The sequence below is a fragment of the Bos taurus genome, chromosome 27, assembly GCF_002263795.3.
Source record: "Bos taurus isolate L1 Dominette 01449 registration number 42190680 breed Hereford chromosome 27, ARS-UCD2.0, whole genome shotgun sequence".
Lineage (NCBI taxonomy): Eukaryota > Metazoa > Chordata > Mammalia > Artiodactyla > Bovidae > Bos > Bos taurus.
The window spans coordinates 1,451,140-1,595,318 of record NC_037354.1 but is presented as its reverse complement, the minus strand read 5'-3'; the positions used below and the strand labels follow the sequence as shown (position 1 = coordinate 1,595,318).

The following is a 144,179-nucleotide window of genomic DNA, read 5'->3' as shown; positions in this document are numbered from 1 at the left end:
CAACAGATGTCAATACCCAAACTCCATCCCAGCTTCAGGAAGATGACATCGCTTGTTCTCACAATCACCTTCTCAGCTCCCTGCTTTGCAGGGGAAGGCCAGACCCCAGGATGGACGATAACCCCTCCTTCCCAGGAGGAGGGCAAGGCTCCTAGCCACGTGATGTGAGCTTGGCTGGTCTGGGGTGTAGCAGTCCCAGAAGAGATTGTAGTGAAACATTACTGACCTTTTGTAAGCGAAACAGTGGAAAGCAAGAATGGATTATAAAACAGATCTTTCAAAAACAATTTTCTCAGTAGATGAGCTGTCTTTATTCTTCCTTATGGATTTTATGACTTTGTTAACAATACTGTATACTTAAAATTTGCCAAGAGTATATCTTAAGTGTTTTCATTTAAAAAAAAATACTAACATTGGTGAAGTAAGAGTGTTTATTGGCTTGACTGTGGCAATAATCTCACATTATCTATGTATATCAAATTGTCGTGATATACACCTTGCTGCTGCTAAGTCACTTCAGTCATGTCCGACTCTGTGTGACCCCATAGATGGCAGCCCACCAGGCTCCCCTGTCCCTGGGATTCTCCAGGCAAGAACACTGGAGTGGGTTGCCATTTCCTTCTCCAATGCATGAAATTGAAAAGTGAAAGTGAAGTCACTCAGTCGTGTCCGACCCTCAGCAACCCCATGGACTGCAGCCCACCAGGCTCCTCCGTCCATGGGATTTTCCAGGCAAGAGTACTGGAGTGGGGTGCCATTGCCTTGCAATTTTACTGGTCAATTATATCTCAATAAAGTTGGGGGAAAGTTGTCTACAAAGAGACATCTATAAGAATAACTTTGCTAATTTTATGGTTAATTGCAACAAAGAGAAAACATTTTGCTCTGCTAAACCATTTAATACTAATTTCTAAATCATCATCCCTTAGGGACATGTTTTTTACCCTTCTGTGTCTGAGTTATATATGTGGATAGGATACTTAATTCTGACTGAAGGAATGTTATGTAGTGTCCTTGGAAAGTCAAGCTATCTAGGAAAATTATAGCCAAGAACATCATCTACTCAGAAATTTATTTAATGGAACACTAAAAATTACTTTTAGTGCAAATATGAGTTAATATTTCTTTTAGCGAAAATTGTACGTATTTTATGTTACAGAAGGAAATGTGCTCTGTTGAAGCGTCTACCAGTACAGCAATGACAAGAACCAGAAGCTATGGACACAGCAGTTGGGTAACGCATGGTGAGTAGAGAGACTGTGCTACCCAGGGAGGCACAGGGACCTTGACACATGGAGAGGAACACCACGTGCTCAGTGCCTGTCCCTCAAACCCCAGGTGATGGTACCAGGGGGAGGGGCCTCTGGGAGGTGACGGTTTGGGGGCATGAGGTCATGAGGGTGGAGCCCCGGGACGGGGGTGGTGCCCTAATGAGAAGAGGCAGAGACCCGGGCACTCCGTCCGCCCCTCCTGTAGGGGCCCAGCGAGAGAGCCTCGCCGACCCCACTGGCACTCTCGTCCTGGACTTCCAGACTCCAGAGCCCTGAGAAGTGAGCTTCTGTTGCATAAGTCTCCGTCTGGGCATTCTGTTTCGGCTGCCGAACAGAGTGATGCGTCGCGTTTAAGACAGAAGGTGCCAGATCAAGTTCCGATAGTCCCCAGAAGGAGTTTGTCTCCGCGGCGTGTTGTAAAGGTGCCTAGAGAGGTGGTGCCGGCTTGGGCAGACAAGCTGGATGCTGGCTGGAGGCCCTTGGCCGCTGGATACCGGATCTCAGTTCACAGGCTGAGTGCGCGTTCAGGCGCGAGACCCCGCCTTCCCACAAGTGGCCCGTGCGGGGCAGTGCTGGCAGGTTATGTGTTTCCTGATGTTCTCTGGCTGCTTGAGCCCTTGCTCACTGTAGGTGTCTTTTCTGAAACTAGATGTCTGGGACAACTTGAGCTATAGCCTTCGCATACTCTCTGCTTTTGTTCTAGTTGCTACTTGATGGAAGTTGTCTGCATAAAAACGTATTTTCTCTCATGTGAGAAAAGCACAGTAATTACATGTTAAATGAGGTCTTTTAAATACAGGAGCTTGGGAGAAGCAACTGACAATGGAGTAGTGTTTCAGAAAATTGTGTTCTCCTTTTTCTTTCTATAAATGGCACTGCGTGTTTTAAGTACTTAGGAAGCATATCTGATTTCATATGTGATATAATATCTGGGCTAAGTTTTTGAAGGAAGGCTTAATTGTGCTGTCCTACCATATCTGTTCTAAGACTGAGTTTGGGTCATTGGTCACTGGTAGCGGTAAACTGAGAGCTATTCTTAAGGTAGAAATAGACCTATATATCAGAAGTGAAGTTTTTGTCACTCCAACCAGAAGGGAATTTGGAATTAAATCCGAGTATTAAGTGATTTATTTACCGGGACCCATCATGTTACTATCAAGATTACATACCGCATAATGCGAGAGCAGCGCGCCTTCACCTCGGCAGCCAGAGGCTTAGCGGCAGCGTCTCCGGGGTCAGCATGAGTTATTGGAGGACAGACGTCACGTTCCAAGTGTCAGTTTGAAAGATTTAATAATAAACTGAGAGCTTAGCAGAGGAAGGAGCAAAATAATACTGACTGAAGGGACAAAGAAGAACCGTACTTGACTTTTGAGAATCCACTTATTTAAGGGGGAATTGAGCAATAAGTCTGATTAACAAACCTCGCATTCTCTCGGTGAGAGGAGTGCTGGACGCTGGGGCCGTGGGGCCCTGAGACCCCAGCACTGTTCACAGGACGAAGTCTCGGTGGGTTTCAGACCTGTGGGCGGTCGCAACGCCCTGAACAAAGCACAGAGACTCCATTTCACTTGCATTCAGGCTACAAATTGCTTTAAAATTTTTTGAATGTAGAATCCCAAAGAAACCTTTGCTCTAATACGCTGAGTAAGAGGGCACTTCCGTGTCCTCCTCTAAGTAAGTAACACTGAGCGATTGTTACATCCTCCCCAGTAGCCTGATTCCATCGACTTCCTCGACAGTAAAGGTCAGTGTGTCTGACGCTCGGTCTGTAACAGGCATGCGTGTCCCAGCGCCTCACATGCGATGTTCAGCGACAGGGTCACAGGGAGGAGCAGGTGGGGAGGTTGACAAGGGCTCGTTCAGGCTCTGCCAGCCACTGTCACTGGCACCTCGATTCTGCCGGGGCATCCAGGCCCCGCGCTGCCGGAGGCTACACGGGAAATTAGCACCACACCTTGACTCGGATGGTCCGTAAGTAGCATCTGCAACCACGGCTTCTTTCACAACACCGCTTTGTTGTTTATTAAGTGTCAGAGCCAGAGCTAAAGCTGACAATAAACGCAGTATTGGTAAACCAGGTCACCACCCCAACACCTAACAAATTCCATTGCTTATTGTGAAATAAGAATGATGGCTGATTCAAATAGAATCTGCTCCTGAAATAAATGAGGTTTAGTTAAAAAAAAAAAATTGAATAGGTTTCTTGGCAAACGTTGACTTAAAAGTGCAGTATTACAAAAAGCCTCTTGGATTGAATTTGATTTTTCTGCTTTATATGGAAATTTGCGTTACTTTATATGAATATTTCAAGGCAGGCTTCTTAAAATATTAAATTTTACTTCATAAAAAGCGAAGAAAATAGGAAAAGACCATGAGTCATTTTGCTTAGTCCTCTCCTCTAGTTTAGGAAGAATCACATGAAATAGGTTCTCTACAAAATAAACCCAATTTATTCAAATCAGGCCGTAACAGACCTAGATCAGCCAGCTACTCAAATATTTTTAAAGATCCACTTCACTCTCTGTGGTTGGGGGTTGGTCTTGAGTAGTTGAGTAACTGAAGTAGTGACAGGAGGGAGGGGAGGGTGCCAGGGTTGGGGGTTGGTCCCCCCAGGAGCTCCAGGAGAAATAAGCGAAGGGCGTGGTGTGCCTGCTGGACTTCAGATCAAGTGCCCTTCAGCGGGAGATTCTAAATCTCTCAGAACAGCTGGCAACCAGCTGAGATTAGTACAGACAGTCTGTGGAAAAGAAAGAAATGTGAAAATCCAAGATTCTCAGACACACATTCCCCTGTCCCAGGTTCCCTGTTACGTCTCGGTGCCTATTCTGGAGAAGGAAATGGCAACCCACTCCAGTACTCTTGCCTGGAAAACCCCATGGACAGAGAGAGGAGCCTGGGAGGCTGCAGTCCATGGGGTCGCATAAGTTGGACACGACTGAGCGACTTCACTTTATTCTGTTCATTGTTTACGGTAGCCAAATTGCAGCTGACAATATCTAGAGTCTAGAATTCAGAATCACATTTTACAGGGCTCTAAACGTAGAAGACGGCTTCCAAACTGTCTCTCCACTGAAATGTGGGGCATCTGATGTCACCGGTACTTCATGTGGTCACAGTCAGTGTGGGTCAGATCATCAGTCAGTCAGGGCCAGAAGCTATGTTCTGTCCCTTTGCCAGGGCCCTGGGGCTCCTGTCCTGAGCACGTGGGGGGAAAGCAAGGAAACAGGGCTTAGGAGACAAAGCAGCAAGGGGAGCTGGGGAAGCAGGGATGGGAAATCTGAACAAACGGTTGGCTGTTTTCCTGCCGAGTTGAGGTATAATCGACAAATAAAAATTGGATATGTTCAAAGTATACAACTTGGTGCTTTGATATATGAATACATTATGAAGTAATCACCACAGTCAATTTAAAATGATCAAACTCATTGAGCAGAGAGCAGAGTGGTGGTCGTGGGCGGTGGGGTAGGGAGGTGGAAATCCAGGATGTTGGTCCAAGGGTGCAGACCCTCAGGTGCTGGAGACGGGAGATGAGTGGGTTCTGGAGATGGGACCGACAGCCTGTGACAGGGCTGACAGCACTGTGCTGTACACTGGAAATGCTGAGTGTTCTCAGACAAACCTCAGCTGGCCTCTGGGCAGGTCCGCGAGGAATGGTGCGGCCAGCGCACATGCATGGCTTCAGACAGAGTCACAGGTGTGAAGTGCTGGGTGTGAGGCTTGCACCGCAGAGTGGACACAGGCTCCTCAAGCCGCTGGGGCTTCCTCACGTACGAGGTCTTTGTTTGCGTTTTAGAACATGTGGACTTGACTTTAGTTTCATGGAAAGCATCCTCAGACTTCTGGAGAAGGATGGTGAAAAGGTCCGAGAGGAGGGGAGGAAGATGTGAGAGGCTTCAGCCAGATGACAGGCTGGCAGGACGGTCAGTGGGAGGTGATCCCAGGATGACAGGAGGGGTCGTGGTGGGAGAGGAAGCCACTCAGAGTGAATCAGCAGGCTTTCGGTGCCGGCAGGGATCTTTGCTGCATCATACAGGATCTTCCGTGGTGGTGTGGGCTCTCTAGTTGCAGTGAGACAGCTGAGTTGCCCAGCAACACATAGGACTTAGTTCCCTGACCAGGGATCAAACCCGCACCCCCTGCATGTTGGAAGGCAGATTTTTAACCACCAGGGTATTCCCTAATTAAGATATTCTGCATTATCTTAATTTAGATAATTTAGAGATTAACATATTCTGCATTATCTTAATTGCTCCTCCAAAGTAGCATTGAATTGCTAGACTAGTGAATTCACACCTGAGGAAGGTAAGAACTCCAGTTTCCTGACTAAGGTCACAGAGCTGGAAAATTCTGAGCCAGGCCTGGACCCAGTTCTGGTGGTTGCAAATCCATGGCCTGTTCACACTGCACAATATTCTCTGATGTGGATGTGTGACTTGCTGGTGGTCAAACCAACGCAGGGAGGAGGGAAGGTGCTGGGAGGGAGAATCTTGTGAAAATGCCGTCTGAACAGCCATGTCCTATGGGACAGGAAATCGTCGGGATCAGAACCAGGTAAACGAACAAGGTAAGGTTAGGAAATCTTCAACGTGAAGTCCTCGAGGGCTGTGGATGTCCCAGATGTGGTTGGAAGGACCCGCCTGCCCAGGATATGCAGACGTTGTCATTATGTAAGCTGGTGACCCTGGGGGAGTAAAACACAGTGTGTGATTTAAACAGCACACCTGTCAGGACGGCCGGTGCCCAGGCCTGACGGCAGTGAATGCAGACAAGGAGGTGGAGCAGCGGGAGCACGTATTCCCTGCTGGTGCAGATGGAGAGTGCTCCCATCACTGTGCACGTCAGTGTGGTGGTTTCTTACAAAACTAAATGTACTCTCACCAGACCGTTCAGCAGTCATGCTCTTTGGTATTTACCCAAAGAAGTTGAGAACTTATGTCCACACAAAAACCTGCACAAGGGTGTTTTCAGAGCTTTATTCATTATTGCCCAAAGTTGGAAGGAACCCACTTGTCCTTTAGTAAGTGAATAGAAAAACAAACCGTGGTCCAGTCATACAATGGGCTAAAGTAGAAGAGCTGTCAAGTGAAAAGGCCCAGAGAAGCTTCAGTACATCCTGCCCAGTGTACAAAAACTAAATACTGTGTGATCCCAGCCATACGACCTTCTGGAAAAATCAAAACTGTAGACACAGTATAGAAATAAGTGGTTGCCAGGGGTGCCCTCAGTGAGAGGGCAGGTGAGGTGAGGAGGAGGAGTCCCGGGGGTTTTCAGGGCTGTGAAACCATCTGTGTGCTGCAGTAATGGTGAATGCATGTCCTGTTGTTATATTAAATACATTTGTCCAGGCCCATACGATGTATAACACAAGAGTGAACCCAGTGTACTTAATAATGTGTCAGCCATGACCAATAAATTTAACACCGTCATGCAAGATGTTCACAGGAGAGGTGACTGTGAGGGACGATGGAGGTGGTACGTGGGAACTCTGTTACTCTCTCCTCAATATTTTATATAAACTTCAAACTGCTATAAAAATCAGTCGATCATATTTTTTAATGTGTGTGGAGACAGTGGATGATGATACTTGGAAAACATCAGCAGTTAAGAACTGGCTGGAGGAGGAGGAGGTGATTTTTTTTTAAAGGAGAATAAACACTGAGCTGCTGAGCTGGCCATCACGCCCAACGTGTGCTCAGTGTTACTGCAGCTGTTTCACGGGTGACAGTCCTGGCAGTCCTCGCTCCTGTAAGATAGGGTGTTTCCAACGCCGATTTACAACTGTACACAAGCAGATTTGCTTCTTACGCACACACATGTGCACACGCGCACACACACGCACATGCACACACGCACACATGCACACATATATGCACATGTGCGTGCGCATACACACATATACACACGTGCATGCACAGACACGCATGCACGCACACGGCATTTCCTGCTCATCCATCTCCATCCTCTGAGAGAGTCCTTCCTCACAGCCGCACAGCTCCCACACACTCCATCATCCTCCTGCCCCTGGAGGTGGGGGTCAGGACCACTCGATGCTGCCTGGGGACTTTCCAGAAGCTTCCACCACTGTCCCCGACCTCCTCAAACCACCCCCACCCTGCAGCCCCACCACCCACAACTCCTGTTCTCCTGCTGCTGGCTGCATCCTGTCTCTGTAATAACCACTGCCTCTGCAGCCTGTGTGCTTGGGGCTTATTTGTTGGTCATCTCCCTCATGACTGCCTTTTCTATTTTGTTTTGTTTTCAGAAAAATGCATAAGACAAAACTTACCAATGTAATGATAATCATGCTATTTTCTTGTCAAATTGATAGTGAATTATTTTTAATGAAATTTGAATTTAAAATTGAAATATAGGCATGTTGTGTACTACTGATAATAAAACTCCCCCCAAAGAAAATATCACATTTCATATGCATATATACACTCACTGAGCCATAAAATATTCCTAATGGAGGAACAAAATGGTGCAAGAGTAGATGAACATGGAGTACATGTCTCTCCACGGATACATCAGGAATACATCTTCAGACACAGAAGTGCTTGCAGAACACCAACTGACAGGAGTACCTGACCACCAGAAAAGAACATATAGAACCACGAAAAACTCAGGAAGATGAAAGAACTCGGGGGGGAAACAGGAGTGTTAGTAGGCCTGGACCTGCCCTCAGCAGGTGGGGGAACTGAAGCAGGGGGTCCCATCCCCACATCAGGGCAATTGTCTGGGTCAGAGGAGAAACATTTAAGGCTGAGAGTGAAACAGCTGATCTGGGGAAGCCTCAATGGGTTGAGAATCAGACAGCCCTTGCTGCAGCCATACATACCCTCGACAGGGATGCAGGTCCCCTAGAAGGCACAGCAGCTGGGAGCTGGAGTTTAGGGGTTGTGGAGCAATCCCAGGGTGAGGGCTGGTGTTGACTGCAGAGAGACTGATCTAGGGGAGGTGAGGGAGGAGATTGTGGTGGGAAATGCCGGTGGAGGAAAGGCAGGCAGCCATGGAAGCAAGGCAGTACTTCTGAGTCACATGTAGCAGGTGGAGCCATCACCATAGCCTCTCTCCCCAGACATGACAGCATCAGCTGAACAATAGAGAGGCTGGCCCATCAAACGCCTGACGCACTGAACTACAGAGTAGGACCGCACCCAGGTGCCCTTTTAAGTACCTGATGCACCGATCTACAGAGTAGGACTCCAGCCAGCGAAGCCCCTCTATATGCCTGACAAGCAGAACAACAGAGAAGGACCCCAGGCAAGGGAGCCCTCTAAGTGCCTGAATGGGCAGAGCTAAGGAAAAGACTGGCCAAACAGGCTTTCTGATTACCAGCTACCAGAAGCTGAAAAAAAAGACTCTGAGAGGGCCATAACTTCTGTGGTGGAGTCAGTCCGTGTCCCTGCACCCTTGACACCATCAGGGTCCCCACGATCCAAGCAGCTGCGTCTCCTTCACGCTGAACCCTCACTGGGGTGGAGCTGCCACAGGGAAAAAAGTCTTGCATCTGTGCACATAGGGTTGCCTCCGCTGTGTTCAACTGTTTGTGACCCTGTGGACTGTGGCCTGCCAGGCTCCTCTGTCAGGGAGGGCAGTTCTCCAGGCAAGAACATCAGAGCGAATTGGCCCATACTGGTTGCCATACCCTTCTAGAGCGCTACATTTCCTTCTGCCCTAGCCGCCAACCCCCCTGAGTACCTGGTGCTGCCAGAGCTCCTGCAACCCAAGCAGCTGCACCACCTGCACACCTGACCCTCACAGGGGCAAACCCAAGTTCTCCAGAGCAGCCTCAGGAGCAAACCCAAGTGGATGCCCCATATGCAGAAGTGTGGTTCAATTTCAACCACAATTGAAACCTAGGGGCAGTGTGGCTAAGGAAGAAGACCCAAAACCTTCCCACCAGCTGTACAAGTTGCAGATTAAATCCACACGATCAACTAGGCAGACTCTGTGTCTATGGAATATGCATATAAGGCCATTGAGAGCTCCCACAAAACAAAATGCACCAGTTCTGATAGCTATGGACATTGGAGGCAAGAACACACAGGAGTAGGACCAGATTAGAGTCTGAGCTGCTCCCAAAGCAGGTCCAGAGACCAGCACAGTGTTGGAGGGCATCCTAGGGAGGTGAGGTGGACTGTGACTCCCAGCAAGGGAAAGGACTCTGACAGCAGTGACTCAAGAAAAACATTTATTATTCCTAAGTTCTGACTTGTTCTATGGTTCCTTTGGATTTTTTTTCTTTTTTTGTTCTTTCTTTGTTGTAGTTGTCGATTTTATTAGCACTGTGAAATCTAATTAAGCTTTTGTTTTTTTTTCAATCACACTTTTTATCGCCGTTAAAAACCTATACCTCTATGTTGGCCTTTTGCAGTTCTGTGGAGTTTCCTTTTTCTTTTCCTTCTTCTTTTTTTTCTAATTTTTAATTTTTTAGACCTATTATTATTTTTTTCTACATTTGTTACTTTGCTTGCTTTTCTACTGTTCTTTTCCCCTTGCTTAAACTTTTATAAGTCTTCTTTATCTACCTCTATTTAACTTTGCATTTCTTTTCTTTCCTTATTTCCTTTCTTTCTTTTTCTCACCATATTTTTTAGTTTTGTTTTAATTGCTTTCTTCCCCAGTTGGCACCTTACTTTTGTTTGCCAGTTTGTGCTTTAGTTAGTTTTGTTCTTAACTGGTGGATCATTTTTGGTTTCCTCTGTGTGCTGGGTCAATCTATTGTACTTTATTTTTGTTGACTGTTTTGATTTTGCTTATGGGTGTATATGTATATGTGTATATTCCATTATTTTAATTATTATATGCCTGATTTTGTAACAGCCATTTGTCTGGGGTTTATCTTTTGTTTCTCATTTTTGGGTATTCATTTTAATCCCGTTTAATGCCATAACAAACCACCTGTGGAAGCTCCATTGCTGGCCAGAGATTAAGTCTTGAGCCTTTGGAGTGGGAGTGCTAACTCCAAGATACAAAATACCAGAGAACTCCTAAACATAGACAGTATCAAATAGTGGGAACTCCCACAAAGGAAACCACTTGAATACAACAAGACCCTGTATCACCCAACAGCCAGTAGTACCCTGTGCCAGCTGCCTCATCCAAACACCAAACAAGACGAAAATACAAACCCAATCATTGGCAGAGAGGATTATCACCTCACTCAGCCCTGCCCATCACAGGAAGAAAAAAAATTCAGCACAAATCTCACCCTACACGAAGCTTACACAAACCACTGCACCAATCTTAGGAGGGCAGAAACCAAAAGGAAAAGAAGAATTCAACCTTGAAGCCAGGGAAAGGGAGACCTCAAACACGATAAGTTTAAAAAAAAAAGAAAAGGCAGAGAAATACTGCACAAATGAAGGCACAAACTAGAAACACACACATCCAAATAAATAAAAAGGAAATAGGCAAACTGCCTGAAAAAGTATTCAGAATAATGATAGTAAAGATGATCAAAAATCTTGAAAGTAGAATGGAGAAAATGCAAGAATCAATTAACAAAGACGTAGAAGAATTAAAGAATAAACATACAGAGACAAACAAACACAATTACTGAAATTTAAAATGCTCTAGAAGGAATCTATGGCAGAATATCTGAAGCAGAAGAACAAATCAGTGAGCTGGAAGATAAAATGGTAGAAATAACTTCTGAAGAGCAGAATAAAGTAAAAAGAATGAAAAGAACTGAGATAGTCTCAGATACCTCTGGGACAATATTAAATGCACCAACATTCAAATTATATGGGTCCCAGAAGAAGGAGAGAAAAAGAAAGGACATGAGAAAATTTTTGAAGAGGTGAACTTCCAGATGTTCAAGCTGGTTTTAGAAAAGGCAGAGGAACCAGAGATCAAATTGCCAACATCCACTGGATCATCAAAAAAGCAAGAGAGTTCCAGAAAAATATCTATTTCTGCTTTATTGACTATGCCAAAGCCTTTGACTGTGTGGATCACAATAAACTGTGGAAAATTCTTCAAGAGATGGGAATACCAGACCACCTGACCTGCCTCTTGAGAAACCTGTATGCAGGTCAGGAAGCAAGTTAGGACTGGACATGGAACAACAGACTGGTTCCAAATAGGAAAAGGAGTACGTCAAGGCTGTATATTATCACCCTGCTTATTTAACTTATATGCAGAGTACATCATGAGAAATGCTGGGCTGGAAGAAGCACAAGCTGGAATCAAGATTGCTGGGAGAAATATCAATAACCTCAGATATGCAGATGATACCACCCTTATGGCAGAAAGTGAAGAAGAACTAAAGAGTCTCTTGATAAAAGTGAAAATGGAGAGTGAAAAAGTTGGCCTAAAGCTCAACATTCAGAAAACTAAGATCATGGCATCCAGTCCCGTCACTTCATGGCAAATAGATGGGGAAACAGTGGAAACAGTGGCTGACTTTATTTTGGGGGGCTCCAAAATCACTGCAGATGGTGATTGCAGCCATGAAATTAAAAGACGCTTACTCTTTGGAAGGAAAGTTATGACCAACCTTGACAGCATATTAAAAAGCAGAGACATTACTTTGTCCACAAAGGTCCATTTGTCAAGGCTATGGTTTTTCCAGTGGTCATGTATGGATGTGAGAGTTGGACTGTGAAGAAAGCTGAACACCAAAAAATTGATCCTTTTGAACTGTGGTGTTGGAGAAGACTCTTGAGAGTCCCTTGGACTTCAAGGAGATCCAACCAGTCCATTCTAAAGGATATCAGTCCTGTTTGTTCATTGGTAGGACAGATGCTGAAGCTGAAACTCCAATACTTTGGCCACCTGATGTGAAGAGCTGACTCATTGGAAAAGACCCTGATGCTGGAAAAGATTGAGGACAGGAGGATAAGTTGATGACAGAGGATGAGATGGTTGGATGGCATCACCAACTCAATGGACATGGGTTTGGGTGGACTCTGGGAGTTGGTGATGGACAGGGAGGCCTGGTGTGCTGCAGTTCATGGGGTTGCAGAGTCAGAAACGACTGAGCGATTGAAGTGAACTGATAGTTGGAAACTTCCCCAACATGGAAAAAGAAATACTCAATGAAGTCCAAGAGGTGCAAAGAGTCCCATACAGGATAAACCAAAGGAGCAACACATCAAGACACATACTAATCAAACTATCAAAGATTAACCACAAAGAAAGAATATTAAAAGCAAGGGAGAAGCAGCAAGTAACATACAAGGGAAACCCCATAGAGTTTAACAGCTGATCTTTCAGCAGAAACTGCAGGCCAGAAGGGAATTGCAGGATATATTTAAAGTACTGAAAGGGGAAAATCTACAGTGAAGATTACTCTACCTGGCGAGGATCTCATTCAAAACTGATAGAGAAATCAAATGGTTTTCAGACAAGCAAAAGTTAAGAGACTTCAGTACCACCAAACCAACTATATAACAAAAGTTAAAGGGACTTATGTAATCAGGAAATACGAGAAGAAAAGATCTACAAAAATAAACCCCAAATAATTAAGAAAATGGCTATAGGAACATATATATCAATAATATATATCAATAATTATAAATGAATTAAAGGCTCCAACCAAAACACACAGACTGGCTGAATGGATACAAAAACAAGACCCATATATATGCTGTCTACAAGAAACCCACTTCAGAAACCCAGTAAAGACACATATAGACGGAAAATGAGAGGATGGAAAAATATATTCCATGCAAATGGGAAGCAAAAGAAAGCTGGACTAGCAATTTTCATATTAGACAAAATAGACCTTAAAATAAAGAATATTACAAGAGATAATGAAGAACACTACATAATGATCAAGGGGTCAATCCAGGAGGAAGACATAACAATTGCAAATATCTAGTCACCCAACATAGGAGCACCTCAAGACATAAGACAAACACTAAAGACATAAAAGGAGACATTGACAGTAACATAGTAATGGTAGGAGACTTTAACACCCCTCTCACACTGAAGGACAGATCATCAAAACAGAAAACTAATAAGGAAACACAAGTCTTAAATGACATATTAGATGAGATGGATCTCATTGATATCTTCAGGATGTTCCATCCAAATGCAGAAGAATACACCTTCTTCTCAAGTGCACATGGAACATTCTCCAAGATAGACCACATCTTGGGTCACATATTAAACCTTAGTAAATTTAAGAAAGTTGAAATTGTATCAAGCATCTTTTCTGACCACAATGCTATGAGACTAGATATCAGTTACAATAAAAAAAAAAAAAACTAAAAAACACAAACACATGGAGATTAAACAGTACGTTTCTAAATAATGAACAGGTTACTGAAGAAACAAAAAGGGAAATCAAAAAATTCCTAGAAACAAATGACAACGAAAACACAACAACCCAAAACCTATGGGATGCAGCAAATGCAGTCCTAAGACGGAAGTTTATAGCAACAATCCTACCTTAAGAAACAAGAGCAACATCAAATAGACAACATAACTTTACACCTAAAACAACTGGAAAAAGAAGAACCAAGAAAAAAAGTTAGCAGAAGGAAATAAATCATAAAGACCAGAGTAGAAATAATGAAAAATAAATGAAAGAAACAATAGTAAGATTAATAAAGCTAAAAGCTGGCTCTTTGAGAAGATAAACAAAATTGACAAACCTTTAGCCAGACTCATCAAGAAAAAGAGAAGACACAAATCAACAAAATTAGAAATGAAAAAGGAGAGGTTAAAACAGACAATGCAGAAATACAAAGAATTATAAGAGACTATTGTGAACAACTATATATGGCAATAAAACGGATAACCTGGAAGAAATGGACAGATTCATAGAAAAGTTCAATCTTCCAAGACTGAACCAGGAAGAAATAGCAATTATGAACAACCCAATTACAAGCACTGAAATCGAAACTGTGATCAAAAATCTCAAAAAACATAAGCCCAGGACAAGATGGCTTTACAGGTGAATTCAATCAAACACTTAGAGAAGAACTAATGCCTGTCCTTCTAAAACTGTTTCAAAAAATTTCAGAGGAAGGAATACTTTCAAACTCATTCTATGAGGCCACCATCACCCTGATACCAAAACCAGACAAAGACAACACAAAAAAAGAAAACTAGAGGCCAATATTACTGTTGAGAATAGATGCAAAAATCCTCAACAAAATTCTAGCACACAGAATTCAACAACACATTAAAAAGCTCATACACCATGATCAAGTTGGTTTTATTCCAGGGATGCAAGATATATGCAAATATATGCAAATCAATCAATGTGATACACCATATTAATAAACTGAAAGGTAAAAACCATATGATAATCTCAGTAGATGCAGAAAAAGCCTTTGACAAAATTCAGCACCCATTTATGATTAAAATTCTTCAAAAAATGGGCATCAAAGGAACCTACCTCAACAGAGTAAAGGCCATATATGATAAGCCCACAGTAAACATTATTCTCAGTGGTGAAAAACTACAAGCATTCCCCCTAAGATCAGGAACAAGACAAGGGTGTCCACTCTCACCACTGTTATTCAACATAGTTTTGGAAGTCCTCGCTATAGCAATCAGAGAAGAAAAAGAAATAAAAGGAATCCAGATTGGAAAAGAAGTAAAGCTCTCACTGTTTGCAGATCACACAATACTATACATAGAAAACTCTAAAGATACTATCAGAAAATTACTAGAGCAAATCAGTGAATTTAGCAAAGTTGCAGGATACAAAATCAATACACAGAAATCACTTACGTTCCTATATACTAACAGTGAAAAATTAGAAAAAGAAATTAAGGAATCAATCCAATTCACCATTGCAACAAAAAGAATAAAATATCTAGGAATAAACATACCTGAGGAGACAAAAGAACTGTATACAGAAAACTATAAGACACTGATGAAAGAAATCAAAGACAACATATACAGATGGAGTGATATCCCATGTTCCTGGGTAGGAAGAATCAATATTGTGAAAATGACTGTACTACCAAATGCAATCTACAGATTCTTTGTAAAACTAGAACAAAGTTCAAAACTAGAACAAAAAATTTCACAATTCATATGGAAACACAAAAGCTCCTGAATAGCCAAATCTGTCTTGAGAAAGAAGGGAGCTGGAGGAATCAACCTTCCTGACTTAAGGTTATACTACAAAGCTACAGTCATCAAGACAGTATTGTACTGGCACAAAAACAGAAATATAGGCCAATGGAACAAGATAGAAAGCCCAGAAATAAACCCACGCACCGATGGGTACCTTATTTCTGATGAAGGAGGCAAGAATATACAATGGGGTAAAGATAACCTCTTCAATAAGTGGTGCTGGGAAAACTGGACAGTAAGTCACAAAGAGAAAGATAAATATTGTATACTAAGGCATATATGTGGAATCTAGAAAGGTGGCATGGAGAATTTATTTGCAGGGAAGTAATGGAGAAACAGACATAGAGAACAGACTCATGGACACAGGCAGAGGGTAGGAGAGGGTGAGATGTATGGAGAGAGTAAATGGAAACTTACCATATGTAAAATATATAGCCAACAGGAATTTGCTGTATGTCCCAGGGAACTCAAACAGGGTCTCTGTACCAACCTAGAGGGGTGGGATGAGGAGGGAGATGGGAGGGAGGTTCAAGAGGGAGGGAACATATATTTACCTATGGCTGATTTATGTTGAGGTTTGACAGAAAACAACAGAACTCTGTAAAGCAATTATCCTTTAATTGAAAATTAAATAAATTTTTTTTCTTTTTTTTTAATTTTATTTTATTTTTAAACTTTACAATATTGTATTAGTTTTGCCAAATATCGAAATGAATCTGCCACAGGTATACCCGCGTTCCCCATCCTGAACCCTCCACCCTCCTCCCTCCCCTACCCTCCCTCTGGGTCGTCCCAGTGCACCAGCCCCAAGCATCCAGTACCGTGCATCGAACCTGGACTGGCGTCTCGCTTCATACATGATATTATACATGTTTCAATGCTATTCTCCCAAATCTCCCCACCCTCTCCCTCTCCCAGAGTCCATAAGACTGATCTATACATCAGTGTCTCTTTTGCTGTCTCGTACACAGGGTTATTGTTACCATCTTTCTAAATTCCATATATATGCGTTAGTATACTGTATTGGTGTTTTTCTTTCTGGCTTACTTCACTCTGTATAATAGGTTCCAGTTTCATCCACCTCATTAGAACTGATTCAAATGTATTCTTTTTAATGGCTGAGTAATACTCCATTGTGTATATGTACCACAGATTTCTTATCCATTCATCTCCTGATGGGCATCTAGGTTGCTTCCATGTCCTGGCTATTATAAACAGTGCTGCGATGAACATTGGGGTACACGTGTCTCTTTCCCTTCTGGTTTCCTCAGTGTGTATGCCCAGCAGTGGGATTGCTGGATCATAAGGCAGTTCTATTTCCAGTTTTTAAAGGAATCTCCACACTGTTCTCCATAGTGGCTGTACTAGTTTGCATTTCCACCAACAGTGTAAGAGAGTTCCCTTTTCTCCACACCCTCTCCAGCATTTATTGCTTTTTCTCAAGCGCACATGGAACCTTCTCCAGGAAAGATCACATCCTGGGCCATAAATCTAGCCTTGGTAAATTCAAAAAAATAGAAATCATTCCAAGCATCTTTTCTGACCACAATGCAGTAAGATTAGATCTCAACTACAGGGGAAAAACTATTAAAAATTCCAACATATGGAGGATGAACAACACCCTGCTGAATAACCAACAAATCACAGAAGAAATCAAAAAAGAAATCAAAATTTGCATAGAAACTAATGAAAATGAAAACACAACAACTCAAAACCTGTGGGACACTTTAAAAGCAGTCCTAAGGGGAAAGTTCATAGCAATACAGGCATACCTCAAGAAACAAGAAAAAAGTCAAATAAATAACCTAACCCTACACCTAAAGCAACTAGAAAAGGAAGAAATGAAGAACCCCAGGGTTAGTAGAAGGAAAGAAATCTTAAAAGTTAGGGCAGAAATAAATGCAAAAGAAACAAAAGAGACCATAGCAAAAACCAACAAAGCCAAAAGCTGGTTCTTTGAAAGGATAAATGAAATTGACAAACCATTAGCCAGAATCATCAAGAAACAAAGGGAGAAAAGTCAAATCAATAAAATTAGAAATGAAAATGGAGAGCTCACAACAGACAACACAGAAATACAAAGGATCTTAAGAGACTACTATCAACAATTATATGCCAATAAAATGGACAACGTGGAAGAAATGGACAAATTCTTAGAAAAGTACAACTTTCCAAAACTGGACCAGGAAGAAATAGAAAATCTTAACAGACCCATCACAAGCATGGAAATTGAAACTGTAATCAAAAATCTTCCAGCAAACAAAAGCCCAGGTCCAGACGGCTTCACAGCTGAATTCTACCAAAAATTTAGAGAAGAGCTAACACCTATCCTGCTCAAACTCTTCCAGAAAATTGCAGAGGAAGGTAAACTTCCAAACTCATTCTATGAGGCCACCATCACCCTAATACCAAAACCTGACAAAGATCCCACAAAAAAAAGAAAACTACAGGCCAATATCACTGATGAACATAGATGCAAAAATCCTTAACAAAATTCTAGCAATCAGAATCCAACAACACATTAAAAAAATCATACACCATGACCAAGTGGGCTTTATCCCAGGGATGCAAGGATTCTTCAATATCCGCAAATCAATCAATGTTATACACCGCATTAACAAATTGAAAAATAAAAACCATATGATTATCTCAATAGATGCAGAGAAAGCCTTTGACAAAATTCAACATCCATTTATGATAAAAACTCTCCAGAAAGCAGGAATAGAAGGAACATACCTCAACATAATAAAAGCTATATATGACAAACCCACAGCAAACATTATCCTCAATGGTGAAAAATTGAAAGCATTTCCTCTAAAGTCAGGAACAAGACAAGGGTGCCCACTTTCACCATTACTATTCAACATAGTTTTGGAAGTTTTGGCCACAGCAATCAGAGCAGAAAAAGAAATAAAAGGAATCCAAATTGGAAAAGAAGAAGTAAAACTTTCACTGTTTGCAGATGACATGATCCTTTACATAGAAAACCCTAAATAAATTTTTTAAAAAATTAAAAAAGAAACAAAACAACCACACAAAAAAAGGACGTTCCATCACCATTCAGCAATCATACCCATTTTTCCTTCCCTCTAGCCTCTAATCTAGCTTGTTTCTATAAGTTTGCCTATACTGGGTATTTCACATAAACGGAATCATAAAATACTGTACGTGGAAAAAAAAATTCCTAATACCTGTGGGTGAATATTCAGGCCATGAGTCTGTGTGAGGTGAGAGACCACAGAATGTAACACTGGACCAGCTGGTTTTGGAGGCATGAGGTCTAGAGTTGAATTCACTTCAGTTCAGTTCAGTCGCTCAGTCATATCTGACTCTCTGCAACCCCATGAATCACAGCACGCCAGGCCTCCCTGTCCATCACCAACTCCCGGAGTTCACTCAGACTCACGTCCATCGAGTCGGTGATGCCATCCAGCCATCTCATCCTCTGTCGTCCCCTTCTCCTCCTGCCCCAAATTCCTCCCAGCATCAGAGTCTTTTCCAAGAGTTGAACTGCAGTTTCATTATTTACCAGCATATATAATCTTTCTGAGTGTGAGATGCCCACCTGAAAAAAGTGGATACTATCTTTACTGCCTATCTTATAATAACACAAAATTTTTTCAAAAGATAATGTATATAAATGTTTTTTGCAAATGATTCTATGGGAATCATATCATATTTACCAATCACTATATTTATTGGTGAATGAAGTACGTGTTCAAACTTTATTCAGTTTCTCTCTCCCTCACACTTAATTCTAACTTCTTTTAGTCATTTTATGCTGTCATCATGTAAGTGATTAAATCTTTCCCTGACTTTGAATAATATGATGAGTCATTTATACAAACGTTTGCAAGATTGATCACCGAGGTCGATCATAAATAATTTTGGGCTTACATTCCATTTGTCTAGTCATTATTTATGGACAATTTAAAACATCACAGGCCAATTTAGCATTTATTAAATGACCCACAGCCTTATCATTAACCTTGAATGAGAATGGTGTAACCTTTTCCATAGAAACATTAGGAATATCTGGACCCGTTGTTCTTATTTTATTATCTCATTAAGAAAGTTTGGGAAAATTCAGTTGCGCTAAAGCATCTTATAATTTTATTTTACAATAGCATTAGGAGGGCATCACAGATTTATCGAAGAGACGGCAAATGAGACAAAGAAATGGAAAGATTATTTTTGAGGCCTTTGACCATTATAAAATCAGATGCCGAAAAAGTAGTCATGGAAAAAGTAGTCATCATTTAAACTTGTCTTTTAGAATGTGCCCTTCCCATGTGACTTCATAATTGCCTATTCCAACCAAATGACTACTTTGCTTAGGGCTGCAGAGCTAAGATGCTTTCAAAAGGGCCATATCAATCATCCACAGAATTGTCAACCAAATTCAGAATGCACAATCAGTATCATCAGTTTTGAAACCCAAAAGCATAACACAGCTTGAGTTTTAGGGGAAAAAATCCTCTAATATATAAGCTAATCTTTGAAATGAAATTCAAGTTCAGTGTATGAATACATTTGCACATGAATACACTCGGTGTTTTAGTTACATTTCCTGATTTCCACCTGCAAGCTACCGGAGACCTCTGTTTGGCAAGGCCAGTGTCTGCTGTCATGAGAAGCAGCCATTCTGAGCCGGACTGGCGTTTGCTGCAGCAGATAGCCTGTGGCCAGAAAGTGGTAGGAAAGAATAAGCCATGGTTTGCCACATAAAGGAAGGTTTCCTTTTTTGTGCACTTGAGGCAAATCCTTGCCTCTCATAAGCTTGGAATGAACACTCATGATGCTTTCCTGGACATGTTTTCCTCTCCAGTATGAATATATATTTTTTTAATCTGATTTAACCCCTACTCTGTTTTGTTCACAACTCCCATAGACTTCAAACATACCCCATATCTTCTTTTTCTTTACCCTTCACCATTGCCTCCCAGGGCCCCTGGTGATGCTTCTGTTGGAGCTGCCCCGCGGTTGTCTCCTGGATCCCTGTGGTCCCCAGCTGCCCATCTCCGTGATGTTCGCTCCTGTCTCATAGGTGCAGCACCTCCCCTCCTTCCTCTGATGATGTTAGCTCTAGTTTCTGGTGTCGCCGTATTTCCTTGGAGTTCTGGTTTTAATTGTTCTGTATTTCTGTTACTCAGCGTCCTTTTTTGTGTCATAGGTGTCCGGTTACCCTCAGGGCTTGGTTTATGCTTAAGAATGAGACTTCATATCATATATTCACGTATATACGGAATCTAGAAAGATGGTACTGATGAGCCTATTTGGAGGGCAGCAATGGAGACGCAGATGTAGAGAACAGGCTTGTGAACATGGGAAAGGAGAGGCTGGGACGAGTTGAGAGAGTGGCATTGAAATGTATATGTTACCATATGTGAAATAGACAGCCAGTGGGAACTTGCTGTATTTCACAGGGGGCTCAGCTCAGCGCTCTGTGATGACCTAGAGGGGTGGGAGGGGGTGGGAGGTGGCAGGGAGATTCAAGAGGGAGGGGACATATGTATACCTATGGCTGATTCATGTTGATGTATGGCAGAAACCAACACAATATTGTAAAGTGATCATCCTTAAATTAAAAATAAAATTTTTTAAAAGAATGATACTTTATCCAAAGAAGATATACAGATGGCTAACAAACACATGAAAAGGTGCTCAGCATCACTCATTATCAGAGAAATGCAAATCAAAACCACAATGAGATACCATCTCACACTGGTCAGAATGGCTGCTATCAAAAAGTCTACAAACAATAAATGTTGGAGAGGGAGTGGAGAAAAGGGAACCTTCTTACACTGTTGGTGGGAATGAAAACTAGTACAGCCACTATGGAGAACAGTGTGGAGATTCCTTTAAGAACTGCAAATAGATCTGCCATATGGCCCAGTAATCCCACTGCTGGGCCCACACACCAAGGAAACCAGAATTGAAAGAGACACGTGTACCCCAGTGTTCATCGCAGCACTGTTTATAATAGCTGGGACATGGAAGCAACCTAGATGTCCATTGACAGATGAATGGATAAGAAAGCTGTGGTACATATACACAATGGAATATTACTCAGCTATTAAAAAGAATGCATTTGAATCAATTCTAATGAAGTGGATGAAACTGGAGCCTATTATACAGACTGAAGTAAGTCAAAAAGAAAAATACCAATATAGTATATTAACGCATATATATGGAATTTAGAAAGATGGTAACGACAACCCTATATGCAAGACAGCAAAAGGGATACAGATATAAAGAACAGACTTTTGGACTCTGTGGGAGAAGGTGAGGGTGGGATGATTTGAGAAAATAGCATTGAAACATGTATATTCAGTTCAGTTCAGTTCAGTCGATCAGTCGAGTCCAACTCTTTGCGACCCCATGAAGGGCTGCTTGAGGGTGATTCCCACCACAAGGTTACAGACATTCAGCCAACCCGCCTGGTTCCCGTCTCTTGACCCCTGCCTCCTGCCACTGGCCTGCCTGGAGAGTCTGTTTTCATTTTGTTAGACCACTGTCTCTTGTGTGTGCCGCACGTGAAATGGAACATTGGGGGAGGCACCACCAGGCGGCATGAGGCACAGGTAAGGACTCGGGCTCTCTCTTCTCTCTCAGTCACTTACGACCACTTGTGTGGGGGTGGACAGCCCGGGGCCCCCAGCTGCTTGACTGGGAGTCTGGGTTCAGCAGGACCTGCTCACACCCCTCCATCCATTTCTAATCTTTTTGGGAACATGGAAACTGTGTTGTCTGCTCTTCTCCCTGTCTTGCTGTTGTTGTCATCATTACTATTTTTTTTTTTTTTTGCATTTTTCAAACAAAAACGACTAAATGTGTAATTCAGTTGGCATGTCCTGAAATGTCAAATTTAGATTGAGAAAGGGCATGATATCAAATTTTGGGTGGTAAGCGCACAACACACACACACAGGCATAATGCCATCCTTTCCTTTCTACTTTTTCTATCCTTAAGACGTTCAGTTATTAATGGCAATATGTCACTTTTTTCTACCAAATCTTTTTTCAGTAATTTATATAAATAATGACATACTGTAGGTAACACAAGGTAAAACAAAAGAAAATTCTTACCAAGTAGATGGTCTGTAGTCAGTCCAAGGTCAGTAGTCAGGTTGATTTGCAGATTGCATTTCTAGGTGAGGCCAGTATACAGCTTCCCAAGGTCTTCAGGGTGGCATTCTGGAGCTAATGGGTCAAAATCCTTAGATGCTTAAGGCTTCATGAAGCTCAAGAAGAAATGAGGTTGGCAGCTGAGAAAAGCATCTTTACCATCGGAAGAGTAATAACTCTACAGTTTTGCAGTTGATGAGGGCACTGCTGAGAAGAAATGGTCTGATGGACAGAACTCATGCCATTGCCAAACTGATGCATAAAATTCGCCATCACACTCTAAAAAGAGTTCTGTGCTGCTCCCACACGAGGGCATTTTGGGGGTGGGGGAGGTTCCCTTCCTTTGGAAGACGCAGAATATTATTTGTCATGACCACATGGACACTTAAGTCATATGAAGTCTCAGCATCTTCAAATCCAGCACTTGTTACGTAAAACATGCTCTAAGTCATTGTGTAGCAAGTAGAGTTCTTATTTTAATTTGATTCATGTGTCTCCATGCAAGTAGATAAACTTATTATTCTGTGATCCTTTCCCCCAGAGAGAGAAAGAAAGGAAGACAGAAGGACAAACACACAGCTAGGTAACGAGAGGCCAGGGCAGGACAGGGTCTTGTTCTGCGGCAGAGTCTCTGCTTTGAATCCCTGCAGACAACCCAGCTTCTAGCAGAGACTCTGAAGCTCACCTTCTACGTGGTCAAATCACATAATTTTTTCCTATCTTAGATCCCTAAGTGTAGAAAATAGCCTTCTTTCTTTTCTTGCCAAATTCCCCCAAATACATAGAGAAATCGTCTACCAACTTCAAAGATCCTGGAGTGAGATGGGAAGGGCCAACAATGAGATGGTAAGCGTCTTTGGGAATTCACATCCAAAATGTTGATTGACATCATCCGCACAGAGGAGAGGATTGTGTCCTTATTAAGGAGCAGCTTATTTTATGGTTCCTTGTCCAGTGTGAGGGAATTAGATTCTGACTTGCCTTTATATTGCCTATCAGTGAAACACATAAAAAAACTCCTTACTTAACCATACTTAGGAACGAATAGGATTTCGTTCCTTTGAAATTATATATTTGATTCTTAAAAATTTATGTATCTTCACTTGCACATTTTAGTAGATTGCTTTTTCAGTCGTATTTTATAGGTTTGTTGTTTCATGGTGGGAAAAGGATTATTGCTATTGGTGCTGAAACAGGAAGGACCCCTTTGCCATACATTTGAAGGGAATGCTATGGAATTGATATTTCTAGTTCAGTCTATTAAAATAAATTGCTATTTATCATCTGAGATTTCAAATTTACATTAATAGTTCATGTTATTTATGAAGTTTTTTGAGCTCTGTCTGGAGTGTGATTCAGTTGCGGGGCAGCAAATGGACAAAGGCCAGTCACCTTCAGCAATCAGGAGCCAGTGGGTCCCAGGCAAACCTGAGTCTGACTCCACATGGTTAGCGATGACGGTCCTTGTTTTTCTGATCAGTTATAAATGATATGACTTCTCCCTGCGACAGCTGTCTTCAATGGCCCCTTGGTTTTTCATCTTCAGTTAGAGGTAAACGTAGTGAGCAGCTGTTTTGAGAGGGACATGCTGCCCTTTCTTTGTACCAGTGGTCTGCAGGCACCACGTCCTGCTCAGGATGGCGCTTCTCAAGCAGTGATGTGCATGAAAATCTCACAGAGGCACCAACTTGGAGTCAGCGTGCCTGCAGTTGGCTGCCATTTCTGCATTTTTGTGCTCTGTTCGTGGCTACACAAACCAGAATAAAAATTCCACGAGCTTCCAGGACATCCGTATGTACTCCATATGTCAGAAACGTGTACGTCATGGATTAATGAGTGAACAGATCTGTGGAAAAGTGAACAGCTGTTACAGCTGCACGTGATTCTCCCTGTATGAGCAGGATCCAGTGGCCCAGCCCCAGGGCCATGAGGAGAATGAGGGGCTCCGGTGGCTGCAGAGCTGACAGTGCGGTGCCTACGGCTGACGAGTTTGTGATGACAACACCCCAGAGGTGCCCCGGGACCTGCTCCTACACCGGTGAAGAAAGTTACACAGAGCCCCCAAAGCAGCTCAGGATCCGAGTGGGTGGTCGTTGATTTAACCCATCCTGACTTGTTGATATGACCTCAGTGCGTGTCCACTGAGATTTGAGGCTCCCCCAGCTCACACTGCACAAGCCCTGAAAGGAACAAGCACACAAGACCTCCATGCCTCTCCATGCAGCCTTGTGGTTCCATGGAGGCTGGGGCTCCCAAGTGCACCCAGATACAGTGAACACAGTCCCTGGGCTGTCAAGAGACTGTTTTGTAGGAAGAATGTGAGATTTTGCTTAGCACTTACATTCACTACAGACTTCAACTGTATTCCTTTTATGATTTTTTTCCAGACCAAAGCACTATAATAAACTGTTTCAGTAAGTTTCCTATTATAAAACTTATATTTAACCAAAGAACAGATTATTTAAATATGTGCCAGAGAGATATTTAATCGAAGTCATTACAAGAAAAGAATGGAAACCAGTATTAAAAATACATTTCAGTCACTTGAAGTTTTTATGAAAGTGAAGTCGCTCAGTCATGTCCAACTCTTTGCGACCCCACGGACTGTAGCCTATCAGGCTCCTCCGTCCATGGGATTTTCCAGGCGAGAGTGCTGGAGTGGATTGCCATTTCCTTCTCCAGGGGATCTTCCTGACCCAGGAATCGAACCCAGATCTCCCGCATTGCAGGCAGACGCTTTTACCGTCTGAGCCACCAGGGAAGCCCCTAGTGAAGTTTTTATGCTGCTGCTGCTAAGTCGCTTCAGTCATGTCTGACTCTGTGCGACCCCATAGACGGCAGCCCACAAGGCTCCCCCATCCCTGGGATTCTCCAGGCAAGAACACTGGAGTGGGTTGCCATTTTCTTCTCCAATGCATGAAAGTGAAAAGTGAAAGTGAAGTCGCTCAGTTGTGTCCGACTCTTAGTGACCCCATGGACTACAGCCCCCCAGGCTCCTCCATCCATGGGATTCTCCAGGCAAGAGTACTGGAGTGGGGTGCCATTGCCTTCTCCAGAAGTTTTATAGGCAATGCTTATAATAATCTGAAAGCCAAGTTCCTATCTCCAGTTTGGCGATTTTTATAAATTTACATCTTTAAGCACAATAACATATTTTTATACACCTAGAATCACACATAATAGACTCTACTAACCATGTTTTACCAGTCCTCGAAAGGATAACAAGGTAAACAGAGGCAAAATTTTTAAATTTTCCCAGTCTTGTTGAGGTAAAGTTGGCAGGGACTGTATATGCTCACATTACACATTGTGATGCTGGTTTGTGTTCTAAGGGGCCCAACATGGGAAGGTTTAATGTGCTATCCAGATCAGAGCCCCCAGGACCAGAGGGGTCCAGAGCTATCCAGGACCTTCAGGGCCAACCGCCCCATCCAGGGTTTCCATGATTCTTGGGCTTTGGACCATGAGCCTAGGAGTTAAAGTACCTTGAGCTGCATAGTGACTGAGCTACCTTAAATATCGAGGTTTTAAAAATTAATAAAATGTCAAAAATTACCCCCAAAAATAAAAGTTTCCTGTTTGTTATGAAGGAATTTGCTCTGCCCATCAGTATTCTCACAGCATCACCTAGTGGAGCTTTGATATAAGAGCACTCTGGAAAATTTAAAAGATGGAGATTAAGATTATGAAACAAGCCACCGCGTTCTAAAGGCACTTTTTTCTCCACGTTTTTGTTGTTTTCGAGCAATTGATGATGCACGTCTTCACATGATTATAATTTCAATGTGTTCAGTCACTAAGTAATGTCCAGCTCTGCGACCCCGTGGGCTGCAGCATGCCAGGTTTCCCTGTCCACTATTTCCCAGAGTTTGCTCAAACTCATGTCCATTCAGTGACGGACATCCAACCATCTCATCCTCTGTTGCCTCCTTCTCCTCTTGCCCTCAATCTTTCCCAGCATCAGGGTCTTTTCCAGTGAAACTGGATAAAAATAATAAGTGTGGGAGTCATTCACAAAATCATTCTTTTATATTAGCATGAAAATAAAGATACTCTGAATTTTTACTTTTTTGCTGTTTTGTAAAAAAGTAAACACAGAGGTTAATTTTTTCTTCATATTTTTAGAAAGACTAGAAGTGAAACAATGTAGTATTTTGAGACAGTGTTAATATTGTAGTATTTCTTTGGGGATTATCGCAATTTAGTGTAAAATAGTGTAGTGACCAATGTAGACAGCATATTAAAAAGCAAAGACATTGCTTTGCCAACAAAGGTCTGTCTAGTCAAGCTATGGTTTTTCCCATAGTCATGTATGGATGTGAGAGTTGGACTATAAAGATAGTTGAGCACCAAAGAATTGATGCTTTTGAACTGTGGCAATGGAGAAAAACTCTTGAGAGTCCCTTGGACTGCAAGGAAATCAAACCAGTCAATCCTAAAGGAAATCAGTTCTGAATATTCATTGGAAGGACTGATGGTGAGGCTGAAACTCCAATTCTTTGCCCACCTGATGCAAAGAGGTGACTCATTTGAAAAGTCCTTGATGCTGGGAAAGATTGAAGGCGGGAGGAGAAGGGGACGACAGAGGATGAGATGGTTGGATGGCATCACAACTCGATGGACATGAGTTTGAGTAAACTTCGGGAGTTGGTGATGGACAGGGAGGCCTGGCGTGCTGCAGTCCATGGGGTCGCAGAGAGTCGGACATGATTGAGCGACTGAACTGAACTAAGCATAGTCACATGCAGTTTTAAACTGAAGTTTTATAAGAAGTAGATCTTCGGAGACATTGCTCCAGATAAGGAATGTATTCAGGAGGACCCTTCTGTGTCAGTTGCTGTGTGGGTGGCTGTTTCCAGTTGAATGTTATGAAGGTCATTGCCCACAGATGTTCACAAGCTCCACACAGCACTCCTGTGTGCTCCATGCCTTGTGAACCTCCAGGGAGACTCTGTGACTTCAAATAAAATATGTAGCTTTCTGTTGTGTTCTTTGTAATTTCATGCCATTTCCTTTTCATCACAGTGGACATTTTCAGATTGCTTTTGATGTTCAAGTAGCTGTTAATATAATTACTTGTTCATGTGTCTCTCTTACGCTTTTACACTTCTCTCTCTCTTTCCGGACAAGAGCTCTATGTCAACTCTCTATGTGCCTGGACTTCTTACAGGAATGAAACAGTCTATCAAATCATTGCGAAGTGATGTGGAGAGAGCTGTCACTAGGCCGCTTCAGGTGCATAAACAGTGTACATTTATAAAGCGTGTTGGACATGAAGTCTGTATATGACTGAAGATGAAACTTTACAATTAAGCTATTGCTGCATTCTAATTTTAAAGTGGCATTATATTAATTGTTTAGATTGCTGTTTAAAAAAAAATGAAAATCCCAAGTCCTACGTTGGTATCTAAACTCATGTTCATTAACTCACCCAACACATCCATGTATCATCACTATACACAGATGAGACCAGTAAGATAACGTGCCTTCAAGGACTTCAGTGGAACAGTAGGAACATTAAGATTGCAAAAGGAAAGAAAAAAAGGCTAATTATTTCAATGATGTAATCGTGAAAAACCCAGTATGACAACAAATGGAAAGGTTTCTGAGACCAGGATAACCTGCCGAAAGCCTAGGAAGACGTTAGGGAAGTGAAGCAGCTGTCATCCCTAGGCTGATGCAGGCTGAAGCTCGCCACAGTGTCCAAGTCAGGCAGCCAAGAAAGTTGAGGCCTCAAAACCAATGTGTTTAAGCAGCCTTGCTGATTCTACCAATTTTCAAGAAGGTAACTTGAGTATATCTTAAATCCTCTTGGCTGTGAACTTCTTCCCATTTCATGGAAAATGACATTTCTTGACTAAAAGTGATACAGAGATGTTGAGGAAAACCAAGAGAACAGTGTGTAAAAAAATGTACTTACATAGCAAGATCACAAATAAGTAGTCACTAGCAGAACGTTTCTATAAAATGTACTGTTTGTGTTCTGAAAATCTGCCCCTGAATCTGTTAAGTATGCTCTTCTAGGAAATAAAGATCATCCAAATAATCTTGAAAGAAAACTGAGGAATTTGAGAAGCCAAATAAAAATATAAACATTAAGGATAGGAAAAGTTTCACATCTAGGAAAAATGCAAAAGATAGTTCTAGAAGGTTTTCATTAATATAATAAATGTTTAAAATATGACAGGGTGGGGAGGAAGGTAGGAGGGAGGCTCAGGATGGAGGGGACACATGTATACCTATGGCCGATTCATACTGATGTGTGGCAGAAACCATCACAATATCGTAAAGTAATTATCTGCCAATTAAAATATATAAATTTTTAAAAATACACCTTGAATTCAACATCTTAAATTCATGATGAACATCATATTGAATAAACTGACAACGAAGATTCTTGGGTTTATTTAATAGAAATAAGGTGTTACATCACAAAAGTCAGAATAAAAGGCTCCAAAGAGAAGTTAAGCTCTGGGGGATGGGTGAGGAAAGGAACAGTTAGCATTGGCCTTCTGAGACTCTGGGACCCTGGGCTCTAGAATCTTGAGTGCCCATCAACAGATGACAGATGCATTTACTGTCGTTTTAAAATTTATATATGTCAAGTCTATTGTCAGCATGAGAATGCAGGTTTGAGATTATTCTGGATTTCCAGTGGGATGTTTTTAGGATGACGTGACATGCCTAACCTCTATTCTCTGTTTTGGACTTCAAGTCAATTGTATGTCATAGGCTTATAATATACATATATCCTTATATAAAAAAGATGATGACTGGGTAAGTGGATGTAGCGTGTGCATATAGTAGAATGTTATTCAGCCCTAAAAAGGAAGAGCACTGGTGAATATCAGAATTTGCTTCTGTTGATGGGCACTCGGGTTGCTTCCATGTTCCAGCTATTGTGAAAGCTTTGCTGTGAATAAGCTGGGGCTTTTAAGAGAGCTACTGCTTGAATCATGTCCACAGACTGAGTAATCACTATAGAAATGAACCTGGAAACATGAAATCATGCATACACATCCCAGAAGGATTTCTAGTCAAGCCTACCATGTCCTTGGGATTCCCAGAGGGAAAGGAGAAGATACCCAGAATGAGCCCAAGGTTGGTGAGGGTGAGGAGACAGTAACAGAGCTATGTCAGGAGCAGTTAAATGTATTCTCAGGTGACCACTCTCAGGATCCTACGGGAGAAGCATCTGACCTCACCCTGGGGGGTGTGGACAGGGTGCTGTGATGGCCGGTGCAGACATGCATGAGGCCTGACCTTCCATGACCTTGCTGGATGAGCCCCCAGTACACTGAGGGTGCAGGATGAACACGCACGTGTCTCAAGTCCAGAACAAATGATCTGGATGAGACAGAAGCACGTGTGTGAACCACACCAGTCGTGCTGGCGGAGGCATGTGCTGTGGAGAGGACACATTCCAGTAAGGAGGGCTTCCTGGAGGAAGTGCTGTTTTTAAGCTGAATTCTGAAGTTTGAGTAGGCATTGCCCAGAGGTCAAGAAGGGCATATCCTATTTCATGCAGAAATGGAATGTTTCAAGCTCTTGCCATCAAGGAGAGCAAAGTAAACTTAAGAAATCTCAAGTGAAACGTGGCTGCAGCAGATCATGGAGTGGGCAGGGAGGGCGTTGATAGAGAAAGTTGGGGGAGGCTCCTGCAGAGGGTTGTTCCCATGCAGACAAGATCTATCCTGGTGGCTGTGGGGTCACCAGAGGGTTTTAAGCACAGAAAGGTTATCATGAGATAGAAAATCTAGAAGTATCATTCTGGCTACAGGACAGAACATTGCTTAAGGTTTGCAGAGTTGTGAGCAGGACAGAGCTTTTGACACTGGGGGTGGAGCAGAGGTGGGGGATGATCAAGGCCTCTGCCAGTGGAGGGACGTGAACCCCTCAAAAGACCCAGGCACTGCTGGGCAAATTAATACAGAAGAGTAAGGCAGGGGGGCATCGCCATCTCTTTGGTTCTGGATGGAGAAACTGGACCACAGATGAGGCCATGCATTCAGCGGGGAAGCCCAGAGGGGTTGACCAGAAGGACCAGAGGTGATTGCATTTGCATTTGTGGGTTTTCCCATCCTCACATCCTAAATGCTCTTAGATGGGCAAGAAACAGTGCTGGGGCGGTCTACTCAGATGAAATGTCCTCAGATTTCCCAGGCAAAGGTGAGTCATCCATCAAGAAAAAAGGGAATCCTCATATAAGCAGGAAGCTCTCACATGTCAAACTCCCTTCCTGATCTTATGCCTTCGTCCTCAGCCCCATTCCATCACCAGTGTCTGGTTTCCCTGCCAGGAGTTAGAGCAAACGCATCATTCTACTGGGATCTAAGCTCACTCTGTCTGTGTTCTCTCACAGTACATCACATGGGAAGAGAGTATGTTGGTGCACATCCCTTCCACCAAGGGGGGATTATTTTAATTACAATCATAAGTCTTTTTTCCTCAAATCCATACTTAACAATTAAATATTTTCCCCTTTTAGTGGTTTGTTTTTGTTGTTCATGCCATTTTCAACTCTTCCAAGTTTTGTTTTAAAAAGTATTTCTTGTTAAGTTAGGGGACAACTCCTTTCATTGGCCCATGTAGATTTTAATAAGCAAACCACAAAGGTACAGGATTTTTTTCTGGAGAGGTTTTGGAGTTTGAGAAGACTAATCATGAAATATGCATTGTAGCGGAGGTTTCAAAGCAGTGCCCAATCTGTATGCAAAATCCCAGTCTGCATCAGATACAAAGTAATTCAGGGGAAAAAATAGGACATTGCAACCACAGAAATCTCTCCCAGGTAGCCTTCTGGGACCCATGAATCAGCTCTGAAACTGTGCTCTGGGCTACAACTTGGCATACCCAGCCGAAGATTCTGAGCATTCCTTTTACCAAATGTGAGAAAATACAGCCAAGTTTTTTAAGTGAGAAAGGGAAGAAAAAGAACGGATTGCTTTGAAATGCTTTTTGGCTCAGTTATAATTCAAAACCAGCCTCAATAGTTACTCTCTTGATAGCATAGCTTGTAGCTCAATCTTCAAATCCTCATTTTTTTGGACGAAAGTCACAGAACTGGCCACCACTTACTGCAAACACATAAAGCAATGCGTGTCCCTGTGGAGTGTGTGTGCTTAGCTTTAAAACTAAACTCTGCAGCAAATTACCTTTCTTTAAGGTTAATGACAACTAACTTTCTTAGCCTGAAAATAGAAATGTCTTCTTGATGTTACTAAAGCATGTACCACATTGTTTCACCCTCAATCACAGAAGTTCTGGGGTTCCCTCTGCCTGCCATGGGCACCGTCAACCTCAGGAAAGCCAACAACAGCATCTGGTGGGTAGGCTCCATGTCCAGCCACTGGAATCTGAATTTCCGCATGATTGGCCCAGACCTGTTTCAAAAAATGCCCGTTCCTGTGATGCAGTGAGGGTAGAAGATGGCACCTTCCAAACCCCACCAGTTATCAGATTTCTCTTTGTTAAAATAAAGACACAGATCCTAATGCTCACTTCAGCCTGAATCACAACCTCTGGTGTTGTGACCCTGAATGAGTGTTTATTAAGACTGACGCTTTGGGATCATCCCTGAAGACAGGCAAGTGGATGGTTATGGTCAGTCCTTACTCTGATGAACTTAGAAGTTAATGGCAAAGGAGGTGTTTTCATACAAATAAGCAGATCAGTACAATTCCCTGTGTCTCACGAGTGTCTACGAGGGGCACCTAACCCACACTGGGGGGATGGGGAAGCCAGTGACGCCCCTCGTGACAGCAGGGACTGTGGGGAGGGACAGCGAGGTGGTGCTGACCTGCCTGCTCCCCCCGGTGGAGTAGCCTCCCTGTCTCTGCATGTCCACTCTGTGAACAGCAGCAGAGGGCTTATAACGAGCTTATGATGCCTTCTCTCATTTCTTTGTCGTCTGTTAAAAATCACAAAATTAGTATCTATAGTATAGTTCTTTTTAATATCAGCAAACCTGGCTTTCACATTCTATCTGTATATATATTTTATATGATGACAATCAATAATTATGTAATAATAATAAAGTTTACTTCTGGGTGATAAAGGGGCTTCCCTGGTTGTTCATATGGTAAAGAATCTGTTTGCGATGGGGGAGACCAAGGTTCGATCCCTGGGTTGGGAATATCCCCTGGAGAAGGGAAAGTCTACTGACTCCAGTACTCTTGCTGGAGAATTCCGTGGACAGAGGAGCCTGGTGGGCTGCGGTCCATGAGGCCGCAAAGAGTCGGACACGACTGAGCGACTGTCACTGTCACCTGTCTGGGTGATAAAAGGCTGCCAGTACCAGGGAAGTAACCTGATGAGTAGTCAGGAGGGTGGGTGTTGGGGCCCCCTTGTCTGGGCACCTGCTGCTCCAGGCAGAAGTGATTTCCATTCCTTCCTGCCTTTGGCACTGGCCTCCTTTCAGTTCCTTGGGTTTATTGCTGGTATTGTGTTAATGAGACTCCTGTAACTGCATTCGTCACTGATGAACCGGCTCTGACAGTTGCTTTAAAGCAACTATTCAGCCTCAGCTACTGCTGTTCTCATGCTGACTTGTCAAGGGGCTCGCAGTCTGACCCCAGTGTTTTCATATTTTAAAGTTCAAGAGCTAAAGGTACATTCATCGGATTTGATAAATGAAGGCAAAACTGGCCTTATCCTTTCCTGTCACAAACTTTTGAGATTTCTGCACCATATGAAGTGATGAAGTATTTGTCAACACGTAAAATGCTGGAGGAAAGAACCCTTCTTTCTCTTCTGGGGAGCCCTCGCTGTTGTCTCCCCACCTGCAGTGACTGCAGGAAGGAAGTTTCGAGTAGATGTTGATGATCTCCACCGTCTCTGTGCAGCTCCTGGTGAGTCTCCTTGGACCGAGAGATGTAGGGCTGTTGACAGCACGTGAACAGGGAACAAGGCGAGCTGGGTCCTGGGAGCCATCGCTCGGGAGCTGTCCATGGTCCTGAGTCCATGTTGCTGCCAAGTCTCCCAAGACTGGTTGATTGGCCGCTTTGCTGTTTCTGCTGCTGGGAAGGCCTCTTTATGTCCTCCTTGCTCTAGTTCTCCATCCAGATTAAAGCCTTAAAGCCTGGCGTCCACGCTCCACCGAGCCGCTCCACCCCACCTAGGAGCCCAGACGTGCAGGAGCCTGTGTACCTGTGAGTGCTCGGTCTACCTGTGGCACCTGGGCTGAGAATGTGGGCTTGCATTTCAAGGTGATTGGTGCGCAAGCCCAGTCTCCACCCTGTGAGAGATACATAGCAGACAGGCGGGTGGACTCACTCTCCTTTTGTGAGTGTGTTTCTGCAGGCAGAGCCAGAGAAGATGCTGGCCCCACGTGACTTCCCTGTCCTGGGGGAAGGGGAGAGGCAGAGGCAGAGAGACAAAGAGTCAGAAAAGCAGTGAGAAGGAGCAGAGAGCAGAGAGAGAAGAGACAGAGACAAAGGCAGAGAGCCAGAGGAAGGGAAGGACAGAGATAGTGAAAGGAGGGAGGGAGGGAGAGGAGGCAGAGGAGCAAGTCTGTAACTGTGGAAATGCTGTGATGTGGAAACCATGCTAAATGCTGTGTGTGCACACAGGAGCACCTCTGCCTGGAAAGAAGCTGGCCTAAAGCACCCCCAAAATATGCCTCTTTGACTTAAAAGCTATTGTGAGCCCTTTTCTTCCTGGGAGCAGAGAGAAGCCCAAGGGAGGCCATGCACTCTTCCAGAGGAAAGGAACACTCCATCACCAGGACGCAGCTGAGATCTAGGGGACCCTGTGCCCTGACCATGTTGACACTACCTCTCTTCCCTGCCCCCAGTCCAATGGCTGCTTCCCTGCCCATCTCCTCCTCACCCCAACATGAAGTCCACAGCTTCAATTAGAGCCATGGTTTTCAATGTCTTCTGTGAAAACAAGACATGCTTCTGTGCATCGTGAGATTTGGCAGCTTTCTTGACGGGCTTCAGCAGCACGCACAGCCATCCCACCCTGCCTTCCCCGTCCTTCAGAGCTGAGTTGTGTAATGAGAGCTATTTCCCCTCGGCTCCCCTCTTCTGCACGTGGGAGTCCAGGTTCTTTGCAGTCTGTGAATGAGCAGTACTCCGGGGCTGTCTGTTGGCATCTTAGGCCCCTTTTCTTTCCCCAAGGCAAGTGCCACTGCTCTGCCCCAGGATGGAGTCCCTACCGCTCAGCCAGGCTGACACCACCATGAGCCTGAGGACCCTTGGTTCTTTCAAAAATTAACTGCCTGTAGATGGAATCTGACAGCTGTGCTGTAAAGACATGCCTGGGGTCTGTGAAATGCCAGCCAAGAACCCACCGCCTCTGACAGCTTATGAAGGGGCCACGAGTGGGGAGTCCTAAGGATTCTGATCTGGGTCCAGATTCTCTGGTGAATCTCCCAGCTTTCCTAAGCCTCTGAAGGGATGGCTCATGTGGCATGCATGAAGCCAACAGAGCATCAGGCAGCTCATAACCATGGAAGAAATCACACCTATGTATCTGCACGTTGTATCTGTTCTCTGGCTAATGGCAGATACCTCAAGGTCCACATTACTGTGTAGGCTCATCAGGATGTGCTCAGTGGGCTGAAATGGTTAATACGTGTTCACATTCGACAGTTCTCCTCACAGAGCAGAAGTTGGGGGCAGGCAGATACTGCTCAGATCCTGGACTCATGCAGCTATTGTCATCATTTACAAGTAACATTTTTTCTTTATTAGAAGCTTTTACACACTAGTTTGGGAAACTTCAGGAAAAAATAAAGCAGATGAACTAGAAAGGGCAGCTGTAAGAAGTGAAGGTCACTCAGTTGTGTCTGACTCTTTGCAACCCCATGGACTATACAGTCCATGGAATTCTCCAGGCCAGAATACTGGGGTAGCCATTCCCTTCTCCAGGGGATCTTTGCAACCCAGGGATCGAACCCAGGTCTCCCCCATTGCAGGCAGATTCTTTACCAGCTCAGCCAAGAAGGAAGCCAGCAAGGGCAGCTAACTAATACCAAGGATAACAGCTCATCTTTGGGGAAATTAACATCTGTTTCAGTGCGATACACACCCAGAGTGCTTATTCACATCCTGAAAACTGCACAGAAAGCTTTCTGGACTGTGAAGCCCAGTGTGCAGCTGCTGCACATTCCAGGCTATGGGCCGGCTGCTGACCAGGAACCGGGTGTGTCTGTCCCTGCAGCGCTGACCCTGACACCCGGGCCGTGATGTTCTTGAACCACCTTCACTGAAATCACAAACTGAACTGTCTGGTGATTCTGATAAAAAATAACCATAAAATAACCATAAAATAATGTGAGAACAATGGGAAACTGTCGCTTGCTCCTTCCTGCCCTCTCTCAGCATCTTTGGGATCTTGTTGCTCAAAACTCTCCTGTGACTTCATCTTCCCCACCATTTGTGCCCATCTCAAGCCTCAGCAAGAGACCATTTGGAACATGAAGCTTAATGACTTGACAGTGTTCTTAGTGTTAACTCTCATACCTCTGTTACAAAATGAGAAATGCCACAGCCTGGACTGGCCTTTTTCTCCCCCCTTCACGGCCCTCGCTCCTCACTGCAGGAGCTGCGGGGGCAGAACCTGTGTATGTATTTCAGCGTATGACTTCAGATCATGCTCCAACTTGCCAGGTGTAAGCTAATGTTGTTGGACACCTTAATATAAGCAAATGTTGTTCAATGCATTCAATGTATATTGACTTCCATACTGGTTTTTCCAAAAACCAAAGGTAGCTTTGAAAAACCACGTCTGGAAATGTTTGGAACGTTAAGCTGATTGACCTTTTGGGGCTTTGAGTAGTATATAATTGACTTCATAACTGCGTTAATTGTATTGTTAAAGTGTTTGGGAGTTTTTTGCACTTGTTATGTGGAAATAAAGTGTTTGATTTAAAAAATTTTTTAAAAAATAACCATAAAATAAAAATATCAAGAGAGAAATTGACTTAACAACAGAATTGGTCAGAACCGTTTAAAAAGCCAGCACAGTGAGAAACTGTGGGGAAACATTATCCCATGTGGCACTGGGCCCAGAATGGGCTTAATAAACATCATCTGATGCAGGTGCTGATAAGAGAAAACTTCATAAAACACAGAACAGAATATCCAGCTAGCGCTGTGATCTGACTTCCTGATGGAGCTCCAGTATCTTTTGTTTTCCTGGAACTTTGACTTGAGCTGAGGAGTTTGGGGCAGAAACAGCAATAACAGATCCCAAGATGGAGCCTCCTGTATGTGAACCCAGAACATCCAGGTGTTCAGGCTGGATTAGAAAAGGCAGAGGAACCAGAGACCAAACTGCTAACATTCGCTGGATCATCGAAAAAGCAAGAGAGTTCCAGAGAACTTCTACTTCTGCTTTACTGACTATGCCAAAGCCTTTGACTGTGTGGATCACAACAAACTGTGAAAAATTCTGAAAGAGATGGGAATACCAGACCACCTGACCTGTCTCTTGAGAAATCAGTATGCAGGTCAAGAAGCAACAGTTAGAACTGGACATGGACCAATAGACGGGTTCCAAATCAGGAAAGGAGTATGTCAAGGCTGTATACTGTCACCCTGCTTATTTAACGTATATGCACAATACATCATGAGAAATGCTGGACTGGATAAAGCACAAGCTGGAATCAAGATTGCTGGGAGAAATGTCAATAACCTCAGATATGCAGATGACACCACCATTATGGCAGAAAGCAAAGAACTAAAAAGCCTCTTGATGAAAGTGAAAGAGGAGAGTGAAAAAGTTGACTTAAAACTCAACATTCAGAAAACTAAGATCATGGCATCTATTCATGACAAATAGATGCGGAAACAGTGACAGACTTTATTTTCTTGGACTCCAAAATCACTGCAGATGGTGACTGCAGCCATGAAATTCAAAGACACTTGCTCCTTGGAAGAAAAGTTATGACCAACCTAGACAGCATATTAAAAAGCAGAGACATTACTTTGTCCACAAAGGTCCGTCTAGTCAAGCTATGGATTTTCCAGTGGTCATGTATGAATGTGAGAGTTGGACTATAAAGAAAGCTGAGCGCTGAAAAATTGATGCTTTTGAACTGTGGTGCTGGAGAAGACTCTTGCGAGTTCCTTGGACTGCAAGGAGATCCAACCAGTCCATCCTAAAGGAAATCAGTCCTGAATATTCATTGGAAGGACTGATGCTGAAGCTGAAACTCCAATACTTTGGCCACCTGATGGAAAGAGCTGACTCAATGGAAAAGACCCTGATGCTGGGAAAGATTGAAGGCAGGAAGAAAAGGGGGCGAAAGAGGATGAGATGGTTGGATGGCATCACCAACTCGATGGACATGAGTTTGAGTGGACTCTGGGAGTTGGTGATGGACAGGGAGGTCTGGCGTGCTACAGTTCGGGGGGTCGCAAAGAATCAAACATGACTGAGTGACTGGACTGAACTGGAGATGGAGCCTGACATGTGGTATGAGTTGCTGTGCTTGTGTGTAGTCACTCAATCATGTCCCACTCTTTGCGACCCCGTGGACCATAGCCCACCGGGCTCCCCGATCCCTGGGATTCTCCAGGCAAGAACATTGGAGTGGGCTGCCATCTCCTCCTCCAGGAGCTCTTGTCAACCCAGGGATCAAGCCTCGTCTCCTGCATTGGCAGGCAGATTCTTCACCACTGAGCCACTGGGGAAGGCCAGGTGCTGTATGAGGTGGGTCATTAAAGGCACCTGTGGGAAGGGACATCTCAGAGCACTGGAGAGCCATGGCTGCGGGCAGGGACACTTCATCAGACATCTTCGTGAATCCAAAGTTCTACCCAAGTGGAAACATCTGCAGGGCCAAACCCAAAACACCAAGCAGCCTCAGCAGTCAGGCCTGGAGCAGGGGCGACCTCGTGGCCAGGCACTGCAGGGAAAGACACTTCTGACCTGGCCGCCGCCCTGCCCTCAGATGTTAGGACCCTGAGTGACAGCTGCCCACCACCCCCCACCTGCTCTCCCCCACTCACCACACGGTCCCCTGCAGGGTGTTTCATGAAAATGAGCTTGAAGGCTTGAGTGTCTTTAGGCTGAAAGCAGAAGGCCTGACCTTCCATGACTGGACCACAGGGGCACAGGGTCTGAGGTCTCCTTGATGTCTGGTTTGGCGTAAATGAAAATTCTGGTATTTCCAAAAATAAATGAATGCTGGCTTGGTGGAAGCATATTTTAGTCTCTGAAAAAATAAAGCTTCAGGCACAATAGGCAAAACTCTTGAATGGATTGAACTCAATCACCTTTAAAGTCAGTTCTGTAAGTTGGTGCTTATCCAGACACATAGTCATCAGCCTTTCTGCTGGATGAATATGGATCATGTGTCTCCTTCTCAACTCCGATAATGTCCTGGTCACATCAGGATGATTTGTGGAGATAAGTTTTAAGTACTCTTTTGGGTATTAGAAGTATTGACTTAGAATTTATGATAATATGGGAATCAGGTTATAAAAATATATGAGAACTGACATACCCAGGAATTAAATGAATCCACTGATAAATAAAAAGTTATTGACATCCACTGCTCAAAGGAGTCACTTGGGCCCTTTCTTATCAACACAGAATCCAGACAGGTGCTAATAAAAACATCTTCTGTAGCCAACATACTAGGCTTTGGGGAAAAGGGAAAACAAACCTGTTTTAGACCTAATATTTCATGATTGATTACTAGAAAGGTTGATACAGTTCTCTTTCCCATTTCTTTAAATACTGGAGTTATACTTTAAGGTGATGAGTTCAGTACTTTATTTCTTCAGATTGTTCGGCATGTGACACAGTTCTCGAGTTAACCTATTTAATAGCACTTCATATAAAATATCAACACTGGTGTCCAGCTCTGAACAAAGCTGTGGACAGGGAGTTTCTCCCTGGCATCAGGGCTGTGTCCTTTCTTTGGCCGAGGCTCCTGTCCTTAAGGCCCCCATGGGCCCTCCTGTCCACGTGTCCACTTGGATCCGCTCACCAGGACATTCCTGACCTGACTCGGGGACCCTGCCAGCTTAGCCCGTGATGATGGTTTGGTTTCTAAGTAACCCACATGCATTTCTCTTCCCAAGAGGAACATGTCTGTCTTGTCACAGCCCTTCTGAACCATCCACGTCATCAGGACTCCAGAGTTCTCACAGATCTTCAATTTAAACTATGCAATGCTCTGCCTACCCTAAACTTATTAGAAATGATTGAGAGTTCTATTCAATTTTCTAATTTGCTCTGGTCTCAGGCCTCTGGAATTTCATTTACTATCCAAAAAAAAAAAAAAAAAACATTTCTAAGATCAAACAACCTTTTCCTAGAGCACCATGTCTATATATGTAAATGACAAATTTCTTCTGCCCTTGCAAATTGACCCTTCAGAAATACTTACCATTCCAATCAATAACAAGCTTGTGCAGTGGAACTAAGTATAACAATTTATATCACTTGTCAAAAATGGGCTGGTATAACCTGGTTCGAATGTAAAAGAGTATAACCATTGTGTACCAGAGTATGGAGATTCCTCAAAAAACTTAGAATTATCATGTGACCCAGCAGTTTCATTTCTGGATATTTATCCAAAAGGATTCAGAGCAGGCCCTAGAGGAGACACCTGCGCCCCAGATTCATGGTGCTCACAACAGCCGGAGATGGACGCAACACAAGTCCACGGACAGACACACAGCCCTCCACATCAAAGAATATTGTGAAGCCTTAAGAAAAAGGGAGCTCATGTGACATGATGCAACATGTATGACACTCGGGGACATTGCTCAGAGAAATAAGCCAGTCCCCAGAGAGCCAAACCTTCAGGTTTCCCCTTCTGAGAGGTTAACCCTGGAGGAGTCCATTTCTTAAAGACAGAAGGATGCCACATGCCAGGGCTAGGGAGGGATGGAAGAGCAGCTGTGTTTAGTGGGAAGAAAGTGTCACTCTTGTGAGATGGAAAAGATGTGGAAATCTGTTTCCCAGCAATAGGAATGTACTTGATTAACACGACTGAATTGTGCACTTAAAAATGGTCACGTTGGTAAACTGAATGTGTGTTTTTCACCATAGTTTTAAACATCTGCTCCTGTAACCTTATCCACAGGAGTGAACAACTAAAATTTAGAGACCTACTTGTAGGTATTTGGAGTCTGGCGGATTTAGAGTTAAAAAGTTGGAAGTTTGGGAGAGCTAGCAGTTTATCAGAACCTCTTTCTTAAATAAGCCACATAAGCTGTCATTCTTTATGGGACCTTTTTTTTTTTTATTCCCTTTAAAGCATGGCCTTGAGTTTTGGTGTGGGGGAGAATATGTGAATGTTGAATCAAAGATGCATTACTGGCATATTTTATGAAGATTCCCTCCAACCCTATAAAGCACCACCGAATTGGGGGGGGGGGGTGGAGTTTACTTTTATTCTGCTTGACAGGGAACTAGGCAGCAAGGTCTCCAGTCAAAACAGACATTGTTAGAAAAAGTAATCGTCTTGGTCCAACACTCCCTCCTGCTTTCAGAGTTGGGCAAAGATGTCCCTTCAGAAGGCGCAGTACTCGTCCACCTCCCAAACACAATGAGCTGAGGCACCGGTGAGTTACGATGACAGATGATGAAATCGCGTGGAGACCATACAGCCGCCCGGGCCTGGTGATGGAGATGCTGTGATGGGGTGCCTCCACCTTCGGGCGGAGCTATGACGGAGCTGGGGGAAGCCGGCAGCCTGGGGGTGGGGAGGGGCGCGCACGTAGGAACCCCGCTGACTGCAGCCGGTTGTCCTTGGACCACGGCCGCCAACCCAAGCCCCGCCCGCCCGCGCTGCAAGCTGCCGGTGACTCTGCTCTTTTCCCCCTCGCTGACCAGCCCCAACGCGCTGGCCTGCCGGCACCCAGCATCTCTGTGTGAGGACCCTGTGTCAACTCTCCAGACGTCATGGCCAGCCCACCTGGCCCAGGGAAACCCCCCTACCTAGAGAGCAGTCGGCATCCTCGCCTTCCTCCACCCGGAACACCACAGGTACTCACGGCCCGGGGAGAAGCCGGGAGGTCTCTGTGAGGGCCGGATGCTCACCGCCAGGCTGCTCTGCTACCCCTGCCGCGTGCCTGGTGGGAGCCCGCAGCCTCGGTCCCCGAGGAGAGAGACGACCACCTCCCTCCTGCCCCGTCCCTGGACAGGAAGGAGCACACCCTGGCCAAGAGAACAGGGCCGGCTCCTGGCGGGGGACAGGGCCAGCAGCGGCCGCATCTGGGTCCAAAGGGCACGTCTGTACCCGGTGATCCCGAAACCAAGGCAGAAAGAATCTCACATGCACCTTCCGGACAACGTCCCTGCCTGTGTTGCATTGTTTAATTAGCCAAGCAACTTAGAGAAGTGTGTTCACAGCAGTGATGATGAAGGGCGATGCTGGATGACAGTTTTGGTCCAGTTAACTGCCCCCATCCCATTTCCCCTGCTGACATCCTGGGAGACCTCTCCTCCCGGAAGCACTGAGCTGACGGCCCTCCTTTCCTCACTCGTCTCACAAACAGGAAGGACTCTGCGTTTAGAGTGTTTGAGGAACGAACGGCTCCAGAATGAAGCCTCACCGGTTCCCCCAGGCTCTGAAGGCTGATGACACAGTACTGATTCCGAGACGGCTCCTCTGGGATGAGCAGGGAGCTCTCTCTTCAGCATCCATTAATGCCCGATACCCTGAAATCCTTATTTTTGCTTAAATTTCATCAAACAAAGAGCTCTTTTCCAAAGATCCATTTAAAAAAAATAAAGGGGAGAAACACTTTATTCCTTTATATGCAGAAAACAAAACCTTACCCTATCTATGCTTCCCCTTCCTAAACACCCAAGTACTTCAGAATACACTCATCTGGACACCTGGGTGTTCACAGTTGAAGTCCATCAGCTGCTAACCCGACAAAACAAGTTTCTCCTTCTGAACCTCCCTGGCCAGACTTGCAGGGGTAAAAATACGCCGCCTAATTCAAGCAGAACACCGTGGACAGAAAGTCTTTGAATTCTGCAGAGGAAGTCCTGGCCTGCAGCGGGGACCTTCCGCTGTGAAACACAGGGCAAGAGCGTCACCTGGTGGCTGGATCAGGTGTTGCGTGCTTGTTGTCGAGGCTCCGTTCCCATCCTCACACTGTTGGGTGTTTGGTTTAGTCACTCAGTCGTGTCAGACTCTGCAACCCCATGGACTCCTCTGTCCATGGGATTCTCCAGGCAAGAATACTGGAGTGGGTTGCCATTCCCTTCTCCAGAGGATCTTCTCTTTCTATTAAATAGCTGGAGGAGGAAATGGCAACCCACTCCAATATTCTTGCCTGGAGAATCCCATGGACAGAGGAGCCTGGTGGGCTCTGGTCCATAGGGTCAGCTGCAGCGCCCAAGCCGCAGAGGACAGGGCCCTTCGACCACCTGGGAAGACATGGTGCAGAGATGGCACTGTGGCCTGGCCTCACCCAGTCCTGTCCCGTCACCACCTCCTGCATTGCACTCCTGATTCTTAGGCAACAACAAGCAAGGCCCCGTCTTCTGGACCAGTTCAGTGGATGGCATCTCGTGTGTGTCTCCTGGGGTGCTGGGGCGGCGGGGCGGGGGAATGGACTGACTGGCACTGGTCAATAGGTTCGCATCTTATTTTCTCCAGCTCTTCTCACAGCCCTGTTCCTGTTGTATTCTAGGCATCTATGCATTTGTTTTCTGGTATTTATATGCCTGTTTCTCCCAGTGAACTGTGACCTCCTTCTGGCCATATATCAAGGCTGTATAATTTTTTTTTTAGCCTAAAAATAACGTCAGAGTAACAAGCAGCCACCGTCCACTAACTGTGCGCTCTGTGCCCAGAGCTGTGCCATTTTGTTTTGGTTTTCTGGGCCCCGAGCTGCAGCACAGCTGTGGGCCTCGGTTTGCAGGTTTGGATCAGAAACCCAGGGCCTGACTCACTACCCAAGACCCCAGCAGAGCCAGGGCTGGACATCCAGCCTGCCCACCAGCCAGTGGAGTCAGTTCCAGTGGCTGTTTGTCTGCCCAGTCTCCTGAATTTGAATAATTCAAAGGGCTCTTACACAGAAGGGCAATTATGGTATTGTTTGTTCTTCCAGAAGCAGAACAAGACCAAGGGGTGGGAATTACAGAAAAGCAGCTTTCACATGGACGTGAGAAGCCAGTCCAAAACAGTGGCACTTCCCTCTAATCATCAGACTCTTCCACGTTCCAGACTCAGCTTCCAAGCTGTGACCCCCCGAGTGCACACTGGTGCCCCTGTGTTCCAGATAAAGCCTCGCCAGCCCAGAGGCCAGGGGGTCACGTGTTCAGTCCCGTGACAGAAACAAGCCTACAAAGCCCCAGAGAAAACAGTCGGGTCAGGGTACCCCATAGCTATCACTGGGTGAGCAAGCAGTCCCCAAACATAGCAGGGGGCGATAGGGTCCACTGACCACAAGAAACACGATGACCCCAACATCACGGCAGTGCGGGGGAAACTGTCTTACCCTCGGGTTCTGTGCGTCTATCGAACATGTATGTTTCCGTCTGTTTTGCAACCTTGTGTTACAAGTCTTGGTGTGTGTGCTAAACACACTGTTGCTTTTCTAGTTAAAAAGAAAAAAATGTAGTTAATGCCTGCTTCAGATCTTCTGACATGCTATTGTTTTTTTGTTAAAATTATTAAACTATTTCATGAATGCTGCTGCTGCTAAGTCGCTTCAGTCGTGTCCGACTCTGTGCGACCCCAGAGACAGCAGGCTCCCCCGTCCCCGGGATTCTCCAGGCAAGAACACTGGAGCGGGGTGCCATTTCCTTCTCCAATGCATGAAAGTGAAAAGTGAAAGTGAAGTCGCTCAGTCGTGTCCGACTCTTAGCAACCCCATGGACTGCAGCCTACCAGGCTCCTCCATCCATGGGATTTGCCAGGCAAGAGCACTGGAGTGGGATGCCACCTGACCTTTTAAACACATAAAGAGAGTAAGGGCCTAAACATATACTTGTTCTGAGGACTTTCCCAGAAAATCACAAGCCATAAGGGTGAGCTGAATGTTTACAGTCAAAACTGCAAGCTTGTTTCATCACTTATTTTATATTTTGCCTGATTATGTTTCACTTGAGTAACCACACTTATTAGGGAAGATACATAAGTAAGTATCCAATCACGCATATACTTTTGTCAAAGACGGCCATGCCAGGACTCGTATTAATGAAAATGTCCCGAGGCTGCAAAGCTCCCCTGGGCTGGATTGTATTGAAGCCGAGGAGAAGGTTGCTCCTAGAGGAAGTTCACGGGTGCCCGTGATGGGTGCTCATGGGCACCTGCCTCCCCGCAGCCTCTCCTGAGAGGGTGCCCCTCCCTCAGTGTGGCCCTCAGCATGGCAGTGGGTTGTATTTTCCCAGAGACCTGGATTTAAATGCAAAGATACATCAGTCTGTCCGCCCATCTCCCTGCTCAGAAGGAATTTATAAAATTACCTGAATCATTGAATCCTCTCAGAAAAACAAACAGGCCTCGGTTCCCCCGCTCGGGCTGGTGGTGGGGAGAGGGACAGGGTGCTGGAGCTGCGAACCCCCTTAATTGGATTCTCACGTCACTTAACCTGATTTCCAGGCGTCAAGTTCCTGGAGACCAGCTGTCCTTCATGTTCCCATATTGACTTTGATCACTTTTACTTTGTTTTATGAAGTTAAATTCTATCAAGATTGATAAATGAACATTGTAGAAAAACCAGGAGCCTCGGTGGCTCTGGAGGCTGGTGGGGCGGGGGATGCTATATCCATTTCCCCCTTCAGTCCCCGGAGTCCCTGTCGCCTCATTTAAGGGAACGTCTGTAGACTCCGCAGTGACCAGGCAGCTCCTGCTTCCTAGGAAGAACGCTTTCACACCCAGACTGGAAGGGAGGGACTGGCCTGATTCCCTCAGGAGTCCCGGAAGTGTGCAGAGTGCCCCCCCCCACCCAACCCCCGGAAGCCTTGCCACTGCAGGGGAGGCAGACAGGGGCCTGCTGCGTGGGTGGGCCCCGAGGGCTGGGTGTTCACAGGAGGTCACAGTGGACTGTCCAGGACCCAAGGGACAGCGACGAGCACCTGTATGGTGTTGCGGTGAAGCATGTGGGCAGGGGTTAGGGAGCTGGGTCACCCACACCTGCTCCATGTCCTGCTGACGCACAGTAGCAGCCCTTCGGTGACCTGCGCCTGCCGTGGTCAGGAGCGCAGGTGGTTCAGCTGGGGCCCATGACACGGAGGAGAGCAGCCGGGCACGCTCAGACCCCACCAGCGTCCGCCCTGCCAGGCCTGGGCCTGGCCCCACCCTCATGGTCAAGCCCCACGGTCAGGGGAGGACCTGTTACTCATCAGCATTTGTTTGAAGAGTTAATACTGCACCCGGTTCATCAGAGTGTCCCCTGCTTGAGAGAACACCTGCTTCCTTCTCGCTCGCTGCAGGGGCTGTCACTGCTGCATAACAATCTGGGCATCCGGGACTCACGGGGGTCCCACCAGCCAGGCTGTGCTGCCCCCCGTGGGGCCCCCACAAGCGTCTGTGGTCACCGGGCAGCATGTGTTAACAAGTGCTAATCATTACAAATGATAAAATGCACTTCACTGAACTGCACTTCTGTTCATCAAAACAATAAATTTAGGGGAAAAAAATAAGACAGTTAGCCTAGAAAAAAGAATCCCAACACACATATCTTGGGCTTCCCTAGTAGCTCAGTCAGTGAGGAACCCACCTGCCAATACAGAAGACTAGGGTTCAATCCCAAGGTCGGGAAGATCCACTGGAGAAGGAAATGGCCACCCACTCCAGTCTTCTTGTCTGGAAAATCCCATGAACAGAGGAGCCTGGTGGGCTACAGTCAATGGGGTCACAAGGAGTCAGACATGACTTAATAATGTTCATCAAAAAATCCATTTGGAAAAAATAAGACAGTAAGCCTAGAAAAAAAGAATCCCAACACATAGCTTTAAAAAGACATATATACAGAATGTAAAAAGTACCGGAAATCAGTAATAAACATAACAATCAGTTTAAGAAGTTGTGCTTATTAACCCAAAGTTTACTTTAAAGTCAGTCGGTGATCGCAAGAGGTCACACGTGGGTTTAAGATGCCCACATCCTCACATGCCCACCTGCTTTTGAGAATTAGATCCGCATCCTCAGAAGAAGTAGACAGAGCAGAGAGTGTCCACAAAGGAGTCTCAGACCCGCCTGAGACACAGGCATCGGTGGAAACCGCACTCGCCCCTCTCGGACAGGGCATCTGGAAGCCTTGCTCACAGTCTCGCCGAGGGAGCAGCAGCTGGCAGAGCAGCTCATCCCCGGGCACCACTGCTGGTCCTGGTCTGCCTGCTCCCCTTCGGCCGAGTCGCTGCGGGTGCGATGTCCCCAGTGAGGCCGGGGCTGACCACTGGAGCACCGAGGCAGCCTCCAGCCTCGCGCCTCGGGACACCCCACAGTCTGCACTCTTGCGGCTACGTAAACAGGCTGCTGGATCTGGTGGGGTGGGCACCGTAGGGCGGACACCTCAATGTCATGGAGTGTGGAGAGACATACAGGCCACAGTAGGAATGTGTTAACAGTATCTGACGTGCCTGTGCATATATCCAGAGAAAACTCCCGGCTCCAGAACTCACCACAGCACTATTCACAACAGCCGAGACGCGGATGCAACCTCGGTGTCCATCAGCACAGGGACGGGTAAAGGAGACGGGGTACATGTATGCAGTGGAGTATTACTCGGGCATAAAAAGGAAAGAAATAATCCCATTTGCAGCAACACAGATGGACCTAGAGATTCTCATAGTAAATGAAATAAAGTGAAAGTGAAGTCGCTCAGTCGTGTCCGACTCTGCAACCCCGTGGACTGCAGCCCACCAGGCTCCTCCGTCCATGGGATTCTCCAGGCAAGAGTACTGGAGTGGGTTGCCGTATCCTTCTCCAGGGGATCTTCCCGACCCAGGGATCAAACCCAGGTCTCCTGCATTGCAGGCAGACGCTTTAACCACTTAGCCACCAGGGAACCCTCATAAGTCAAACACAAATACCATACGATATCACTTATATGTGCAGTCTAAAATATGACACAACTGAATTTATTTACAGAACAAAAAGAGACTCACAGATATAGAAAACAAACTTGGATTGCCAAGGTGGGGAGTGGGGGGAAGGATGGTTTGGGAGTTTAGAATTAGCAGATGCAAACTGTTACATAGAGAATGAATAAATAAGATCCTACAGTATAGCACAGGGAATGATATTCAGTATCCATGATAAACCTATTTAATAGGTTAAAAGTTTAACCCTGAAGCCAGGCTTCTGATCCTGGCTCTGCCACTGACTGGTTCTTTTTCTTGGGCAAAGTAATCTGGTTTTGGCTCAGCTTCCGCATCTATAAAGTAAGATGCTTTCAGCACCACCTCTTACAGGAAGTCCTTAGCTTGGGAACTAAAAAAGCTAACGCAGTGAGTGGCTGACATGCAAGTTACTGAAGTAGTGTTAAATATGATTTGGGAGAAGAGCAAGCAGACAGCATCCTCACAGTAAAGCACAACTGGAGAAAAGCTTTTTTCTTTACCACGATTGTGCGAATTCCACTTAGACTGGGCCAGGGCCTTCCTGCGGGCTGCACATACCTCTACAAGTTTCAAATAGTTTTGTAGAAAGTAGTGAACACAAATGGGCTTGTGATAAACTTTACTACAGATACACTGTAAAACTAGGTAAAATTGGTTTTCATTTAAAAATCTATAGAAATGTGAAAAGTGACTCCCATGACAAGGAGTAAATTCTTGTCCATGCAAATAGTATTGAATAGGAAACTGTAACACCTGCTGTTGGAAAGATGGCAGATGGTCACACATACACACGCCTATTTATTAAAGAGCTAACATTTTAAATGCCTGCGCATGTAACCTTAGATGCAATAATAATTAAAATACAAGTCACAGATGACAACTCCATCAGATCAGATCAGATCAGTCGCTCAGTCGTGTCCGACTCTTTGCGACCCCATGAATCGCAGCACACCAGGCCTCCCTGTCCATCACCAACTCCCGGAGTTCACTCAGACTCACATCCATCGAGTCAGTGATGCCATCCAGCCATCTCATCCTCTGTCGTCCCCTCCTCCTCCTGCCCCCAATCCCTCCCAGCATCCGAGTCTTTTCCAATGAGTCAACTCATCTCATGAGGTGGCCAAAGTACTGGAGTTTCAGCTTTAGCATCATTCCTTCCAAAGAAATTCCAGGGCCGATCTTCTTCAGAATGGACTGGTTGGATCTCCTTGCAGTCCAAGGGACTCTCAAGAGTCTTCTCCAACACCACAGTTCAAAAGCATCAATTCTTCGGCGCTCAGCCTTCTTCACAGTCCAACTCTCACATCCATACATGACCACAGGAAAAACCATAGCCTTGACTAGACGGACCTTTGTTGGTAAAGTAATGTCTCTGCTTTTGAATATGCTATCTAGGTTGGTCGTAACTTTCCTTCCAAGGAGTAAGCATCTTTTAATTTCATGGCTGCAGTCACCATCTGTATAGGTTCAAGAAATAAAGTCTGACACTAATTTATCACTTTCTCACTTAAACTACCTAATAATGAAGGCCGCCTCTGTCACGTCTGAGCCTTGCTGTTTCCATAACGTAGTGGAAAGGAGGAGAGATTTTTTAAGGAGTGCTTTGTATCCTCATTCAGAGTCAGTTAAGGAGAGTGAATCCATTCTCGATTTGCCAAAATCTTTTGATATTCAGACCCTGGTGAACCCCTTCAAGCCGCTAAACAATATAATTTAAAAGTGAAACAATGAATCTGTGATATGGTTTTTATTTAACGGCTGAGATCACACCATATTGTCTCATTCAATCTGTGATGCAGAGATCACCCTCGCCCAGCAGGCACACCTCTCAAAACACACGTGTGTGCGCATACACACACACATAACCATATACAGACACATGCTCATAGGTACACACTCACACAGGCACACTCATACATACACACATATACACTCATATACACACACTCACGCACACACACATACACACTCACTCACATGCACACACACACAAGCCATCCAGACCGTGGGACGTGTCTCCCACCTGCATGTTCTTCCAGCAGGCATAGGGAGCTTCAGCGCAGCCACCTGAAGGCTCTGGAAACTCCTCTAATGGACCCACAGAAAGCTGACTCTGCCCACCGTGTGACAGCAAGCCTTCTCTCCCACACAGAAGGTGGTCACGATCTCTCATGTCTCTACATAAACGTGCGGAAGACAGCGCGCAGTAACTCACCTCACTTGTGCATCACTGCCACAGCCCTGGGTAGGTGGAACCTATTCTAGAGAGTCCAGCCCATGTGAGAGTGAGACCGAGACTCTGGCTGAGTCAGACCTGGGCCTTCACCACTCACATGGAGCTTCATTTTCTGATAGCGAAGATTCCTTTTAAAAGTGAGTAAAACAAGCTTCCTAGAACATAGCACAAAGGTAATCACAGTGATTTAGTTGCCTTTTCATATGTTTATAGACAGAAATGGGAATAAATAATTTTCTAATTTAGAGTATGGTCACACAGACATTTACTCAGTGCATGAGTATAATGAGTTAATTATGCAAAGGGATATTCCAAAGCCTATTTGTTGTGTTTCTTATAAAGTACATTCTAACCTCACTTCGATGTTCACATCTGCCTCCTGCCAAGTGTGATGTTCCCTGTGGCTGATGAAGGGCTGTGATCAGATCTGACCTCACAGTGCAGCTTTTACGTCATCTCCGGGGTGCAGGCCAGGACTCTGCAGTGTGCCCCAGTCCACCCCGTTCTGTGGGGGGCCTCGGGGATCAGAGAGCAGCCCCGGCCCCTCTCACACTGCCCCCCTCCAGGTACATGGCATCTTACTTACCGAGCGTCTGTTAGGTACCAGGCAGGTTCCTGGTCAGGGTGGATACAAAGACATAGTTGTCAGCAGAAACAGAAGCAGTCGCTCACCACCCCAGACCTTCAGTCTAGAGGAGAAAAATACTTTTATCACAGTACCTATACCAGAAAAAAGTCACAAGTCCTCACTCTTGACTGTGAACCGGTGAGGGCACAGCCCGGAGAGATGACGCTTGGGGATTCGCCAGGTCCAGGGCAGATGAAAAAGAAGAAAAGCATTTGTGCAGAGCAGTTAGAGAAGCACAAAGCCCTCTCAGGAACGGAAGCCAGGATGGGGGCCTCAGAGCTGCCCACACCCAAGATGGAGCCGCAAGCAGGCTGGGCATAGACCACGCTCCAGGAGGCCGGGTCAGAGGGCAGCTCGGCCGGCACGGGTCAGGGAAGCTGGCTTCACCTTGAGCCCCGGGACAGCGGGACTAGGGAGATGGTGAATCTTGCCCGTCACGTGATGGCCAACAGGTGAGACCCTACTCTGGTGTGTCCATGAGGACGAACTTGGACGAGTTCCACGTCTGAGTTGGTGCATCTAGAAAAGCACTTGCCCAGCGGTGCCAGCCCACCAGCACCACAGCCGGGGGACCCTCCACCATGGGTTAGGGACTCCTGGCCCCAGGAGCACCCAGGAGGCCTCCAGTCAGGCCCTGCTTCTCCGCCGTCAGGATGGTGGGTAAAGAAGATGCGGTAGCAGGGCCAGGTGAGAGGTGCAGAGAAAAGAGGAAAACTATGGCCGTGACGGGTCGGGGCCTGCCCGCCTCCCAGGGCTCCCTGGGCCTTGGAGATGGACCAGGGCACAGACGGCCCCCAAGGCGCACCCCTGCTGTCTGCTCCCCTTCGCTGGGTTGAGTCTCCCTTTTCTCTACCAACCGTCACACACTTTAGCTCCTGAGCACATCCTAGTGGGCGGTGACTGCTGTGTGGTCATGCGGGGCTGTGACGGGCTGTGATGAGATCGTCCAGGACTGCGGGCCCTGGGACCGTCGGGAGCCACCCTGGTGTCCAGAGCCTCACTGTACCTCCACCTTTAATTAAAGTTCACATTCCCCTAAGTTTGCTGTGCGTGTTCCTTTCCCCAGCCCCGCAGGGATCACTGGGATCACCTGCGGCCATGCGTCAGGTCTCTTCCAGGTCGCTACGTGCAGGGCTGTTTGTAACCCCCCGCCCCTCCCACAGCTGAGCCAACGTTAACACCAACTCAGGCCTGAGCATCAGCTCCCAAGACCTAAGCTCTAAGCTGATGGGGCTTCGTGTGTTTTCCCACAATGATGACCAAAGAAAAGGCAGTGATAACTGATGTATCTCTAGCCCCTCTTACAATATAAACAAGTGTGCATTCAGTTCTCATTAAAATCAAACAGGGGCTCTGTATCAACCTAGAGGGATGGGATGGGGAGGGAGATGGGAGGGAGGTTCAAAAGGGGGGGATATATGTCTTCCTATGGCTGATTCATGTTGAGGTTTGACAGAAAACAACAGAATTCTGTAAAGCAATCATCCCTCCAAAAGTATTTAAAAAAATATACAAGAACCTAAAAAAAAAATTCTCATAAAGGGCTGGAAGCAACGACACTGCAGAAACGGATTCATGAAGTTCTTGCAATATATCAGGATACGGCTCTGGGGTTGGGGTGACTCAGGGCCAGAAAGCTGAAGTTCCCCACCCCAAGTCACAAGCTAAAGGCCGGCATCACCGTGCGGGTCAGTCTAACGTCTTTTCTACAAAAAGACAGTAAGTACCAGTATCTCACAAATGAGAAGTGTCACTGCATCGTATATGCAGAGGAAATCTCAAGCTACAAGCTCTGAAACCACATCTGAAAGCATTTTTCAGCTTTGTTTCCAGAAGTCCATAGAGTTCGAAGTGCAATAGTCAGAGCCCATGTTTTCATTCCTGGAGCCTTTGAGGCGCAGCCCGCGGAAGGGACTGTGTCTGAGCAGCCCATGCACCCTGTCCTGTCGCACAGGAAGGCAGAGGCCTGAGCATCGGCCCCCATGACGCCGGCTTCAGCGCAGATCCCAGCCGCTTCTCTCCTCCGTTCACAGCTCACTTGGTTCAGCTCCAGTGTCGCCTGGAGCGCTGGGGAGACGAACCGGGTCCTCCCCGCTCCCGAGAGGAGGCTGGGGTCTCAGACCACACTTACTACACCACCTCCAGGGCTGAGCCAGGCCACGGCTTTATAACCTCCCTGCAGCAGGCGTTGGACTCGCTGATTAAACAGAGACTCTGAACTTGACAGAGGAGGAAAGTGAGGGCAGGAAGCCCAGCCAGTTCCCCCGGAACGCCTCAGGAGCTGGTTTACCGCCGGGGCCAGCAGCACCTGCTCTTCGCGGTCCCACCGTCCCTGTGACCAGGGGCGGCCGCCTGGCAGACGGAGAACTAAGGCCCGGACGGGACACCAGGAGGGCGGTGGAGATGCAGGACGCCCCGCCCTGCCCGGCGCCGCGGGCTGCCTGTGTCTGGAGCACCCGCAGTCCCGAGAGGGGAGGCCAGGCCCCGAGGCCCGGAGCGCCCGAGGAGAGCACCACCCCTGAAGGGAAGGCGGTCAGAGCGGGACCCTCCCCGTGGCGAGGGCTCCGCGGGGGCTGCCGGGTCCTCTCCGGCCACAGAAATCTACCGCTTTGGCGCAGCCGCACTGGAGGCGGGAAGTGCATCTGTTTCCTGGCTGTCCTAGAGAAGAACCAGGACGCATGCTCCTAGGAGCCTTTTCATCAGCCAGCTTTGAGGACTGCAAAAGGAGGGATTGGTGCAGGAAGAAACTTTGTGATGTAGAATAATTTTTAATTAAAAATAAATAAAACCTCTATTGTCTCTTGGACGTTCTCAGTATATTAAAGAAATCGCTCACTTTATCAGCCAAATGATTCAGAGTCATCACCAGTTAATGTGAAGTCTAGAAAACACGTCAGAGTAGACCGATTAAGAAAGGAAGAAGAATGAAAGAAAATGCATAAAAACAATAAACTCTCAAAGATGTTCAGCTCAAGTATAAACAAGCTTTTATTTCATTACATAATTGCTGGAGTAACTCCCTTTTTAATAAACACAGGAAACACACCTTATAAATCACACAGCAAGTTGTTATATAATTGTTACATAATTGAGTCATTCTTAAGCAGCCAAATAATTAATACAGTGCCTCTCTTTCTGTTGTTCCCTGCACAGGTTTTTTCAGATTCCAGAATGTTAAAGTTAGTAACTTGCTCTTAAAACTCAAGGTATTAAATGCCACATATAACAGGTAAGTTTTGCCAGGCGATGCTCCACCATCTGAGGGAAAGGAAACGTCCCACCAAAATGTAGCGTTACAGCGCCTACCTCTGAGGGACACTGTGGGAGCCGCCTTCTCCCGTCAGAAGTCAGTTCTTGAATTCTAGGAACTACACGCTCACCGTACAGTCTAAGCAGCCCAGCTGCCACGTGGCTCCCCGCTAAGAACTGCAGTAGAAATGGGGACCTAATCTAGGAGGCACCTGTCTTTTGGGAAATAGCTTAAAATAAAAAGCTGAATTTCTTGGGATGTTCCCTAGAAGTCCAGCGGCTAGCACTCGGCACTTTCACTGCAGTGGCCCTGGGTGCGACCCCTGGCATGGCCAAAATAATAAACAAACTGACTTCTTTTTCTAATGAGAATTCTGCTCAAACTGGGATCAGAACCTCGTAAAGTAGTGGAATTAAGAGTATTTGTAGACTCTTCCTCTCAATATCTGTTGATTTTTAATACAGAAAAGAAGATTGCCTAGCATAAACAAAGATGCAGGAGCAATGATTACACTTGCATTTAAGGGGACAGTTTTCTAACACTGTCACTTTAAAGTTGTGATTTGCATAAAAGCAATTAATATGTTAATTATAAACAAATCCCATCTATGTATTAACTCAAACCTCCTATGCATGTAACCTACTTGAACTTCCTCTGTGTAGGAAAGTGCATAAAACCTCCTCTCTGTGCTGACCAGCCCCTGTTAGTGATATGGCAGAGGGGGTGGGACCTGCACTCATCAAATCCGGGCTCTCTGTTACCACCTTGCTACAACTCTGTGGGGCCCTGCGTCCAACATACAGATGCTGAGGTCCTGACTCTGCTTTAAGTGCTGGTCAAAAAATAGCAACCTGAACCAGTGTGGCCCCACCTTCATGGGGCTCAAGCACTAGTTGGTCAGAAGGGAGATCAGCACACTAAGAAACATAAAATGCGTATGTGACAGGTGTAGTATGTGACGTACATGCATATACCTGAAGGCAAAGGGGGAAGAGGGCGGCGGAGGAGGACCTGGTTGGATGGCGTCACCGCCTCAGTGGACATGAGTTTGAGCAAACTCCAAGAGATTGTGGGAGACAGAGGAGCCTTGTGTGCTCCAGTCCACGAGGTCTCAAAGAGTCTAACATGACTTAGAGACTGAACAACAAGCCTGCATAAGCAAGGGGCAACTATTATGTCCATTTTAGAAAGTAGGATCTGGGATTCAATAACTTGTTCCAGGACAGAGTGAATGTGCCGCTGACCCAGAACTGAACTCAAACTCATTAAACTCGCAGTTTGTCAAATCCTGCAGCCCAGACTCTGAATCACTACACTTTATTGCTTTACCATGACTCAGGCAGGGTAAGGGCTTCCTGGGTGGCTCAGTGGGAGAAAACCCGCCTGCAATGCAGGAGCCACAGGAGACATAGGTTCAATCCCTGGGTCAGGAAGATCCCCTCGAGGAGAGCATGGCTACCCGGTCCAGTATTCTTGCCTGGAGAATCCCCATGGACAGAGGGACCTGGTGGGCTACAAGTTCATGGGGTCACAAAGAGTCAGACACAACTGAGCAACTTAGCATGTACGTGCAGGATAAATATATATATATATATATATCTGGGTTCAATTTCTATTGATTGGGATAAATTACTAATCAATTCATTCAAAACCTACACTGAGCACCTTCCATGGGTCATACATCAGGAATCCTGTAATGGATAGACATATGAGCTTTGCCTTCTTGGGGTTCAGCCATGAGACTTCAGGGCCAAAAAGAGAGAAAGACTTCTCAGTTATCTTGTGGACACAGGAGGGACGTGTGAACAAAGACAGGAGTCAGGGTCCTGCCCCAGCCCTGCTCTGACCAACACCACCTCAACCCAGCACCACAGCTGCTCAAACCGCTGATGAGCAGACGCAAACAGCTTTGCTAGAGGAAGCAGAAGAGATGTTAGTCAGTTACTGAAGAATGCTCTGGGCACCGAGCATATTATTACACGTGGTGTTAGTTCCTCGTCCCCGGAGTAAGGACGTAGCGATGGGAGAGGGCTGGGCTGGAGGCACGTCTCTGTGATGTGCAGGCCCCCCACGTTACTTGAGTCTCAGGCCTTCTGCCACCCAGCTCCACGGCCACCAAGTTCACAATCATAAGAATACCCTACAACTCCTGCCGCAGCCCCCAAGGGCATAGCATGGTTTTAAGGCCTGCCTGTAAATAAAGATTCTTTTTACAAAGATGAGGGCAAACATCTCATTCATCCTTTCATCCTCATTGCCTGCTAATAAGTTTTTTAAAAAAGAAAACACAGTCCTTTGCAGACGCACATTGGTTGCCCCATCCCAGTTCCACTGACCGTCCCCCTCCCAGGCATCCACCCCTGCCCGCGGCTCTGTCTCGTGAGCTGCATCTGCTCAGCGCCGTTTCTAATGCAGGGACATCCTGCTTGTTTTAATCTCCCTTCCTCCCAGCTCTTCCCTTGCACCGTCTGGGTAAATAACTTCAGCTCGGAGAGGATGATACACATGGATCAAAAATAACAAAGGAAGCGATCTCCTACCACCTGCAAGGCAGCTGTCAACCCCCAAGACACCGCCTGAGCTACAGGCACCCAGGACTCGTCCCTCCTGAACATGCAGGGACATGGAGGGGAAAAGAAAGGAACTTGGTGTCTGGACTTTTAATGATGACATTTAAAATGCAGTGCACCCCTGGGAGACGGGGGTGATGAGCAGAAAGGCGACCGGGAGTGTCCCGGGGGGGCCAGGGCCACTTGGGGCGCTAGGCAGGGGTGCCACGCTCCAGGAGGAGAACCTCCGCCCAGCGCTGACCGCAGTGCTGGGCCCTGTGTCATCAGCTCTTAAGAGAACTCGGGAGGCTGCTTCCCTAACCGCCCGTCACCGCAACGTGGAGAACGACATTCAGATATGAAAGTGACCCTGGGTCTTCTCCCGGAGCGTCCCCAAACCTTGAGTCAGGTGGCGCCTCCCTCCTGTCTCCAGGGCAGCCAACACCTGGCCTGACCGTGGCCCCCACCGTCCACAGGGAAGAGCCCTGAACTATGGCCTCCCGGGCCCCGGGGCCTGCTCCCCGCTCACCCACCTCCCACCCCTCGCCCGCAGCCTCCCTGCCTTTGAATCTTTTGCTCAGTCTTAAAGAATGTGTCAATCAGAATCCAAAAGGGTAAGAGAAGGTGTCAGGAAGCCAAAGGGGAGATAAAGATGGAAGGGGTGCAAGGGGAGCTGAGTCCTTGGGCTCGCAGACCCCTGGAAAGAGCAAGGCCGCGAGGAGCAGAGCCGCTCAGACCACCCTGCGTGGACACAGGACCTCAGAGGGCCGACCGACGGCAGGACAGTCCAGCAGCGTTTGGGCACGCTACTGCTTCCAAGCGTGAGGCTTCGCCGCGGACCTAAATCCTCCTGCAGCTTGAAATGAGATAAAGGGACGTGCAAAGTTACCCGGTGCTCATACAGATGAGACAACAAAAGGCCAAGAGCAAAAATACAAAATTTTTATTTTGTGTTCAAATTTCAAAAGGAAAAATATACTAAAATATTATGGAATCCTGGGCCTAGGGAGAGACAGGAAAATCCCCACCGCCAGGCAAAATGGGGAGTTAGTTATCTGACACAGAGGAACTGAGATGTGACCGGTTTTATACGATACATTTGCCGCGGAAGGAGGGAGACTTTCTGGCAGGAAGAATGAAAATAAGCGGATTTCTGTTTATCCCAACACTCAGTGCCAGCCCTCGTGGTTGCATCTCTCTGACAGGTTGGAACCCAGCTTGCGTGTGTCCCTGCGATGGCAGTTCCTCCAGAGGGCACTCCGAGTGGGGGTCCTCCCAGCATCTGGAGTCTTCCTCCTGCCTGTGATCTGGATGCTCATTCACACACATTGGAAGGAGGAAGGGACGAAAGGCAGAAATAGATGGTGGGGTGGGGGGAGGGAGGGCTTCTGAGCACTGGGGATTTCATCTTCTCAAGTCATCTCTGCTCATTTTAGCACAGACAGTTCAGAGCCACCCGAGTGGGCTCCTCTGTAAGCACAGGTCTGCGGGGAAATGAGAAGTCAACTCCTGCATGCCTCTGTGCAGATGCCCAGAAACGGCCTCCTCCTCCGAAGCATCACGTTGATTGATTCCTAGTGAACCAGGAGTGGAAAGAAAGGCGCTGATGAAGATACTTGTTAGTTCATTATGGGGAGACTCTCAGTTATCAGAGGATTGAAAGTGGACAGTTTTCCTGGTCTCAGGGAGACCCCAGGAGAAAACAGAATGCGTTTGCACACGACTAAAGAAGCATTCGGAGAAGGCAATGGCACCCCACTCCAGTACTCTTGCCTGGAAAACCCCATGGGCAGAGGAGCCTGGTAGGCTGCAGTCCATAGGGTTGCTAAGAGTGGGACACGACTGAGCGACTTCACTTTCACTTTTCACTTTCATGCATTGGAGAAGGAAATGGCAACCCACTCCAGTGTTCTTGCCTGGAGAATCCCAGGGACGGGGGAGCCTGGTGGGCTGCCGTCTATGGGGTCGCACAGAGTCAGACACGACTGAAGCGACTTAGCAGCAGCAGCAGCAAAGAAGCATTGAAAGCATAGATCGAGTATGAGATGCGTTTCCAACCTATTTGGTAACGTTTACTAAAAAAGGGCTCCCATTCTCCTCACCTCCTAGGAGCCACATGGAGACAGAGAGCCTGGTGGATGAGGATCGTCTGTGCCTGTGACCTCAGAGATGGCATGTGCCCAAGAAAACCCTGAACAGCTTTGATGCAGGACCATTAAAGAGCCTGGGAATCTGTAGTGCGTTCTCAGTGCCAGAGGCAAGCAGCCCAGTGACCTTGAACTGCTACTTCCTCAGGGGTAAGGCTCCCCCGACCCCAGCAAAGGTGCCTGTGAGATTCCCAGTGTCCCTGGATGTGCGCCCACCACCCCCGACCCAGAAGGAGGCCTTCCATCCTCTTCCCCTCAGCCACACCACCCAGAAGAAGCACCCATGGCCATCCTTCCCGTGGACATGTCTCCAGTTCATCAGCGTGGACGTGACAGGCCAGCCAGGCCTCCTGGAGCAGAGACAGCACCATCACCAGCCAATCCCTAATCAGGGGGTCAGAGCAGAAAAAGGAAGAAAAGGGGGATGGAGGAAATAGCAGGTGTCAGCCAAACCACGACCCCCAGCAACTTAAACAGCCGTGAGTTTATAAGCGATATGAAGAAACCAGATAGAAGAGCACGTATGTGGGCATTTAGGGGGAGAGTGACGGGGCTGCCCAGGCTGACGTGGTGGCTTCTTTTGATCACAAGCTGCCACATGGAGAAAAATCCCCTCACAGCCTCTGACAGACCCAGCCCGAGCCCCCCTGTTTGTGCACACCCACAGGACAGTCCACCAGGAGGGACCCTCGCGTGCACCATGGACTCGGGCGATGACGCCTGCAGGCCCGCCCACTGTCACACAGGCACTAATGCATCTGATGTGGATGCTGATGGAGGTAAGGCTGTGCAAGGCGGGGACGGGGTGTGTGGGAATTTTTGTACCTTCCTTTCGGTCTTGCCATGACCCTAAATAAAAACATCAAGCCCCCTTTTGGCATGAGCACAGCCAAGAAGGCCAGATAAGCAAGGTTGTGCCACAGACCACAGGGAATGCTAATAATCTCAGTGCTATGGCCTGGCGATCTGTGTCCCCCGAGAACTTATGCTGAATTCTAACATCAAGGGCGATGGGGTTAAGGTGGGAGGGTGGGGCTTTGGGAGGGGATGAGGGCATGAGGGTGGAGACCCCATGAGTGGGATCAGTGCCTTTATGAGAAGAGACCCCAGAAGCTCCCTTGCCCCCTCTGCCACATGAGGCCACAGTGACAGCAGCCATCAGTAAACGGGAACTGAGAGACCGACGCAGTTCATAAGCCGCCGCGTGTGGTTCTGAGAGAGCAGCCCCAGCTGATGGAAGCGCTCAGCCCAGGCGTCGTTGATTCAGCAAGTCTCCCAGTGCCCTCCAGGGAGGGAAAGATGAGCCGAGGCCTGTCCTGTTCTCAGCACCGGCCACAGCCAGAGAGGAGAGGAGCCACACAGCTGGTCCCCAGGACGGTCCGGGCACCACCTTCTGCGAATGTCAACAACAGGAGAGTCAAGGGACCAGGGGACCAGTAACACCATCAAACCTTGTTGAATCCAACCCTGTGGCTTTATTAAAACACACACACACAAAAAACAAAACCCAGATTTGGGAGGCATGGAAGTCCACTCTGCCACATAGCCCCTAGAGGCGGGACAGGTGACCCCCTCTCCGCCTTGAAAGCCAGTGGGTTTCCCCGGACTTTGTGAGTCAGTTTATAACCCATTTTGTTTTCAAAGCAGAGCACATAAAAGTGCAGATCAAGAGCACCGCCTGGTATCTGATATGAGGGCGAGAAAGCTGCTGAAAGAAGCTCTGCCTCGGAAATGTCATCATCCTTTTGATGTTTATTCTCTCTGTACATTTTTTTTAATCCTTTGAATAGGCTCTAATGAGAAATGCACAGTTTTTAACTTCTGACTTTTTAAAACTCCGTTTGAAAAGACTAACTGAAAAAGATCAAGTCCTTTTAAGTGACATGTCTGTGTCTGCGTGATTTTGCTCTGTCTTAATTACAACATGCAAGGGTGTCAGAACTTAAAAAAAAAAACCTGCAGATTAATGCTTTCTGTTGCTTAAAGTTTTTATCTATGAAACACACTGAGGATGTCTTCATTCCCATAATTGATCAATGTGCTCATTAATCTCTCATGGAATAAAAGTGTCGGAATCGATTTGCATAGAAAACTTCTGAAACGCAGCCCGAGCTGCCTGAATGACGTGCAGCTCAGCAGAGGGTCAGCACAGCGCTTCCGGGTCGTGAACTGTCTACTCACAGACCACTCCAGGGAAGTCTCGTTTCCATAATTGACCGATTTACTGATTTTTACCTCAAATTACCTAAGTGCCTTCTTGTTGATTGGTGAAGTTTAGAAAACCTGGGCTGCAAGAGTGATTTCAAAATCAGCAAAGTGCTTGATATGCGTGGAAACCTTACCTGGAGTCACTGAGAGGAGAAAAGAAAGGACATTTGCAGAGCCTCCTTCTTCACTGCCCTTAATCCGGGAGGAGTTAGCCAGAGCCCCATCCTGTGTGAGTCCTGCCCCTGAAGGGCAAGCTCTGCAGGACTGGGCCCCATCTTATTCCATAGGTCAGAGACATTCCAGATGCACAGAGATCTCACCCGAAATCCTTAGCTCCATCAGGCGAAGAGGCTGGAATTCACACACATGGCAAGTTAGATAGAACCTCAGCGTGCAGAGACGTGTCAACACCCGTTTACTTCATTCTCAAAATGGCATAATATTGGCTTAAAAAAATCACCCCCTCTTTACACATTGCTAAAATTGGAGAAAGTGACCCATTTTAAATGTACTCACTAGGAGATCTCTTTCACATTGGAGAGTCCAGTGTGCTCACGTCCAGTGGAATTTTAAAGATAGTCCATTGTTCTTATCTGATATTTTTATTTCAAATGTCTAAACAGCTTTCTGCCTCTCTAGAATCTAAAGTCTAACTCATGATGACCGAGGAATCAGAGATCCTCACAGATTCAGGACACCAGCCAAGAATACAATCTGCATCTTTAAAAAAAAGTAAGCAGCAGCATCACCAAGCCAGTGTCCAGGGCCCAGGCCCTCAGCTGGGACCACGAAGCCAGGAGGCCATGGCCTGGCCGCTCCCGGAGCAGTCCTGCAGCTGCGCGCCGCAGGAAGAGGCCTCTCAGCTGCCAGCCCTCAGAGTCTCTGACACAGAGACCCTGGGAGTTTCCCTGAGGAGAGCTGCTCAGATACCCTGTCAAGGAGCCTATCATCGACGGATTGACAGCCTCTTCTGTCTGTCGCGGTGGGGGAGTAGATATTTTCACCACTCGATTTTGTCCCCTTAATATTGAGCTTAAGCTAAGCAGGAGAGATGTTATTGATGAAAAGCTCTGTAGTGTATCAGCTCATGTATGTCAACTCCATGGATAACGTATGACCCAGGGGCTAATAAAAAGAGAGAAATTTTCATGTTTTTATAGACTATCAAACTCTAAACTGTCAGCTCTTCCCAATATAAATCTATTTTAATTTCAGTTGCTTCTGAAACACTTAGCTTCCCAACTGCTGTATGACAGTGTCAATAAAAAGTGGGGTGGAAGAGGGCATGTCGATGAAACACAGAGCAGATGATGCAGGAGCGTGAGTGGCTGTGGGGTCACTGGCGCAGAGTAGGAAGTGCTCAGGGCACTGTCTCTTCTGCTGACGACTTGTTGCTGCATGTCACTGCCACAGCTCTAGTCTCTGTAGTAAGTTGTGCATTAGGTCTTTAAGATGCTTACAAGCCATCCTGGAAAACAGATTAATTACATGTCCTGGTTAATTACATATCAGTACAGGTTAGGAACCACAGGTTTAGTCTGGGCTGCAACGTGGTCTCTCTGTTCCCAGATCATGGTCTTCTCTGCTCTCTCCTTGCTCGATGCAGGATAGATCTGCTCCCTGTAGGGAGAGTCAGCCCGGAGCCGAGCAAATCCCAGGGACGCCATCTCAGCGACCAGAAATCTCAAAAGGAAAGTTATTGGTGGCAGTTCTGTGCTCTGAGGGCTTCCCAGGAGGTGCTAGTGTTTAGGAAACCGCCTGCCAATGCAGGGGAAACCGGAAACCCGTGTTCGATCCCTGGGTCGGAAGATCCCCTGGAGGAGGAAATGGCAACCCGCTCCACTATTCCTGCCTGGAGAATCCCGTGGACAGAGAAGCCTGGTGGGCTATAGTCCACGGGGTCGCAGAGTCAGGCACGACTGAGCGACTGAACAATGGCAGCAAGGGTGTTCTCAAAGTCGGCAGAACCTCTGTGTCTGTGCTTCGGGGACTGTGAACAAGAGGGGAGCGTGAGTCTGACTCTGCACAGTTGAGAAGCTGGGCACGTGGAGGCTGGGGTTCCCTGGTGACAAACACAGAGCTCCCCTAACCCCGTGCAGGTCAGGCAGGCAGAAAGGAACCCTCCACAGACACGGCTGAGCGCAGCCCGCGGGGGTGTTTTATTTGCCCAGGCTGTGCCAGGTCTCAAGTGGAAAGTTAAACAATGTCCTTGGGTTTTATTAGGCCTCAAAGGCAGACTTGGAAAGCATCATTCCATATCACTAAGCAAATAACCTGTTAGCTCGTACTTCCTTACTGACTCCAAGGGGCAGTTTGACAGAACCAGCTAAGGCAGCTGACTTCATCACCACCTGAAGGTCCTCCTGCCCCTCAGAGCCATGTCAAAGCCTTTCTCTGGGGCTAGAATTCATAATTAGCCATCGTTACCTCTCAGATTGTTTCAGTTTAAATCTAGGAAGAGATTAATCTGTTCACAGTGATATTGCAGATCTAACATAATGAGAAGAGGGGCTCTGGAAGATGCTGAGAGGAAAAGGCTTACACTGGCATGTCACGGTTTAGTGCAGAGTCTGGCCAGCCTTCATCCCCTCAAAATATCCTCACGGGAGTGAAATAAGATGCTCCTGCGTGTGCAGGCGGGCAATGCAAGGTGCAGGATTATCTTCCTGCCTCCACGGGGAAATGTGATGGTGTCATGGTCCCATTTTGTGAAGGATAAAGGCAGCCTGATTGACAAAGCTATTTCCACGTTTCCAAGAAGCCAGAAATCCCAGAGCTGGACCGCCGCCCCATGCCTCAGAACTGTCGTGCGGAATTGGCCACGGGGCTCACCTCCGAAACAGACATAACTGCTCTGAAATTGAGGTCACGCCTGCTGAAATTGCCAGTGGACGTTCATCCCGCAAGAAGTGTCATTAACGCAGTGAGGAGTCAGGGAGCCTGGGACCGGGCGGACACTCAGACAGGCGCACAACCCGATGGAGGAGAAGCTCACGTCTCTGACCGTCTACGCATCCCTCCTCATGGGAGAAAATATAAGCCTCATTGTCAGGAAAAACCTATGTTCTGTTTGTAAATTTTATTTTTGAAAACAATATTGAATAGTGTTGAATTATTGATGTTGGCATTTTCCTTAGGTTTCCTTAGTCGTGTTTACACTACTGCTTTCCTGGTTTATGATGTCTGTGCTGAGCCATTCCCAGCCACGTGGAAACAATGCATTTCACACCAGTAAGTAACCCCAAGGTCACCACAAACCCCCTTCCCGGCTCCACGAACCATCTTAGGGGAAGTGGCTCCAGTGGGTCTGGCCTTGGAGCCTCCAAACAAGCATTACCTGGAACCAGAAGACCCCAGAGGCCTGTGGAAGCTGGGGAAGGCCCAGAGTCACAACAGGGAAGAAAAGGGGGAGCACCCCAGCCCACCATCTGTGCATGGCCATGATTCAGCGGTGCTTTTATTAACTGTGAAGTGAAGACCAGGCCTAATATATTCTGGAGCTAAAATAATACAAAGACACGCAGCCTGGCAGGTGATAACAAACCAGCGTGAGCCAGAAAATGGGCTGTAACGGTTTTCCAAGCTCTCAGCACAGATCTGAGAGCTGGAGTCAAGTGCAAGGAGCTTTCATTTATCCACTGGCAGGTGCTGAGGACTTCAGGGCCTGGGATGCCACTGGGCCGGGTTGGACTGGGCTCTGTACTAGGTTTTCCAAAGAGCCACCCTCACGTGGGGGACTGGGAAACCTCTGAAACCTTGTCATGGTCTTGGCTGTCACACATCTCTCCTGGGTTCCCCTTTCTCCAGGCCATGCAGTGCCTTTTGGAAACCTTCACTGATAAGGTTTAAAGCCCCAGAAAGGCTCCATACAGAGAAGACAGAACCTATCTCTCAACTTTAGCTGATGTCACATTATTTAACCAGGTAAGAGTTTAGTAAGCATCCCATCAGCCTCACTTCTGGGAGCGCCGTGCTCCAGCAGCCCAGCCCTGGTCTGTGGGCATCACCAGCCTCACTTCTGGGAGCGCCGTGCTCCAGCAGCCCAGCCCTCGTCTGTGGGCATCAGAGGGGCTTGACCTTTAATCCTGCTGTCCTCATGGCACGCACCCTAGGCCCCGCCACCCAGGGCCTAGTGTCCCCCTGGACCCTTGGGGCTGGCTCTGTGACATCTGACTTACAGGATAAACCCCTATCTGCCTGCTAAGGAAAGCATTTACACATTACAGACAAACCCCATCCTTGCCCCATGAACACCAGTGGATTTAGGGGTTAGATGTGGAGAGAAAAGGCAAGCAAAACGCTCATGAAAGTAAACAGCACATGTAACATAAACCTATCAGTATGAAATTGCCTTCCTACCCATGTGGGTGACAGAAATTTAGGGGGAAAAAGACAGGGCTGCTTAAAGAAACAGTGTTAAAAGGAAAATATATTTACCATACAATGTATATAGTACTTTGTTACACATACAAGATTTTGTTAAACATTTAGAAAGGAACAAAATCCATCTACATGCATATATTTCCAAAAACACTGTGTATCCCTGGTTTAATGTCATCAGGATTAGTTATGATTCATCACCTAGTCCATCCTTCAGGAATTATTTAGCCTATTTTTCAGAGCACAAACAAGCAAACAAAGCAGAGAAAACATAGATAATTACTAAGTTTAAAACAGAGTGCTATTTAAGGCTTCCCTGGTGGATCAGAGGTTAAAGCGTCTGCTTGCAATGCAGGAGACCTGGGTTCGATCCCTGGGTCAGGAAGATCCCCTGGAGAAGGAAATGGCAACCCACTCCAGGAGTCTTGCCTGGAGAATCCCATGAATGGAGGAGCCTGGTGGGCTACAGTCCACGGGGTCGCAAAGAGTCGGACACAACTGAGCAATCGAGTTAACTGAGAAGCACTTCTATGCACAGTTATTAATAGCTGCCCGCACTGCACAGTTGCTGCTCCCTCAGCATTTGCCCATATGTTTACCATCCCCTCTTATTTATTCCCTTCTGTGGTGAATATGCATCAGCTTCTCCTCCATCACACTCAGCCTGCTTAAGAGTAGCCACTCCTCTGAGATTTATGCTCACTGTCTGAGCCTGGAGCTGCGAGAGTCTTTGGGAAACACCACTCTGCAAGATTCATAGGGGGGGGCAGGTTACAGCCACACAAATCATATCAGTGATCTGTGGGCCGTAATTCCAGCCACATCTGAGCAGTGTTACGTCTGTTATCTATAGAAACAACCATGAATTACCTCTCAAAACCATTTTTTCACGTTTCAACAATACCACTTCTCTTCATATTTATAGGCTATTTTGGCAATGAGATATTAAAGTCGTGTGCTGGGCACATAGGTTGATTGGTGGTTTTATTGTGTGCTTTTTAAAATTGAATTAAATTTACATTAAACCTTTTAAGATGAAAGCTGTTTTCCCTTCTGTTACCTTTCCCCAAACATCAAAGGACTCGGCACCCACAAAATTGCTTTGGTATTTCTTGAGCCTTGCTCAAGTTTCCCGGTTGTCTTTGGATGCTGCTGAGCTCAGAGATGAGTTTTTGCCAAATTTAATCACTATGCAGGTTCTCACCACCACAGGCATTTCTATGCATTTCTGTTTAATCTTAGTATTTCCTTCTTATTTTCTCTCTACCTAACTGTCCGTAACTTTGTGTTATTTGTAAGGACACTCTTTTGTAAATTATCTCTAAACAGTTCTGAAGTGAGGAATGGGATAGATTGACCAGATGGATGGATGGACAGATCAGAGGTGATAGATATCTACATAGTTGATAGATAGGTACATACATAAATAGATGATAGAATAATTCAAGATGTTATTAGTCCTCTACACCTGTGTAGAAGAACACGAATCAGATTTTTGGCACTGATGACCTGGTTTGACCACAAGAGAAAACTGGAATAAAGAGGAGCAAGGATTTATTTTCCTTTTACCACTTTCCAGTATTTTTTCTTTACCATGAGCACTTGTTACTTTCAAGAGTTTAAAATGCAGAGCATTAGAAACATGTATACTCTATAAAGTAAATGTCACACAAATAAAATATTGGAAATATAAATGAGTCCATAAATATAAAGCAAATATAGGGTTGACATGTAACGTATCTTTAAATTCTACATAAAAAGTGCATGAAGGGGAAGCAGTGTGCATTCCCATCTGTAGAGCACAGGGGAGGCCTGTTTCCCACAGCCTCTCCAACTTGTTGAAAACCTAATTTCTCATCTATTCTAAGGTGCCTAAAAGACACCTTTATTATATAAACACTGTATATTTGAAAGGTAGTAACAAATAGATTATCCAAGACTGAAGACAGAGCAAAGAGAGGCCTACAGAGCAAAGAGAGGCCTACGCTGATATTTAACTCACTCTTCACAAGAGTTTAAAGATACGTATTTTCCAGTAAATTTATTAGCAGAATATTAACAGCATGATCATTAACTGTTTTTATTAAGTGATTTTATTTTTGTTTGCTTAGTAGGTAAGATTTATGGTAAATTAGAGTCCATGAGATTTTTGATTAAATGTATTAAGTATTTAGAAATAGACATGTTTAGGTATACGGTGGATACGTTTATTTTTAAATAATAAAAAATAATAAAATCTAGAGAAAATTTTTGATCCACACAAAATAAAACATTGAGGCTAAAAATGGTACAGACACACAAAATATATATACACATACACACACACACATATACAGTATCATAAACACACAATTCTCACTTATTTTCTCCTGATTTCTCCTCTTTCCCCTACTTTGACACAAGATTCATGGATAAAATTTAATTTTAAATATTATTTTAATTTTAATAATATTAATAGTACTAAATATTATTGTAAAGAAAATGTTTTACACCAGCTAAACAATCTGTCAACACAGTACTTTAAGAAACAGGAATTACAGTGGGTTGCAAAGGCCAACACTGGAAAAACAGACATTTGACTTTTCAAGGATGAATTTCCTAAAGCTGTGAATTTCCTAAAGCATGTCAGCTGCTTCCTGACATGCTGGCGAAGCCGGCCCTGGACGGGGTATTTAAAGCCTGTCGAGTTCATAAAAGCCACCCAAGAGCACACTCGTGGGGCAGGGGCGCTGACAGCCGTGTTCCGTCAGGACGAGCAGGACTCCCGGTGTGTGTGGATCGTCCGAGCCGTGTTGCGTAAGTTCCTGCTAAAATTGTCAGCCAACACCTTCACCCTCTCCATCGCTGGCAGAAAGTTGGCACGAATTGTCCCACAGACAGCAGTCTCTTCATTATCCTTCACAGCCCAGGATGGTGGATGCTCTATAAATAAAGTTTCTCCCCTCCTCATTCTGAAGTAGGCAATGACAGCATGGGTGAAAACGGCTAACATTTTCAAACAGACAAAACTCACACTCCCTCTCAAAACCACGGGTGTCTGCACCATCCTTTCCCGTGTCTGACTTGGAAAACTGGATTAAGAAAATGTCAGCTCACTGCCAAGTTCTTAGAAATGCGAATAGCAGAACTCAGGGAGAGGAAGTGAAATTCCATATTAGTTAAGTCTGAAGTTGACGAAGTTTGAAACAAACTTCGAACCAAAGACGGAGGGGAGAAGCCATCGATTTCGACATCACACGGGCCCGTGTCCGCTCTGTCAACAGGGCAAGCTGGCTGCAGTCTCATAACAACCCTGCGAAGAGTTGCTGCCTCAATTTCACAAATGGAGGGAGGAAGCCAGAGAGAACCAGAGGTGCTTTACTTCAATACCTGCACCTTGACGAGGCGACGGTGGGGGACGGCTTCGGTCATTTTCATTATCAGCACGTATTGTGATGAAAACAAACCAGGGAAGTGATTGCTCCTGAACTCTCAACACCTGGCACTTGAAACACTTAACAGCGGACGAGAGCAGAAAACCGGGAAGGCGCTCCCTCCACCAGCCAACAAGACAGAGACAGGATGAAGGCTGACCTCCGTGCTTCAGAAGGCTCTAGAAGTGGTCAACTCCCACGGGAGAGAAACAGCTGCTCACACCAGTCAGGGCAACTGAGGTACCCACCTCTTACAGCCCCACTGCAGGGCCGTCTCCAGCCATCCCGCCAAAGGTGTGATCCAGGAGACGCTCCAGGACTCATCAGCGATGGAGCCATGAGCCCTCCAGTCTGGGGAGAAGCCAGGAGGACTTGCTGCTCGGGGAGCCACCGCACGGGGCACTGGCATATTTGTGCAGGAGGTGTGCACTGGCATGTTTGTGCAGGGGGCGTGGTGCTAACTCTGACAACAAGTGGCCCGGTTCCGGCTTTCATTATGCCTAGGAAAAGTCAAACCCTCACCATGTGGAAGCAACTCGCCCCCCTTCAGAAATTTAAGACCACTTCCCATAGTTGGATGCAGGTTGCGTAAAAGTTTATTAACTCTCTTCCACTTGTGTTGTTCTTCCTAGAGCTATGTTACACTTCTAGTTTTATTTAAGACCACTTCCTTTGCCTGTCAACTTCTTATTTTTCAAGAGGAAACTGCAAGTGCAAGTGAAGTCGCTCAAGTCGTGTCCGACTCTTTGCAACCCCATGGACTGTAACCTCCCAGGCTCCTCCATCCATGGAACTTTCCAGGCAAGAACACTGGAGTGGGTTGCCATTTCCTTCTCTAGGGGATCTTCCCAACCCAAGGATCAAACCCAGGTCTCCCGCATTGCAGGCTGATGCTTTACCATCTGAGCCACAGAGAATCCTGTGGAAGAAGAAACTGCACAGGGTCCAAAAACCATATAAATTCCACCTCTCTAAATGTTTATGAACTTAAAATGATATTACATTGCTTTATGTTAAAAAGTAAATAAATACAGTAAGAGCATTTCCTGAATATTCAGCCCATGCCAGAATTTCTCCTTTTCCACTGATTCTTCCCGCCTCTCGGGCGTTCCATCCACCCGTACCTAACAAACCCCTCATCACTTAGGGAAAAACCAGCATCTTAGAAAGAAGATCATAAGCACGAGAGAAATGATGTGAAGGGATCCACTGCTAGCTGATGAGGCTAATTGTTCCTGGTGTCGCTTCACGGTGTTGCAGTTACACACAGTCTGAAGGCAGTCTTCCAGGTGAAGGGGGAGGGGGGTGAAGATGCTAAAAGTCCCTTAAAGTCAGGAACAGAGAACTTGAAGAAGCCAAATTTATGCAGCAGAGCTACACAGTCCATGTCTGAGAGGAGAGGTCAGAGGTCAGGGGACAGGGAGCCTGTCGGCGCCGGGTGGAGGCTGCAGGCTGGTCCCGCGAGGAAGCCTCAGAAACCCCTCGGGTCAGCATGGAAGTTCTCCCAGCTGCCGCCATGCCCACAAGAGCTGGTTTACAGTCAGGAACCCACGGCCAGGGGACGGGTCACTGACCCTCGTCTAGCTAAGAAGTGGGATCCAGGCCAGAGCTGATCGTGTGTGCATGCTTGCATGCTAAATCACTTCAGTCATGTCTGACTCTGTGACCCATGGACTGTACCCACCAGGCTCCACTGTCCACGGGATTCTCCAGGCAAGAATACTGAAATGGGTTACCATTTCCTCCTCCAAAGGATCTTCCCGACGCAGCTAGGGGTCGAACCCTCGTCCCCTGTGGCTCCTACACCGCAGGCAGATTCCTTACCGCTGAGCCACTGGGGAAGCCCAGAGCCGATCATACCTGCACTCATTCCCGAAGAAGGGTTGCTTTCTGTAGGTTCCACCTCCTTGATTTCTTTATTGTCTTGTGTTGTGTACATGACTGTATCTTTTTAGTCAAGAGGGAACTTTGGCTGCAGGTAAGGTTCGTGACATTGTACAGGAGACAGGGATCAAGACCATCCCCATGGAAAAGAAAGGCAAAAAAGCAAAATGGCTGTCTGGGGAGGCCTTACAAATAGCTGTGAAAAGAAGAGAAGCAAAAAGCAAAGGAGAAAAGGAAAGATATAAGCATCTGAATGCAGAGTTCCAAAGAATAGCAAGAAGAGATAAGAAAGCCTTCCTCAGCGATCAATGCAAAGAAATAGAGGAAAACAACAGAATGGGAAGGGCTAGAGATCTCTTCAAGAAAATTAGAGATACCAAGGGGACATTTCATGTAAAGATGGGCTCGATAAAGGACAGAAATGGTATGGACCTAACAGAAGCAGAAGATATTAAGAAGAGGTGGCAAGAATACACAGAAGAACTATACAAAAAAGATCTTCATGACCCAGGTAATCATGATGGTGTGATCACTGACCTAGAGCCAGACATCCTGGAATGTGAAGTCAAGTGGGCCTTAGAAAGCATCACTACGAACAAAGCTAGTGGAGGTGGTGGAATTGCAGTTGAGCTCTTTCAAATCCTGAAAGATGATGCTGTGAAAGTGCTGCACTCAATATGCCAGCAAATTTGGAAAACTCAGCAGTGGCCACAGGACTGGAAAAGGTGAGTTTTTATTCCAATCCCAAAGAAAGGCAATGCCAAAGAATGCTCAAACTACCACACAATTGCAGTCATCTCACAGGCTAGTAAAGTAATGCTCAAAATTCTCCAAGCCAGGCTTCAGCAATACGTGAACCGTGAACTTCCTGATGTTCAAGCTGGTTTTAGAAAAGGCAGAGGAACCAGAGATCAAATTGCCAACATCCGCTGGATCATGGAAAAAGCCAGAGAGTTCCAGAAAAACATCTATTTCTGCTTTATTGACTATGCCAAAGCCTTTGACTGTGTGGATCACAATAAACTGTGGGAAATTCTGAAAGAGATGGGAATACCAGACCACCTGACCTGCATCTTGAGAAATCTGTATGCAGGTCAGGAAGCAATAGTTAGAACTGGGCATGGAACAACAGACTGGTTCCAAATAGGAAAAGGAGTTCGTCAAGGCTGTATATTATCACCCTGCTTATTTAACTTATATGCAAAGTACATCATGAGAAATGCTGGACTGGAAGAAACACAAGCTGGAATCAAGATTGCCGGGAGAAATATCAATAACCTCAGATATGCAGATGACACCACCCTTATGGAAGAAAGTGAAGAGGAACTCAAAAGCCTCTTGATGAAAGTGAAAGTGGAGAGTGAAAAAGTTGGCTGAAAGCTCAACATTCAGAAAACTAAGATTATGGTATCCGGTCCCATCACTTCATGGGAAATAGATGGGGAACCAGTGGAAACAGTGTCAGACTTTATTTTGGGGGGCTCCAAAATCACTGCAGATGGTGACTGCAGCCATGAAATTAAAAGACGCTTACTCCTTGGAAGGAAAGTTACGACCAATCTAGATAACATATTCAAAAGCAGAGACATTACTTTGCCAACAAAGGTCCATCTAGTCAAGGCTATAGTTTTTTCCTGTGGTCATGTAGGGATGTGAGAGTTGGACTGTGAAGAAGGCTGAGTGTCGAACAATTGATGCTTTTGAACTGTGGTGTTGGAGAAGACTCTTGAGAGTCCCTTGGACTCAAGGAGATCCAACCAGTCCATTCTGAAGGAGATCAGCCCTGGGATTTCTTTGGAAGGAATGATGCTAAAGCTGAAACTCCAGTACTTTGGCCACCTCGTGTGAAGAGTTGACTCATTGGAAAAGACTCTGATGCTGGGAGGCATTGGGGGCAGGAGGAGAAGGGGACGACAGAGGGATGAGATGGCTGGATGGCATCACTGACTCGATGGACATGAGTGTGAGTGAACTCCGGGAGTTGGTGATGGACAGGGAGGCCTGGTGTGCTGCGATTTTTGGGGTCGCAAAGAGTCGGACACGACTGAGCGACTGAACTGAACTGAACTGAACTGAAACACAGACGGAGTTGACGGCGCTGGAGAATCAGGCTCAGGGGACCAGGGACCCACGTGTCCCTCCCAGACCAGCGAGGACCTGCCGGGCTGCAGCTTGTGCACATGGAGACCTGTCTAGGGAGTGCATGTCGGTGTGAGTGTCTGTAGCAGAAACAGGTTGGGCAGAGCAGCTGCACAGCGGAGCAGTCTGCCTCCTAAGCCTCCGGAGAAAACGCTGAAGAAAACTTAAAGACGCTTTCCAGGGACTTGTGAGTTTGCATTGAGGGCAGGAATGAAGTGCTCAATAGAGATAATCTGCTTGAATCATCCCCAGATCATCCCCCCCTCCAACACTGGTCTGTGGAAAAATCATCTTCCCGGAAACCAGTCTAAAGGACAGATTCTATCTAATGAAAGTCAGGCTGGGGATCTTCAGGCAACAAGGAGTCAGCTAAAGGTTTTTGGACAGAAGCTTTCTTCTTTTTTGTATGATTGCATTTCTTTAATTAAGAATAGTTTATTTAAAATATTATATAAATTATGCCTGTATACTGTAGTGATTCACAACTTTTAAAGGTTATACTCCATTGTGTGTGTGTGTGTGTGTGTGTGTGTGTGTGTGTGTGTGTGTGTTAAGTCACTCTTTGCAGCCCCATGGACTGTAGCCCACCAGGCTCCTCTGTCCACGGGATTCTCCAGGCAAGAACACTGGAGTGCGTTGCCATTTCCTTCTCCACTGATCTTCTCCAACCCAGGGATTGAACCCAAGTCTCTTGCAATGGCAGGCAGATTCTTTACCACTGAGCCACCTGGGAAGCCCATACTCCATCTATAGTTATTACAAAACATTGAGTATATTCTGAGTTGTACAGTGTATCCCTGTAGCTTATTTTATGCCTAACAGACTCCACCTTCTAACCCCCTCCCCCTGGCCCTCTCCCCACTGATGACCGCTGGGCTGTTCTCTACATCTGTGAGTTTCCTAGTTCGTTGTGTATTTTAAGTTCCACGCATAAGTGATATCATACAGTATCTGTCTTTCTCTGACTTATTTCACATAGTGTAATACACTCCAAGTTCATCCATGTTGTTGCAACTGGCAAAATTTCATTCTTTTTATGGCCGAGTAGTAAAACAGAAGCTTTCTCTTTGTCAGCACTTTGCTTTCAGAGGGTGAATTAGGCCGCAGGTGGTAGCCAGGTAAGGGGAGTGGGAGGATACAGACCCAGGGAGGAAGCCAGGGAGAATCTTGGTCAGAGGGATTAAGAGCCTGAACCAAAATAAGGGCACAAAAGGATGTGAAAAGGGAGTGTGGTGTGGGTGTTCAGCCACTAAGTCATGTCTAACTCTGTGATCACACGGACTGTAGCCCACCAGGCTCCTCTGTCCATGGGATTCTCCAGGATACAATACTGGAGTGGGTTGCTGTTTCCTTCTCCAAGGGATCTTCCCAGCCCAGGGATCGAACCCACATCTCTTATGTCTCCTGCATTACCAGGCAGATTCTTTACCACTGAGCTACCTGGGATTACATATATGAGATATTCAGGTTGCTCCATGATATCTGCCCCTCCTGTGTCCAGCTCTTTTGTGACCCCATGGACTGTAGCCCACTAGGCTCCTCTGTCCCTGGGATTTCCCAGGCAAAATACTGGAGTGGGTTGTCATTTTCTCTTCCAGGGGATCTTCCCGACCCAGGGATGGAACGTGTGTCTCCTGCAATACAGGCAGATTCTGTACCACCGAGTCACCTGGGAGGTCCCTTGCTTGCCCCTTACAGAATGATATTATTCTTCCTTCTGGAATCCATCACAGCTTCAGGGAAGAGAAGAGCCTTTCAAGGATGGTATTCATCAACAGAGGAGTAACCAAGATGGAGACTGAGTAACAAATGAAATCATTTAGGTAAAGTGTATGATGTTTGATAAATTAAGGCATCATCTCCCTACAGAAACCACCACCCAGCTGTACGTTGTGTCCCGTACAGAAAGCTCACAGCAGACAGCAGTACAAGACATCATATTTGTGCCCAGAACATAATCTAAGATGACTGCACAGCCACAAATGCCGCATCCCACATGAGAATCTGCGTGGGTGGGGGCGCACATCCCCTGCCTCATCCTTTAAGGCTTGGACTTAATTAAAACACGTCTTTGCATGCCAGCTTTATACAAATACTCCCTGAGGCTGCCCATTTAGAAACATGACAGACAAGGAAAATGTAAAAAAAATTCTTCCTGCAAATACGCAGACGTGCTCTTACAGCAGTTTCTCAATGGACTGTGAGGCCCCGGTGGCAGGAGCCGAGGAGCTGGGAGAGATGGAGCTGGGCGTGTGGGAGACGGAGCTGGGCGCGTGGGCTGGCCGGGCTCCCAGGCCTCACAGGGCAGCCGGCTGGTACACCGAACACAGGAACTTCCTGCCGAGGAGGTGAACTCGTACTGGAAAAAGCGCAAAGCTCCCCGCTTTCTTGCTCGGTGCACATGTGTGGTGAACAGGAAGCACAGGCAGTGACCACTGAGCGGCAGGGCCCCGGGTCCTAGGGGGGCAGCGAGGAGTGTGCGAGACCCGGGGGGGCAGGCGGGACGGGTCATTTCTGTGCGAGGCTGAGCGGTGACAGCGGCATAGCCAGGGAAACGGTTGGGTGTCATTTTTTTTCCTTCTGTTCATCTTTAGAAGGGAAAGTGTGGACTGATGTACCTGTGCGTTTTCTTACACTGCACGGAAGAGCTGAGCATCTAAAAAAGCCACCAGACGGCAGCCTTGACTGGAGTCCCGACGGGGCAGGGCAGTCTGCGCACTCCAGGCCACCCAGTGCAGCGAGCATGGCCCTCCTGGAGCGCGCCCGTGGGGACCGGCCATCCTGCAGTGCCCGCCCTTGGGGACCAGCCCTCTGGACACCGTGCCCCTTCCTCACCCAGCACCACGGTTCACCCCTGGCCCCTGGCCCCTCTCACCCTGCTGCCCCCAGGGTCCTGACCCTCCAGCAGTTAGTAAACGCCTGCTGACCCTCCGGGCGCTGCGGGCGAGGCCGGGGCCCCTGCTCCCCTGATTCTCGCTCTTTGGGCTTCTGGCCGCCATCCGTCCCCTGGCACTGACCTCTTTCTTTAAACACTCTTGATGGTTCAGTTAGGACCTGAGGAGACAGCCTGAAGCATGGACCCCCCGGGGCAGGGTCGAAAAGTTTCCAAGGAGAAAACTTTGGACTGAAAACCCCAAGAGCCTATCAGAACATGTCACGAAGGAGACAGAAGCTGAGGTCACCACGGCGGGGCCTGAGGCTAACAGGGAGCTGGCCACTCAGGGCATTCCTAAGGCACACAGATGGCGCTCGGCTGGAGAACTGGGGGTCCCCCTCTATAGTGAGGGCACTGGGCACACGTGGATGGAGGCTTGTCGGGGTCCCTCTATAGTGAGGGCATGGGGCACACACGGGTGGAGGCTTGTCGGGGTCCCCCATACAGTGAGGTCACTGGGCACACACAGGTGGAGGCTTGTCAGGGTCCTCCATACTGTGAGGGCACGGGGCACACACGGTGGAGGCTTGTCAGGGTCCCCCATACTGTGAGGGCACTGGGCTTATACGGATGAAGGCTTGTTGGGGTCCCCTCTACAGTGAGGGCACTGGGCACATGCGGGTGGAGGCTTGTCGGGGTCCCCTCTACAGTGAGGACCCTGGGCACACACAGGTGGAGGCTTGTCGGGGTCCTCCATACTGTGAGGGCACGGGGCACACACGGTGGAGGCTTGTCAGGGTCCCCCATACTGTGAGGGCACTGGGCTTATGCGGATGAAGGCTTGTTGGGGTCCCCTCTACAGTGAGGGCACTGGGCACATGCGGGTGGAGGCTTGTCGGGGTCCCCTCTACAGTGAGGACCCTGGGCACATGCGGGTGGAGGCTTGTCGGGGTCCCCTCTACAGTGAGAGCACTGGGCACATGCGGATGGAGGCTTGTCGGGGTCCTTGTAGAGTGAGGGCACGGCACACACGGATGGAGGCTTGTCGGGATCCCCTCTACAGTGAGGGCACTGGGCACACACGGATGGAGGCTTTTCCAGGGCTCCTGGGTAGCTGGTTCTGAGAGAGCTGGGACTAACCCCCGTGCCCCCTCAGCTCTGTTCCCCACCCCATGCTTTTCTAGGGCAATGCATTAAAAGCAGTGAAAGAAGCGAGGTCTGGTTACTGGAGAAGCCGTCATCTTGAATGAAACAAAAGCCGATCGATCACAAGTGTGACAGGTGGCGAGGCTGAGTCGAGGCTGAGTGATACACAGGACACAGGAGAGCGGCTGCGATGTGTGCTTGGCGTCCCGGAGCAGCCCCGAGTGGGGTGCTGCATCTTCCCGTCATTTTTAACACAGCCCTTAAATGTGCCTTGTTTGTATGCCCCCTTTGTTTAAAAATACCATCATAAGTCTGTGATAAAATGCCAGTATAGTCCTATGCTTAAATGATGTTTAAATGGATTTTCAACTACTTTAAGCCAAAAAAAGAGATGATTATATGTACACTTTTGTTCCATTTCTTTATTTAACTGTACATCCAAGGGGGCAACTACAATAAAAAGCAGATGCCCCCTCCCAATGAACCCTATAAAACACTATAAAACAGAAGATGATGAGGGCTGCTCACGCCAACCAGCAGCTTCCTCTCCCAAACATCCATTGTAAGAAAGTCCTTTAAAAAATCAAGAGGTAGAACAACCGCTGAGAAATGCTCAAGGACAGACAAGGGCAGCTGGGTGCACACGGCTCCCCGAAGACCCCGAAGCTCCTCCGGGTCCTCCAGTCCCACTCCCGCCCCACAGCCCTGCAGCGCCGGCGGCTTTAATGGGAAAAGTTCCAAAGCTGTAATTTACTGCTTTGAAAGATGAGGGAGCCTGCTGCGTTTGACATACTTCTTTGAAACACGGAATATTTAAAATCCATACCCCAAACTTAATGCATAGATAGATGACATCTTTTTATGGCTTCGCTGGTGTAAGAAGAGCCTCGTAACCTCTCACACGGTATGTTTTATTCCTTGTAATGTGTATCACGTGAAGATTAAGAGGCTATATTATCGCCTTCAAAATGACCTGCTATTTCCTGGAAACAGTAATTTTCTGGACCTGTCCTTGCCTCTGGGGCGAGCATAACGCCCTCAATAATCTTCCATTCATTAAGCAACATGTCTGCATCAGAAAGACGGGTCTGGTCTGGCCACGCTGATGGGCATGCTGTGGTTCAGTACCTTCTCTCCGAGTGCCATCTACAGGTGGTGAGCCCCAGCACAGGCGCTGGCTGGCAGGGCTTTCTCTGCTTTCTCGTTAACCTATTGTGGAGAGTGTACCCTCAAGGCTGAGAGTGAACATGTCTAAGAACTAGGTTATCTCAGCCCTTCACGCTGAGCTGGAACTGCGGAAACCTTCCCAGTGGAGAGCAAGGCACAGGGGTGGGGCTGAACCGAATCAGGGGCAGGTTTGCACTGAGGCCAGAGAAGCCCATGGAAGCTGCAAAACCCAGCACCGCTGAGAAGCTGGCCCTGGAGAAGAACAGGAGAGCCTGCTGGGCTGACCTCCGTGGCCGCCTGCCTTCCGTAAAAACGGAGAAGCGGTCCAGCTCCCCTTCTTGGTCACGACTCAGTCACGGCCCTAACGCGGCTCTTACGCCTGCTGGAAACCGTGTTTGCAGAACCCAGCCCTGTGAGGCACCAGCCCAGGACCCCAGACACAGGAAACGACTCTCGTTGACGCAGAAGCAAAGCCCTCGCTCCCCAGTTACAGATGCTCTCCCCATCGACAGACACACAAACCTACCTTTATGTACTTAAACGATTGTTTGAATCAGTTTTTTAAAAGACGCTTTCATAAATACCCCCTGCTAATGAGACGCCTTCAGACGAGTCACAAACGTGTGTCTGCTCATCTGTTTTGCGCCATCATTACCGTGAGTGCACTTTTATGAAATTTAATTTCTCAATGTATTTATGGCTTTTAATTTTCTATGTCATTAATGTTCACATGTGGATTCTCACTGCTCTCCTAGGTGAAAAACCTTTCATGGGAAAAAAAACACATGTTTTCCTGACAGCAGCACATCTGTCTCCCTCGGAAGGAGGCAGAAGAGTTACGTTCAAGCCTGAGTAACAGTACGGCCATCGTTCACACTGTCTGCCTGTCCCGGACATAAATACCCCTCAAGGGCTCCTCCTGTTTTGAGAATGGATACGCAGGTGGGGTCAGCACAGGATTGGGCTTCACTCCGTGTTTACTGACTGGGGAAAGCGGCGGGGGTTTTCAGGAAAGGATTCAGGTGGAATCCTAGGAAACCAGAGGCCTCTCACTGGCTGGGGTGTCCTGCCTGCGGGAAGTTGCAGGAACAGGACCCATGTGAGAGTTTGGACCCCCCTCCACCCTGGACGCCCAGCTCCTCAGGGCACGTGGCCCGCCGGCTCCTGCTGTGAAGCTGCCCCAAGTCCTGCAATTAACCAGACCAGATCGGGGACACAAGCAGGATGACGAGCTGGGAACTGCTTGGTACAGAAGAGACACAAAGAGTTGCCTTTTGAAGTTTTATTGTCTGAAGCGAGAGAAAGCAGAGAGCAAGAGGCACATATGCTGACAGCCCCAGCATCTCAGAGCCCCCAGGCCTGCAGGCATCATGGACAGAACACCCCAGCGAGGCATCAGCTCACCCCTAGCCCACGCTGTCCAGTGCCTGCAGACACAGTTGTACGGGGAAACACCCGCTCTTCTGCTCAGAAGGACCGAAAGTACTAACAACAGAACACCAAGATAAAACCACAACGTGCGAGGGGCTGTCAGGCCACACAGGACGCCACCCACAGCGATGGCACGGCCCCCTGGCCCCTCAGTGGGCGGGTGAGGGGGCAGCTGCGGGGAGGAGCTTGGGCTTGGCCTGCTGGGGCAGCACCACGTCGGGGATCTCCTCCCCGTGCTTGTACACGCTGACCGTCACATCGATCTTCTCACCACCGTACTTGTTCTTCACGTGGATGCTGTACTTGCCCGAGTCCTCGGAGGTCACGCCCTTGATGGTCATGCTAACATACTTGCCCTGCTCCACCTTGACTGAGAAGTGGTCACTCAGCTCGATGTCCTTGTCATTCTTGAACCACACTACCTCTGGGTCAGGGTTCCCAAACACCGTGCAGGTCAGGTTCAAGGTCTTGGGGGAAGAGCAGGCAGGGAGGGGGAGATAGAGAAAGAAGAGTCAGGCGGGCTCTGTGTGGCTGGACCTGCGGCCCCACCCAGGTATTGATTTGCCCCACCCATCATTTATTTGGTCAACATGCTCTTTGTATATGGAGGCACCACTGGAGACACCAGGAGCCTCAGACACAGCACGGAAGGTATCCCATGGTGGGAGGGGTGCCCTGTGTATTCAGAAGAATCAACATCTGTCCCTTGAGGAGATAAGGTCCGCAGAGGCAGCCCAGACCCAGCAGGATGCAGGGACCCCCCACGCCAGCGCACACCCAGGGCCTGCATGAGGATCCCCTGCCCTTCCGGGTACCCCCTGCCCTCACCTTGCCCTCCATGATGGTCACCACATCAGGCAGGCCGCCAATCACCTTGCCACGATCTGCAACAGGAAAGCAACTCGGCTGAGAACACCATCTGTGGGCCTGTTCCTGGGGGTTGGGGCACCCAGGGGCCAGGAGGGGCTCAGGTGTGGGGGTGCTGCCTGACAAGGCTCATGGCTGGGGTCCCTGGCTGAGGTCTGTGTGGAGGGGTGTGATTCCGTGTTGGGAGGGGCTGGCAGGGTGGTGGGCAGAAAAGGGAGGTTGTGAAACACTCTAGAAGCTCAGACTGAGCGGGGCTTTGAGGATGAAGGTTCACCCTGGCCACGACACCAGGCAAACCACGTCCTCCTGAATTCTTTCAGGAGCTGGAAGGGCCTGGCCTCTGGAGAGAGGATTTTGCAAGGGCAGTGTTTTGTGTGTGTGTGTGTGTGTGTGTGTGTGTGTGTGTGTGTGTGTGTGTGTGTATATATATATATATATATATATATAGTATAATTTTCTGCCTCCCATGATGTTCTGACATCTGAAATCCCAGCTGGTGGGCAGATACCCCCCCAACTCGCCAAGGGCCCGCCAGGAGTCGCCCACAACCTGTGCCAACCCCTCAGCCAGGCTGGCCTCCACCACCTGCCCTGCCCCCGGAGGGGACACTCATCTGCCTGGATCACCCCAGCCAGGTGCCTGGCAGCTCAGAACACCCCTGTAGCCCAAAGCCCAGAGAAATCACTAGAACGGGCCAGTCTCGTGTTCACCCCACCCTGCCTGCCTTTCCCTGCAAACCCCAGGACAGGCCGTGGCCTCTGTCCCCCTCTGTCCTGCCCTCTGCCCCTGACCCCGACCCCCGCATGCCTGGCACACCCCTGCCTCCAGGACTGGAAGCCTGTCCTGCGTATCCTCAGGTGGCCACTCCTGAGTGAGCAGTGAATAAAAGGACACAGAATGGGTGGTGGGGAGGTGGGGCAGGAAGGAGGGCAAGGGGGAAGGGGGGGCTGGCATCGGGCTGCAGGGTGCAGGGGTGGGCAGCTGGGGGCAAGAGGGGGCATGGGCAGCCCTGGGGCTTCGTCAGGTGAGGCGGGTCTGCTGTGCTCACTCTGTGCTCTAAAATACGGACCCTCTACCCCCACCCGCAAGAGTGTACTGTGCTTGTAATCAAGCATGTACTCACTTTTCTCTGCAAAAGCAGCAGCCCTAAAAATTAAAGAGGGCAGAGGGGAGAGAAAAAAAGAGTCATGAGCAAATGCTGTCAACTAAAGCGTCACACATTCAAGAGGTCTACTAGAGACAGAGCTTCTCCAAGAATAATCCAGGTCACAGGGACGAACAGAGTTCTGATGCCTCCCTCCGCCCTGCCTTCCAGCTGCTGAAACCCACAGAAAGGCCTGCCATCCGCACTCGCAGGGTGAAGAGATTTCTTTTTTCACCAGATTGCATTGGGGATTTTTAGATATTTTTTGAAACTATTGATTTCTGATTTACCTCAGTTATGCATTCATCCATCAACAAATATTTACTGAATAACTCAGTGTGGGACAAAGACTGTTGTCGGCTTTAAAGATGCTTTAAAATTGAGACACAGATTAGAAATCCCAAGTCATTCTTTAAAAAGTTGCTCTGAGCAATGGAATATTAATCAGCTAAAAAGAAACGAGCTCTCAAGCCATGAAAATACATGGAAGAAGGTTAGGTGCTTATGACTGAGTGAAAGAAGCCAGTCTGAGGAGGCTGCAGACCGTGGGATCCTAGCAGAAGGGCCCCTCAACCAGCACAGGGGTAGGGGAATTCTTGTGAGTATAGCTGTCATACCTGTCATTATATGTCTGTCCCAACCCAGAGACTGTCCAACACCACGAGCGAGCCCTAACACGACCCACAGACTCGGGGTGACGGTGGCCTGTCCACGCAGGCTCACCGGCTGTAACTCGTGGACGGTGTGATGCGGGTGCTGAGTGAGGAGGCCACGCATGGAGGGGGCGGGTATTTTCTGTCCCTTCCTCTCAATTTGCTGTGAACCTAAAACTGCCCTAAAAATATGACGCCTTTAAAAGGAAACTAAACGTCCAACATTTTAAACGTTGCTCTGTATGACGTGTGGCTATAATTATGCCTATTTCAGAAATTCAGTATTTAAATTCATTTAAGGTAACCCAGGGTCATTATAACTCTAAAATTAACTGTTAGATGCATTTACAGTTTAGAAGGACGCCTTCTTCTGGATGTGGAATGGCTTAAATTGCCAACTTATCCCAATTCCTAGAGCTTCACATTTTTGGGGTCAGTGAGGCATCCACAGAGGTCCCCACACTCAACCAAAATGACGCCTGGTCCCCTGGCCCCCAGAATAATGGACAAACATGCAAGTCTTACTTGAGCTGCTGGAATTCGGCAAATGCTTCATCGAAAGCTGCAAGGCAATATTTTGCACATTAGTGAGCGTTTGAATGTGCTTGGCTTTTATTCACCCACTCTCTCGGCTCCTGAATTTGTTTCGTGAACACTGACAAATAGCTGAATGAATAAAGCGCTGGTTCAGAAGTAATCCTCTCTGAATGAAAATCGTAAAATTGGTGGTTTCCTTTTCAGCATCCAGCTTACCCTGATCCCCTAGTACAAAATTACCAGGGGCCAGAGAACAATGATCTTACCCTGACCAGACAGGTCAAGCGAGCGCTGGTGGTTCTTCTTGCCGTCGAGAATCTCGAAGGTGTACTTCCCCTTGTCTTTTTCCGTGGGCTCACAGATCTGCAGCCAGGCCATCTGCTCATTGCCGCCGATCCTCATGTGCTCGCTCGATGTGATCTTAGCATCCCTTTGAAAAGTCACAGGACGCATTCGACTTACAATCTCACACTGCACGTGAGACACTCTGGGGCATGCTGGGCATCTTTCGGAGGGAGCCTCCTCCAAGCTGTAGAGTCGATGTCATCGTAGATGTCTCTGGATCTTGTACATTTACGAACCACATCAGCAGCTCAGCTCTGAAAACCTTCCGAAATTAAATCTGATACTTACTTCATAGAGATACACTGTGGTTTAACATCTGCTTGCTGGCCACACATAGACTATCAAATCCTCTAGGCCATGACTTATTTTTCTACTTAAAAAAATTAAAAACAGAATCACCGTATTATCCACTGTATGATCCTGTGGATATGTAACCAAAAGGATGGGCAGCAGGGACTGGAACAAAGATTCACTCAGCAGCCAAAGGTGGAAACAAGTGCCCACGGACAGACGAGGGATAAGCAAACGGTGGCCCATCCACACGATGGAGTGGGAGGAAATTCTGACACCCACTATAGCATGGATGGGCCTCAAGGACATCATGCTGAGTAAAACAACCTGATCACAAAGGGAGAACTACACTCAGCATCGACTCAGCCATGACGAAGGCTGAACACGGCATTGAAGGAGGGGGTGTCCACCGAACGCCAGACCACACGCAGCCTGCCCACACGTGTCTGGAGCCCTGCCGCCCACCGGGTCTCCTGCAGGAACCCCCGGCCCCTGGGCCAGCACGTCCCCAGCCCAGCGTGACCCTGAGACCAGCTCCAGTCTCCGATCCCAAGCCCAGACTTGACCTCTGCCCCCACCCCATGGTCACAGCCCTACCGACTTGTTGGACTGGGGACACATTCTGTCCCCCAGACACACAGGAAGCCCCCCATCTGCAGCAGACCCACCCCTCCACCACCCCCGGCCTGGCTCCATCCCCAGATGAACCCTTGCCTCCAGAACCTTCCCTGGCCAGCAGCCCCACGCTCAGCCCACACCTCCTGCCACAGCAGTTCCAGGAACCTGTCAGCTTAGAAGAAGGCAGACCAATCCTGCTGGAGCAGCACAGCTGCAGCAGAGTTCACTGTCACAGTCACCCACTGACCGCGACCTTGGCTCAAAGGACTGTCTGTTCCTTACTGTTCCTTACTGTTCCTTACTGGGGACTTAAGTGGGCCAAATTGGATAAAACCGCCTCCTTGGTTTTATTAGTTCATCACAAAACCTGACTGAATCCCTTTATTCCCAAGTAATCTTAAAACATCTTACATTAAGGAGAGAAAGAGGCAGATGTGCGAAAGCCTACACGTGTCTGCCCGTTTGTGTGAAAGCAACCAGGAGGCTGGTCCCTGCAGGGGTGGGCTGGCAGCAGGGTCGCCCCGAACCGAACCTCCCCCGGGAGCCCCAGGCTTCACTGAGACTTCAGGGGCCTCAGAGCAAAGCTCCAAAGTTGAGCTAAAGTCCACACTCTGGGATTAAAGCAGCGTTAACTGTTTCCTTCTGTAAAGAGGCCGCTGGCGCTTCAGCGGCCCTGCTGCTTCGATGCCTTCAGCAGCCAGTACTTCGCACTTTGAGGTCTAGCCCTCCCCCATCACAGTCATTTCACCTTCCAGCAAAAGAAAAAAAATCCCCTACCAGAGGACATTTCTGCTGACTCCACTTTGTGGGTTTCTAAGTCCTCAGGAGCAGGTTTCCGCCTTCCTCTAAGTGGCCCTTGATGTCTTACTCAGCATTTTCCTCACAGAACAATCGGCCTTGCTGACGTGCACGTTTCACCAAATCCTCATCATTCTCTATTGATTTCTCATCACCCACTGGCGCAGAATGCCCGGGTCCCCAGGACGAGTCTCCCTCGGGCACCCCAACTCTGTTAAGTGGGCCCTGTAGCCTCCAGTGGCAGGCTGTATTTCAACAAATGCTTATTATTCTCTGTGTTTCCAATTACTGTCAAATAAGAACGTGATCATCAAACAGTGACATATAGCCAAGGTTCTGTAAGGCACGTGTGAACACGCTGGGGTCCTGTCCGCTGATGAACAGAAGGTCTGGGTTTGTGGACGTCACTGAAAACGTGGTCTGGAAAGGTTGCCCGTGTCCTCAGGTTAGAGACAGACTACCCACCGTCCCCACTTAGTGCCCGACGGAGGCCAGGCCCGGGGGACGGTAACCCTGAACTCGGTCCTGTTCCTGACAGACTTGAAGCTTTGACGAGTGTGCTGGAGATAAGCCTGGGGAGGAGGGTCAGAAGGGCAGACCCCAAGGGGCCGGGGGCAGGCCCTGGCCCACCGCTGTGAGCGAGCATGGCTACCTGGACGGGCAACTGCAGCAGATGTCAAAACAGAAACCTGCTGTGTGCAGGGCTTGATTTCACTTGCTTTCTTCTCTTAAGTACTATTAAGTGTGTTTTGGCCCTTTCTTTTTAACTGATCTAATGTGAAAACAACAGACTGGAAATCTGGAGCGTGGTTTCTGAATAGTCTTTTTCCATTAGCTCTGCCAGATGCCAACAAAACCTGTGTCACCAGCAAAGCCACCCTCGTCTACACGGAGACAGCAGAGGACTCGATCTCCGGCACCTTCAGCACTTCTCTTTGTCCTTCTCCCCCATTTCTGAGATGGCCCCGCCCTGAGCCCACGGCTGTCATTACGTCTCAAAACTGCCAAGTCTCAAAAGGACTTGGCCAGGAGCCCCGTGTCCCAGCGATGGGCCCCGGGCACCACCCTGTGGACATGCAGGGCCGCGGCCCACAGCACGTGGACACTTACTTGTGGTACCAGTTCACCTTCATTTCCTCAGTGAAGTATTTCATGAAGCACTGAAGCCTTATTCCTTCTGGGGTGCAGAGAATCTTCAGTGGAGACGCAGAGGCTCCTGCAGAAGATAGAGCAGACTCAGACCTGAGGGGAGCGGTCTGTGCTGGGTGAGAGCAGGCTGGCCCTGGGCCAGGAAGCCCAGCCACATCCCCGTGAAAACATCCTCACCCAAGTGTGTTCTAACATCCACATTGAAAGTACCTGAAAATCTCTTTGACAGAGGCATGAAGGGACTCAAATGGCCCCGAGAAAATGTTCCCGAGGGGCTCCTTACATCCCCGACCACGTCCATGCAGCCACTACTACAGCGTCCACTTACAACTAGACCACAGGCAAGCCTCTAGTGCAGACGGGGCCCCATGCCGACGGGCCTGCCCGGTGGGCAAGACCACATCCAGCTTCTCACACCCCTCCCCTCCTTCTTCCTACCCCCTGAAGGGAAGAACCCCCGGGCATTCCGTCACCTACACGTCTTGTGGAAATGCATCAACAATGCCCCGGTAGGAGTCCCTCCACAGGGCTCTGAGCTCAGAGCCAGCTACCTGAACACCCCACCCCATGGCCTCTGGAGTCCTCGTTCTGCTCCTGCCTGAAGGTAAACCAGAAAATGGCTTTTCTAAACCCCTTTCTGCATCGTGCTTCTCCGCACATTTCACCCTGTGGTGGGGGCGCGGAGTGGACTAACCGCAGAGGGCAGCAAGCCGCACATCCTGGAACACAAAGATGCGGAAACGCTGCAGCCTTAACAGAAGAGTGTAAAGAGGAGGGTCATTTTTCAGACTACAGATAGGGTTAGTAAATGACAGCGCGTCCAGAAGGGTTTCCAGTCAAGCAGGGAGTGGGAACTGGTACCGTCTGTAAGACGCAGGGGCAGAGGGGAGTGGTCGGGTCTGACTGCGGTGACTGAGCACGCACGTGGGACAGCCGGGCAGGAGAGCGGCTCTGGGAAATAGCTCAGATCCGGGTGCCGGTATGTCCCTGTGCTCCTCATCGAGCCTGCACGGGGTTACACCCTGCCCCACACCACCAGCCGGGTCTCACTTCAGATAGAATCTACGGATAAGCAACTGTGCCGCCACGGGGAGAAGGGACGGCGGGATGCACATCCCGGGTAATCAGACAACAAGAGCCTGGCTTCCAGGGCTGACTCTGACCGGGGCAACGGGCCGCAGAAGTCCTATGCTTATCCTCCACTTTACCTCAACTGCATCCTTACTAAGCCCTGACTTTGAAGATTTAAAGAGCATCTATGTCTTATCAGACAAAATTTAACCAGATACATATTTAATCTTTGCAGTCGCCACACCAAAAAGTGAGTTCTGCCGTTGGTGTTTCTGTTCCACAATTGCTTCTTATTTGATTAGACATTTCAGAGTTCTGTAAGTATTAAAAATCAAGGGACACACTATAAGTTTGGCCGCCTTTAGAGAACCTACACCTCAGACATTTTTGTGAAACTGGAGGATTACCAATGTGAAAGAATTGGATGGGTCGCATCCTAGAGTACACGTCTCGCGAGAGGAGGGAATGCTGAAGGATATGAGAAGGAAGCCTGGGCTCCTGAACTAGGGACACGAGATGACCCCGGTGCTCCCCAGGACTCTGCTGGTGACAGCAGGTCACACAATTGCCCCGGGACCAGAGTTCTCGTCTGAATACCGTGGTCTCTCCCAAGACGCAGAAGATGCACACGGGGTGCCTTAGCACACCTTGTGGACACAGTGATGAGATGCTGCAACTTCACTAAGGAGCCTGAGGCTCCAGTTCTGTTCCCGCCTCAGAAGTCAGGTGGGAACGTAGAGAAGTGTCAACAGCATGTTCTCACGTGTGTGTTCACACACACAGCGTCCTCCATGCAGAGAACTGTCACTCTGGCATCGATTCTTATAACGGGTTTGTTTGTATCCACAGTTACAGAATTTTACCTCTGAATGAGAACTTGAAAGTCACCCCTCCAGATTCCTTATCACAAGGGTGAGGAGGTCGAGGGACCCTAACTCTATCACAACGGATTTACTTTGCAGCCACACATCGCCTCCAGCCCTGGGGACACTAAGAACAGACTCTTGTTCTGTGGGCCATTAGCCTGACCCCCCAGAAAGCCCCTTCTGTATGCCTTTGTCATCCACAAGCTGCTGTCCTGCCACTGAATCTGGGCCTGTTCACAGATGTGCTGTGGTTCCATCAGCTGTGGAAAATGCCCTTCTCGGGAAATAGAGAGTCTAGCCCCGAAATGACTTGAAAATTAGAAGGCATTTACTTACCACAGACTCTGCTCATCGCCAAAATCATATCCTCATACACTGAAAGGAAGGAGGAAGTGCACAGTTACAGGCCTAATTTATCAGCAGCGTTTTCATGTTTACTTAAATTGATACTGGAAAGCAGGATGTTCAGTTGAAAAATGAAATATTAAAATGGCAATGTGTATCCATGAAAGGCTTATGTGGCGATAAATCCTAATTTCTCCATTTTTTAAACCTGGAGCAAGGACATTTTGCTCAACATTCATCTGACCTTGCATTTAACTGAACCACCTCATCCTGGGTTCAATCATTTTAACACATTCATCATGGGACAGGATTTGGCTCCTGTTGGTGGACGAAGATGGCGTTTCAGAAAAGCCCAGCGTAACATTCTTCTCAACTCACTCAAACGCCTCTGAGGACAGCAGGAGTAGAAGCCTGCCCTCTGCTGCGCTGCCACCAAAAACACAATATGCCCAAGGGCGCAGGACACCTCGCCCACATCTCACACCCATCCTGCTGGTCAGGTGGACCTCCCTGGGGAGCAGGGACAAGGCTCTCATCTACCTTTGCCAGCTATCTCAAGGGTAGACACGTCCTGACCCCTGTCGTCTTTCAAGGTTGCCTTGTATTCACCGTGATCCTTCTTCGACAGCTGCAAATGAAACACACCCGACACGTATGTAAAACTGATGCCATGATATAAAACCTAATATAAGCTAATACGTTTCCTTTGCAAACCATGGACATTCAGCATGCAAATTGGGAGATAAGGCAGAATTCACAAGAGATTTGAAAGACTTTTCTTCCTTGTTTCTGTTTTCTTTAGCCCACTCCAGTATTCCTGCCTGGGGAATCCCATGGACAGAGGAGCCAGAAGGTTGCAAAGAGTCAGACATGACTGAAATGACAGAGCACGCGCACACGTGCACACACACACACACACACACCTTTGGTATGAGCAGCTCACAGACACCCTTCTCCAGGTCAGGCATCTTCTCCGTTTCATACAGAACATCATCCTTTAGCCACTTGAAAACTGTTTCCTTCTTGGTGTTTGCAACCTACAAGACAGGGGTCTTATGTTGAGCACGTGAATTGCTGGAGCTTGTGAGAAAAAAGTCTTTTCTGATTTCAAATCACAGACCTAAAAAAAGTGAATAAACTTTTATTATAGACAGTGTCAGACGGAAGCTCACAGGAAAGCTATCTATTCTATCAACAGTAAATACATTTCTAAATTCCAGCTTCTGAAATAATTAAGCCCCGACAGGAAGAATGAATGACTCCTCCTCCTTCTAATCCAAGAAATCAGATGGTGTAAATTTCTTTGGGTTCATAGACGATTTCCATAATAAAGACAAGTTGTGAGCAGTGTATTTTAAATTTATAAATAATATAAAACCACACGCGTGTGATCTGACCATCTCCCCGATTGTCACTCCCTTCTGGGTGGAACCGATCTCTCACCTTACACACAAGCCGAACCTCACACTCTTCTGTAACATCCCAGTGCAGATACTCAGCAAAATGCGGGCCTGGGGGGAGAAGGGGAGAAAGTTTTTAAAAAGGAGAAAAATGTATACACAGACACATACATATAAATGCATTCGGGGCAGAAGAAAGTAGTTGTTCAGTCTGAAACCAAAATAACTTGATAAAACTAATCTTCGGGGCTTTGACCTCAGCATGTGCAATCCTGGTACAAAAATCTCTATTTCCAACAGAACGACGCTGCCCAGTCTCTCCTGCTACTGCCCTTTAGAAAGAAGAATAATGAAATACTATATTTCTTCTCAAGGCACGTGTCTGAATAAACATCCACCAGCATAGCCTATAAAAACCTTGAAATAGGAGAACTAATCTAAGTATGATGAAGAAAAAGCAGTTTGACCTAGCAATCATATCAACATGTGATATTTTATTTACATAGCATCTGAAATCAAAGATGAATTTATATATCTGTAGAAAATACCATTTTGCCTAATGTAAAAGTCATATGCTAATAACACATTCAACACAAAAATACAAAGCAGATTTAGAAAGTATTTTTTAATTTCTTCCATATAAATACATTCTACAAAGTTAAAGAATCATATGGTAGAAATAGGTAAAATAAATATTTTTGTCTATGAAAAGTAAAAATAACATAAAAACAATAAAATAATATTTTTATATTTTAAAATCTGTATTCTAACCTTTTTAAAAAAACAACAGAAATTCTGTATAAAAGTGTTTTTCAAATAAACCCCTGGGCTATATTTCAGTTTTTAAAATTTATCTATTTTCCTTCATATCTAGTTATTGATAATATGCATTTTTAAAACAATGTATTTAAAATATATTATTTGTAACTGAACAATTACATCTAAAAGTTCAAGTTCACACAATTTTAAGTAAAATAACAAGTTCCTGGGCATTGGAGTTGGGTCTGTGGCCCTCTCTCCATCTCTCCTAATAAAGCCCCCACCTCACTGCCTCCCTCCATTCTTTCCTCTTTTTGTTACAATCACTGGACTCATATGGACCTGTAACGAGGGCACCCTTTCCTTGTCACTGCAGGAAAACATCAACACTAAACAAGAGATGCCAGGGCTTTTCAAGTAGAAGCAAGAAAAAAGCACAGATGAAATAAAGGAACAGAAAGGGTCCAAACTTCTACAGAATAGAAGAGATCTGACTTCTCCATCATTTTAAAATTGCAGTTAGCCGTCTGGCCTCAGACAGGATCTGCTCCAAACAAATACTCAAATCCTACACCTTCGTCTATGCCAGTGGTGGGGAGCCAGCCGACCACCTACCTTGTTTCCTGAGGAACTCCTTTCTTTGAAATTCAGCCTCTTTTAGGACAGCCTTGAATGCTAAATCCAATATTTAAGGGAAAAAAACAGAAATGAAATAAACATGCTTCTCTCAAATCAGAAGAATCTGTTTTGAATTTTCTTTTATGGACATACAAGGACCTTCCACATAGCGTACCGTCTCCAATAAGAACCAGAGAAGACTGGCTTTTGGCTTTTCCGTCTTGAATCTGCACGGTGTAGGTGCCTTCGTTATCAATGGTGAACCGATCCATCACCATCTCGATGATGCCAGTGGACTTGTCACACTTGATTCTGTGTGTCTGGGAGCACACAGGGGAGGTGAGAATCCCACCTTCCCGAAAGGGAAAATGCCTTCCCGAAGCTTCCCCTCTGGGATCTGACAGTCACTCAACTATTGTATCTTAAAGGAGTATGCTGCCCAAAACCAGAAAGTGAAATTCCATCCACTGAACCTCTTGGTGAAGCAAAGATCAAATAAGGGACATTGGGTGATGACACCCTGGGTCTACGTGAGGAGCAACCTACACTCGAATCCAGCAGAAACTCTGCACACGCCCTGGGAATGTGCAACCGCCATGAGATAGCACATGGGGAGCAGAGCGGGATGCACTGGGACCCGTGTGACCACAGAACCAGAGACGGCAACACAACCACCTTCACACCGTGAGAGCTTCCCGACTGGTCGCCCCTGCCCCATCACCACGCTGGCACCAGGGCTGAGGGTCTCCAGACTCTGCAACCCCAGCTGGGCAGCCTCAGGGGGACCGTTCCTGGCGCAGCCCGCCCAGGGCTCAGTCTGCAGACTCCACCCTCGTCGCCTGTGATGAGCCTCAGGTGCTCCGATCCCGTGTGGTTGCTAATGGGCCACGAGTTATTCCACCCTGGGTTCGAGGTCGCCATTGAGCACGTCAGAGGCAGGAGGGGCACAAGCACAGGGATGACCGTCACCAGCGCAGCCGCTGGGCAGGGAAAGGGGGCCAAGGTGCCAGGATGGGCTCCCCAGGGCGTCCACTGCAATAGCAGAAGGCTGCTTCCTCAGCCTGGACCTCACCCTGCTCCACGCCCAGAGTGAACAAAGGCACAGCCACCTCTGCCGGTGATGCTTCCTGCAGGCGTTCCTGCCTCCTTTCAGAGGCAGGAAGCCGGGACTTAAGCAAAGGCTTCCCTGCCTGGACCTGACCTGTCCCAGGAGAGCGTGGCCTGGAGCGAGGTGAGCAGGGTCGCCGCTCGGGATCTGTGGTCAGCACCCAGGGCGGGAACCAGGGGAGGCCACTCCGTTCATTAGAGACACCCTCCTCTGACGACCCTCACTTTGACCACACTACCAGGACACACTTCTCTCTGTAGGCGACTAATAGAAACTGCATAAGATCAGCCACGTCCTGACAGATCACGCACATCTATTTTCAGGATGCTCATCTTCCTCTCTCAGCTGACATTCATATTGTGGATTCCAAATGCCAGCGTCCCAAGAGCGCCGAGATAAATGTTAGTGAAAGAGCGCCTTTGTTCAGTGTCCCTAAGCTCAGCCCCCTCAGCATCAAGGGTTGGCTCCAAATTCCCCCCTTGGTGTTGGAGGAGGCCCCTCTGCCTTCTCCCTCCTTCCGTTTTATCCAAGTGCATTTCCAAGATGCCCCGTCCACGGCCACTCCGCTCAGTCAGCCCACCCCGCCTGGTTTCCAGTCCACACCTTGCCCACTCTCCCTCGGGAAGGCTGCAGGGCACGCCTGTTCCCCAAACTATTCCTCCTGAGGAGAACCCAGGAACCCACTACTCTGGGAATCTCCTTTATATTCTCCAGGCTCTAACAGCTCCTTCTCAGAATCAGCACTCACTGTATGTGGCGCTCGTGGTAAAGAACCCACCTGCCAATGCAGGAAACTTGAGTGTCCGATCCCTGCATCAGGAAGATCCACTGGAGATGGGAATGGTGACCCACTCCAGTGCTCTTGCCTAGAAAATCCCATGGACGGAGGAGTCTGGTAGGCTACGGGGGGGTCGCAAAGAGTTGGACACGATTGAGCGACTTCACTTTCTTTCTCTCTTAAATGACTTAGCTCACACATAACTGTTTTAACACGCTCTGTACTTTTTCTATATCATCCTCTGACTCAAGTTGTGTTTCTTCCACTCTGGGATAACCTCCAGGAGGGCAAGGCTATATGTCATTTGTCTAGGCTACAGAGGGCACTCAAATGCAATTTGCAGAATATAAGCTGCCAACCACGGGGAAAAGAGAATGAGTGTGTGAGGTCCCAGGGGTTAACGTGATGCCTCAGGTTCTCCTTGACCAAAGATGACTTTCGGGCTTTAACTGAATCAAGCCAGCCCATGCTCATGGGCCTTAACTTCCAGTAAACATAAAAAAAATCACCTTGACAGTTGGAAATTGTGTTCCTGTATAGGATGGCTTAGGTATTTTTCTGAGACACATGAGCTCAGATTACTTTTGAGGGTGGTCATTTTGGGAGATGGTGCTGATCACAGGGAGTGCATGGGACCTGTCTCCTTCCCGGAGACTCGGGTGGTTCTTGGGGGGCTGGACAAGGAAGGGGCAGCAGGCTGAGGGCTGAACAGAGTACCTTGTGGGGCCCGTGAGTGTCTTTGTAGTTCTGAGTATTTGCTTTTGCAAACCAGGAGCAAATTTCAAGGAGCCGCTCTGATTCTGTCAGACTTTTGCTCCCTTTAAGCATCTGTGAGGAGCAGCCTGCAGGAACCTACTCTAATTAGGCCTGAGAGGTGAAAAGGAACCTCTCTCACCAATGAGATTCTCAGCAACCCAGGCCTTCTACATTCTCTTAGCTTCTGCACCATGGGGTCTGGGCAGGTTTGTGAAAAAATTAGGCTTCTGGCAACCGCCATTATGCAGTGAGATGAAGTTCAATGATTTTATGGGGGCCATAAATACAGGTTTCTATGTGACTTTCACAAAACAGTATCAATCTCCATACAGAAAAGTCACCTGTGGATTGCTAATTAAGGCAGTGAAATAGTACAGCCCTATTGCAAAAGATGAGCCATATAGCAAAGATGCCGATCTTAAAGTCAGCTATCCACAGCAGGTAGGAAATGTTAATCAAAATATACTCTGCAGATAAAGCACAATTACATTAAATTCCATTGCACGCCTACATGATCTCTGCTCATAAAAAATGTTTCCAGTTACCTCGACCATGACGCTCTTCTATGCACAGTGTCCATACTGTGGGCTCTTCTGCAGCCAAGAGGAAGCTGCATGCTTTCTGCTTACTAGCCACCCCCCAGCTTGTACAGTCCTTCAAGGACGTCATTATTCTCAAGGGGAAGATGGACTGGGAAAGAAACTCACAGGATCTTTGTCCACACACGACGTTTCCCTGAGGGACATCCATCTAACCAAGCTTTACTAAAACCCGTCAGACATAGGCGTCAGACCAGGGATGAGGAGCCCGGCTCAGAAGGACAGTGAGCGACCCCACCTCCCAGGCTGTCCCGTTCACACTCGTGCAGAGATGGTTGAGGCGCCTGAGTGAGACTCAGTGGGATTGCTGAACAGATACAAAGCAGTGGGTACCAAGCGGAAGGAGGACAGAGGAGGTAAGGACGCCGGGACTACAGACACCCCCAGGGCACCACTGAACAGTAAGGAAGGGATCCAGTCAAGTGGTCGGCTTTTAACTGCGTTCCGGGTTGTGCTGTAGTAATTAGACAGAATGACTTATATGGAAACAATATTCCACAAGCAAAACAGGAACCTTCTAACATTCGTAAGCTTCATTCTATACAAATAAAAGCAGCAGAAGGACAAAGTATTGCATCACAGCATCCTATGCATTTTCTTGGCCCAGATTCGCCCGGAGGCAGCCTAAAGCTCAAGCTCAAGACACTAATTTCCCTGGTGTCGCCTCCCACAGGAGCTCTGGGGGCTGGGGCAGGGTGAGGGAGGCCTTGCTCCCATCAGGGCAAAAATATCCGCCTTCAAAACCCCCATGAAGAGGAAATAAATGGATCTGTGGAGCATATCGCTCACCCCGTGCAACCAGAACTTTTCCATAACACCAAGCTAATGTCTCTAAAATGTAGGTCGTTGTTTTTTAATTGTAATAGGCTTGAATTTAAAGACCTCCCCATCTCTCATGAAACCCAGACCAAAGCTCTGAACAGTGCCAGCCTCAGCCTTCTCTCACCCACCTCGTCAGCCTTCTACAGCCCAAAAGGGATGCAAACAAACCAGAATGCCGACTTTCAGGAGCTGACCTTCCCGTTCACACCCAGAAGCCTCCAAAGCCAGAGACCACGCTCACACACACTCACCTCGCTGTCGGCGACTTCTCTGTCATTGATGATAAAGCGGTAGCTGGAGTCTGGGGATAAGTGCTCAGCCTGGAGCCAGAAGCGGACCTGGCCCTTGTCGAAAATCTCATAAGCTAATTCTGACTTCAGAGGAATCGCTAGTGCAAGACAAGAAATACCAAGTCAATAGTGCGTGAATCCCAGTGAGAAAGAAGAGTTGCGTGTTGTAGGAAAATCTCAATCCTCAGTATTACATTTTTTGAAAATGTAAAAAACCCTTGAGCATTGACTTGATTATGAAAACCAAAACTAAGAAACACAACTCTAGTTAGCCTGGCACTGCAATCAAAGCCTCACACCCGTGGGTCCTCAGCATGCATGGTCTGCTTCCCTGAGGGCCCAGGGACCACAGACATATTCCGTCTGAATTCAGCATAATCCGCAGCTGAAGATCCTACCTGGTGCAATTCTCACTTGGATCAAGCAGACACACTCAACCCAAAATCCAAAACATGGTATGCAGTGAAAATCACTGCCGGTTACAGTGTCAGCCACTACTTGTTCTGAGCCACACAGTGACAAGCACGTGAGTTGCCACACGAAGCAAGGCCCCCCAGGGCTGCACAGGTCACAGACATGGCCCTGCTCCGATCCAGGCCCACTTACTGGGGTTCTTGATCTCATTGCTCAGGGCCTTCAGACGTTCCAGCTCTGAAATTAAGACAAAGAGCATCAGTGGTTTTGACCTGTATGTTCAGAAGTTTTAAGCCAGAGCAAAGCTAGACAAAACAGAGATTCGACGTCACCAGGATTTCATTTGAGGCTGTGAAAGAAATGAGAACTGAAGTGAGAAGGAGACGGGGTAACACGAGCTGTGAACAGTCCCTCTGGGGAATCAGTGCACATGTGTGCTCAGTCGCTTCAGTCGTGTCTGACTCTCTGCCACCCCATGGACTGCAGCCCACTGGGCTCCTCTGGCCATGGGATTCTCCAGGCGAGGATAGTGGAGTGGGTTGCCAGGGCCTCCTCCAAGGGATCCTCCCGAGGGACTGAACCCCCATCTCTGATGTCTCCTGCGTTGGCAGGCAGGTTCTTTACCAGTTGCGCCACCTGGGAAGTCCCGCAGGAAGTCAGTGGTGCCTCACATTGAGACAACCCACTTCCTAGAGGGGTGTGTTAGGACTGGTTAGGGTGGTGGTCCTGAGTGCAGGGCTGGGAGGGCAGCTGTGTACCAGACTAGAGGCCGACCTGCACAGGGTGACACAGAGGGCTGCACTTCCACATCCTCTCATTCCGTAGGAACTCTTCCATGAAATCAGTCTGGCTCACCGAGAACATGCTGGTCTGTGATTTTCCTTCTGCTTTCAGACTGTCCTGCTTCAACATCTCTCTCACCTACCCAGAATTTCACTGTGGTGTATTTTCATGAGTTTAAAAAAATTATAATAAACTAAACAATAAAAATTAAAAAAAAAAATACATTGCTCCTAAGAGTCTCAAGAATGAGTTAAGAAAATTGAAGGTTCTAAATAATTTCTTTCACCTTCCTTCCTTTCTACTTAAAATTAGAATTTAGAAATGAGATCATGGTTACAGAGGTCTGTATGAAAATCCATTCCAGCCTTTGGGCTTCCCCAATGGCTCAGGGGTAAAGAATCTGCCTGCAGTATAGGAGATTCAGGTTGGATCGATCCCTGAGCAGGGAAGATCCCCTGAAGGAGGAAATGGCAATCCACTCCAGTATTCTTGCCTGGAGAATCCCATGGACAGAGGAGCCTGGTGGGCTGCAGTCCAGGGGGTCAGAAAGAGTCAGACACGACTGAGCACAGCACAGCATTTGAACCGAACAATGAAGCAGACTTCTTGTGACCAGAAGTAACTCAACCTGGACAGCTGATTTAAAGGTCTCACAGCAGATCTCACAGCAGGAACTTCCATACATCAGATGACCTAAAGCTTCCGCATCAAGGTTTTGCCTGACTGGACTTGATATCCATATACAATATAAAAGGTACTGGAAACATTCATCCTTTGCAATGATTTAAAATTTAGGTGAAATGTCTTCAAACTCTCAAATGGAGCAGAGGAGTACACCACTTATCAGAATTCTTAAAGGATGTTTTGCAAATAAAAGGCTGTTTGAAGACCACCACATAGGGGTCAGAAAGGGCAGCTTAGAAGGCCTGTGAGCAGATTCCAGCCTGTTCCTGCTTGCTGGGGACCCCAGGAAGCAGAGATGGTGCACTGCTCTGCCTGTTCTCCTGCTGATCCCGTCAGATCACAGGGGCTCCCCACAACTTACCCAATGTCTGCACAGGACCCTCACATGCCTGCCATCCTCAGACCCTGTCCCCTGCCCCCCACCGTCCTAGCCCCACCTCCCGTCCTAGCCTCCACCCCCCACAACTGTATCCCTCTTCTGAGACCACCCCTTTGGCTGTGGCAAACAAACTGCCAGCTGATAAGGAAAGGATTAGATGAGCAACCTATGGCATTTTTGACTGAGGACTCTACGGCACTCGGAAGCCTTTAAAGACCCAACATGAAGATCTGAGGCTTCTACCCAGAGTTATGCAGTCCCCTCTAGATCACAGACACAAGAAACATCAACCCAGGCAGGGGGAAGCCTCCTCCTAAGGCTGGCTCAGTGCCTGGGGACTCAGACCTCGGGACCCGCCTAAGAGAAGGGCTGCTCTTCACCAGGTCGTGATGAGCTGACTTCCTTCACTCCTTTCTGCCGTCTGCTATTTGTAAAACAGAGAGGGATCTTAACTATGGCAATTAAATGTTATCTCGTGCACACAAATACATACATCCATATGTGTGTGTTTTCTTTTATTAGCTGATTATCCAATTAGTCAGTGCTGGGAGGAAAGGGAAGCTTCTTTGCATGCCTCTCATTAGTTTTATGGACTTATTTATAATATTCTAGTTGGTACTTGCCAAACTAATGAAATGTAAATAAAACTCATCTCTAAAACAAAATGGGAGGCAAATAAATGCAATATAGAGAGCAATAAATAAAATATTCCCGGACCAGTGATTTACTTAGTGGCTAGAGTAGAAACTCAAGAGTTTGTGTAATTTCCAAAATAATTTTTGGATTTAAAAAAGATTCCCCACCCTTAGCCTCACGAAAAGACACACACATTTTCTGAGCAAGTAAGTCTTTTCTCTATGAGCATCAATCTTTCAAAGTGTTACGAAAACCCCAAAGGCAAGCCAGTGTCCCGCAGGTGTTACCTTCCTCATCCAAGACAAAGCTGGAGGACACGCCGTCTGTGTCACTGACCGACACAGAGTACGTCCCCAGGTCCTCTTTGTCCAGGTTCTTGAAGTACAGCTTCGAGCTGGAAGGGGAGAGAGCCCGGGGCATGAGTTGCTGTGCTGGAAGGTGCTCCTAGCGGGTCACACCGGCCGGCCCAGGGAGGAACTTACTGGTCCCCTGCGGTCTCGACCTTGAACCTGTCGTCGTCCGCGATGTCCTCATAGGACTTGCACCACGTGAAGTGGGAGGCGTCCGTCACCTCCGGGCAGTCGAAGCTCAGATAGACGTTGCCCTCCTCGTCCACGCCTGCGCTGACCTCTTTGGTGCCTGCGGAGGAGCCGGGAGCACTTAGGGACACGGCGTCCGCCCCGGGCTCTCTCTGGAGAAGGGGTGGCCCGGCACAGAGTGCGTGCAACATCGAATCAGCGGTTTTCACTGACCATCCGCCCAGGATGTCGGCCAACACGCCCTCGGCAGTGACGGAGGGCAGAGGAGGACAGGTTTGCTGTCCCATCATCACCTTCTGTCCACGTCCTTTTCTGCACCCGGCACCCCTGAAGTCCAGACACTCGGTCCTTCCCCCTGGGGTCTGATCACTTCCACCCCTGGGCCTGGGCAGCACAGTCACAGCGGTCTCCCCCACACCCCGCTCTTCTGTCCCCACTTTTCCTCTGGGTCAGGGAGGGTGTGCTGGACGCAGCTGGACACCTGGCCCCACACAGGCCACTCACGGCTGTCCCTTAGGGGTCAGAGCCGGAGGAGACATGCCGGCTGAGCTGGGAGCTCCCTGACACCCTCCTCACCAAGACGACAGAGCCAGAGGCGGAACACCCCGCCTCGCTGGTCTCAGGGAGGGGAGACCCCGGGGATGCCATGGCTTCCACCCGATTCCACCCCTTCTGGGAGGCAGGGGCCCCCTCCCGGCGTGTCTCGTGTTCTGGGAGCTCACTTCCCACCCTCGGAACCACTTCCCCACCAAGGGCCCATAAGCTAGGCTCTGACTACTTGTAACCAAGACGATTACCAGAGGCTTTATAATTTTTGATCAAAACTCAGCCGTAACCTAAGACACCGTCGTCACTGCTTGCCTGCTGTTCTGCCGCTGCCAGTGAAGACCCCCACCCCCTCGGGAAGACCTCATGTGCCCCTCTCCGCCTAGGGTGGCGGGGCGTGTAGTATGTCAGGGAAGTCATCCTTTACCATGTGCGTCAACCACCTCCTTTCACGACAGTCTCGCCATCCTGCTGCCCACGCTCCACACGCCCGCTTGTTCCCTGCTCCAGGTCACCCTGCCCAGAGGTCTTGCCTGTTGCCAGCTGAGCGGGCGAGTCTCACCTGGCCTGGCCTCCACCAGCACCGGCTCCGAGGTGTCTGAGGGCCTCCCCACCCCACTGGCGTTCACTGCCCGCACACGGAACACGTAGGTCTTTCCTTGGTGAAGGTCACACACCTTGAGAGATGAAAGAAAAGTCACACGTGAACCGATAAACGAAAATGACTTCATCCTTCGTCACATTTTTATTACGAACATGCTTTCTTTTTATAAATATCATGTTCTTCCAGGTCAACCAGCCATGCAGAGGAAGTCAGGGGATCAGGAGGGGAGACGAGATCCAGGGGCGGGGCCTCAGGTCTGAGCCACTGACCACCCAACCCCGTCACCGCTGAGCAGGCGCCACTGACCTGACCCGTCACCACTGACCCATCACCACTGACCTGACCCATCACTGCTGAGCTGTCACCACTGACTCATCACCACTGACCTGACCTGTCACCGCTGACCTGACCCCAGTGACTACTGCTGGAGCTAGAAATAGAAACATTTGGAGAATAAACTCTTCAGATGTGTTCACACTGTGTATGTGTGTGTGTTTATCAGATAGACGTCCACCAGCAATCATATGAATCGAGTAAATAAAACACAGAGTCAGTGTGAAAAGACGTAATTCCAGTCATCACTGTGGATGGTACATCCACGCAGCCAGGACCGTGAGGTCTCAGCACCGTCAGGGGTGGTCGTGCGGCAGCAGGGAGAGGAAGCTGTCCTGTGCAGACGGTCCCCACACGCAGTTGCTGCGCAGGTCCGCAGAGGGCGGGCAGTCCAGAACCCCCAGCAAGCAGGAGGGGTACCCAGTCACACATGCCAGCCCCTAGGGGCCTCGGGCTAGACCCTGACACAGCCGCTCCCGAGAAGACAAGGCCTGAGGGGCCTGCGTCACCTTCAGGTAGCGATGCGGTGTGGCAGTCTCGTGGACAGTGAGCCACTCTCCGGAGTCCTCCTCTTTGTAGTCCACGAAGTAGCCAGAGACAGGGCTGCTGCCCGAATACACTGGGGGTTTCCAGAGCAGCACCAGGGACGTGTCCCGGACCTCACAGAACGTCAGGTCGTAGGCAGGGCCTGAAAGCGCACAGACGCCCGAGTCCCCACGCTCGCCCAGGACCCGCAGGCCCGTCCCGCAGAGAGAAAGGCGTGCAGGACGGTACCCGCCCACATCTGCCTGGACACCCGAGCATCACAGGACTCACCCAGGGACCAGGCATCTGCTCCACCACCAGGGGACCCCTCCCGCTGCGACAGCACCGCTGGGGTGGGGCTGACCCCCCACCCAGGTCCAGAGGAGCCCTGAGCAGTGAAAGCGGGAAGGGCCACAGCCCCGCCCTGACTAATCACCCTAAACCCCCACAGCCTCGGGGAACTTCCACAGCTTTCTCTTCCACTGACTTTTCTAAGGGGAAAAAATTAATATCACTAAAACCACTCTCCTCCCTCCCTGCCCAAAAAAGAAGGGAAAAAGCAATATAATTTGGCCCCAAAATTGAAAATTTTGAGCCTCAGAATTTCTGATATTTTAGGCTTCAACTTTGGGTTTACTGTTTTATGTTGTTTGGTTTTGTTCAAAACGTGAGCATAGTAACCATTGCATTAGGGACCCTGACAGACTGGGTACCCTGACAGGCCCTGATGGGCTGGATCAGTTTCTCTGGATACGCCCAGTCCTTGTGAATTTGTGAAAACACATCTGTGCATGTAGAGCTCTGAGTAAATGCAGATCTTTGACGACGAGGCCCTTCAGAACCAGAGACCCCAGGCTCCTGGGTGCTCTGGGAGGGGGTCCTGAACAAACGGACAGCCAGTGGCATCCAGCTGCCCCACGCCAGTCCCGGCTCCCACCTCCTCCGGGAAGCTGGGCTCCCCCCACCCCTGGAGCAGGTCCGCCCTGGACCAGCCTCTGGCCACAGCGTCTCTGACTCAGGGGAGCCGGGCTCAATCTGCAGCGGAGGTGGGTGGCCTCCCGCCTCACATGCCCCCTTGTCACTGCCTGGCTTGTGTGTCCACCGCCTGGACACAGGGCAGGTCACCTGATGCCCAGCCCTGGCCCGTGGGGGCGGTGGTGTCAGAACCTGTGAGGGGGACTGAGCATCTGCTGGCTGGGAAGCCTGCACCACAAAAGGCCCCTCCTCTGGGCAGCCCTGTGTATACAGGAGACACCCCCCCTTACCTGGTTCCGGCATCGTCCAGGCCTCACACTTGAACAGCTCGCTGGGGTCCGATGGCTGCCCGATCCCTGCCATGTTGGCGGCAGCAATTTTGAATTCATAGAGCGAGCCTTCAGTCAAGCCCTCCACCTATTCAGAGGATATGTCTACATTAACACTGAGCCCACAGACACAGAAGACAAACTTACTGTCATCAAAGGGGAAAGGGAGGAGTAAGTCAGGAGACTGGGATCAATGTCTGACATACACACGCCTGTGCATAAAACAGGTGAGCAACAATGACCACAAGGACTCCACTCAGCGTCTTATGAGAACCTCTGAGGGAAAAGGACAGACACACGCCTATGTGTGTGTGTGACTGAATCACTGTGCTGTACACAACAGTGTAAATCAGCTCTACTCAACTTCTAATTATTAAGCAAAACAAAGCTGCATCACAACCCACTGTCCATCAGGGGAAGCAAGCATTTCCGGCCGATCGAGGAGCCGGTCAGTGAGTCCAGCCCGCCTGCCACGGGGCCATCCCCACTCCCCCTCTCACACAGTTCCCTTGTGCACTCCATACGCCCTCCCTCAGGGACGACTTGATGACCCGGTCGGGAAATCAGGACTCAGAGATGAGAGCCACGAGGGGCCAGTGGCAGAGCAGGGTGGGGACGGGGCACACGGCCATGTCACCCTGCAGACGGTGCGACCGTCACCCACGACCCTGGTGGGCAAACAGCACCTCGCTTATTTTTCTCCGAGAAACCCTGAGTGGCAGCTCACAAGGAGGGGCTCTGGGAGCAAGAGCAGTGGCCAAGGGTTCGCCTGGGACTTGATTCTAGGTCTTTCTTGCCCTAAGTCCTCATGGCCCTGATTCCCTGCACCCGGACGCGATGTACACCTGAGCAAGTGACTCGCTGAGGGGCCTGGACACACACGGGCCTGGGAGACGGGCACACACAGGCCCAGCAGCGCCGTCTCCACTGCCTCCACCCTTCCTGCTCCGAGTACAGAGCCTCCTGCCTCCAGCGCCGCTACCAGCCCACCAGCCCCGGGAAGCAGCCCACCGCCCCGCTCTCCTCCCTGCTTCTCAGAAGAAGATGCTTCCTAAGGGCCTCAGGTCTCACACTGTTTTCATTCATCTTTGCTTCTGTGTCTAATTCTCTAACGTCACTGGACTCTGAGACGCTGGAGGGGGGACTCCGCCCCCCGGGGAGAAGTCGCCAGGCAAGAGGAACTGAACCCGCAAGCACCCACCGTCAGAATCCTCTCTTTGAGCGGCGAGGAGTTGACCTCATGCCAGTTTTTGTGGTGAGCCTCCCGCTTGTCGACGTAGTAGCCGAGGATGGGGGAGCCGCCGCTGAACTTGGGCACCTTCCAACCCAGGATCATGGAGTGGCCGTCACAATTCAGGAGGGTGATCCCATAAGGGTGGGAAGGGACGGCTGCAGGAGACACGGCGGGAAAGTCACCCGCGTCCCAGCGCCTCAGCCCGAGCCCCCCACGGCCACCTCTTCACCACGGGTGGCACCCCGGCCCCGCACCCTCCTCCCTCCTGTCCTGCCTCCCTGCCCCGTCTCTGCTGCTTCTTTTAAAGAGAATGGTTTTATAAAGGGCTTCCCAGGGGAAACATGTGGTAAAGAACCCACCGTCCATGCAGGAGGCTTAAAATATGGGTAAGAGCCTCTCATACGAGTTCACTGCAATCTCTAAACACACCTTCCAATACATACACAGGTCTTCTAATATTTCAATAATACAAGGGCCAAGAATTATTTCAGTCTGGCCTGGACATGTGAAGTAACAGGCTCTCCCCGCTCCTCTAAGGAAAAGCTGGAGAGAGCAGCTTTCTCATTATGCCTGTGAAGGACTGCCAAGCCTCCCATTGCCGGCGATGACCAGTACCCTTAGGCCAGGGAGCCTTAACTTCCTACACAGTCACAGAAACTTCAGACTAGTTCACATGAGCAGGAGTTCATTTCCCTTTGACTGCCGTGTTTGGAAGTGGACCATCTTTTCCCACCAGGATGGCAAGGATATTGCTGCCTCTGCTTGACTCTGAAGACACCACGGCACACCCCTCACTGATACCCAAACACAGCTGCCCAGAAATAAGCTGCCCCTATTATGGGACTAAATCACAAATGACTGCTTTTCCTTTAGTAGGAATGACTTGAAGAGGCAAGTGGTAATGTTTGAAAGTCCCTCCTGAGAAAAACTGATGGATTAAGACAATGACCATAAAATAAAAGGAGCGTTAATGTTTCACTATATTGCCCACCAAAGTATTATCAGATTTGACATTCCTCGGAAATTCCAGTAACATTATTTACTGTTAGAAGGGAGATCATAATTTCTGAAGATGCTTTTAGATTTAGATGGAGACAGAAATAAAGAGCAAAATGTGTCTCTCCTAAGTAAAAATAATATCCATACTCTGATTCAAAATGTGTATAAGAGATGATCTTGTTTCAAAATGTTCATGGGTACTTTTAAGCCTTGTGTTCCACTTTATATAAAATAATTATAAACAATTATAAAATGCAGAACTGCACAGATCAAGTTTCCTAGGGCACAATGCTACAAGCTAAGACACAAATTGTTCAGTGTGGTCAATATAATAATTCTAAAGATCACCATTTATGAATAAAGCCACAAAGTTACATAAACATTTGAAATTTTCTGGAATGACTAAGTTCCTTGAACTAAGAATAGCTGAAAAGGCCATTGATGTTCTATCCTAGCATCTTATTTTGAAAGGAAACAGTCATACCCTATACCATGCACTTTAATGTGGGCACGTGTGCTTGGAAACCAATGTGACCTCTAATAACATTTCCTATTTTTAACGCATATTATCATTTCCCCCTGTCACCCTGGCATTTGCAAGACAAGTAGCCAATTGATGAGAGGGCTCCACGTAACTGCGTGTTTTTCTGCTCAACAATTCACATCCACGCTTCCCCACGTGTAATGTTCCAAACGGCATCATAACAGTTGACTCCTGCAGAAATGAAGACGTAGTGGAGAACCAGGAGCTGGTGCAGAGCCTCCAGAGAAGCACTTACTGAGGGCGGCCTGGACTTTGATGACGTCCGACTCCTGCGAGTTCTCGCTCGTGCCGACAGCATTAACAGCCTTAACTCGGAAGATATACTGCTCGCCGGTGGTGAGGCCATGCACCACGAACCTGGAAAACATGAATCAGGGGCGTGATGGCCAGGGGCAGCCCTTTGTCCTTCTGCAACAGACACAGAAATTGCCTTGAACACACTAGAAACGTAGTCCCTGGGACTGGAAGGAAGTTTACTCTTTTGAGTGTCTCATGAATGCCTAACATCCATCCATTCTCATCTGCAGTTGTAGTTCATTAGTTCCCGTCACCATTGGTGGGTCCCAGATTGAGGGCTGGAGGAAGCTAGACTCTGACGGGGGCCCAGAATGGATGCCCGCAGCGTCCCCCAGCCCGAGCCGAGGGCCCTGGTCCCGGGCTGGGCCTCTCCTGCTCACTCGGGGGCAGGGGCGGGGGGTGCCGGGTGGCCACACCTGTTGTAGCCGATGGGCTTGTGGTTGCAGGGCTCCCAGACATTGGAGCCGGCCACAGAGCAGTCCACGTAGTAGCCCAGCAAGTCCTCCTCATGCTTCGGCCGGTCCCACTGCACGACCACCGAGGTCCTGGTGTTCCGGGACGCGAGGACGCGGCCAGGCGCCGAGGGCACCACTGCAGAGACAGGCACACAGGCCCAGCGGCATCAGGGCCAGGGGCCACACCGGGGGCCCACAGCCCCCTCGTCTACAGGGCCGGGGGCTTCGGTGAGGTTTGGACAACGAGGACAGAGCAGAGAAGGGGGCCCAGGAGGCACCAGGCAGTCCTCATACTCTGTCCCAAAGTGCCAGCCTGGCTCCCCAAGAAAGAAGCCCCATCACAGAGTCTCCCACCCCCACCAGCCCTGGTCCAGACCCTCCAGCGTGCTCCTCCAGTAACACACGTGCTTTCTTAACTGGGGTGTAAAGCTAGCCATTTAAGAAACAGGACACGTTTCCAGCAGATTGGAGAGACTCAGCAAGGGCCTCACATCAAACAATGATGCAGCCCTGGATCTCTCCCCTGGTGCAAGTCAGAATCCCTCTAACCCATACTAGACATCTTCAGAGACAGAATCGCAAGCCACACGGACCAGAACCCTAGTGCATGTAGGGTTGTATTGTTGTTTTAAAATATTTCTAACCCATTTATTGGCTTCATAAAAAGAAGATGGAATTTGGGAGAAATGTTGACCAAAACAAGGCAGAGAGATCGTCAACTCCAGCACAATGAAACTTTAAGACAACTTGAATTTTAACCCACAGGTGACATTAATGTCTTTGTCGACATTCGCTGTCCCTCGTGACATTGCCCAGGGCCCGTCTCACACACGGGTCATGTGCAGGGACTGCTCACCAATGGTGTCCTGGGCCTGGATGGGGGCAGTGATTTCCGACGGGTCACTCAGGCCGTGCTTGTTTGCCGACAACACTCGGAACACGTATGGCTTCCCCTCGGCGAGGTCGAAGACGGCGTATCTGGGGGACCTCACAGCCGTCTGGGCATTCACCCGCTGCCAGCTGCCGCTCCCCACCATGGACTGAGAAGACAAGGGCCCGATGGAAGCCACAGTCCCTGAACCCGCATCCCAGGGGGCGCTCGGCTCTGGCTCCCAGATTACACAGTGGGAGACCACAGCCAACGGCTCCTCTGAGTCCATCAACACCCCTGTTCTGAATTTTAGGAAAAGGAAGCCAATCTGGAGAAGGGGGTGAGAAACTACCCAAAGCTGCATATGTTAACAATGAAAATTTTTATGTGAAAGCCAATAAGTGATGGAAAACTTCAGAGAATCAATACATAGGTTGTAGCTCTAGTAAAGGTGAAATGAACTGTAAACAGAGCTAACCGAGGAGTAGATGCAGAAAATTCCATCAAAACTTCTCACATTGAGTTTAAAATTTTCACTGTTTCCCAGCTGCTATAGTAGTCACAAAGTGACACCTCCCTAAATAATGCAATAGCGTAGGTACATTATGATTCCAAATGACACATATGTATTAAATGTAGCCACTTCAGTCATTGTATAAAGACCTTCACTGGGGTGAGAGAAAGTGTATCATTTTGTTAAATGTAATGCAGCATGCCAACCACATCTACAATATGTGTGCATGTATGTGCTAAGTCTCTTCAGTCTCATCTGACTCTGTGCCACCCCATGGACTGTAGCCCGCCAGGCTCCTCTGTCCATGGGATTCTCCAGGCAAGAATATTGCAATGGGTTGCCATGCCCTCCTTCAGGGGATCTTCCTGACCCAAGGTTTGAACCCGAGTCTCTTATGTCTCCTGCACTGGCAGACAAATTCTTTACCACTAGTGCCACCTGGGAAGCCCATATCTATGGGCTCGATACGAAGATACAAACACCTATAGAGGAAAGGACATGTGCCATGTTAACAATGACTATTTCACATGATCAAATTGTTGGTGATTTTCATTTTGTCCTATATATCATCTATGTATTTGGAACAACAAACTGGTTCCAAATAGGAAAAGGAGTTCGTCAAGGCTGTATATTGTCACCCTGCTTATTTAACTTATATGCAGAGTACATCATGAGAAACGCTGGACTGGAAGAAACACAAGCTGGAATCAAGATAGCCGGGAGAAATATCAATAACCTCAGATATGCAGATGACACCACCCTTATGGCAGAAAGTGAAGAGGAACTCAAAAGCCTCTTGATGAAAGTGAAAGTGGAGAGTGAAAAAATTGGCTTAAAGCTCAACATTCAGGAAACGAAGATCATGGCATCCGGTCCCACCACTTCATGGGAAATAGATGGGGAAAGAGTGGAAACAGTGTCAGACTTTATTTTTCTGGGCTCCAAAATCACTACAGATGGTGACTGCAGCCATGAAATTAAAAGACGCTTACTCCTTGGAAGGAAAGTTATGACCAACCTAGATAGCATATTCAAAAGCAGAGACATTACTTTGCCAACAAAGATTCATCTAGTCAAGGCTATGGTTTTTCCTGTGGTCATGTATGGATGTGAGAGTTGGACTGTGAAGAAGGCTGAATGCCGAAGAATTGATGCTTTTGAACTGTGGTGTTGGAGAAGACTCTTGAGAGTCCCTTGGACTGCAAGGAGATCCAACCAGTCCATTCTGAAGGAGATCAGCCCTGGGATTTCTTTGGAAGGAATGATGCTAAAGCTGAAACTCCAGTACTTTGGCCACCTCATGTGAAGAGTTGACTCATTGGAAAAGACTCTGATGCTGGCAGGGATTGGGGGCAGGAGGAGAAGGGGACGACAGGGGATGAGATGGCTGGATGGCATCACTGACTCAATGGACGTGAGTCTGAGTGAACTCCGGGAGTTGGTGATGGACAGGGAGGCCTGGCGTGCTGTGATTCATGGGGTCACAAAGAGTAGGACACAACTGAGCGACTGATCTGATCTGATCTGATGTATTTTCCAATTTTTTTATAATGTATTTAATTTTTATCAGTGATAATTACTTTAAAAACCAGGATTGCATGCCTAATGTAATTTTCCCTCCTCTGGAGATGTGCCTTCCTTTCCAAAAAGAACATGATACGATACAGAAACTATATTTCAGTTTAATATAATTTAAAAATTTTTAAGATTTTTAAATATGTTTGCTGAAACTTGACCTTTCCAGCTCTGGGTAAGTCGATAAGGAAATATCCCTGAAGAGGGGGAGAGAAAACACCTTTCCTCCTCTCCCAGCCCTTCATCTGGGGTTTTCATGAGGCAAGAACTGTAAGTTAGACTCAGAAGAAAGAGGTTAACACGACTCTGCAACACAAGAAAGTCTTGCAGATAAGCGGGGAAAGCTGAGGGTCGTTATAACCTTCTGGTGTAACGAAAACTTCTGAAAACTGTTCATACTCACCCTGCTTCTCTTCACCTTGTATTTCACGTCATTACTGGGTGGGACATTTGCTCGTGTCAGTGTTACAGACTCTACCTGTATGTTATGTGTACTGGATTGTATGTTATATTGTCATATAAAGTCAGTATCATGAAACCACAGTTACAGGATCACGTGGCTACACGGGTTTTTCAACAGCCCACGACCCAGTCACAGGTCAGCGACTTGCACGAGTGGGTCACAAGCTGCATTTTCGTGTGATCGGCTGAGCAAAGCAGGATGGAGGGCACGTGGCATGTAGTAAGGACACGTGTTTGGAGTTTAGGTGGGGGTGTACATTTACTGTGTACACACTCTTTCTTTGTGTGCGTCCAGATCTAAAAGCAATGACTCTGTATAATCGTTCACCATCTGAACTGTGAATTGCTCAACACAGTCGCCACCACTGAGTAGTTACTCAGCTTATGAGCAAACTGAGAGCAGGGGCCGCTGTCCCCCTATGTCCCAAATCCTCAGAACCTGGGGCCTAGAATGTTCCAGCAGGAAGCACACTGCAGGCTCCCCCAGCAGAAGGCCGTCATGTGTAGCGGGACCCAGGGGCCGACTGGCCCGCACGAAGACTGCACAGCCCAAGCCCGCCACGTTCCTGAGGCCACGTCCACCACAGCACTGCTCAGGCATTGCCGGCTCAGCCACTGCCTGCAGCTTCACGATGGAAAACTGCGTGGAGTCTCTGAGATGATCGATCCGAGAGCTGCCCACCCTGAGAACCCACGACCCAGCGCCTGGGCAGACCCGACAGACTCGCTGCTCCTGGAAACCCGGCCAGTGTGTACCTTCTCAATGAAGTACATCAGCGGCTCCTTGCCCCGGGGCTCGGGGGGGTCCCAGCTGAGGACCACGTATGTCCTGCTGGTTTCCGAGGCATGAACGTTGGTGGGAGGTCCTGGGATCTGGACTTCACCTGGAGGAGGAATCCACACCATGAGCGCTGGCCGAAGCCCATCCCCCGCTACCCCGGCCCATCCCGGAGCAGGCGCCCCACTCCCCCGGCCCATCCCGGAGCAGGCGCCCCACTCCCCCAGCCCATCCTGGAGCAGGCGCCCCACTCCCCCGGCACATCCCGGAGCAGGCCCCTCAGCTGCTTCACAGGCCCTGAAGGACTCCAGTGTCAGTGTCAGCTTTTGCTCCATTTCTATTTTGGGAAAGTCAGTAAATGGCAAGAACTGTTTCTCCAGAGCCAAAGTGTAATGAACGGGTGAAGATCATCCAAGTACTTTTGTTCCCAGTATAAGCCAGTTTGTAAGAATAGAATCTAATCCAAAGCTCATCCAGAATTTCAACTGGACGTGGGAGGGGAGGGTTCACCCAGAAGAAACAGGGCGTGCGTGTGTGCTCAGTCGCTCAGTCAAGTCCAACTCTTTGTAACCCGTGGACTGCAGCCCACCAGGCTCCTCTGTCTATGGGATTCTCCAGGCAAGAATACTGGAGAATACTGGTTGCCATGCCCTCCTCCAGGGGATCTTCCCAACCCAGGGATCGAACCTGTGTCTCTTATGTCTCCTGCATTGGCAGGCAGGTTCTTTACCATTAGCACCACCTGAGAAGCCCAAGAAATAGGGCATTTAACCAGACATGCAGCTCTAACTGGGAGGGGGAGTCTATGGAGAGAAGGTATGAGCAACCGTGCTCTGCAGCAGGGAGTGGGGGCCTCCTGCTGGTTTCCTTTCATGACGCCCTCAAAGCACTGAGACTACACATCAACTAGCAAAGCACGTGGTTTCCCCCCACCTCCCCAGGTAGGTCTGGCCCACACCACAGGCACTGCCTTCCAGGTCTGTATACTTGACATTCCCACGTGATATCCACTAGCAAGCAGCCATAACAGAACATTGCATCAGAGCAGCCTGCCACCTCTGTTCTGCCACATGTCTCTCTCTAATAAAACGTTACGTGTCAGTGGTGTTATGTTTGGACGTGAGACCTTCTCGTAAGGAGTGGAGGCTCTCCAGACCCACAGTCCCAGTCACTGCGATACAAAATATTACGAGCTTCTGATTAGATTAGCACATGATTAAAGAGGTTCAGACATCCCCGGGGACATCTCAGAACCCTGCTCAGTATCCAGTTGCTCCCTCCAGACTCTGCCGCTGGCGAGGAGCTGCCCGGCTGCATGGAAACAGCACACACAAGCCTGGGTTTGTTTCATCAAGAGGCCTGAGACCGAGCTCATCACATTTTACAGGACACTGAAGCACAACCTGGTTTCACCCAGCAGCATCTGGCAAGTGGGCTGGGTTTCAGACAAGGAACCAGAGTGTATCCAGAAAGATGCCAAGTATGCAGGCAGAGCAGGGCCCCCGGGCCCACCTGCCGCATCCTCACCCAGAGAGACCCAGACAGAGGGAGGGCTCGGATCACCCGAACCCAGCAATGCAACCTTGCTTCCAAACTGAGTCCCAGCTTGTCTCAGAGGCACTTGACAACACAGGGACAAACCGCAGGATGGATGGAAGCCACACAGATGACGCAGCAGCGGGAGCATGGAAGACAGTGCAGACTGGCCTCTCCCGCATGGTCAGACCTGAGGGCCCAGAGCAAAGTGCAGTGAGAAGCACTCGATCTGAGCCCAGGCAAGAAGGAAGAACCCTCCCTGTCAGCTGGGAACCCCCGATCAGGGCAGCATACTTTGTCATCCAGACCCCTGGCTCCAGCCTGAGCCCCTGAGCCCAGCAGAAGAGGAGGGTCTCTACATGGCCCCAGAAGCCAAGGCGGGGACCATGGACAGAAGCTGAGGTCTGTCACTGACCCTCTGACCGTGGAGAGGCGCCTTAGAGAGAGAGAAGCAGATGGAGGCAAAACAGAAAAGGGGAATGTGCTCACAGTGGTGATGGTGGTGAGCACCTCCCGCAGCCCTGCCTCAGCATCACGGCCTGTTCGCGGGCTGTTCTGAGGAGCCACGTGAGCACCGGTGAAAGCAGACACGTGACGTGCAAAGGCGGCCCAGGAAGGGATGCAGGAAAACGCAGCACCTTCCTGGGATCACACAGCCCGCCAGTGGCCCAGCCTGGGTCTCCCAACTTCAACTCTGGTTTTCTGTTCTGTAGACCCAAGGAAGCCCCAGCCTCCACAGCCCGCCCAGGAGACTCTCAGCTGTCAGTGAAACATAAAGTTTACTGGGAAGTTTTAGAACAGCCAAGAAGACAGGATTCAGGAATGAACGACTGTAAATGAGTCTGCGGCATTCAGAGAAAAGGATGAGCTCAGTGAGTTGGCTACAGATGACCTGGCCTGGGACAGTGCAGTGAACGCTTGGATGTATAATTAGCAGGATGGAAACAATCTCATTATTTCTCCAAGAGCCTCTTCTCGTCTTTCTAAGAATGAAGTATCTATTCTTCCAGGGAACCACTCAAGAAAGGTTGCAAAAGCTAGATGATATTGAGAGAAGAGCATAGATATTAATTTAAATGTTTGCAGGAAGACATTAACCAACATTAAAATGATTAGAAAAAAATTAGCAAAACAATAAACATAAAAAATACCCTGAACTAACAGAAGAGCACTTTGTTAGCCAACAAAAATAACCTTTTTTTTTTTCATTAAAACAAATGGCATTTGCCAGCACTTTTCTAGTAAGAGCAATGCCAAGAAAGTTCAGCTTAGATGAAGAGATACGGGTAGGAAAGGAAGAAGTTCCTCATAGCCCATTTTGAACCCAGAAATGGTTTCCTTGAAAACATCATGGCGTTTCTTTCTCTCGCTAAAGACTTATAGATTGGAAGAGGTAGTCGTTGTTTAAAATGAGAAAGGTAAGCAAATGAACTCTCCGATCCCTGTGTAAGTACACAGGTCTTTGTTTCAGATTTGGTTTGTTCTAGACCATGGACACTGCCTGTGCCCCACAGGCAAAGCCTCACATAGCAACTGAGGCCCGTGAGGTTGAACTCCAGGCCGTATCAACAAACCGACTCCAGCAATTCTCTGAGTGTCTGAGCCTCAGCCCTCCAGTTGGTATGAAACGCTGCCTTCTTACGAGGAAACAGGAGATAAAACATGAAAGGTGTTTTCTGTAACTTTAGAAGACCTAGAAAGAAGACTTATTGTGTCTGTAAGACACACTCCCTTGGAATCAGCTAGAAAAGCAAATCTTTGGAAATGGGTCATCTCTTCATTTGGTGCTTAGTGAATCACTGGCTGTTTCAACCCAAGAACACGCATATCTATGTTTCAAGAGGTAGCTGTTCTGCCCAGAGGGGCACAGTCCTGCCTTGGAAAGTGTGTCAGGAAATATTACTTCACACACACACACACGCTTCTCACAGTGACCTTTACACAGTGCAGATTTCGTCCTGGATATTCAGCATCTATGTAGCAACTTACATGGGGCTTCCTTGGTGCCTCAGCTGGTAAAGAATCCGCCTGCAATGCGGGAGACCTGGGTTGGATCCCTGGATTGGGAAGATCCCCTGGAGAAGGGAAAGGCTGCCACTCCAGTATTAGAATACTGGAGAATCCCATGGACTGTATGGTCCATGGAATCGCAAAGAGTTGGACACAACTGAGCGACTTTCACTTTCACTTTATACAACAAGTTACAACCCTTCATTTTCAGTTATTTTTACCGTATTTGAACTCTGATGTGTCCACTCAGGGTAACTGAGATACTCCTCCCCTCACTGCTACCTTTAGAAGAAAAAGAACTTCTTTTTCCCCTCTCAGGTCAAAAACGCGTATTTTGTACAGGCTGGTATCCTATGAAACATCTGTTCTAATGTCATCAGGGTCATTTTTATTCACTGAAACACCTATGTTTTCATCAGTTCTTTGACGGTGGTGCTTTACTGTTATGTCGTGTCCGACTCTGCGACCCCATTGGTAGGCAGATTCTCTACCACTGAGCCACCAGGTTATGTCATGTCCGACTCTGTGACCCCACTGGCAGGCAGAGTCTCTACCACTGAGCCACCAGGTTATGTCATGTCCGACTCTGCGACCCCACTGGCAGGCAGAGTCTCTACCACTGAGCCACCAGGTTATGTCATGTCCGACTCTGCGACCCCACTGGCAGGCAGAGTCTCTACCACTGAGCCACCAGGGAAACCGCTCTCAGTTGTACAGGGGTCATTTTCTCAGCCTCTCCTAAATTATTTTCTTTTGTTATTTATTTGTTGGGCTTGCCTCTCAGTTTCTGCATTTTTCTGGAAGCAGAGGTTTTAATGGAGATGTTAATATTACCACGGGATTAACCAAAATTCGTCAAGGAGTTCCTCTGAGAGACACATGTTCGTTTTGAGACACTAAAGGAAAATTTTTACGGGGTAGAAGATACAGTGTTTGGGGAGCAGACTGAGGAGCAAATATGAAAATCAACCTCTGACTTTCTGACTCTGCAGCTCTCCAGGGAAAGAACCTGGGCTGTTTTTAAAAAGAGCTCAGAAGTACATCTCCCTGGACAGAAGCTCCAAATTAAGCTAGTTTTTGCATGTTTAAATTTTCATTCATTGTCCTCTGTGGATGGTAATCATAACTGCAATCAAAATGTTTGGATCCCGGTTAACAATGCACGATTCTCCTCCTCAGTGAATCGATCTTGCTACAGCAGGGAGAAATATCCAGGAGAAGTGTTCAGAAAAGTCAGTATACAAAGAGAAATGCAAACTTTCAAATCACAGGGACGTTATCTGATGGGAAAACTAGTCCCTCTTAGTTACAATGCTAGAAATAAAATTTGTGATTTAAAAGAAAAAAAAATGGAATACTGTTCATGCATGTAGTCCTGGGTAAAGGACTGCCTCCTTGGCCAGGAATCAGGGCTCAGGCTGGGCTGGTCACTGCTCCATGGCCCCTGCAGACGCTGGAATGACCCACATGAAGCCAGGACTCTGCTGACCTCCTCTCTCAGCCCTACCCTCTGCCTGCTCATCTTCCTGATTCAATGACCTTAAGCTGGGTCCAAAGGCTTTATTTCTACATGTGAAGAGCATACCCTCCACTCTCTAATCACAGCCCTAAACCCCTCTGGCAAAAACAGCCAAAAGGAAGTGGTGCCAAGCGCCTCACCTTCAAGTTCCTCCTGGTAGACCACGATGTCTTTCTCTCCCTCCAAGTGGACGGCTGCAGAGAGAAAGGTCGGTGCTGAATCTGAATCCAGAAAGCCTCTGCATTACGATGACAGCATCTGCACTAGGCTGAGGTGGTCTGAGTTGGTGTTTTGGAAGTGGGCTTAAGGACAGCCAGTGTTTCTCAGCTCTTTGTACTGGATTCAAGAGACCACGCAGCTCAGGACAATGCAGTGACCACTTCAAATGTCATTAAAGAGCATCATTAAGGACACAATCTTGCTGAGGAATCTGAGTCACATGAAATTAAAATTTAGAAAGAGAGGGCCTTGGCTTCAATGCCTTCCAGCTCTCATTATGCACCGAACTGACAGAACCAGTGGATAAAGAAAAGTCTAATTCTGAACCAGTTTAATGATTTCAGTGAAGAGCCTTAGGACGATGAAGAACCTGCCTTCCGAAGTGTAAACGTCAGTCTGGTGTCCACACTCCTAACGTGACCTCGAGGGTTGCCCGAAGCCCCTGGGCCACAGTCCTGCCGTGCTCAGCCCTGAGGATTCACTCAAGGCTCAGAGCCAAGTTGGGGGAAAGAGAAAGAACAAGCCACACAAACCCGCCGGACCTTGAACTCCAAAGGACCTACCTTGTAACCTTCTGAGGTCAACAGGGTCGAGGGCAGCCACGGCCTCGGAGACTCTGGAAGGCCGGCTGATCCCCGCGCTGTTGACAGCCCGCACGCGGAATATGTAAGACCTTCCCTCAAAGAGCCCAGTCACGGGGTATTTACAGATCTTCACGGGGGCGTCATTGCACTGTATCCAGTTGTCAGTTCCCACCTCGCATCTTCAGAGCACAAAAAAGAGCAGAGAGTAACAACTGCAGCAGTCTAATACGTGTATGCAAGGAGATCAGACCCGTCAATCCTAAAGGAAATCAACCCTGAACATTCATGGGAAGGACTGATGCTGAAGCTGAAGCTTCAATACTTTGGCCACTTGATGTGAAGAACCGATTCACTGGAAAAGACCTTGGTGCTGGGAAAGATTGAGGGCAGGAAGAGAAGGGGACGACAGAGGATGAGACGGTTGGATGGCATCACTGGCTCAAGGCACATGAGTTTGAGCAAACTTAGGGAGATGGTGAAGGACAGGGAAGGCTGGTGTGCTGGAGTTCATGGGGTCGCAGAGAGCCAGACATGACTTGGCAACTGAATAACAACAGCAGCATTCATTATACACACGTATAACAGTTACAGTGGGAGAGCATCTCCCAATTTGTTTTGGTTTCTGTTATTAATCCAACGTAAACCCTGAACAATGCAAGTCTGACCCTAGCATAGCATCAAATTATCGCCCTGATGGTGCATGTTTTACCTAAACACATAGCTTTGTTTGATGCCGCTGCTGCTGCTAAGTCACTTCAGTCGTGTCCGACTCTGTGCGACCCCAGAGATGGCAGCCCACCAGGCTCCCCCATCCCTGGGATTCTCCAGGCAAGAAAACTGGAGTGGGTTGCCATTTCCTTCTCCAATGCAGGCAAGTAAAAAGTGAAAGTGAAGTTGCTCAGCCGTGTCCGACTCTTCGCAACCCCATGGCCTGACTAACTAGTGACAATCTCTTTTGCTCTAGGGTGTGTATTATGTGGATAAAGACCTGGCATGCCTGTATCCATTTTGCTTTCATGTAGAAAACAAGTCAAAGGATGGAACCAAGACACAAGGACCAAAACATACATGTTGGATGAGGAAGAGAACTTAACCAATATTAAGCGAAAAAAAAAAAGAGCTGCTTGTTCTTTTCTGAAATAACCCCCTATGCCAATGCATTTATCACATACAAAACCTTAAATTCCTACCCAGAACCATCCTCTTATAACCAAATAGCTTATACCCTTCTCTCTTACTTCTGAACTCATGATCTTTGACTGTAATTTCATCCAAGAAGGGAAGCAAAAAGCAAAGAAAAGGAAATATATAAGCATCTGAATGCAGAGTTCCAAAGAATAGCAATAAGAGATAAGAAAGCCTTCTGCAGCAATCAATGCAAAGAAATAGAGGAAAACAACAGAATGGGAAAGACTAGAGATCTCTTCAAGAAAATTAGAGATACCAAGGGGACATTTCATGCAAAGATGGGCTCAATAAAGGACAGAAATGGTATGGACCTAACAGAAGCAGAAGATATTAAGAAGAGGTGGCAAGAATGCACAGAAGAACTGTACAAAAAAGATCTCCACGACCCAGATAATCACGATGGTGTGATCACTCACCTAGAGCCAGACATCCTGGAATGTGAAGTCAAGTGGGCCTTAGAAAGCATCACTACGAACAAAGCTAGTGGAGGTGATGGAATTCCAGTTGAGCTCTTTCAAATCCTGAAAGATGATGCTGTGAAAGTGCTGCACTCCATATGCCAGCAAATTTGGAAAACTCAGCAGTGGCTACAGGACTGGAAAAGGTCAGTTTTCATTCCAATCCCTAAGAAGGGCAATGCCAAAAATGCTCAAACTACCACACAATTGCAGTCATCTCACAGGCTAGTAAAGTAATGCTCAAAATCCTCCAAGCCAGGCTTCAGCAATACGTGAACCATGAACTTCCTGATGTTCAAGCTGGTTTTAGAAAAGGCAGAGGAACCAGAGATCAAATTGCCAACATCCGCTGGATCATGGAAAAACCAAGAGAGTTCCAGAAGGACATCTATTTCTGCTTTATTGACTATGCCAAAGCCTTTGACTGTGTGGATCACAATAAACCGTGGAAAATTCTGAAAGAGATGGGAATACCAGACCACCTGATCTGCCTCTTAAGAAATTTGTATGCAGGTCAGGAAGCAATAGTTAGAACTGGACATGGAACAACAGACTGGTTCCAAATAGGAAAAGGAATACGTCAAGGCTGTATATTGTCACCCTGTTTATTTAACTAATATGCAGAGTACATCATGAGAAACGCTGGACTGGAAGAAACACAAGCTGGAATCAAGATAGCCGGGAGAAATATCAATAACCTCAGATATGCAGATGACACCACCCTTATGGCAGAAAGTGAAGAGGAACTCAAAAGCCTCTTGATGAAAGTGAAAGTGGAGAGTGAAAAAGTTGGCTTAAAGCTCAACATTCAGAAAACGAAGATCATGGCATCTGGTCCCATCACTTCATGGGAAATAGATGGGGAAACAGTGTCAGACTTTATTTTTTTGGGGCTCCAAAATCACTACAGATGGTGACTGCAGCCATGAAATTAAAAGACGCTTACTCCTTGGAAGGAAAGTTATGACCAACCTAGATAGCATATTCAAAAGCAGAGACATTACTTTGCCAACAAAGGTTCATCTAGTCAAGGCTATGGTTTTTCCTGTGGTCATGTATGGATGTGAGAGTTGGACTGTGAAGAAGGCTGAACGCCGAAGAATTGATGCTTTTGAACTGTGGTGTTGGAGAAGACTCTTGAGAGTCCCTTGGACTGCAAGGAGATCCAACCAGTCCATTCTGAAGGAGATCAGCCCTGGGATTTCTTTGGAAGGAATGATGCTAAAGCTGAAACTCCAGTACTTTGGCCACCTCATGTGAAGAGTTGACTCATTGGAAAAGACTCTGATGCTGGCAGGGATTGGGGGCAGGAGGAGAAGGGGACGACAGGGGATGAGATGGCTGGATGGCATCACTGACTCGATGGACGTGAGTCTGAGTGAACTCCAGGAGTTGGTGATGGACAGGGAGGCCTGGCGTGCTGCGATTCATGGGGTCGCAAAGAGTCAGACACGACTGAGCAACTGAACTGAACTGATGAGAATGGATGATAAATTGCATTTCCAGTAATTTCACAGCTCCCCTTGGTCTCCCTCCCAGGATCAGAGCTCCATTCCAGGTAAAGGAACAAGAAAGTTAAAACTCCTTTCGCATCAGAGATGACCTACCATCACGTTATTACTCAAAGACAAATCCCAATATTTTGTGCATTATAACATCAATATTTTCTACTTGGAAACAAGAAGAAAATACTATTTAACCAAAAAGAAGATGGGCCTTCGGGTGTGAATGAGCTGGCATCCATGTCTACACGTACCGTGTTGGGCTCTAGCCCCAGAGGAAGAGACAGGGCTGAGCAGGGACCTCCAGCTGGACCTTCGGCGTCCCCGGCTGGACTTGAGCAGAGCCTGAGGTGGCTCCAAATGGCCTGGGGCAGGCTGGGATTAGTGTTGGTCAGGCACACGGAGCCCCTTCAGCACCCAGAGGAATCAAGGGCTCACCAGGCCCTGCCAAGGAGGCGATGCTTTCCAACCACCCAGCCAGGAGCCATAAGCAACCGCATTGTGAAGCACCTACACCCACAGAGGCCATCACACCCTTCAGATGAGAAAGATACCCGTGCCCGCTGTCCAGGAGGAGACTCGCCTCGGGCACGATCTGGCCCCGGAGGAGCAGGACACTCACCGATCGATGAAGTAGCCGATGACGGGGCTCTCCTTGGTTGCATTGGGGGGCTTCCAGGTCACGATGACGTAGTCCCGGTTCGCGTCGTGGCAATGCACGTCCATGGGTGCACCCGGGGCCCCGGTGACCAGGGGGTCAGCGTCTGCGGGGAGGGAAGAGGACAGCGGCCAATGGTCAGTGTCTGGGGGGTCAGAGGACAGTGGCCAGGGGTCAGCATCTGGGGGGAGGGGCCAGGGCCAGGGGTCAGCGTCTGGGGGGAGGGGACAGGGACCAGGGGTCAGCATCTAGGGGAGAAGGGGACAGGGACCAGGGGTCAGAGTCTGGGGGGGAGAGGACAGTGGCCAGGGATCTCGGGGGGGAGGGACAGGGGCCAGGGGGTCAGCGTCTGGTGGGGGAGGGGAGGGGACAAGGACCAGGGGTCAGCATCTGGGGGGAGGGGTCAGTGGCCAGGGGGTCAGTGTCTGGGGGTGTGACAGGGACACCAGGGGGTCAGCGTCTGGGGGGGGGGAGGGGAGAGGACAGTGGCCAGGAGTCAGCATCTGGGGGGAGGGGACAGGGACCAGGGGGTCAGCGTCTGGGGGTGGGACAGGGACCAGGGGGTCAGCATCTGGAGGGGAGAGGACAGTGGCCAGGGGTCAGCATCTGGGGGGGGAGGGGACAGGGACCAGGGTCAGCGTCTCAGAGGGAGAGGACAGGGACCAGGGATCAGCATCTGGGGGGAGGGGAGGGGACAGGGACCAGAGGGTCGGCCTCTGGGGGGAGGGGAGAGGAACGTGGCCAGGGCCTGGGGGCAGCTGAAGCTCTGACAGCCCCTCAAACCTAGAGGCCCCCCTGCTCACTCCTCTCCCCAGCTTAACCCTGAGGCCCAGATGACTCAACTGTGACCGCTGGTAACCAGAGAGGTGCCCGTATGTGTGACTTTTAAACTCAAAACGTTCTGTCCTCTATCACACATTCAGTCTGATTTTCCATAACTGACTCCAAAGTTGAAGTTCGCCTTCTCCTGATGGCCTGTTGTCACATAATGTCGGGATGTCAAAAACTGACCGATGAAATATTACTGTTATCAGGAGGCATTTTGCACACTGGAGACACAGTACCTTAACACTCGTGTGTTTCAGAGTCCTCACAAGATCTGAAGACTTATATTTTTTCCTGCGAGTTGTGACCACATTTGAGTCTGTACCCACGTGTCCCTTCCTCAGCCGTTTACGACCAGAGTGCAATTGCGTTTGTTTCCAAATGTTAATTACTGCAGCTCTGAAGGCCAACAGAGCTGTTCAGAAGTATTAATACACTGAGCATTTAATCTCCTGGTGTGGCGTGCATAGTTACTTGGGACCTGTGGCCACTGGACCTCCTATCAGTGCCAGGTGTATACAGTTTCTTGTTCTGTCCCCTCAGCACATTGAAATCTAAGGATTTCTTGACACTAAACCAAATATTCTCTCTCACATTCAAACTCCTCAGAGAGTCATCAGAACAGTTAAGCCCCCAGCCCTGCCCCCACCGCACGCGCGTCGTTTTCTTTCTGCTGGCAGTGCTGCATAAGCTAGAAATTGCAGCTCCAGTGTATGTATCTCACATTGATGAGGTGAAACATCTTGCTGGAAGGTCTGCCCAGAGAGTGCAAAGGACATTTTAATGGCATCCTCATAAACATGGCAAAACTCTGTGGAAGTGTCTGAAACCCCAGCCTCATTGTCTTGAGGGGAAGGTGGGTGTCTGTACTTGTTTTGCATTTTTTTTTTAAGCTAAAATATTCGCTGATGGTACAGCCCTTCCTTCATGCATGGATCTAACTGATCTGGTTTGGAAACATAATGTAAGGAGAAGGTCACTCCAGGACCCCAGAACCTGGAGCCCGAGTGGGCATAAAGGCGCAGCAGGAGACAGGAGCACAGGATGGGGGGGTGGGGGCTGAGCGCCCAGGGCCATGGCGGGAGGGGAGCCCGAGTGGGCATAAAGGTGCAGGAGACAGGAGCACAGGATGGGGGGTGGGGGCTCAGCGTCCAGGGCCACAGCGGGAGGGGAGCCCGAGTGGGCATAAAGGTGCAGGAGACAGGAGCACAGGATGGGGGGTGGGGGCTCAGCGTCCAGGGCCACGGGGAGTGGGGGACCGGGTTAGGACAGTGGCCACCGGCCACCCAGAATAGACCATGCTGGTGTCCTGGGTGAGGGTGGTCAGTTGTGCCTTGGCCAGGTGGGGCTCTGTGCCTGAGGTCCCTGTGCGCCCAGAGGCCATGCAGGGTGAGGGCTCAGCGGGGGGAGCAAGGCCCCCATCACAGCCCAGGGGACCCTCCCCAGCTTAGACACCCAGGGCCCCCTCCCTGGAGAAGGGCCCAGGCCTCTGCCTGCCACACAAAACGGAAGAACATTCCTTACAAAACTGTTACTAAGTTTAGATTACATATGGTATATGAATATATGTGTGTATATATATATTAATACATATATATGTATGTATACATATATGTGTACATTATATATACAATTTTATCCATTTTGTATATCCCTTTATCCATTTTACATGTAAATGTATATAAAATATGTATATATGACCTGTACTTCATGCATACATGAATGTATACCTATAAGCCTATAAGGATAGGCATGTGTATATGATATATAAATGCATATGTTACACTTGTGTCTAAAGGTAAATGCTCTTATACACAGCCTCGCCCACTGTGCCTGCGGTGTCCTGAGCTCTGTCCCGCCTTCCACACCTGGGTGGGTGAGGCCGTCCCGCGAGCTGAAAGGAGAGGATGAAACGAGACAACACAAGTGTGTCCTGTGTGAACACTCCAGGATGCGGCTGCCCTGTGCTGAGGCTGGTTCTTCCTGCGACCATCCTCAGCTGTCACAAACCTCAAGGGTGGCAGAGGGGAAGGAGGGAGGTGCCTGGAACCAGCCTCCCCCCAAGACCCCGGCCGGGCGTGGCCCCTGAACCGCAGGTGCTCGCCCCAGGACTTATCCCCTGGATTCCAGTGGCTTGTCGGCACCCAGGCAGCGAGCCCTGCCTCCGCCCCAGCGCCACTCACACCGAGTATCACGCTGGTCCCCACCCCCGGGAGCCCACGCACCTCGGACAAACAGGAAGGCGCTGTGGTCGGTGATCCCCCCTCTGGACACGATCCTCAGGGTGTAGAGCCCCTCGTCATCCTTGTTGAGGTGGCTGAAGGACAGCGAGGCCTGGCCTTCTCCGAAGAACATCTTGGTCCACTTGGACTCCTTCAGCAGCACGTCTGCAAGACGGGCAAGGAGACGGGCCTCAGGGACACGCAGGGCCCAGGTGCATCCAGAGGACAGTGTGCATACCAGGACGTGTGGAGGACAGCGCGCACGGCAGGGCGAGGGGAGGACAGCGCGCACTGCAGGGCGAGCGGAAGACAGCGCGCACGGCAGGACGAGCGGTGCGCGGGGCCCCGCCCAGGGCGGAGTAGAGGGCGGTTCGCAGCGTGTGGAAGGCGGGACGGTCCCACACGGCCCTCCTGAGCCTTGGAAACGTACCACGAGGCCCTCATAGTGTTCCTTAGACAGTAATAATAACGTGCCAACAAACCACAGCCTAAAGGGTACAGAACTAAAAAGGTGAATTTCAGGAGAAGAAATATAAATGATAAAAAAAAAATCGACACTGGGCATCAAGGAGACACAGGATAAAATAATGAGAAATTAGCTATTATTTTTCATCCACTGACTCCGTAACGTCCACAACCAGAAAGTGCAGAGCGGGCCTGCCTGCTCCGCCCTAATCAGCCAAGACTGTGACACCACGTGGTCTGGGGATCCCGGAACTTAAGACCTAGGCACGGGAACACCTTCTAGCATCCAGGCCAACATCCTCTGGAAATATCAGGAGACCCCTCCTCACGTCCCTGTCACTTCTCTCCAGAAAGGGTAAATTAGAACCTTAGGATTTACATGAGACCTTAAATCCTAACTCAGAACTACAAAGCATAATCTCCTCTGCCACCACAAAGCATGTCTCTCCCCACCCCTTGCCCTCCTGGGCAGTGAAGATAAGACACACTGTCCTTTTCGAACCAAGATCACCACTGTCAACGCCCTCAAACCTAAAGCACCCTCGCAGTGGCCACAAGGTCAGCGGCAGCTCCTCTGCGCCCCACCCCCCCAGGGCTGCATTGTCTGTCAGCAGCTTTTTTCCATCAAGCTCTCCGTCATCACCGCGAGCCTGGTTTCCTGGCTACATTTGACAGCACCAGGGGCCAGTACCAGGCATCTGGCAAGTTGTCACAGGCTCTTCTGGGGTACTCCTTATATTTCACAGATACCTCGATTTACCATCTTGTGTATTTCCCCAGGGTTATAAACTACCTTACAGACAGGAATGGCATAGGATCCTTTGTGGTATTTCCCATTGCGTTAGGTCCTGGACAGATAAAAGCAGGAGGCTCTGTGACCGAATCCGTAGGAAACAAGCAGCCGCCAGAGGTGAAGAAGGTTCCTCCTGCAGTCTGCTCATACACACACATGCACACAAGAGCTCTCACATAGTCACACACTCTGCTAACACACACGCATGCACACAGGAGCTCTCTCACACACAGACATACACGGGAGCTCACTCACACACATGAGTTCACACCTAGTCACACACTCTGCTCATACACACACACACACACACACATACACACATGGGAGCTCACACACGCACATAAGAGCTCACATATAGTCACACACATACACACACATGTGTGAGCTTGCACATACACACATACACAGGAGCTCAAACACAGTCACACACATACACACACACACGAGTTTGCACATACATATATGCAAACTCACATACACACACACACTCACACACAGCTGCACAGGGCAGCCCGTGCTGGCGGCAGCATGGGGCAGGGCCCTGGGGCCGTGGAGACTTGGGCCAGGCTTCCTGGGTCCCACTCCCTATCCTGCTGGCTCCCAGAGGCAGGGAGGGGAGGTCAGTGGTTCCTTGCCTCAGCTATCCACCCATAAGGGGCTGAGCACAGTCACTCCAAAATTCCTGATGAAATGAACTGGGCCATCAACCTCAGAAGAGTCGGACACACAGTCAGCTCTGGTGACTGTTCACAACTGTTGTAGCCGAGGAAAAACATACGGAAACAGACGCCTCGCTCTCTCCCCCTAATCACACCAGACCCTCTCTGTGGACCGAGAACAGCTCTGATGTCTCATCTCTTCCAGGCCCATGAACCGCATTCCAGGGAAGGTCAAGGTCACGGCAGGCCCAGGCTCCGCCCAGGCTCGCCCGCTCTGCCCCCTACAGCTGTCATGGAGGCGGAGACAGCACCACGTCAGCGGCAGGTTCGGAGCTCACGTCCACCCGAGAGGCCCAGGAAGAGCCCACGGCCACTCACCGTCTCGGTACCACTCGGCTCTGGGCTGCACGCGCTTCAGGTCCGGCGTCACCAGCAGTGTGCACTTGAGAGTCAGGGTCTCGCCCTCCCGCCGGAAGGTGACTCCGAATTTCTCAATGAACTGGACGTCAAAGTGCGTGTACGGGATCACGGACGACAGGGGCACTGCACAGAGCAGCGGGCACAGTCATGGCCAGGCCAGCAGGTAGAGCGGGTCCCCCCCCACCCCTGTGCCCTCTGCCTCTAACAGACAGCCGTGGACGGAACGTCTGTGTCCCCCAGGTCTCATGTGGGGGAGCTCCTGTGTGACGATATTGGGGGTCTGTGGGTGATCAGGTCATGAGGGTGGGGCCTGGGACAGGATCCATGCCCTCATAAGAAGAGGACAAGACCAGAGCCCTCTCTCCTCTCAGAGAGGATGCAGCATCCCTCACCCACTCGGTGGTGGGCACCTCGACCTGGGACCTCCAGCCCTCAAGCACCGGGGGAAGGAAGAGTCTGATGTTCAAGCCCATGTGTGATGTTCATTACAATGCCTGCGTGGACTCAGCCACCTCTGAAGAACCAGAAAACCAGCGTGGAGTCACATCTGGACTCTGGAGAATCAGAGTGTGCAGGGTGTGTGTGCTCTGAGCACCGTGTAAGAATAAGGGGACTAAACCCTGCACCAGCCCCAAGACGTGCGGCTCCCATCAAGTCGTAGCACCCTGAGCCCCGAGTCCCTGCAGCAACCGTCAGCACACGGACACCAGCCGGGAGAAAGGGCCTTTTGGAACATGGTTTTAGAAAACATCTGATGCTTAGAAAATATTTGGACACATTTTTCTGCACAAACAGGAAAATAATCAACTTACATCCAATCGGGAGCCCCACCGAATGGAACGGCTCCTCGTCACCCCGGAACCCTGCAAGACAGCCGGGCGGTCACGGCGGGTGGAGAAAGGGGAGAGAAGGCGGGAGCAGCCCCCACCCACCCCGAGGGCACACTCACTTCTCACCACCACTGCCGCATTGGTGGACACCTGCCCATGCACGTTTGTGGCCACCGCCGAGTAGGTTGCGGTGTCGTCAAAGTCGGCCCTGGGGGAAAAGCCAGACGCAGTCCTGATGGTGCCCTGGGACTGCCCTGCTCGGCCCCGGATGCAAGAACAGCCTTCCTCGAAAGCGGCTCGGGTGACCTGGATCCCTCGTCCTTGAGCAATTTGTTTAAGAACAATGCCAGCTTGTCCTCGGAATGAGGTATTAATTACACACACTATGCCTTGGCTTTGCAGGGAAAAATATGTACTGGCCCTTCCTAAAACCCCGAGTTTCACCCTCGAGGAGGAGCCTGTGTTCCCTCTGGTTCTGTTTTCCTACCTGCTGCGTCCGTGGTTTTGTCTTGTCATGGGGCAGCTCCAATGGCCTCAGCCTCTGGGAGAATCACCCCTACTCCCTCCCCACCAGGGGGCCCCTGTGCAGACCCCAAGCACCCACTGGCGGGTGTAACCAGGGTGCCTGAACTGGACCTGCCCGAGGCCTTGGGGTCCGAAGAATCACGGGAACATGTGCTCAGCCCCAGGAAGGACAGTGACCCGGGCACCACAGACCCCAGTTTATCGGGGAGGGGCTCCTCACCCCACGTCTATCTCACACAAGTTGAAGCTTGTTTTCTGGATCTGCACTGTCTTCCCACCAGCTTCCCCCAGAAACGTCAGAGTTGAGAGGAGGGGAGGACTTAAACTAAATGCAGACTCTCTGCTGGTTGGGATTCCCAGGTGGCGCCAGTGGTAAAGAACCCACCTGCCAATGCAGGAGACACCAGAGACACAGGTTCAACCTCTGGGTCGGGAAGATCCCCTAGAGGAAGGCATGGCAACCCAGTCCAGTATTCTTGCCTAAAGAATCCCATGGACAGAGGAACCTGGTGGCTACAGTCCATGGGGTCACAAAGAGTTGGACACGACTGAAGCAACTTAGCATATACACACTCTGCTGGTCATTTTTCATCAGCTATTTTGTATACAAGTCTTAAGTGCCAGGCAAGAGAGTCCTGTTACCCTATTAATACAAAGAGAAAGCAGAGTCTCTAAGAAGCTGGGTAAACACACACAAAATCCTGAAATCCGCAGCTTTCTGCCTTCTGCCGCCTCTCCAAGCGTGCGCATCACACGCACAGTGACAAAAACACGGAGAACATTTACTCAAATGTCACATTTAGATGCTTCAAGCATCCAGTGACCCAGAGACGAACCGGTTCTTCAGAAGTCCTTTAATTTTATTGCATGTTCTATTCCACCTGGGGCTGAAAATAGTTTCTTTGACCAAAAAATACACAGTGTCTCCAACAGTAAATAAGTGTTAGTCGCCCAGTCGTGCCTGACTCTTTGCGACCCCCGTGGACTGCAGCCCACCAGGCTCCTCTGTCCATGAGATTTACCAAGCAAGGATACTGGAGTGGGTTGCCATTTCCTTTTCCAGGGGATCTTCCCAACCCAGCGATTGAACCTGGGTCTCCTGCACTGCAGGTAGATTCTTTACCGACAAAAGGAGAGCATATTTCAGAACATTCGGAGGAACCCTGGCCCACCCCTTCGAGGTTCCAGTCCGGCCCCAGATGCCAAGCCCACCTGGACAACAGCGTCTCCTGCTGGAGTCTGAGCTCTTCCTCGGTTGATTCACAGAATTAGGACCCGGGGCAGAGCTCCCTAACGCATTAGCGCAAACGCAGGTCAAGTAACCCGCCAGCACTTGCCGCTTAGCAGGAGGGACCGGGCCAGGGAAAGGGCACCTGGGACCCAGGGTCCTGGTGCGCAGAAGGCCTGTGCACCCACTCACACGCACCTATCCAGTACAGAGGCTCCACGGACCGTGTGATGTGGACAGAAGCCCACGGCCCCTACAAGTGCCCAGACCTGCTGACTCCATGCAGAGGACCCCGGGCAGGCACGCCCCCTAAGGGAGCACACAGCGCAGGGCGGAACTCGGGTTACTCTCATCTATTTCTTCTTGGACACGTCTCTGTAAACGCTTCGCCTCCTATGAGACACAGTGGAACGTATACAGATGATAAATAAGCACACGGGTGTGCGGGGCTGCCCATGTGTATTGGTTGGCTCTGGTGCAGGGGTGGGCCGCAGGAAGCCTCGTACACGGCGGCACCGCACGAAAGGGCAGACAGCAGGGCCAGGGCATGCACGACAGAGTGTTCAGAGGGGACCACGCCCCACGTGAAATTTCGTTCACAGGTCACCTGGAGACCCGCATGCCTGACCACAGCTAGGGGCCTCCAGTCTCTCTCTCCCTCCCAAGGCCGCACCAGGGGAAGCCCAGAGTCTTAATTCGAGACTGTCAGAAGCCACACACAAGTGATGAGGGGCAGAGAAGCTTCCTTTCTATCTGGACGACATCCCAGGGCACACAGAGGGGCATTCCTTCTGTCTCAGTTGTTTCAAACGTCGTGGGGCACTTTTGCTTCCCAAAGCCTCGATCTGAAGTGTTCCCAAAGCCACCCCAGGCGAGAAACCTTATCTATTTTTTTTTGAGGGGGGTCACTCCAAGTGGCATGTGGAACTTCCGCAGTCAGAGACCAAAGCCGTGCCCCCTGCGGTGGAAGCACAAAGTCTTAATCACTGGATCACCAGGAAGTCCAACGTGGTCCATTTTGTTTTACTTGAATATTTACTTATTCACTTGGCTGTGCCAGGTCTCAGCTGCGGCATGTGGGATCTTTGGTTGTGGCATTCGAACTCCTAGTTGCGGCACCTGGGATCTATTTTCCTGACCAGGGATGGAACCCAGGCTCGCAGCATTCGGAGCATGGGGTCTCAGCCACTGGACGACCAGGGAAGTCCCTTGTCTATTTTAAAAAAGGGACAGATGAACATTTAAGCAGGACATGAATTTCTTCTGGGTCATCGGGGCCCATGTCCTCAAACTCTAAGCGGTGTTGACACGGGATTTAAATTTTCACTCAAAGTAGAATTTGAATATCAAAGTCTAAAAATAAAGCGCGAGAAGAGGCCAGCCCTGGAGTCACCCTACAAGGAGTGGGGCGCGTTGGGGTCAGACTGAAACACAATACGTGATGTTCTGAGCGCCTTTACCAAAACGGCAGCAGCATAAAAATTCTTTGAAGAAACAGAACTCACCCTGTGAGTCCCAAGAGAAAGTCTTATGAGCATGTAAAACCGTGTCAATTACAGCTTCAATTCGAACAGTACCGAAGGGGACGAAGCTTCTTTTCGGCACTTCAAGAATCTGGCAGCAGCAGCCAAAAAATATTCATAGGAGCAAATGTCACTGGGTAAGAGAAGGTGGGGCTGGCTCCCGGCGGGGCGGCAAGGAGCAGGCACATTCTCCCACACCTACAGGGCACGGATCAGATGATGGCAGCTCAGCAGTTTGGAATGAACAGCTGAACGCAGCTGTCGTGTGTGGGACCTCCCGGCACTTCTTCTGGAGAATATGCTCATTTCAGCTGCTAAGAATGTCCCCACACGAGTAAGAATACTGAGAAAAACGTTAGTCTTGGGAATGTCCTTGTCCCCAGTTCCTTGGCTACTTGCAAGCTGACGCCAACACCAAGTCTATCTGAGGATCCCTGGGTATACTGGGGCCTCACTGATTTAGCTCCCCTGGTTCAAAGCTTCTCTTATTCTCAATACACCATGAAAAGTTGCCGCGTGAGGGTGAGTAGGATCTTTCCATACTTAAGAAGAGCTTCCCCAGGGACTCAGATGATAAAGAATCCGCCTGCAATGCAGGAGACCCAGGTGTCATCCCTGGGTCGGGAAGATCCTCTGGAGGAGGGAAAGGCCACCCACTCCAGTATTCTTGCTGGAGAATCCCATGGACAGAGGAACCTGGTGGGCTACAGTCGCACAGAGTCGGACACAACTGATTAACTAACACACACATACTTGAGAAAGGGAATTTGTTTCTCTTTTCAAAATAATGATTAAAATATAGCTTTAAAATGAAGCAATTGCTCCCTCAAGCTCACCCCGAGCACTCCCAGGGCACCCCAGGTGAGAAAGCCACCTCAAATTAAAGCACTCTCCTAAACAGCAGCTGGCCCCTCTCCCTGTTCATAAACTGCATGGCTCACTGCCTGTGGACACTTCCGGAAACTCTAGGACTCGAAGGAGCATGGATGCCCGGCCCCCACCGTCCCCCAGCCACCCACACCCCAGCGGACACGGGACTGCCTGGCCACTCCATCACAAACCCTCGTGCTCCACTCTCGAAACCTGTCCTCACCCCGTCCACCCGCCCACACGCCGCCACCTTGCCTACATTCCGGCCAAACTGCCCACCTGCCCTCCTGCCACTCGCAGTGGTGACTCTTGGGGACCTGTCAGACCTGCCCTCCACCCTGTACCTGACAACAGCCATGGTCCCAGCGGATGGCTTCAGGGTAGGGGGGGTCGTCTCTGCTCTCCTGCTCTGAGATGCCTGCCGATCGTTGCAGCCCCGGGGCAGTGCCCCTCCTGGGAGGCCCCGTCCCTCTGCCGTCACCTGCAGGCCTCGCCCTTAGCTTCTCCCCAAAGACGTGCCCCTTCAGCTTACACCCGCCCCATGGCCGGGCTGCGTGTCTGGATCTGGGTGCCCAGCACCATCACCCTGGCCTGATTCTCCATTCCTGACGTGCACAGCTCACCTCCGTGTGCTAGACCTCCAAGTCAGGAAGCCAGCTTCTGGCTGCTTTATCCCAAGCTCCCGGACAGTGTGGGGCACACAGTAGGTTCTTAGCCAACAGTGCCAGTGGGGCCTCCAGCTGTTCTAAGCAGCCTCAGCTTTACTTTAGAGAAACAAAGTCATGACTCAACACAGACTTTAATCTTAACTGTAGCCTGTTAGCCTCTGTCCTCATTAACCTGCATAATGTTATGATCTTTTTGTAAAAAATGAAAGCTATGTATTCAGAAAAGCAGAAAGAAAATGAACAGCAGAATTTCACTTTTTGTTAAAAAAATTGAAGTATGCATAGAGGGTGAATGTTGTTTAAGAGAAACAGCAGTGCTGTAAGTGCGCCAGAATACTGACCCCAGTCGCTGGAAACAGGGGTGAACGTCATTATCTTTTACTTATCTGTATTTACTGCACATGTGTGCATGCTTAGTCGCTTCAGTCGTGTCTGACTTTGCGACCCCAGGGACTGTAGCCTGCCGGGCTCCTCTGCCCACGGATTCTCCAGCAAGAGCACCAGGGCGGGCCGCCGTGTGCTCCTCCAGCGGATCTTCCCAACCCAGGGATCGAACCTGAGTCTGTTAGGTCTCCTGCATTGACAGGTGGATTCTTCACCACCAGCACCGCCTGGGAAGCTCACCTGTATTTATCACATGTTTCCAATTTGTTGTGAGGAAAAAAAAAAAAAAAGACACGTTTCCTTGAAGAGTGGAACTTAGGGATTGTGGCACAAACCTGGGAGAAGATTCAGCCCGGCTGGTGGGCGGGCATGAGGGTGTCTCAGCTTTCCCTGTGGCCTCATACCTGGACTGACCGCCGTTGTCCTTCGATAAACTGTCTAAACCACCTACTCCCTTTGTGTCCAAAGCAGAAGCCTGGGCAGAGCTCGGGTCCACACCCCTCAGATGCCACCAGGGAGACGGAGGGACACTTGTGTCTCCTGCCAAGAGTTAACTCAGAAGCTCCAGGACCGCTGTGCGGAATGTGGAGTGAGCTGCCCTGTGCTCCTGTGTTTGGGGCCTGGCCACCTGGGCAGGCATCTGGGTGCTTACCTGTTGATCTCCAGCGTGTGCACACCATACTTGCTGTCGATTCTGTACTTGCCCGGCTCCCCGGCCTGGCAGATCAAGCTGCCGTCCTTATACCTGAACAAGGAAAGCACCTGAGTGTGAAGGCAGGTGGAAGTCTGGTGCGTGTCCCGACCTTGCTCGTTTTCCATCCCTGCCTCCGCCTGGCCCCACACTCACACACACATGCGCACGCACACATGCGTGCACACACACACACACACGTGCACACACGCATGCACACACACACGCATCATCGCCCTGCTTCTGCCTGAGTCACTGCTCACATCTCAGGTGGATGAACAAGGGGAGCAGCTTCAGGAAGGGTCCAGAACCCCCCTCAACTGTTTAAGAGGGGTCAGCTCTCACTAGACTCTGACGACCTGGGCAACCCTCAACCTGCAACAGAGCATGGGCCAAGGTCCCCTGGAACTTGCTAGAAATTCAGGATACGTCATTCCAAGAAAAAAATGTAGCCAAGGTTGGTCAGGCCCTGGTATAGCCTCTGGAAGCTACAGGGTCACCAGGACTCACATGGAGAGACCCAGCTACTCTGGTCTCACCGGGAGGAGGCTGGACCAGTGGTCCCCCAGGACAGCAGAACCACGGCTCCCCAAGACCAAGGGCAGGCAGCTCCCAGTCTCCCTGCCTATCAAGCAGCCAGAGGAGCCAGGTAGACACTTGTCTCCTCTGCTGCCAAGAGACCCAACCTGGGACACGAGCAAAATGTCTTCTGTGGCCAGACAGACCCCAGGGACCCGGCATGAGCAAGTAGGAAGGAAATGGACAGATATGTCAGCTTAGCAATGCACATCAAAACCAAGTGTCGATGGGCTTAGAGACTTCATCTGTCAGTATCTAAAGGCTCCAGAAACCCTGCCCTGTGGTTCCAAAGCCTTGGAGTTTAGTGTCTCCACTCACACGAGTGAAAGCAGAACCGTGGGTGTCAACGCTGGTCATTTCAGGGAACCTGGTTCTATTTTACTTTATTGTGTTTCCCAGCTGCATTGTGCTGCTTGCAGGACCTTAGTTCCTCGACTCGGACTGGAACCCCAGGCCACCGCAGCGAGAGCTCAGAGTCCTGACCAGGGGCCTCCAGGGAATTCCTGGGTTTTACATAACAGTCCTCTGGACAATCAGTTGGCTCAATTGCAGTGAAATGAAACCGCCTGCCCAGGACCCCGGGCGCGTTTACCGCTGCCTTTCTTGTGTGTGTTGTTCCCTGGAGTGGGTGCCAGGCTCCCTGCACACGGACCTTCTCCATCCACCCAGGTAAGCAGAAGGCCGCAGAGCCTTCAGAGGGGAGCAGCCGGGCCACCCGAAGGGCGCCCACTCACCACTGCACCACGGGGGTGGGGAACCCCTGCACCGTGAAGCACAGCTTGACTGACATCCGCTCCCAGACGGTGTGCGAGCGCAGCCGCACCAGGATCTCGGGCGCCCGGCTTATTCGCTCCTCAAACGAGTGCCGCTCCCAGGCCAGCCTGTCGTCCACCTGTCCAGGGCCCGGCACGGTCAGGGCGCTGGGGGGCGCCCCGGGCCCCGGAGCACCCCACCGCCCCCGGACGCCCCCAGTGCGCACGCCTACCGCATGGTGCAGGCCGTGTCTGCCCGCGTGCTGCAGGGCCAGCCTGTCCAGCTGGTCCCGAGCGTGGGTGCGGGCCACGTGCACATCCTCCTCCAGCTGGGCCAGCTCGCTCAGGTAGCGCTCCCGCTTGGCCTCCCCGTAGGCAGCCACCATCGACTGGTACCTGCATGAGCCGCGGAGAAGGGGCCGCGCTTACCATGGGCGGGGCCAGACCCCGCCTCCCCAGGATCTCCTGGGGAGGAGAGCTTGTTCCCCTCTGCTCGCTTGTTCCGCAAGCCCTGCGTCACACAAAACCCACTCGTCTCCACCTGAGGCTGCCATGTCTGAGTGAATTAAAGACCCAGGTAAAGCCTTCTGAACTAGCAAATTCAGAGTGAAATAGTCTGTATTCCAGAGCACACAGTCGGCAGCTTCTCGGTCTATAGGGGCGGAGAAGTGAGGGGCCCACTCCTTCTGCCGAGGGCTGCCTCCGTGGGCCCACAGATGACCCCCGACACCCCTGCCCAGCAGGCATCCAGGCTCCAGGCCAGCTCCAGACACCCTGATCCTGGCTGCCGGGCTCCCATTCACTCCAGGAGACTCGCCCACGCAAGTGGCTCTGCGGGTCTGTGCTGGAGACAGCGGGGGCCTGCTAAGCGGGCTCCCAGAAATGGAGCCTTCTTGTCTGCAGGGATCCCACGAAGTGACAGACACAGCAGTGATGGATCTCTGCACGTGCCGCAGACTGTCCTAGCAAGACTGAAGGATCAGAAGTCCCACCTTGACCTGTGTACAAACTACGAGCATGGGGCTTGTTGATGGCACCACCAGCCCCTAGTGATTTATAATCGAACTGGAATTGCCCCTCGCCCCAAACACCCTCACTCAGGACACTGACAAAGTGTCCCTGCTGGTACCTGTCCAGGAGGCCAGGACCCCATCCTCCTGTGCCGAGTAATGTCAGTGTCCGAGCTTCTGCCCTAACGACACAACCCTTGGACAGCTGCGTGAGACTGGGGGGCCCACTTTGCCCAGGACAGACAGACAGGCATCAAAGGGACACTGCTAATCGGCTGTATCTTTCGGGAGGACACACCCAGACCCTTCAGAGCACACTGGTGCCGCCTTGGCTTTTATCTCACATGAAGAGCTCACAGCTTAACTCACACTGATCGAGCCACAATTTTGTCTTTCACCAAAGACACATTTGTCCTGTAGATTAAACTCCTATCTGCCACAGGACGTAAGGAATAAATATGTGCTTTCAGAAACGCTTTTGGCCAGCAAGAGTAGTAAATCATCACCAGGACTGGAATTCATCTAACTCCTCAAATCCCCCTACACCCGCTCCCCTCTGTGGCCAGGACAGAGCGGGAATTGCTACAAAATCTCCACCAATTCTGGCTCAGCTCACCAAAACCTCCAGCTGTACTCAGGCTCACTCTGAAGGGAGGAAGGACCTTGTAGGATCTTTTGCACGGGAGATGTGCACACGGGGTGTGAGAGTAAAACCCTGTGAGGGTCCTAAAAGCAGCGCCCAAAGCCTGGGTGCTGGGCTCCGTGGAGGGCGGGCACAGCCGAGCCCTGTCCACGCTGCACCTGCTCAGACGGACTGACTTTCACCCTGAGCTCCAGGGACACAGTAAGATTATAACCAGTCACCGAGAATCAAAATACATTCTTGAGTCAGATTTGCTACTGCAAGAGAGCAGCTTCAAAGGTTTTAGGCAAACTTCCAACAGCCAGAACTGTCACAAAAGTCATTTTTTGCTGAAACCACACGAGTCACAGTAATGACTCCCTAACTGTTCAAATCAACACAAGTTTACTTTCCTCATCCACTTCACCTCAGGAAACTGAGGAATGGGAACTTATGGGACAAGATCACGCCAAGTTATTAGTAAAACTGATGGTTCAAATAAAGATAAAGTGATAAGGCTCGGGTCTTGTCATTTGCTGTGCCACAACTTAAGTAGAGTAGAACTCTTTCTGCTATAATCCAACACATAAAAACCCAATTTCTTAATGTACACATTTTGAATTGATTCTTTGGCAAAATAAGTCTTCACTTGACAATAAAATTAATTTACAGGACAACATTCCCATAAGGCATTTAAAGATAATTCAAATTTTCAAAAATAAAGGCTAATCTTTTCAGCTATACAATATTTTCATTAAACAGATTCCTTAGTCATAGTGCAACTTTCAGACTAAAACATGTTGACCTAAATCCCTTTTTTCCTCTTGAATTTTGAGTGTTTTAGAGATATAGAGAGAAATTTCTAGAAATAAGTAGAAGGTGAGGAGGAAAAATAGAGCAGATACAAAGCATTCTCAAGATGCGTAAGCACTCTGTTCTTAGAAGATTCAAGTAAGCTGACCACCAGCTTCTTGTGATCTGGGTTAATTTTAAGCCCGGCATTCTCAGTCACCCGCCCCATTCCGGCAGCTTCTCCCCATGAGCTGAGCCAGTAGAAATGTGAAGCACGAGGGTCCACAGACCACTCCCTGCAGCTCCATGTCCACAAGGACAGACGGCTGGCACCCTGGCCCCTCTCTGGAAGGTCCCCTGCTTGAGCACAGGCCTCACAGCTGGCCATTGGTAGCCCAAGAGGTTGTTGATGGAAATTTGAAAACTCCAATTCACACCTTTAGGTCTCGATGTTTCCAAGTATGGCAGTCATGTTCCCTGGGTGGGGAAGTGCATTTAGCGGGGAGGGGACAGAGGCCTGAGGCCAGCCCAACTCTGTCGTGGGGAAGTAGACGTGGGTCCCCTGGACCACGGCGCTCCTCTCTGCCCGAGGGTGCAGAAAAGCCACCCCGCTTGCTTCCTTGCAGGGACCAGTGGAGACGACGGGGGTGCAGAGCAAGACGGGCCGAAAGCAGCCGCTCGTGGCTTTTGCTGCAGCAGGAGCGCCCCCGCGTCTCCCAGGCCCCTCCAGCTCCGCCCCCGCTCTGTGGCCACACAGCCCCCAGTCCTGGGCGGGGGCGCCGAGTGTGGCGGTGGCGGGGGTCCCAGGCCCCTCCAGCTCTGCCCCCGCTCTCTGGCCACACAGCCCCCGGTCCCGGGCTGGGGCGCCGAGTGTGGCGGGGGTTGGGAGTTACCTGCGCTTCCTCTCCTGCGCCTCCTCTTCCAGCGCACTGCTCATCCTCTTGGCGCACAGCCGGCAGGTGGTCCTCCCCAAGGTGGTGTCCCCCAGGCTGGTCTCCCCCAGGGTGGTCTCCCCCAGGGTGGACTCTCCCAACGCCGCCCGGCTGGACTCCCTCTGCGAGGACGACTTCCGAGTGACCGATCTCTGCAAAGACGACTGGGCGGAAGCGCGCCTTGGTGCAGGGGAGAAGCGCAAACGTGTAGTTACAAACAGCATCACTCTTTCCATCCCCCCAGCCTCTCCTCGGAATGTACGGGCACCCACGCCTGTGGGCGCGCCTGTGTGTACACACCTACCTGCTCGCGCGTGCACACACTCAACCCCGTGTGTGACCTCCTCCCCATCTGCCCGTGTCCACCCCCAGGGGCGCCCCCTCTCCCCAGACTCAGCTCCCTGCCACCCCCGCCCGCCCTCTGGGGCCAGCAGGTGCCCACCAGGCCCTTCTGGCCTGAGGCCGCAGTGATGTCTATCTTAAGAGATTTGAAGCTCCCCAAGGCTGTGGGGAGGGGCGGCGAATGTTTGGCTCTGTTTGTTCCTGGGATGGCAGCCGACCACAAGGGCCACGGGCAGCTCTAAATATAGAGGCCGCGGAGCTGAGGCCAGAGCCAGTGCCAGTGTCCGTCTCCTAAATTATCGCCGCAGGAGCTCACTGATGAAGCTGCAGCTTGACACCAGCCCATCAGACAGAGAGCAATCTACCTTCTGCTACCTTTGTCATTAACGTAGCAGTATTCTGAGATCAGCTTCCATCCAGTCATCACTTTGCCCCTACACCCCTCAGTCCCACCAGCATTCCCTTCCATGGAGTTCCTTCTCATGGTCCTTGCTTCTGGGTGAGCTTTTAAATTCTAGTTCTGAAGGCATGTGAAGGAAGATCCCTGCCTCATGAGCTAAACCCGGGGCTCAGAGCTGATCTAAGAGGACCTGCTGGGACCTGCCAGGATGTCATGCAGTAGCCCCAAAGCTTTCTGTGCAGCTGGGGCTCCCAGCTCCCTCTCTGCTCTGGACACAAGCATCGGGGATCACAGCCCTCCCTGAACCCCCAAACCAGTTCATCTCTGGGCTTTAGGAAGCCTCCAAGGTCAGACACAGCTCATACTCGAGATCAGCCGCCTCATCAGTGACTTTTGACTTACTTCTTTTTCGCTGAGTATTCATCCAGAAGGTACCTTGTCTGGATATTGCGGTATGACTGGTCAAAGTGCTTGTGTCTCTTTTGGTAGAAGGGCACAGCAACGAGCGACATCTTGGCAACTCCTGCAGGAAAGAGCAACAGGCAGAGCTGAGGCCCTGCATTTCCACTGACCAGGCTGCTGCAATTCCTACACGAGAATCAACTCCAGCTAACTAAACCCTTCCTAAAAGAAAAGAAGGGGACAAAAGGAAGACTCTCTAAGAGGAAATAGTGTTGGACACCTATTAGGTCCCTCGGCACCTGACTGCCTTTCTTGTTTGAGTCCATAAAAAATTAGAAGACTGAGCTACACTTTCCACTTAATTAATAAACTCACCCAGTGTCTACAGACGACCTAGTCTGTTCAGGCAATGTGGAAAGCAATGTGAGTGATAAGGATAAAAATAACTGAAGCACAGGTCAAAGAAGTACACAAACACTTAGAACCCAAGCGAGGAGGAGACAAAGCAGAGAGAGGCATGAAACCCTCTGGGAAATGGAGTGGTTGCGGGAGGGGGGCACATGGCCCTGGAGTGCGGCAGCCAGCAGCCCCGAAGAAGGCGCCGTTTGAGAGGAGCCTCTCTGGGTGGGGAGGTGACGGCGGCCGCAGCGGGGGTGAGGGCATCCCTGGAGCAAGGCGAGGCAGGACACAGGGTCGCAGGGTCCCAACAGGAGAGCTTTCACTCTGCAAAGACCACAGCCACATGTGGAGCATTCAGCATCTGTGCAGAGGCTGAAGCCACTCCTGATTGAAGGGGCTTTGAGGAAGGATAGTGTCTCCAGGACACACCCAGGCCCACCCGTCTAACAGCCTGGCCCACTCACGGGCGACCTGTCAGCTTACTTCATTGGGGGAGCAGACCTGGGGACGGAGCCCAGCTCAAAGCCTGCGGGGTGCAGGAAAGTGAGTGTGTTTTGGCTAAATTCTCCCCAAGCTTCTCTCTGCTAGAACAGTGGTCCCAACCTTTTTGACACCAGGGACCAGTTTTGAAGAGGACAGTTTTCCCACAGACTGGAGGGGGCAGGGTTGGAATGATTCAAGTGCATTAGATTTATCATGCACTTTATACCTATGATCAGCTCTTCAGATTACCAAGCATTAGATCCCAGAGACAGGGGGCCCCCTGTGGCGGGAATGTGGGGGTCTGAGGCAGGGTGTGTTAGCAGCATGTGCTGCACATGCCCGCCAAGCCAGTAGCCCGCCAGCTTCCCAGCTGCCTGCCTCTCTGAGGGGAGCAGACAGCGTCCCCCAGGCCCTGTGGCTGCTGACCTCCAGACAGAGGGGCTCAAGGACCCCCCAAACCCCAGTCCATTCTCATCTTCTGTGTTCAAACTGGAGTGATCTGGCCCAGAGCACAGCCCACAGGACAGGGTGAAAGCTGAGGGGCAAGCATAGGGTCCTGCCTGCGGCGAGCCCCTCACTCCGCACCGCTACCCACACTCCTGAGTGGAGGCTAGGAAGCCTTCCAAACACAGGGTTTGTTCCTCGTCTGTGACTCACAATCAGGTCCCTTTAGTCTGTGATCTCCCAGAATCGCAGAACTGCAGAGCTTGGCAAGGTCCTTGGGGGTTAGCCAAGCTCCTGCCCTTGGGGGAGGATGGGCAGGTGCCCCCGTGGCCAGAGAGGGGAGTGATTTCCCAAAAGCAAACAGAAATGCCCTGTGTGCACACAGAAGCACACAGAAGACCAGGTCCAGACACCACCAGACTGCTCTTCCTGGGCCTTTTATACTTTTCTGCACTAACTCATCTCCAAATTTCCTCCTAAAAGCCAGCTAGTCAACCAACCACCACGGATCCCTGGGGTCCAGCGTGTGGCACATGGTGTACGTCTGACTGTAAACACACAACAGAAACTTCCGCCTAAGGGAGCCGATGCAGACGCAGCCCCTCCATCCCACCCAGCTCTGAAAGAGGTGCTGTGACCCTGAGGTCAAGTGCGCAGGTTCGGACACCTGCAGCCCTGGGAGGGACTCGACCCTCCAGCGCTCTGCGTGGCTTTGGTGCTCTTGTTCTGTCTCTAACCCGGACCTCCGGCTGAACGTGCACGCTCCGCAGGGAGGAACGCACACCTACACCAGTGGCCGTCTGTGCCTGGCACACTAGTGTCTGTTGTTATCGAGCTTAATTGTGTAGGCAGGACGGGGCATCTGAAAGCACACGCTTATCATTTTAATATCTGCAGTCCCTCAACTTCATCCCTGGGATTTTCCAGGGAGTGACTCAGAGCGAATCTTCAAGGAAAGTTTCCCCTCTAAGAAGGCACACATTCCATCTCTGGAAACGGGTCGCTGAGTCCATGTGTTGGGGGCCAGGGGTCATCACTCGGAGCCAGTTTCATCTCCGAGACGCCTTCTCCCACCGGCCGTGAGCTCGTGGGGAGGAGTCCTACGGCAAAGAAGCCCAGGACGCCTTGCAGCTGCGGCTGCACCGGTGTCCTGGCCAATCATGATATGTACATGTCTCTGCTGAGCCACCCGTCAAATCTGTCGCCTTTCTTGGCAGAGGGAAGAGTCCAATAATGGCCAAGGTGACAGGGGAGAATAAGCTGTCAGGATGTGTTCAGAGTGTAGCAGCTAGCACCCCAAAGAGGCAGCCGCCCCTTGGCAGGACCCCGGTCCTGTTCAGAGCCAGCGCCCAGCAGGCTCTACGTGCAGTAGGCGCCCAGCTTGTGCTGGGCTGATGGGTGGCTGGCGAACCCACCCTCTCCTGCTGCGGGCGAGCCCTCTGTGGTGATGGGGACGCAGGGCTGGAGTCGAGTGCTTGCCCTTCCCCTGCTTTGACTGTGGACTTGCCGGAGATGCGTCCCCCAGGACATCAGGGGCCCGGTGGTACCTAGCCCCCAGCCCACACGCTTCTCCACTCACTGAGTAGACATCCTGCCCAGAGATCCAGGAGGCTCCCCCACATCCACCCCGCCCACAACGGGCGCACCTGTTCGTGCCAGCCAAGCATGGACCCCGGCTGGTTGCGTCTCGAGGATGGAGAGGCCTTGGGGGTGCCTGCTCCAGGCTGACAGCAAACTCCTACCTTTGTGCATGAGACCCATGCCAGCAGGACTGCCACACAGCCAGAGCCCACGCCAGGCCCCGTGCAGGCGCTGCTCGGTGGACCTCGGGTTCTAGAACCTGCCCAGCTGTGCCCGTCCCTGCCTGCCCGGGGCCTGTAGATGTGGGGAGGATGCCCGTGGAAACGAGCCCTGCAGGCCCAGCCCCTGCTCCAGAGTTGTAGCTCCTGAGTCTCAGGGGACCATGGGGACACAGCCAGCTGCCCTCTGGGGATCCTCCAAGAGGAAGGGGTGACAGCCTGTTTGCACAGACCTCCCTCCGCTTTCTCCTCTTTAGGAAAACAATCCCCTCACTGACCCCTCAGCTGCCCCCAGCACAGCCTAAGGGAGTGAGTCCCAGGGGAGGAGGCACTGGGGCCAGAGCCCAGCTCTAACCCCACCGCCCACCCGGGTCAGCGTCTTTCACGGAGAACAGAGGGGCTGGGGGAGGGGGCAGGGCACACCGGGCACACTGGTGGCCAGGCTCTGTGACCTCCAGAGACAACACCCCACTCTGACCACTGACCGTCCTCCATACAGAAGGCACACAGTCAACCAGTCAACCGTGGTCAAAGCACACGGGGTTCGCTGTTTACAACTGTGAGTGAATTTACACAACTCAAGCTGCGTGGTCTCCTTCTGTCCCGGTTTGAGTCTCGACCTTTCCTGCGAGGAAGCCGCCTCAGGTGATGAAAATAAGCCGCCTGCTCCCGGGCTCCCGGCAGCAGAGCTGAGCGTCCGTCTGACCCGGAGCCGCTGCTCTCCACCCACGGGTGCTCCTGACACGTTTGGGGATCTTGAGCCCGAAATGAAACACGAGCTGGACGTGCCTCCGTGGCAGGCTCCGCCCTGGTCCCGTCCCGTGAGGATGGACCGGAGTCATCACCCATGTCCCCAGAAGGACTTTAATCCGTGGAAACATGTCCATTTACTTCCATGCAGTAAAAGAAAGTGTGGTTTGTGCAGCTAAAGCGCTCAGAGTCCACGAGCACAACAGGTGAGAGCGCCTCCAGAGAACAGAGCACACAGCCGCCCCCACCCCGTGGAGCCCGCCCCCACCCCTCAGCCCATGGAGCCGGCCCGCCCCACCCCCCACCCCAAGGAGCCACCTCCCCCACCCCGTGGAGCCCGCCCCCACCCCTCAGCCCAAGGAGCCGCCCCGCCCCCACCCGTGGAGCAGGCCCCCACCCCTCAGCCCATGGAGCCGGCCCGCCCCACCCCCCACCCCAAGGAGCCACCTCCCCCACCCCGTGGAGCCGGCCCCCACCCCTCACCCCAAGGAGCCGCCCCGCCCCCACCCCGTGGAGCCGGCCCCCACCCCCCACCCCAAGGAGCCGGCCCCCATCCCGGTTCCCAACACAGACTGCTTTCCCTGAGGCTTTCCAAGCTACTCAGCCCAGAAGTCAGTGTAACAACAGAGCACAGAGTAGCCCTTCAAATCCTCACCCCCTGACGCGGCCTGACGCCTAATGTCTGGTAGCCAGTTTTTCAAGTGTTCCCCAAATAGCCTCTGAGCCCCGGGACTGAATGTCTTAGCAGTTCCCTCCTTGCTGCTGCAGTCCCTGGGAGCTGGTCCACACCGCCCGGGCGCTTAAGCAGGATCAAATTAGACAGAGAAACAGGATAAGGCGCTGCTTCCTGGACAGGAGCACTGCCCTCTCCAGCAGCCCAGCGGCCTGCCGCAGTTTTCACAAATGGAGAGAACTAGCAACAAAGGAGATTATCCGGAGATTTCACCCCACAAACTTTACCCACTGGTTTCCTTGTCTCCATAAGAACACGTGGGCCAAGTTCCCTAGTTCAGCGTGAGCCTCACACAGATGCCCTACACGTACGGCCCAGCCTTACTCTAGGACAGAACTCTAAATCAGCTTTGCCCCGAGTGCTCTTGGAAGCCTGTGTTACTGCTGTATTCATCAGGGCAGGACCTTAGATCAGGAGGTGGGGAGAGATCAGCATTTCTGGGTTTCTTTGGTGGCACCGTGTGGCATGGAGGATCCTCCCCGGCCAGGACCAGGGCTCGAGCCTGTGTCCTCCCATGGGATTCCAACCGCTGAGCCCCCACCTTCCTGCCTCGCTGCTCCCCCCGCACCCTGGACCTCCCGGGTGTAGGCTTCCAACCCCACTGCCGTCCTCTGGGGCAGTGTTTCAAAAGCATGACCAGCACTCTGGCTCTCTCAGGGGAACCGAGGGGGAATTGTGCAGGCTCATAACGCACGGAAGAGCTGGGGGAGCAGCCTGCTGCTGTGACGGGAGCTCTTGGAAACAGTGACGAGAAGCACGGAGCTGTCCCCTCCCTGAGACGCTGCAGTCCGGATCAGAGTGCAATGGCCCTGGGTTCTCTTTTTCTCTTAAGAAAATATCCAGCTTTATTTCACACCACTTCAAACCTGCCCTCTCTTGCCAGAGGCTCTCATTTCTGAGGCTCCAGAAAATTGCAGACATCCATCAACCGACTGGGGAACCTGGAGATGCTGCAAAATCCAGGCTAAGGTGCGAGGGCTGGAACGGGCTCAGAAGTGCCCAACAGCACAGAAAGTTTCAAATCCTGGCACAGAAACTCAAAGTTTGACTCCAACTCTTGGCTGACGTTTGTCTGCGACGAGTGGACTGCTCTGGTTCACGTTTCTTCCCCCGACACCCACTGGGAGTTTGAATGCGGTCAGCTCCTACCCACGCCTCAGTCCTCCCTGCCCAGCCTCCCACGAGCAAAGGAGAGAAGAGGAGACTCACCGCAGGAGGGGCTGGCCAAGGGGAGAGGGTTCACAGGGCCGCAGGATCTGCTGGGGCAGCTAAGCACGGCTGCCTCCCGAGGCCCGGCCGCGGTCCATTTATGGCCGAGGAGATGCTATTTATAGAGCCCGGGACGCCTGGCCCCATGGGGCTACCTGTGCCCTAAATCATTAGCCTGATCTCAGGAGGGAAAAAGTCCAATTCAAGTTGGAAAAATGGAAACGCTAAGAGCATCCGCCCACACTCAACAGGTGTACCTTTCACACCCAGGAAACCGAGGCAACTGACCCAGAAAAGGAGCATGGGCCCGACCCCCTACCCGCCCGTCCTCCCTCCCTCCCCCACAGCTTCCCTCTGCACAGGGGTCCACAGACCTATTTCCAGCACTTCTGAGCTAAAGTCTCCCTGGTTCATGAGCAGACACCCCGAGACAGCTCTCTCGTGGAGAGTGGACTGCAGCAAACACTGAACCGTTTGGGCTCCAAACCCCGAGAAGGCTCTGAGCCGTGGGTGCAGGGAGGTGGCCTTGGTGGAGACAGGGGAGGTTCTGGCTGGGTTTTTATTTCAGAGACGACTCCAGCTGGGGGTTTCACCCCAGGTTTCATCCTGGGGTTAATTTACCCAGAACTTCCACCTAAAAGAAGACCCATGCCTAGTCGGCAAGTTACGTCTTATTTATAGTTATTACCACAGGCGTGCGTGGCATCTCATCCGCCCAGATGACTGCAGGGTGCCCGTCGTTTCTTGCGGCCCAAGTCCAAATATAAATAACACACGACTGGCACGATCGAGCCCCGGCTGCCACCTGGCGCCTGGCGCCGAGAGGAGGGGCAGTGGGGGACCCCCGTCTCCGAGGCCCCACCCAGCCGCAGCACCAGCCCCCAGGCTGCTGGGCCAGGGGGGCCATGTCCCCATCTGTTGAGTGGTAAGGATTTCTCAAAGTTATAACACAGGGCCAACACTGATGCTCAGTTCAGAGAAAGCTGTTTGAATGCTTGAGAAAAGTAACATAATATTCTAAGGGTTTTTGTTAATTTCCGCATATTCTGTCTCAGAAAGCAGCAAAAGAAATGTTTCAACACAGTTTAGAGAACAGGTGTCCAGCTGGCCAGACGTTGGTGACTGTCTTACGTTGCAGAGGACGAAGGCCCACTGAAAGGAAGCTCCAGGCTTTGGCGAGAGCAGGAGGCCCAGGGCCGGGCGCAGTGGCACCGGGCACGCGTGTTAGCCTTCACCTCTGCAGAGGGTCCCCACCAGCAGATGCTGCCAGCAGGGGCCCTGGAGAGCCGGCCCCAAGCCCAGAACCCAACTCTTCCCCCAGGCGGGTCACCCCTCTCCTGCTGAAGGCTTCGCTTCTCACTGAAGAATGTGATCCTGACATTCTTACCGCAGCTCACCAGAGCTGACCCCTGCTGGGCCCGTCCTGAGCCTGGAGACTGGGTGCATGCCCTGCAGATGCCACCTGACAGGCTGCACGATGGGGGACAGGGATCTGTGCCCATCACACCCCCTGTGCATCCCGTTCCCTTCACGTTGCTGGTCAGCCTGCATGGGGGCTGCAGGCT

At 49.3% G+C, this 144,179-nt stretch overlaps 1 protein-coding gene across 1 annotated transcript; it reads right to left on the bottom strand.

Moving 5' to 3' along the window:
• Positions 1–78,735: 78,735 nt before the first annotated feature.
• On the bottom strand, positions 78,736–142,689 carry MYOM2 (myomesin 2). The gene is made up of 37 exons (NM_001038140.2): positions 142,615–142,689; positions 136,798–136,918; positions 135,615–135,833; positions 132,531–132,693; positions 132,280–132,437; positions 130,928–131,020; positions 125,197–125,285; positions 125,060–125,110; positions 124,206–124,370; positions 121,914–122,075; positions 118,828–118,969; positions 115,037–115,236; positions 114,395–114,448; positions 109,168–109,295; positions 105,846–106,029; positions 104,951–105,125; positions 104,473–104,594; positions 102,662–102,849; positions 101,422–101,548; positions 100,141–100,319; positions 99,257–99,371; positions 98,092–98,248; positions 97,897–98,003; positions 95,320–95,364; positions 94,675–94,811; positions 90,536–90,680; positions 90,358–90,417; positions 89,027–89,094; positions 88,507–88,620; positions 88,124–88,211; positions 87,575–87,613; positions 85,263–85,368; positions 82,367–82,530; positions 82,089–82,125; positions 80,890–80,912; positions 79,728–79,783; positions 78,736–79,366 (listed from the first exon to the last, which is right to left on the bottom strand). The coding sequence occupies exons 2-37, from the start codon at positions 136,905–136,907 to the stop codon at positions 79,049–79,051; spliced, it is 4,488 nt and encodes a 1,495-aa protein (NP_001033229.2). The 5' UTR covers positions 136,908–136,918; positions 142,615–142,689; the 3' UTR covers positions 78,736–79,048.
• Positions 142,690–144,179: the final 1,490 nt, after the last annotated feature.

Bases quoted from the DNA above. Each gene is read 5' to 3' on its own strand.
- MYOM2 (NM_001038140.2), bottom strand. From the start codon at position 136,907: ATGTCGCTCGTTGCTGTGCCCTTCTACCAAAAGAGACACAAGCACTTT. The intron at 98,249-99,256 runs GTGAGACTCGCC...GCTCCTCCGCAG, and splicing joins GCTGGTGGAGGCCAGGCCAG to GCACCAAAGAGGTCAGCGCA. The intron at 88,621-89,026 runs GTGAGAGATCGG...CCTGTCTTGTAG, and splicing joins AGGTTCGGCTTGTGTGTAAG to GTTGCAAACACCAAGAAGGA.